Source organism: Serinus canaria, chromosome 1A, assembly GCF_022539315.1.
Source record: "Serinus canaria isolate serCan28SL12 chromosome 1A, serCan2020, whole genome shotgun sequence".
Taxonomy (NCBI): domain Eukaryota; kingdom Metazoa; phylum Chordata; class Aves; order Passeriformes; family Fringillidae; genus Serinus; species Serinus canaria.
In genome coordinates, this window is record NC_066314.1 from 30389789 (window position 1) to 30533967 (window position 144179).

Below are 144179 nucleotides of genomic sequence, written 5' to 3' on the forward strand. Positions count from 1 at the left end.
ATGATAATTTGTGTGTAAGTTCCCTATTGACACTGACTGATTTGTGTTCTACCTTGGGGGACAGAGGCCTGTTGTCTCAGCAAGTCAGGTTTGTTACACATCTTTCAAAGATCAAAAGAGTCTCTGCCTGAATTTGTAAGCCAGAATCAGTGCACACAAGTAGAACTGATGATAGGGAGGTGCAAAGAAGAAATAGGAAACTCCTGGTCAGAGTGGGTTTAGGTCACAACACAACCAGAGCAACCAGTTGATAGGCTTTGTAAGCAATACAGACACCTTTGCCTATGACCCTAGTTTTGCCCTCCATTCAGTGCACATCTTTGAAAATTGAGTATTAATCTGCTGAAATCTTGTAATTCTTGTTACTTTTAATAAGTAAAAGATATACTACAGATCTCCTAGTTCTGTTTGATTGCTTGACTAGGAATAACTTTTCATAAATCTGTGTATGATACTGATTTAGCATTTCTTCTGGTGATGGGCTTCAGCTTATTTCAAACATATGATGCAAGCTTTTGTGCCTGCTACCAAATCCTCTAGAGCTGCTGCTTTATCCTGCCTTTTTAAACAAAACTCCATTTTAAGGCTAATCCATAATAGGGACTAACTTCCTGAGGAGTTTTCTCCTGAGATATGGCTACTTCTGGAGTATGAAAACTCAGCCATTCTCAGCACTCTGAATAGATAAGCAAAGTATTTATTTTATTTTGCAGATATTTTCTGCTTTATAGAGCTGTAACAATGCTTGTCTCCAGAAGACATGCTTTGATGTGTATCTCTGTCATTAGTATTGCTGCTAGAAGGTTGTTCCTTATCCTGGCAGTAGCATCTCAGTAAAGTGAATTGCAGAATCTGGTGCTTTCTTTGTGATGGTTAATGATGATGAGACCATGCATGCAAGTAACTCATCCCTTTCCAGAGAACATGAACTTGGGTTTCCATGCAGTGTACTACTGCACCAGAAAGTGCAATTCTAGCTGCCCTGTACATTGGGAACATTTTCTCTCTCATCAAAGATCTGAAATTATATGATGTTTTCTGAAAACCATCTAAAAATCCTGAAGATATAAAAAATCCTAGATTGGATCTATCAGTGGCCTCATTACTGGATGCATTGCTGCCTTCTAAGTTCTTAATATGACATTAAGATATAATGGAGTTCTGGTTTTCATGCTTTTAATATAGGTAATTTTTTCCTGTCTTTGTTTTGTGGTCTACGATGTGGAATCGTACCATCCTAGCCAAGACATTTGCAGTCAGTCAGTCTCTTGAATTTCTTTATCCTTGCTTGTTCTCTAGGAATAACTTCAAATTAGAATTTGAGGAAAAAAGTTTGCTCCTTCATTGAAAAAAATAATCTGTTATTTTCTTAGATAGATTAAGAAATTATCTTATTTCAAACCAGTCATATTTGTTAATGTCATCTCTTCCAGATGCATCCATACTACTTCATTCTTACATAAATGATGTATTTATAACAGATATTTTATAATCTTTTAGAATAGGAACTGTTTCTGATAAAAGGTCAGGAATACCAAATACAGTCAAACTTTTGAATCATGGAGTAAAATATTTTCTAGTTCCAGAGGAACACAACAGAAGTGCCATTACAGAAGTATATGAAACTGTCACATACAGCAGTAAAAATTCCATTTTCCATGTGGGATATGCTTCCAGGATTTTACTCTTTCTGGTGTTAGCTGTGGTTTCCAGATGGAACTTTTTAAAAATTACTACTACTATTACTATTAATATTTATATTAATATTAATATATTTTTCTGGTGGTGTTGTTTCACTTAATGTAAAATTACTTATTCCAGAGAAGAAATATGTCTCTTTTGCTCTGTGGAAAACATAACATCTCACATTTTCTTTAAGTTTGGAAACACTGAGCTGTTACTTGAACTTGTTTAATAAAGGGGAATTTCTGATATTGGCAGAGAATAACTCTGTGGAAATGCCTTTCTCTCTGCAGTAAGGATTTAAATTGCCCAAGATACTCAACACTTTGAAAGTACCATTAGCATTTCACTTTTCAGATGTCCATTTGTGCGAATATGAGAAAATGAAGGAATGCCTTGTTCTGATTGGTCCCTTTGCAGAATTTCAGTGCCTCTCTTCTTCAGCTTGTTCTTTTAGCTCTGTTTGCCCTTGTAACTGAAAACCAAAAGGGAAGTGAATAGTTTGAAAGAAAGATATTTGCTTAACAGCTAGTGGCTCCAGCTAAAATATCTGCAGTGTCCCATTGCGCTCACATGCTGGGTGAGGCAGCCTGGGGTTTGATTGCAAAGCTTATAAAGAATTGTGTATTTCTTACTTTAAGTACTTTTTTGAGACTTCTGCAGTGATTTTGGTAATGTTTTGGGTGCTTTATTCTACATTTTTCTAAGAAAATGAAGTTTGGAGGATTGAGCAGTCATTCCATATTTTTGTCTGTCAGGTCATCAAGGATTAGGGTTGTCCTGAGTAGGGCCAGGAGTTTGACTCAGTGATCTTTGTGGGTCACTTCCAAGTCAGACACTCTATGATCACCACCTATCATTTTGAACCTACTATCAGTTTTAACCAAGACATGGGTATTCAGTCCATAGAATCAGAGCAGAGGTAGTCCAAAATGAATCCCTGAAGTATCTACAGCATCAGCTTTCTTCTACGCATCCACAAAAATTGCTCATGTAGTGTGAATGTAAACCACTGGTTTTTCTTCAATGAATGACTGTAAAAATATCCTTTTGGGGCTCACTTTGTGGCTAAATCAAGTCAGTTTATGAGCAATTTCTAATAGGGTTCTGTTGTGTTCATTCTACCTAGCATCTGGCAAACCATTTGTAGTTAAACTCTCAGTATTTGGGTATTTTCCCCTTTTTGATCACCCCACTGCAGTTGCTATAGGAACAGAGGGTATGTTAATGTAATCAATTTTAATATTAATTAGATATTGTTATTAATTGTTATAATTAAATGTTAATTTTAATATTTTTAAAATATTAAAAATATTTTAACCAGTTTATTTTTTCTAAATTATTTTTATGGTAATACATTTCAGGTCCATTTATTATAAGTATTCTATTATTGCTACCATATCAGAATAAATCTGAATTATTCTACTGTCAACAGTCTTCAGCTATGTTGTGGAAGAGACTTTTCCACCGTAAAAAGTCTGAGATTTGTAATTTTTTTCATCCAAAAGAGACTCCAGGGGGGTTTTTGAGCAGAGCTTTGACTATTTGAAGTATCTAGTTTGGATGTGATTCAAACCTACACGCTGAAAATAGAAGACTAACTTTGTTACAGTTAATACAAAATCTTCAAAAAGTTATTCAAATCACTTAAATTAGCCTCCATTCTCATACAGGGAATATGCCCGTACAGTGTAAAATTCCCCAGCCCAGGAGAGCTACCTGGGTGTTCACACCTATACCTGAACATGTATTAACCCATTGGACTTTGTGTTTCCTCCACCCCCAATGGACCACGACTGCAACCATGGCTTTGACCAGCAGATATCGGAAGTACAACAACCACCTCTTGCTGTGGGACCCATGGGTGGTGATTATTTACCTTTCTACTCTTGTCCTTTATTTCTCTTTCCTCCTTTTCCCTAAAACATTTTCTGAAGTGTTATTTTTATGGTTTTATATTTTTGCAGTTCTAAGCAAAATGGCTACATTTTAAAACTTGTCTAGTCCCTTATTCTACTTTAATGTTCTAAAGTTTGCAAGTAAAAGTTTGGTTTTGAACCTCCTAAGAATTTTATATCTCCTGTGTACCATCCAGAGTGAGCCAGAGTCCTTCCCCAAACTCACTGAGCAGAATGGGGCATTAACAATTTGTTAATTTCAGCATGTGTGACCATATCCATAAAATAACACAGTACAGTGGGAAAAACCCTATTTCCAGGGTTTTGGGTGAAAGTTTGTGTTGATCCTGCACATTTCAAAAGAGGAAAAGAGTTGCCCATATATTCTAGAGCAAAATCTGGTTCTTTGCCTCTGGAGTTATAGCAGAATGGCTTGTGTTTATAAACTATTGTTTGGAAAAGTCTGTTGCTATAAAGATTAAGTCTCATGCAGTGTGAATAATGTTCTGCACATACTAAACTGCCCCATGGGCTGGTTAATGAAAACTGGTCAGGAATTCAAGGGACATGTTATTTTGGTGTAGAAGGTTCAGTGGTAGAACTGGTAGAAAAAGAGTTAAATAGGTACCCAATTGATTTATTTAATCATGGGGTTTTTACATTTCTCCTGACTAAAATGGGGAGAGTTAACCATCGGCCTTGAAAAGGAATTAGAATAAAAAGTCATAAAGAATGTAAGGAATAAATGATGTAAAGAAATTATTTTTATTCTCTCTTCTGAAATCTTCACCTATTTCTCTGTTTTATTCTAGTTTTCATTACTTGTTTTTGTCTGGGATAAGTTCACTTGACTGTGTATCTCTTGATACTGTATATATTTATCTTTTTATCCCTATATTTTCCTCACTGATATAATGAGAGGTCTGAAATATTGGAGACCAAATTCATCACTCACTTGTTCCATTTATGTGGCAATCTCACCACATTGTGTGGTTATAGGTAAACAAATAGGCTCCTCTCTAGGTAAAAACATATGTTCAATTAAGTTTGTGTTTCAAAATAAATGATGTGTAAATCTTTTTATAGCTTCTTAATTTCATGTGGGTTTAGTTAGTTAAAAGCTTCAATAGTAAAAAAAGAGCTAAATGTATGTAGCAAAACTGGTTTGTGTGAATTCATGTAAACTTTTGGAAAGCAGCTTTGGAAATATGAAGTGTATCATGTCACGTCATTTTCTCTGAAAATGAAAATTTTAAAAACTCCAAAGCACAGTAGTTCCATCTCCCTGAATAAAATAGGTTTATTCTTTGTCTCTGAACACCCTGTATTTGATATAACCCTATGGAATGGTCTGTGGAGCTAGTCCTGTATTCCTCATCTCAGGAGCAGTACAGTTGTGATGAGATACAGTCATTGAAACTGTCTGGACCCTGCATTGTGAACCAGAGTACAGGACTTGAACCATTAAAAAAAAATGTTGAAATGGTAAAATAAGGAAATCTCTCCTTATATTCTTTAGTGGTTTTCTATCTTAATTTCTAGTCTGTAATCTACTGTATTTCTCCTGCATTTGTCTTTCCCAAAATCCATCTCCTGATGTCTGCATGACCCTGTCTTCCTGCATGTCATTACTATGCTTCTTTACTTATCTGCTATCAAGAAAATAACATTGTGGTTAGCTTCTGAATGGTAGGACCTCTTAAGATGTCCTCTGCATCCATTTCATTCTGGATGATGCTTGTGGGCTCCCCTGCCCTCCTTTTGCTTTCAGCTGCTGTGGAGTTTTCTTTCAGAATATTGAAAGATAATGTCTGGTTGCAGTCCCCTTCACTTGGGTGAAAGATTTTAGTTCATGGAGTTTCTTAGTTATTCCAGATCCAATATCAGAGAAACACTGAAGTCACAAATTCTTCAAGACCAAATTTGCAGGTGGATAATGGAACTAAAAGTGAGAGTAAACCAAAAGGATTTATCCTTCTGATTAGTGTGCACTGACTGTCAGCTGGACTGAGGGATCATTCACTTTATCAGATGGATTTTCACAACATCTTCTCTAGCAGTTCTCATTACAACAGCTACAGAAGTACTGGGACTTTTACATTTTTCCCACCTGTCAAAGACCTTACTGACAATAATGAAAGTGGGTATCTGAACTATCTTGATAACTTCTTTTCCTTTCAGACCCTTAAGATTTTGAAAATCTGAATTCATTTATTCCAGTAAAGCATGTTTATCTACTTGCTTATTAACTTATATTCTTGTAAACTGGCAAAAATATTTAAAATATTATTTGCAGCATTTTGAAGTGAAATAGGATGTATAAAGTATTGTTTCAACTTTCAGTGTTTTCAGTGTTTGGACTTATTTTTGGGACCAATAAGACATATGCAGAGGTGGTCCCCAGATATACATCAGTACCTAAACTCCATGTCAAATATTCTGAGTACTTGGAGAATATTGAAGAGATTGTTTTGTTCTTAGTAGTACTACAGATTTACTTTTCTTTCCCATGTAATGCAACAATGGTATTTTAGAGGAAGAATACTCAGAGATTGACTGATATTCAAAATAAGCATGAATTATGAACTGACAAAGTCTGGTAAACAGATGACAGACCAGCCATATATTTTACTTAAATACTGTCACTGTATGTACTAGACTTCTGCATTTAATTCATGAAGACATTAATTACAGTGCTAAAGCTCTCCTGACAGGCAAAGTATAACAAGTCTTCAAATAATAAAACACACCTAATTTCATCTCAACCCCTTTTCTAATGAGTATGTCTCCAGAAATGCATAATCTCATCAACATGGAAACCTAAATATTTAAAATTAGTATCACTACTGAGGGAGGGGCAGGGGGTTTACTATGGAGCAATGTGATCTACAGCTGCTGTTTAATACCAGCCAACTTAAATCTCATGCCAAAAATCTCTGGTGTTTGTTTTCTTTTGTGAAGAAGCAGATGACTGTCCAGATGATATCCAGATGATTAAAAGGAAGCTGAATCTGTATCCTATCAAAGCTCCTCTGAAGCTCATCCATAATTTCTCCTTTCTCCCACTGTACATACTTTCATGTGCAAGAAGCTTCAGACAATCTCGAGGCTATTGATTAAACAAAAAGAATACAGTAGTGTGCTGAAGTTGAATTTCTGCAGTAAATTGCTATGTGATCAATATCCAATACCTTAAATATCTTTCTTGCAATGACAATTATCCTATGTACTATCCTGCTTCATAAATTACCCCAGAAACAGGAGCTGATATAAAAACCTTTGTGGTCTAGGCCAACTTGTGTAATATTTCCCTATGAACCAAATAATAGCATATTTATAGTAGATTTGTTTGCCAGGGACTGCTTTTAAAGATAGAAACTTCCATATCTCGTTATGTCAAAGACATGAGATTTCTGCTGTTGAGAACAGATTTTTTAAAAATAATTTGAATGTCATTTTTAGGGACCATAGTATTAATTTAGCACTTTAGAATACCTCCTGCATATCTTCTGTGCAGAATAAACACATCAGTAGGATTTTTAGTTTATGTTGTGGCAAATTCTTTTTTAGAGGTCTCTGTAACTTACAAGAGACAATTTTGTCCAACTTTATTCTCTTTCAGTGTGAATAATTGCACTATGCCTTCTACTGAGGTAGGGAATTTTAGAGCATAGTTCATCTCACCTGTTTTAGACAGTTACTTTAAGATGGAATGAATCACTCTTTAGATTCTATTGATCATATGCACAAGATTTCAAATTATTATAAAGAGAGACAGTTCAATATAATCAAATAGATTTTAACACTCATTGTATCCAGTCTTCTATCACCTGAACTCACTGGAGAAGGAATATATACAATTTTCCTCAAAGAATTTGATAAGCAATCTCCCATGTGGATAAAGGCCAAGACAGCTGGGACTGTTCAGCCTGGCAGGGGGTGTCTTATTAATGTGTACAAATATCCGAAGGAAAGGTACAAAGAAGAAGGAGTCTGTCTCTTTTCAGCGGTGCTGAGTGACAGGACCAGAGGCAACAGACACAAACTGAAACTCAGAAGGACCCCTCTGAACTTCAGCACTCTTACTGTGAGGGTGACAGAGCACTGGCAGAAGTTTCTCAGGAAAGTTGTCTACAACCATCTCCAGGCAGCCCTGCTTGAGCAGAAGGGTTGGACCAAGTGACCCTCATAGGTCACTTCCAACCTCAACCATTCTGTGATACTATATCTAGAGTCTATTAATGATTTTTATGCAAGGATGTTACTGGATTAAATAACATGTAGGATCTTTGAGGGTGGAGTTTTGCTTTACAGAAAGACCTCTCAACTTATATTCCTTCTGCTCTTATGAAAGGGGAGCACTACACTTCCTCTTTCATAATCACTGATGGTTTTGTTCACTTGAGTGAGTTGTCTTACTGTTGAATGAACTGAGTTCAGCTTTCTGGATCATCAGCATACTAAACCCATGGAGGGAAAAAATTAATTTTTCTTTTTGTTTAGCTTCTTAAATCTGCTCACATGCATCACGTGCATCAGTGGTATAAGGGAATTCACAGCCAATGGCAAAAAGTAATTTCCCCTTCTTTTGTTGTCTCCCAGGTCAGAATTCATCCTAAGAAAAGGAACAAGTTAATGAGCAACTGTTTAATTTTTCTACTTTTTCAACTAGATTCTGTGGTCAACAGTGCTGATGGCAGCATGTGCATCAGCATTTTACTGTATCCACTTGAAAAAGAGCTTGATCTTCTGAGCAGTACTGTCTTGGCTTAACACCTCAGTCTGGACCTACCTGCTCCAAATCTCAGCCCAGGTTGTCTGGTAGCATTTTAGAAAACCCATTTGTGACCTTCATTCACTACCTTCTCTAAAAATAAGATGTCTGGTTTTGCATGATTTCAGAAGGAAACCAAGTGAAACTCAAGGGCTGGGATTTTGTTTTACTTAGACCTCCTCCACCTAGGGTGCATGTGGATCTGTAGGGGGCAGCTGGGGCTGGTGGTGCAGGGAGCCACACGGAGCAGAGCAATGACCAAGCCAATGAACCAAACAGGCAGCTCACTTCTTGCAAAGAGAAACTGCAACTTCACAGGCAATTTAGCTGGTACAATTTATTTTAATTTATTACAGTAAACTACATATTAGCAAATGTTAACAGATCAGGGCAGATTTATGTCAGGGAAGGCTACTGTGCTAATGAATGCATTGCCTGGAGCAGCACATGCTCTCTCTTGGCCTCTCCTTACCACATTTTCCCATTACCATTACAGCAGAAACAAGCCTTTCACATCTTGTAATTTCTGACTAGGAGGAAACTTGTTTAGAAGGTAAAGGAGGGAACTAGCATATGGCCATTTATATGAACTACAGCTCTGGTTGTTTTTATTTGGGCATTTACTTGAAGGAGCACAGGAATTACTGGGTACTGAGCACCTCTCAAAATCCATATTCCAGTCGTGGGTACTGCTAGAGTGGTTGTAGTTTGTCCATGTTTGCATTCTTGCTAACTGACTGTGACTGTCAACTTTTCTGCTGGTTTTTTCCCCTCTGTATACAAAATAGGATTCCTAACACCTGTCACAACAAAAGAATTTTTTCACTCTCATGCATTTTCTTTTTCATTAGTGCATACAAAGTATTTGCATTATCAGCATTACAGTATCTGACTTAAAGAGGGAGAAATATTCTGTAGTTTTTGCTAATTAACTACTATAAAGCATTTGAGATCTTGGATTGGCAGGTGCTGTCAAAGCATAAAATATGATCAACATACCTTTAAATCAATGAAAGGCCAAGAGTATCGCAATTCAGAGAGCAAACAAACCTAATTGTTTTCATTCTGCTGCAGTCTGTAAGTGCAGACTCAAAATTAATGTAGTATACTTTAGCCACCCAGCTAAAACCCACAAAAATCCATGTAAAACACCTTCCAAATTCCTCAATGCCAGATTGTGCTAGTTTAAGAAAACTCTTTCTGTGATACCTTTTCTTCTTTTAAATGTCTTGGTTTTTATTAAATACCAATTAAATAGCAATTTTATGAATGTGTGACATTTTCACACATTCATAATCCAGCTTTTGATAAAACGACTCCTAAATGTTCTAATGGTAGAGTCTGCATTTCCCCCACTCTCTTGCCAGACAACTCTAAAGAAAACTTTACACACTGCGTATTAGCAAATTGTCTGAAGACAACGCTGATTTATTTTTTTCTATGACCTGTGAGTACATGATTAAGTCCTGGTTTGTAGCACTCATTAACTTATTGTTGGTCCTTTTGTCAGGCAGGCTGGATTTCACTTTATGAACATGTGCAAAGTTCCTCATTTGTTTTTTCTCTTGAAGACAATTTGCTTTTGCCATATAACACCTCATTGAAGACAGGAAAAGGGAGAGAAATGCAGAGGGCCAGATTTTCCTAACTGCTGTAGCCACTTTGAATTGCCCCATAAAAGGTCCAGATCCTTTTCCCTGGGGAAGAGTGCAGGTGGTGGTGGGTGGCAGGAGTTGCTCCTAAGCTAAGCTCTTGCCAGCCACCAGCAGAGAGGGTGGAGAGGGGAGGGAGAAGGTGTTGGTGGGGCTGTGGGTGTCTGGCTGCTGCCCTGTGTGGGTTTTGGCAGCTGGTGAGAGGCAGGGCTGCTCAGAACCAGCTGGGGGGAAGCAGTCAGGGGCTGGAGACCAGAGACTCAGTTTTCCTAGAACTGCTCTGTAACATTTTCAAAAATGAGGAATTCCTGAGAATAATAGAGAGGGAAGGGGATGGAAGAAAGAGAACTAGAAATGGAGTGAAATCCCTGAGAATCATTTATTCACTGGTGAAAGGGAGGGGAAAAGGGAAAAGACAGGAATTCAAAGCTTGGAACAGTTGAAGTCTTGGTATTTCCAGATTGGAAAACCTTGAGTTATCTAAAAATTTGTTAAGATTTGCTTTGAAATTTTATTGTTAAAATAATAACTAGAAAATTAATTACTATTCCATGTGCACTCCACTGATTCTGTCAGGTTGGATAAAGCTTTGTATTTTTTTTTCCTCTATACATAAATTAATATATTTTAAGACCAGAAGGGACTGTTCATCTGACCTCATGCATAACAAAGGAATCTCATTTGCTGTATATTAATTACTTCTTCAAGTCTGATTCAACTGCAGCATACCACAGAGAAATCTTCCCACTTCAATCCATTATCCCCCTGTTTATATGTCAATGAGCTCTATTGTCCTTTTTTTGCAACCATCACTTCGGGAAGTCTTTCTTGCCAGGGGCTCAGGTCCAGTGAAGTCTGCTTCTCTTGGTTCCCCTTTTCCAGTCCTGGGATAACAATTGGTTAGTCTTCCTGATTAAGTACATGACTTTTGATCATGGCAAAAGTCATATGGTTACCCAAACAAATGACGTTTAAGAATGCCAGCAAAGCTGGACTTTTGTGGTTTTTTTTCACCATTCCTCTCACAAAAGTGCCAAAAGCAAACCATAGTGATATTTGACTTGGTTTTTTTTCCCCTCATTTAATTAGTTAATTAAAGTATATATGCAAATTAGGGTCAAAGATTGTCCCTGTAGGACTTTACTCAAAAAATTACTCCATGTTTATAGTTGCATTTCAAGAGCTGCTGGTTTCTAATCTGTGCTGTGTGCTTTATTGACTTTACAGCATTCTAGTTTATTGTTCATAACATCATGTGGTGTTCTGTCAAATAATATTTGATTTATTTACATTGTTACCTTTATCAAACCTGTAATTTCACTTGCTATTAAATACTTCATTGCTGTTGTAGACAAATTGCCTCTTGGCATTTTTTTCTTTGAAGAGAAGGGAAAGCAGAGGTGACAGGCTGGAGTTGTGACAAGGCAAGAACCCGGGAAGGATACAAAGAAAAGGATCTGACTGAGGGCACCATGGGCAATGGTGGGCTTAAATGGGCTTAAACTGAACCAGCTTAAGCAGAGCCCCAAGTGAACAGCATGAGTCCCTGGGAAGCATGGGAGAGGAAGCACTGTGATCCTGATAGGAGTGTGGAGGCAGAAGCTCCACCTGACAGTCAGGTTGAACATTCAGACACTGGTATATGTGAGTAATTCCTGTGAATATAAAAGAAATGTCCATGTGATTCCTCATCTTTCTCTCCTGTGTTAAGTCTGGCCTCCTCTAATGATGCCACAATAGATGTATTACAGAAAAACCATCTTATTTCTGTACATTATTACATGTACCATGAGATGGGATTATATAGTTAGTTACTTTCTACATGCACAGGATATTCAGGTATTAGACTCAATTTGTGCTCTTGGAACAGCAGATGTATTAGTTTCTCCAGTAAGACATTCCTCTTCTAGCACAGAAAAAAACATAAGAAATCAGGAATTACATTTGCATTGTATTACAGTCAACACCCCTAATTTAATGAACTTTTGGTAATAGTCTCAATAGGATAGTCTGCTGCTTTGTTGAAAATTACATCTTGCAAAATTCCTACTAACAGCAACTAAACAGAGATCACCCCACAAATACTTTCATTAAGTGGAAGCTCTGATACAAATATTTTATATTTAACCATTAACTTTAAATAAAGACAGCACACTAGAAAAAAAAATCTATTTTCTTTGAGTGGGTTACTTCAACTGGCTTCTAACAGAGGTTTTGGTTGGTTTTTTTTTTGTTTTTTTTTTTTTGGGTTTTTTTTTTCTGTGAATACAAGAATGATCAGAATCCAAAGCAGCAGGGCATTGAAGTTTGTCTCACTTTGATTTGCTTCATCTAGAAGGGAACAGATCCAGTAGTGTGCCAGTCTAAGGCATTTTCCCAGTTGTGCACATTAAAAACTAGTCCTAGAGTAATGCACTGACCTCTCTAGTAAGAAGAAACATTCTAGGATGTATTTGTGAGAGAGTGAGGACAAAAAAAGTGAGGGAAATGAGATATTGTCCTACAACAGTGGGAAGCCTGGTTAGAAAATAAAGGGATTTTCTTAACAAATGGATTAAGACTCCAAAATATTTTTAAAAGAGACGGGCACAAAGAATAAGGAAAAAAAACATTCCCTCTGCCAGTGTGCAGTCAATATTTAAGGGTGTATAATTCTGAAAAGGTGGTTATGGGTTTTTTTTTTTCCCCATCCAACTCCATTTTTTAAAAAGAGGAAGAGGGTATTGTTCTTCCCATTTAGATTTGGTGAAATAGGACTTTTCACCACGCCTGTACACAAATGTGAAGGGCAAATCATGCAGGTATTTCGCAGGATGCCCTGCAAGTGGTAGCTCCTGTGGGCAAATGCCTGGGCTGCTATTCTGAGAAGATCCTTAGAGTCAGCATGTGGCTTGTCCAGTACCAGACATGCTGGGTCAGGCAGTCATGATATCCTCACACAGCAAGACCAATTCCTTGGACCTTCTCTGGCTATCGGCAGTGGCTATGAGTGTGCACCAGGTGTATTGTTAATTGCAATCTCACTGAGTGCACATATTCATAAAAGATGTTGCTGGCATCCTTTGGCTCCTGTAGGTTTTATAATTAATTTCTATTTTGCTTACACTCTGTTGTATTTCCTTGCCATTCCCTTGGTGGGTAAATAAGATTTTGCTTCCATGATAACTCTTACAGAGCCTCTGCTTTACCAGGTGGCTCTGCAGTACAAATAGGATATGGATTAATTTTTGTGCAAACAATCACATACATCCTGAATTACCCAAAGCACACAACAAACAAAGTATGTTGACATTGTGCCTCTATCTGGACTTTCTGGCAGTTGCAGGTGCAGCAAAATGCTACCTGATCTGGCACAAAGTTAGAGTGGAGTGGCAAACAATACTCAATTCTGCATAAAGCCTGACAGCATAACAAGAACCCCAGCTTTGGCTTGGTTTTAACAAGTTTGCAGTAGATTGAGTTCAGGCTATGTTAGAGGGCTTTTTTATTCTGTAGTAAAGATAGTTTTAGAATGTGGTACTAAAATCCCTAATCTGAATTTACTGTATTGTCAAACAATGACTTGAGTTTAATAGGAGGAAGGGTTGTTGAGAAAATGTATTCCAAGTGAATAGAGCAAATTCACTTGGAAAACATGATTCTCTTATTGGTTTGTCTGCTTTGACAAATAACTCTTAAGAGTCAGCTGAAAGAGGAGAAAACTGCTGATTCTGGCTTTGTGATTCAAAAAGCTGATTATTATGTATTCAGCATTATTTAAAGCTATCAGCTTTTAACATAAGCTGTTCACAAACATATTCCAACTACGATTTTATACCTACAAATCAGCCTGTGGCATATTCCGCTTCCTTGAATTAACCTATGCATTGGTGGGCAATACCTGGAAAATGGCACTGACAGCTCATGTCATCTGGCTTAATCTTCTCCCTCCCTATCTCTTACAAAATGAAAATTTGGCAAACTACTTCATGTTAATTGCTATGAATAATACAATACAATATATATATTATAAATAATATAAATAATCTGACCTGTATTTTAATTCCCTAAAATATCAGTGTTTGATATTACCAAATAATCATTGTGCTTGATATACTCTAAAAGAGTATCTCTGTTGAAGAAAGTCAGCAGTTTTTTATAAACCAGGCACCATAGCTCTTAACTGTTTTGCGTCCAAAGTGTAGAATGAAATCCAAAAGTTTCTGTTAATTTCCCCTGACAGGCCTGGGGAAGCAGATACTTCACATGGAACCCCAGATCCTTATACTGTGCAGAGACCTGCTCAGGGTCACTAGAGAAGTCAGACATATGTATTAAGCTGACATACACTGAGGTGCTCAATGAATGTCTGCCAAAAGAGCTTCTGTCTGTTTGAGACCTGCCACTTGCTCTCCTTCTCCCTGCAGTGGAAACTTGAAACCATTCCCTTAAGTAATTGAGCAGGATTCAGCTTTTCTTCTGAAAGTTATTGACTGGACAGGGACCTTTTCACATAAAAGCCTGGGGATTAGACCAGTTGTAAAGGAAGCACTTAATTAATTTTGCTTCTCACCCTGAAAGAATTCATATGCATATCTGCCACCTCCCTCCCAGGGAAATGTGAACCCCCGAGCCACACACTGATAGAGGATGAAGGGCAGAGCAGTGAGACACACAAAGTGCTCACAGACCCTTCTTGTGGATCTGGAGCATGCAATTTCACAAGTCAGTGAGCCATACAAACCTGGCTTTAGAGTCTGCTGGTTAGTCAGTCATATGGAAAGAGGTATCCTGGGTTTTGACTCATCTATTTTATACTAAATAACAAGATTTAGACTGTCTGTATGAGGATTTGTGCAGGCACAGTGCTGACAACTGCAATGTTCACAGCTTAGTTCCAGCACCAGTGCTGCAGCTTCATTTAACTGCAGGAATATGCTTGCTGCACCAAGTCCTGCATCAACAGAGGACCTAAATTTATGCTTCCCTGGACTGCAGCTAAACTTAGGCTTCCCTGGACCTTCAAGGACATTCCTGTAAAATAGGTTCATCTTGAGGATCACTTTTGCTCTGTCCTGTGATCAAGGATGCTCATTTTATGAATATGCTCCCTCAAGTACCCCAATCAGGTGACTTCTACAGAGGATGCTTCTGCAGCAGGTTCTAGGATACAGAGCCTGGATTTACATGCTGTTTCACCAAATATTTTATGTGCTTGAATTCAGATCTGAAAAACAGTCTCTATGAAATTCAGTGCTAATACTGAGTTTAGGATTGTTCGTATCTGTATTAAATAGAAAATATAAAAGCAGGTAAGAGGATTCTGTCTATTTTTTTAGAGAGAAAAACATAGCACAGAAGATGCCTGTGACTCAGTACAAAAAATCAGAGTTATGCTACTCCCTCTGTAAGGAGAAGTCTAAGGTGGACAAATATCATACAGAACTTGCATTAGTGGCACAATATGGCTACAGTCAGACATGATAGGTAAAACAAAAGAAATGGGATTCTGATGGCACTGGTGTTTCAGGATTAATCAAGCCTTTGTCACTTTGCAAAGCATCCTACCCATATTTTAAGCATGTGGCCTCTACCAGTTTCAGGATTTTTTTTTTTTTTTACATTTTAGAAATATTACTGTAATGATCCCAGTCATTCCATGACATTTTCATCGATCACAGTTTTGCATAATTGGAGTTATGTCCCAGAAGTATGAGTGGCTTGTCTGTGTGTAAATCCTGCCAACAGTTGATCTATTCTAATCTCACTTTTGCCATTAACTTATGTTGTGGATCTGAGTTCATAATTTAAGTTTGATTACTGATCTCACTTTAATTGGAGCTCTGCCACTGAATTCAATGGAGATAACTTGGGCCTTTATCCATTTAATCTCCAAAGAAGAGATGAAAAGTTATTGTGCTGGATCAGAAAGAGTGGTCAGGTCAGAACAGATATTATGCAGCTTGAATCTTGAAATGTGTAGGCATTTTATATTAAACTGTGACTGTCCAGTGAACACAAGTGGCACTGGGAGTCAGGGATAGAAACCCAGCCCTGCAACTCCGATCCAAAGGTCCAGCTTCAAACATGAGCTACAGCAGGGACATCTCCAGCCTGCACTTCTAGCCTTGTCACTCCTGCCTGCACATCCCAGGGGATGTGATCTTCTCCATGTTACCCTGTTGCTTGGTACCTTGCCACTGCTCTGCTGGACATGTGCATTTACTCCTTTGGGATAACTCAGAAATAAATTGCAGTTCTCTCACTTCCTGAGAGAACTTCCTGGTGGGTATTCCAGCAGCTAAGCACTTGTGCACTCTCTGCTACCAGAGGATCAGATGTGATTAATTGTAGTCCTGGCCACAATTAACATTTGAGTCTTCTCTGGGGACTTTTAACTGAGTTCAAGTACCAATCCATTTCACCATTAAATGAGAAGAATTGGGGAGAAATAAGCATCCATTTTCCACTTCTGAGTGTACGTGGGAGACTAAAGGTAAATACCTCAGGAGTTTTTAAGCTAAAAGGGCATCGCCTAATGAATTTATGCAGTTTACATGGGACAGCCCTGGAAATTAGGGCAGACTGTACTTTTCTCTGAGTCTGTGGCAAGATTTGGACATCCATTTCACATTTTAGATGGAACTTGTCCTGAGCAAGTATGTCTAAGAGAATCAGTGGAAAAAACTATGAATATTATATTTTTCATCCAAGATTTACAAACGTGTTACTTGTGATATTATGATATATTAATATTCTTGCTTCAGATATCTGCTAGGCTTTACATCTTTGTACATCTATGGATTTAGTTCACTGGCTGCATGTCTTGCTTCCTCACAAAAAAAGCAGCTAGTAATAGATAGTGAGACAGGAGCTCTCATGTAATTCTCCTCAGCCTTTAAGTGTTTCTATACTATCTATATTAATTAGTGAAAACTTGTTTCAGATTGAGATCCTGGAAACCTGGAAACTTCAAAGACTGTTATACTGAGATGTATGCAAAAGTATCAGCAAATGCAAATGCAAACACAAATGCAAATGCAACCCCCCTTAAAAAAAGAAAAAGCAACAAAAACCAAACAAACAAAAAACCAAAAAAACCTAAACCAAACAAAAAAAAATCTGAAACAAAACAAGAAAAAACCTAAACAAAACCAAAAACAAACCCAAAGAAAGAAAATCCACACAAAACTCAACACTCCCAGCCCCCCATTCCCCCCCCCCCCCTCAAATTTCAACACTGTTCTTCATATAATATGCCCAGATTACTGGAGTGAGAGTTTAATGCAAATTCCTCAGACAGGTAAACAAGCCTGGGAAAACACCACCCTCTGGGAAAGGTGCTCTGATTCATAAAGCCAGATAAACACAGAAATTTTTTTAATGAGATAAGTGGGAGACAGGACCCCAGCCTGAAGCGGAATGGAGAGGACAGGCAAAGAGAGTGGAGCAGTTTAATGAATTTGTGTTTACAGCTACTGACACACAGTAAACTGAAGATGTGTACAACTGGGTCTCTCATGGCTTGTTTTCCTGTATCTCTTTGTCCTAAAATTAGAGATATGCTCCAGCATGAAAGCTGTATGGTGGCAAATCCACTGTGTCAAGATCTCTGGGAGAGAATAGGAGTAATTCTGCTGAACTTGGTCATAAATACTAGATGATGAACACAAACAGTGGAAATCTGGTCTGGACAGGATCAGCCATTTTATGCAGCAGAGGAGTGGAGAGGTTACTGCAGTTAACCAGCTGCAGTAAGAGCTGCTAAAAGTTGTTGATCTGCTCTCTAATACAAGTCTACTCTTTCTGTTTGCCCTTCTGTAATTCATACAGGTTTGGAGTATCTTCTAGCTTTTCCAATATACAGAATTCACAGTGTGGCCCGTCTGAAGGAATAATATTTGAAAAATTTTATTTTGAATTCCCCATTGCTTTTGCCAAATGAGAGTTACTGTCTTTGCTAAGAATTCCTCAGTGTCTTCCAAATCACCATGCCTTTCTACAATATGTATGATTAAGTACTTTGTAAACAGCTTTATGTTTAACAAATGCAACAAAGGAGGAGTTTTGATGGATTAGGTTTCTTTTCCAGGATCATAAAGTATTTTCCTACCTAGTTTGGAATACATTTTGTTTCCTGTGATGCATTCAGTTGAAGCATTGCTATCTCTGTAGAGAGGTATTGTGAAGTTATAAAGTAGTGGCTGCATTCATTATACAGTAATATAAGCTGCAGCCATCCAATTCACATGGCTTTTACAACTTTGCCTGATTCCCTCTCTTATGTGAAAGACCTAAGTAAAGTACACTGAATTTATAACCACGGATCAGTATAGTGCAGTGTTATTAAATCTTTATAATGAGAATATAAATTAAGTTACAGGGACTATTGTGTTCAGCCAGTCCTCGTTTTTTTTTCTTCTTTTTCTTTTTATAGGACATGAATGAGTTTACAATATTTTCTAAAATTCTTACAAAGTTTCTTATGTGAACTCAAAGGATCAGCTCCTTTAACATCACTCATAAAGTCCTTATGGCAATACCTTGGTTAAGAGACACCAACTAACCTTACTGGTTTCAGCTGATTCAGATGTTGCTGTGTGTGGTGCTTTACTCATTGGGACATGAGATTACAGAGTTCAACATAAGCCTTGCATAGCAGCAGGAGTCTCATGCAGTGCTAGGAAAAGTTGAGTCCACTGTTGATACTCAAAGAGCTTGGATACACAGCTGTGCTGAGATTTTTCTCCACAGCTGTCAACATGAAAGGCAGCAGCCTGTGCCAAGGAGTAAGGAGCTACCACTCAACTGATAGGAAAGGAATCTTCATTTAGCAAGATTGCTGTTAGTTATTCAGTCTTGGCTAGGGTAGGTAGTAGAACAGACATTATTTTTTATAAGCCCTTCAAGTCTGATTCTTGTAGCATAAAGCTAACATTGATATTCTGTGGTCTCCTCACCTACGCAGACTTCATGAGAATCCCCATCCATATGGGATGGCCTCTTCACAGATCTGGTAAAATTGTTGGCAGGACTGAAGCAAATAAACTTCCTATTTAAATGTTACTCTTTGGTTAATAAGAGCAGTGTACAGAGTGTGCTCGGGTGCTCAGAGGAGTAATCAGCTCAGTAACCAGTGGCAAAGCTCCCAGATAAGAAAAACAGCAATGCTAATTTTTTGTGGGAAAGTGTCATGCTGCTTGAGACACGCTGTAGTCCTGCCCACACTTAGTAATAAGAAAGCAATGTAGTAAAATGTGATGATAATAGGTTCCCAGAACTAGCAGTGAAGTATAAACACCTGCATATTCCAGTTCCCTGCCTTTAAATCAATTGTCAAAAAGCCAATCCTTCCCTGATGAATTAACAATCTTTGAACCTACACCAATCAATTAGAATTTTGTCTCTGAGTTGTAAAAGGCTTCAGGGAGAGCCTTCTCTATTCAGTATTGTTTAAAATACTGTGGACATATGTGTGTTAAATATGCTAAATGGAGAATTAGGCATTGGAATCACTGGAAGTATCCCAGTTGCCTTCAATAGAAATAAATTTATCTGAATGTGGCCTGGGAAAAAAATATCAAACTTGAGGCATTTCTTGTGATCTCAAAGTTTAGTTTTATTGTTAGAAGGAAATAATTTTTTATGTGATTCCCACAGAAGCTCAGATATTTGGCTAATATACTTAAACACATAATATTAAAACAACCAATAGTGGGTCAGAGTGAAGCACCTTGTCTCTCCCTGAGGAAAGCAGTTCATTCCTTGGGAAAAGGCATCATGCATGATTCTTCACCTGCCTGTTTTTTCAAACCTTCTGCAGTCCACAGATTTCTGAAATCACAGCTGTATATCTTTGTAATTTAGGGACATGGATGCATTATTTTACTATATAATTTTTATATTACTTTTTAACCAGTTCATATTTTGGCTTCTCTACTATTCTTTACAGTGAATTCTCTAACTTAAGTAGTTAAACACACTGACTGCACAGGTCTTTTTCTTTTTTTCTTCTTTTTCCTTGCACACTAGTGCTTGATAACTTCATTTGTTGCCCCTTAGTTTTGTCTATAAATGTCTGAATTGTCTTCATCTGCCAAATTTACAAGTTCTAGTCAACCTGTGCTGATATGGAAAGAAATCAGTACTTTTGATTATAATTGTTGCATTTGTACCTGTTTTTATGCCACCATGTTCTTTTGACAAGAACAAGGAAATAATAATCAAAATGGCAACCTGTCAGATTTCTAATAATCCCATAATAATAATTTTGCTTTTTTTACTTTATGCAAAGACTTTCACTGTTTACCTTTGTAACCGGTATTGAGCATTGACTAGATTTCTACAAATTTATTCACTAACTCCAAGATCACTTTCTATAGTAGTAAAATTAGTTTTCAGCCCATGAGTATATACATCTCATTAGAACTGGTTTTGGTTATGATCCTGCATTTATAAGCATTACATTTCCCCTGACAGTTCCTTACACAGCCAGAAAATATTGTGAATATTCATTTTTAAATCCTTGAACTGACAGGAACTGTAAATTCATCTTCCTTTTTTAAATAGTTTATTATTATACTGAATAACACAAGCCTCAGCACAGATCCTGGACATCTCCTTTTCTTGTAAAATCAGCTGGTTTTTTCTACTCTTTTCTTGTATACTTGGATCAGGTCTGAATTTTTCATGGGATCTTCCATGCTATGATTCCAGCTTTTTTTCTTGGAAATGAATGCTGTAAAATGGTTTAAATCTACACTCAGTACATAACCTGTATTTCCCATGTCTGCCTGCCCTTGAGAACCTTTCAAAACTGCTGGTAAATTTGGAAGCTACAAATTTCTTCAGCAATAGTACTGTCCATCCTTCCTTACTAGAAAATATTTATCACTTCTTGGTTGATGACTGGATATTTTATGAAGGCTTCTACTAGTTTTCCAGATATGAATGTAAGATTTCATAGTCTGCAGTTCCTTAATCCTTTTTGGAAGGTTTTTAAAAATCCTTGTCACAATGGCTATTTCTCATTTCTCTGTTGTTGAGATCATGTGCCATTTGATAGAGCAATTCCAACTCCCTTTCCAAAAACACAGATCTGTCATTAATTGTGCTCCATAGTTAAAAAAAGGATGCAGATTTCTGTATCTCCTCTGTGTAGTAAAAAACAACTGCAAAACTCTGCTATACATGGAACAGTTCCCTTGTCCCAGTGAACAGCCTCTAAGCAGCTTTTCCTTCACAGAAGAAAGAAGCAGGTACTAGCAATGCAGTTTGTCATTACAGTCACATCCTTGCTGAGAGCCCAGCTCAATCAATGACTTCACCTCTGTTTACTTCAGTGGACAGGAATTAGGGACTTAGTTAATTGTTCTGGGAGTTGGATAGCTGCATACTCACAGAATGTGCTGAGAACGATTGAAGTTCCTCCTTCAGGCAGGAAAGATTTTTATTTGCTACATTTATTGCTACTGATTTCTGTTTCATCTCCAACTAAGACCTGGAGAGATTTGGTTCACTGATTCTCAGGGAAACCAAACCAATGTCAGGATCACAGTGTTAGGTTTAGTCTTTGGATTTATAGGACCTGAAGCCTGGGGCTTCTCTGTCCAAAATTCTATATATGTCTACAGTTTGGAATTTTTTTTTTTTTTTTTGTGGCTGTTGTTTTATGTTTGACTGCTCCCCCCTCATTGTTTGATTTTAGAAAGTGCTAGTCCCTGTGGTCAGTAATCTTTTGCCTTATTGGAGTGTGTCTGTTCCCATCAGCTTCTTAGGAAAATTTAACTTCATAAGTAGATTTCTCTAGCCAAGACAGCTCTGAAAATCTAACAGTGGAGAGCACTGCCATTAGGAAAACAGGGTTTGGAACTGAAAAAGTTTTTGCTGGGCTGATGGAAACTTGGCACACTTAATGAATGCTGGTGGAAAACAGACCCTAAAACTCCTGGCAGCAAAATGTGAGCCAGGACTGGAGGTTTAGTAAACAAGCTGCTCACATACAACCCTCAAAGGGTGGGACTACTGTTGGTCACTGCAACTTCAAGTGCTGGCTGCTATGGGGTGAAGGCAGAGAGGAGCAGAGAGGAGCTGCACCAGCAAGGTCTCCCAGATCTCTCCTTACTCCCACCCTGCCTGAAACCATGTGCCAGAGGATTGCTGTCATGCAAGCACTGTCCTCTAAGGTGGTGAGACCATGCTTTAGACTATTTTGTTATTGAGGTATAAAATAGCTTCAGGTATCAGAGTGGCTGTTATGTTTGCAAAGTCAAAAATACATAGACTCACAGGGCCTCCTTGGCTGTCAATTAACTCTGCAGAGGTTGATTATTATAAGAACTGAAGGTTTTATCAGTTAAATTTCTTCCATGTCTAAGTTTGCAACTGCTCATACATTGGAGTTGCCGAGACATCATCATGTGACCGCCTTTAGCCCATGTTTCAAATATATTTGAGGGATATAAATCAGACATCGTTCTGCCTGGCTGGCTGGCAGGGCCTAAACCAGCCAGCAGACTCAGATCAAATCTTAATTTCTGCTCTTCATTTAAAGTGAGACCAGATGACATAATACTCCTTTTACTTTTGTGGTTACAGCATTACAGCATTACCCTGTAGTTAATTTCCTTCTCTGCTTGAGTGCTTATCTCAGCAAGTGGATGATGAGGTGCTCATTCTGACAGAGAGCTGTGTCAAACTACTGCTGTCTGGGGTGTGTTTTGAGACAGCAGGAAGAGGCTTGAGTTCAAATTAAACAGGGAATGTTCACTGGGGAAGGTGGCAAGAGCCTGGACTCTTCATCTTTTCTATCCTGGCTGAACAAGTTCTAGATGACAAGAATTTCACTAGATGATGGCAAGGGTTTTTGTATCCTGCTTTAGATTTGACTGCAGAGGGAAGGGCAAATTACCATGCTCTGAAATGCTCAGTAATTCTGAAAACTGGACATCTAAAACATGCAGATGCACATTACCCTGTACAGGAAAAGTATTACAAGTCTGTCTCCCAGTCTGAGGTGAGAGATTTAACCATTACACTGTAGAATAAGAGAGGGGTAATTACACTCCTCCTCCTGTGTTTTGTGAGAATGGGGTTGTTTAGGGACCTGCAATCAAGGACAGATGCTTTCTGCTGGGTCCAGGGGTGCCAGATCTGGCTCAAGCAGCTGCTCATACCTACCTTCTCCAGGCTGTCAGCCCAAACACACTAATCTGCTTCAGGCACAACAAAAGGGAATAGCTCCAACAGCGCAGACTGATGGCATCAACTTGGCTGAATCACCTCAGGGTGAGGTAGGGAGTTACCCCACAGACTCAGTCAGTCACAGGTGGCCTGAGGCAGGAATCTCCAGCTGGGGAAAAGAGAAAACATCTGCTCTTGCCCTAATTTTAGGAAGGAGTTCAAAGCTAAAAATACCTTAAGTGAGAAGTTCCTCCATTTATTTCAGAACCCCATACCGAAATCTCTGGCATAATGGGATTAAAGGCTCTGGATGCACTTAAATCTCCCTTTGGAACAGTCCACTACCTAATTATGTCTTTCTTCAAGTAAGCTCTGTTTCTCTCTCACTTGGAGTCCAGTTCTGGTCTCCTTGAAACTATTGCCAAATGTCCCTCAGTGTGGCAGGAGAAAGACTAGGGAATGCAGGGACAAGTGCTCTGCAGTCTGTCACCTCCGCTGTTCTGAATGCCACCAGGCAGGTCCCTGTCCCCAGCAACCTCTGCTATTCCCAGATTCTGGCTTTCTCCTTCAATCTCTCCTCTCCTTCTTGTTTCTTCTTGAGTACTTTTATTGTCACCTCCTTTTTACCAGATCTGAACTGTGGCTTATCCTGCATGGGGCTTTTTTCTGCAGATTTAAAAACTTCAGCAAATTCTGCTAGGGCCAGGGGAGCCTGGGGAAGGGAGAATGAAGGAATTGAGATGGGTTGGTGTGTATCAGGTGTACATCAGCCAGGCTTGATCTATTGTCACAATTGTTTCTGCAATTGCTCCTTAACCAGTTCAGCCACACAGACATCAGTTTCAAGAGATTAAGTGCCAAAAGCCTTGGATCTTTTTGACCAAACAAGTTAGAAATGAAGTACATCAGCACTTAGTCTTGGTGGATCTGATGGGTCTAATGGAATGAGAAGATGGAGCTTGGGGTAAAATGAGCAATAGGTGTCTCTAAATTTATACCCAGTCTTAACTTTGCCTAGAAGGGAAAGTGCAGTGTCAGGTCTGTGTGCCAGCAAAGTCATTGCTGAGACGAGACTGAATCTCAGTGAATCTCACTAAGCCATTTCAGAAGAAGGCATCATCCTGGAGTAAATTCTAAGGATGTATTTTTGGGTTTGTAATTCCCAGGTTACAAGACTTCTTGATAAAAAACTTTTAGTATGTTTACTGGGTGGGGCATCACCTGATATAGTTGTCTTTTTTAGAGATAAAGCAACTTTTCCAGATTCCTAGTAATTTCATATATCTTTCTCTACTTTGTGCTGAGAAGGAAAAACTTTACTAATATAAATTGTAGAAAAGTCAGAGGGAGAGAAAAAAAAATTATTCACAAAATTTTATTATGGATGCCAACAATAGGAAAGTAGAAGTGGAGTTTTTAATGTGGTCTTATAGAGTCACAAGTTGTGATTTTCCCAGATAGTAAAATTACCATCTATATTGCTGGGACAAAGCTCCAGATTATCTCTGTTAAGAAGACAAAGGGAAAGGTAAATAGGAGCTTTAAATATGGGTATGCTTATTTCCTTTCAGACCTGAGTCATCAAAAGAAAGGTAAATTTAATTTCATTTGGGAGGTTAGACCAATTACTGAGTGGCAGAAGAATGCTAATGCATGCTTCAGACTTTGGTTTCATTTGACTGGAAAGTGACTATACAATGATGTGAACAAAGTTTGAAGTCATTTAATATCTTTTGTATACTGAATACGAAGAAGCTGGTAAAAAGACAGCTTCCCTCTTCATATCAGCAGCAGAAACGAAATGTATTTATCACATTAATGACATTAATTTCTTAAAAGATTTAAACAAGGCAGTTCTGGTAGGCTACAGATAGCATTAATTCCCAAATTAAAGAAATAATCTTACTGGTAAACCCATGACATTAACTTGATGGTTTTTAAACATTAGTTGGATGAAGTTTGTTTAAACTGGGTGCAGGTTTTATAACATCATACATCAAATATATTGTAGCTTAAAATATATATTACTTATGAATAGCACAGGGATGTTTAATTTGGGTTTCACCTACCATCTGTATAATAAACAATTGTAATATCTTGTATTTTCATCTATAACTTTATAGTTAATATTCCACTAAGGATAAAGCAGGCTACATATAATTGAAAGTTATCTTTTATTTTAATTGTTTGCAATATTATTTTGTAGAGGTAAATTTTTATTCCAATTATCATCATCATCATTAGATCATAAGCCTCTGACATGCAATATTACTAACCTCTGTATTATAATATCTTAGTTTGCCACAGTTCATTGGCACTGTTATTGATATTGATGGCTTTATTTTTTCTAGACATTAAGTGAGCAATTCATCAAGAGAACAAGAAAGACTGGAATAGAAAGATAAAACATCCAGGTAAGTAATTCATTGAGTGTCTCACGCCTAAAAATGTTCTGGAACACACAGAAGCCATGAGCTGATTTGATAGATGGACATGCCCACCTGGGTAACTGTGGGAGTCTCAATGTGTGTAAGGGTGCAGGTGCTTGCTTGCTGTGAACCCAAACTCTCACCTTATTATATATTTTAGTAATAAAAGGCCTGATGGCAAAGATCTGAGGATTAAAAAAGGGGGGAAAGGACCTGTTAATCAATAATAAATTGTTTACAAATTCATTTTTATGTAATACATTTCTAAATACATTTACGGATTTTCAAACCCCCATGCAGAAACTAAGAAGTTTCTAAAGTTCACCATCTACAGATGCAAACAAGCACTAGAAGAGACTTACAGAACTAACTTGGGCCCAGATTTCCCAGCATTTTTACATCAGATGGTCTTGAAAGTAGTTCAGGACCTTTTTAAAAGTAGGAGCCCATCAAGATTGTGTGAGGTGTCCAAGCTCATGATACGGTCAATGGAGAGTATTAGCTAGACCACAGAAATCTCTCTTACCATTGGCTGTAAAATGCCCCATGTGCATTTTTAGTATCCACTTACTGGAGCAAACTGATAGGAAAAGGGTTTAGCAGTGAAAATCCCATTATGTATGCTCACCCCATACTTTTCAATTATTAAATCCAAATGTAAGTCTACCTCTAAGTAAGTGCTGCCAGTTTTATAACTGAAAAGTTTGTGACTAAAAATGCTGTTCTTCTAATAAGACCACCAAGAATGAGAATGAAGTTGGAATTATTTCAAAAGCTTCTGTGCACAAGAAAACAACCACACTTTACCTTAGTTTACATAACTGGCAATCAGATGAAACAATCCTGAAATGAAGGAATAATATTTTGTTGATGTTTGAGATAAAAGGATGAATACCTGGCAGGGTATTTTCATCCTGATTATTAATAATCTCCCTTGTTAGTACACTGGACTAGCCAGTAGCCAAGTAATTTCACAGAATCATAAAATCCAACCCTTAATCTAATTTCTAGACTATATTTTATGTATTGCCACATTAGCAATGCCTTTCTCGATGTAATTGCATGTCATGATTTCTGCAATGCACTTTTTCTTTTCCAAATCCTCTGTGTTAAAGAACATAAGCAATGCTTGAGATGGGTTTCATTCCTGTTCAGGTCATGCCAACATGGCAGTACCCAGGCCAAGGATGGTGAACTGTAATTATTCTCTAATCAGGTTTTCCCCACTAGTAGGTTGTCACTTAGGAATTTGTCTGCTTTAACTGTTTTTTATCTTTTCAGAAGAAATTAGAGTTACTGAAAACATACAGCTTCCCAAAGGATGTTCCACCCTAGTATGAATGTGAAAGTGTGTAACTGTCAGTAGATTTTTTTTTCTGCAAGAAGCTTTAAATTTTGCCTAACCATTTTAATAAAAGCAGAATGTCTTGTTTGATTTTCTGTAGCATTATCAGGTCCATGACAAAAAAAACCACCAAACAAAATAACAAAACACCAAAAAAAACGAGAAACCCAAGCCCAAGAAACCCCAACACCAAATCTGAAGATATTTATTTACTTTGAACCTAAAAACATTACTTTCACTAGCTATGTGCCAGATTTGAGACCCTTTAGCTTGGATCACTTCAGAAAGCCTAATTCTCCCTGGGGAAAAAAAAAAAAAAAGATGGGCTGTTCCACCTACTAAATGGATTGCTTTGGGGGGAAAAACCCAAAAACCCTAAGTAAATATGTATGAGTTAAGGGGATGAAAAAATAAAAGAGAATTTACTATTCTTACTAATTTGATTCTGGGTTTCAGATGGCTCACAAGGCCTGTATGATGTGAGGCAGTATTTCAAAAGTGGAATGTAACATCTTCTAGTCATGAGTATCACTTATATTTTTAGTTATGTGTCTGTAACTCAACTGCTTGCTACTTTAATCTCTGTTGTTATTTTCTTTTTTTTTTTCCTAACACACTCACTCCAACTTTTTTTGTGAGATGTTAAGAAGAACTGCTGTAGCTAGAATTGTTCTGACTACATTCATATCTTTTTTCCCTTCTTTGCTTTCTCTGTGTGGTTATAATTAGGGAGCTGAAAAGCCTGTCCTTGCTTATAAAAGTCATGGGCTAAATTCAGCTTTTGCAACTCTAGGCCAGCACCTCCCAGGGAAAACACAGGTTATGGCTGGACCACATATGCTTTTCCACAGTTTACTGTTCCTAATGCTCACCTCATCTTCTGTCTAAACGATCCATGTTGTAGAAAATCCATTTATAACCTGCTGAGAGCAACCTAGCTCTTCCTGACTGGAGTGGGGTAAAAATTAGGGATAGGTTTGAAAAACACTCCATTTCTGCATTTGGAGAAAAAGATAGGTTATATGTGTTATCCAAATGACTATTACTTTTTTTAAAAAAATTATTTCCATCTGTGTCTAGGTACATTATTAAATAGGTTCTATTATTATCTTTTGTCTGTTAGGAGTTTTTCAGATAATATGGATCTTTCAGATCATTTAAAGTCATACAATCTGCATGTGCTGCTTTCTAATAATTTGGAGAAACCATGAAAATTTTCAGAAATTGCAATAAAGTTAATGTTTCTAATGGTAGTTTTGAAAAAAAAAAGAGTGAAGAGCCATCTTATTCTAGGTATTTTTTCTTAATTCTGAAATAAGCAGTTAGACATCTGACATGGTAAAAAATAGACTCAATCCTGGACAATTCTCAATAACCAATCAAAAGAATGTTTAGAGGATCATTTAGTATTTTCTTGTCAAAAAAACCACTTCTTTTATTGAGAATGTAAGTTTGGTCAAAATCAGTGTTATTGATTTTGGTTTGTTACTGATTTTGGTCAGTGTTACTGACAAAACAGTGTTTGGTCAAAATCAGTCTTACACTGTACTAGACTTCTGTAGTACGTTGCTTGATATCACATAGTTTTTTGTTTCAGTCAAAAGCTTAAACAACAAAAGATAAATACAAGGTATAAGGAATGGATTAGAACATTATGTGCAATGTGAAGCTGTTCTTTGTCAGTTACTCCTGAAGCAAGATTCCTCAGGAGTCACAACTTGATCTTTGGTGAGTAATTTCTTTGTATGGGCTTCTCTGGGTCTGTATTCACCTGTGCACCGTGAGCTCAGGCAAAATGTTATGGTACAATGCAGTGGATGCAAGCTAAAGCCAAGAAAAAGCAAGAGACACAATAGTTAGGAATGAGGACAATTAGTCACTGGAAGCAGTTCCCTGAGTGCTCTGTGGACATCTCTGCAACCTGTGTTTTAAAGTCAGCAATTGCTATATTTCTAAAATAAGTGTAGTAGTTCAGCTAAATCATGTAATTGGAACCATTAGGCCAAAGTCCAAAGAAGAGAAACAAAGACACATCCTATTAATCTTCTGGTCACAGTTTATCCACCTGTGGTATTAGACTGGATTCTGTGCTTGTGACAGTTTTCTAGTTTGATTCAAACATCTACTGTTTTTAAATAACACTTTCCATCCCTATTTATTTTCCATAAAGTATTCTTTATTATCTTTAATTTTAAAACATTTAGCCACTTCCAATAGAAGGCATGGGAGAAGTAATATTTTCTGCAGTATACATGTTTCTGGAATTAGTAGTTATCATAGATACTGAAAAATAAGAGTACAGAAAGTACATTGATGACAAAGACTGAGCATTGGGTTCAATTTTGCTATGTTCTGAGTGTTGCAAGTATTACTCTGTAAGCTTTTTACCTCCTGTTGACATCTGGAAGCAAAACAATTTATTTGCACTTTGCTGATTTTTATAGTAGAGGACAGCTGTTGATACTCACTTTAGAAAGCAAATATTGCTGAAATGAATGGCAAGATTTCCAAGACCAAAAGAGACATGGAGCAAAGTCTGCCAGAAAATAATTTATCTTTGAAAATATCTACTGAACCACTGAACACAGTAATGAACAATATATGAGTAGATGTTTGCATTCACATTGAATTCATGTCTGCTTAGATATAAAAGTGACTGTCCTCAGGTCCATTGATTTCCTGCAAAAAAAAAAAAAAATACTAATACAGGAAAATAATATTGTCTTCATTTATGAAATGTGCAAACTTTTGCTGACAGATTATACAATTCAAGATTTTTTTTCTTTAGAAAATTCAAACCCAGAAACCATTTCAAACAATCAGACACAAACCATAATAACAGAACATTAAAGTCTTACTGTTAAGGTTTCAAAAATCAAGACACAGATAGTCAAATATGTCTATTAATTTTGGCCCCCTGTGAATATATATTTATTAAATAGTTTTAAATGTTCTTGCAGTGTACCATACTGTGCATACAAATTTGTGTTTTCTAGAAGTAATTTAAAATGAGTAAAATAAAGCTTTGAAAAGCTGCTTCCTGAGTAATGCCACACTCATTTTAAAACTGGGTATTTTAACTATGCCATTGTAAACATGTAGTTAGGTGATATGGATATTTAATTTTGTGTTATCATGTGCAGTTTTGAAATGAATAGTCTTAGGAAATTGTGGCCAGGATTGGCATCTGAGCAGTTTGAAAGTTCTCCATCATTCATGGTGTTTTTTTCATAAATGTGCCCTAGAACAGAAAGCATGTCAATGTGCTAATGCCTCACCCCAGCTCATGCACTGTGCAAACAGTGGTGTGCAATGAGCAGCTTGGGGACACACTGGGGTTTCTTCTCTTACAATATAGCAACTATTCACAATCCAGTGTCAAAATTTGCATTACTTAGGGTTACTTGTCTTGTCCTGAGCATATCCAGACAGCACTTAAGTTATCATACACATTTCTCTACAGTAATCTTGTAATCATTCACATTACCTGTCTTCAGCTTTGCATGTAAACCCCTCTTAAAAATAGGTTCAGTCAGTGGCAGTGTAAATATCAAGGCATTTATCAGCATTTGCTGAAAATTAGCACCCACACTATATTTGGAAATATAATAAGTGAAGATATCTTCAGACCTACCTGAGAAGCAAAATATTGTCCTGCTTTACTAGTTCACATAAAATTAGGGAAGGCTAGTGTCTATCTGACATTGGCTGAAGCACCAGGTTAAGGCAGTGCAGTAACTTCCAAAGAGGAGATGAAGGCTGACCTGTAATTGTGGCACCAGGAGACATCTGTGCACATGGATGGCTGTCACCTAGGAAAGAGCTGGGCTCTGAATGAACTGTATCCCACCTGGATACACAGGGCACAAAGGTGCTGTCTGCTTCCTTCTGCAGCATTTGATGCCCATTACTGTTCAGTGTGAAAGAAGAGGTTTCTTGATATATGCATAAGGCATTAGCCTAAATGATTATCAGCATATATAGTCAATGCATCACTTTTGACCATGAAAAGAAGTGGTATCAGCACCTGTGCTTCACTGACCAAAGACTGAGGAGAACTGTACTTATCTCTCAAGAGGCCATATTGCATTTTCTCTTGATTGCAGGAAAAGCAATTTTCCTGAAAGTAATTTAGTACCATGCAAGTGTTCCTACTCACTGCTCACTCTTTATCTGTTTTGCTGTTAATTAGAAGATCACATTTTTTAAAAGATATCACTTCCAGTTACAGTTATGAATTTCACCCAGGGGGTGCCATTCCCCATGTTGGTCTCAAACCAGGCATGGGCAGATAAGCTAATGTCATTTGCTATGCTCAGACAAGCAGAAAAAAAATTAATTTCTATCAGTATAGTAAGCTCCTCTTTTAACTGCCACAACCTTCAGTTTGGGGATCCCAAATTAAATACTTTAGGATAGATGTCAAAAGAGGAGAGTGAGTATTTGCAACAGAAGAGTTGTCATTCAGGAGGGCAACACAGCACAGAACTCTGTCTGACACTGAACTGTTCTTTTTAAGACAGATCTCACACACTGTAAGCAACCAGAGTGAACGTAGAGTCTTTCCACAGTCTCTCATGAATTTCTAATTGGTAAGTAATGATGGATTGTTACCTGCAGATAATGAAGTTATTTTCCACAGGATTATAGTGTGAACAGACATCTGGTAATGTGCATAAGTGAAAGAGAGTCATAAAAATTAGAGTGTTAAGTTATAGGACTCTTTGAGGTAAACAAATTCCCTTTCACAGAGATAGTTTTGTTTGAATTATATTTTGAACAAATAGCAAAAATCTGTTGGAAACAAGAATTTTGGGAGATGGTTCTTGTTTACACTTTGTGTAAGCAATGCAAATTGTCTTTAAAGTAAATTACAATTCTACTTACATCCACTTTACTTCAGGTTTATACTGCCAGACTGCTTTGGAAATCCTTGAAGAAATTTCCCAAGATCTTAAGAGAAAATATACTATATTCACATTGGTTTTCATAAAATAGGAAGGCAAACTTAACGGGCCCTAACTTTAATTATTTCTTCCTCAAGGTAAAATATAGGAAGTACAACAGAAAAAAATAACACATCAAAATAGATTTGGAATCAAAATGTCACCCAAGCAGTTAGTCAAGAAAGTTGTTGTAAACCTCTGTATGAAAGTGTGTTTGTGGTTTTTTTTTTTGTTTTAAATGGTTATCTGAAAAGAACAGGCAAGTAAATGTAGAAGGTATGTGTCATAGTTCTGGGGTGATGTGGTAGTAGTAAGTTCTAATGATCACAGTGCATGTACCTGAAGGCATTTTATCTTAGCATATGATTTCATTCTTCTATTCCTACTGGATTGAGGCATATAATTTCTTTCAGAAGGGCTTCACTGAAAAATGAAAATGTGTTAAAACACATTTCTCCTTTCTCCTCCAAGGAAAATGAGAATAAAATAGATTTTCCTTCGGAAAAAAACCATATAGCTCTTGAATCAGTCAAATATGGTTTGTATGGTAAAATAAACAAAAAAACTGAATGCTTTTTGAGACTTGTTGGATTTTTACAAAGAAAATGGAGAGACGTCTTTAAAAAGCAACATTTTTATTTGACTTCAGATGTCATTGCTTCAAAGTGCATTAAAATGACATCCCCCACACCCCATTAGAATGCATCTGTTGTTTCTTCCCTGAAAAATCTGTAAACCATCAAACACTTATTATAGCACAATACCACAAATTCAGAATTAGGAAGTACAGTATGGGAGATAACATAATTTGAGCTAAAAGATGAAATGGAGATCCTTTCCACAGGTGAACATTTTAAAAATGCTTATCTTTTTTGAGGTATCTGTCAGGCAAAAGATAAGATCCAATTTTGGTTACTATGTTGCACTTAGCTAACAGACACTATAGGGTTTTCAAAAGCATTATCTATCTTTTTCTTATTGGAATGGGTTATTTTAAAAAAAATATTTAATATTTTTATGGGCTTTTCTGCCCACCTGAGGTGACAGCATTTTATCAAAATGTTTGAAGTGTTTATTATGTGAGCAGTGACTTGGATATTTTACAGTCCTTGAGGACAAAATGTGTACTGTAATCCAAGTACAGCTTACACATAAACTGTAGTATGAAAATAAGATAATGCTTATCGTGGTTAAAAGAAATGTAGAACCTAGGATACTATAACAATATGCATAGATTATTAGCAGGTCTTCTAGCATCTACAATTTGAAGTATTTGCATGTTTTAAACACTTCCTCCTATTCCCATAACCCCCCATCATTATGTTGCTGTTACTGTACAATGCTGGAAAAAACCCAACCCCAAACAACCGGCTTCTGAATTATGGAACTTAATTTTCAACTACAATCATGTCAGGTCATGTCAGACGGTGTAAGAGAACTCTTTTTCTGTTTCATGTTAAGTGCTAGGCTATATCTATCTATCTATCTATCTATCTATCTATCTATCTATCTATCTATCTATCTATCTATCTATCTATCTATATATCTATCAGTTTAGAGGGTTTAGTGGATTTGTAATCATCTTGAAGTACTCAGCAAAATATGTGGATAGCCTGTGAATGCACAGTATCAAATAATTAGAGAAGTCCAATGAAATTGAAAAAAATTAGAAAGGATCCCACCAAAGCTAAGTATTCCAGTTCTAGCCTGGTTTAAAATAAAACAGAAGTTTCTTTGGAGATACGATTCTTATTCAGAATAGAGTAAAATGAGATATCTGAACATAAGATTAAAATTAATGCCTCATCTTGTATACCCATACACAACTAACATGACCTAACATGTTAGAAAATAATTAATGTGGTTTGGTAAGTACTTTTGCAAGAGCACAGATCTGGATTTTCAGATGCTCACTTTGTGCTTTACTTGGCTCAAACAACTCTGCTTTAAAGTCTTGTGCCATGATGGAATGATAATTGGGTGTTGATGAAAAACATCACTCATCATTGTATTGTGATTTGAATTATATTTGTTCTAAAGTTGAGCGGTAAGATGTGAAATAAACTGTATGGGTTTGGTGATTGCGCTTTAAAAGCTCCTTCATTTCCAGTCCAACTGTGAATCATTCTTTAAATCAATAGGGCTTACTGAAACTCTGGGATTACCTGAAAGAATTCTGAAGAGTTTGTCAGTAAGAAAAAAAATATCATGACTATTTTCTATTACGTGTATCTTTGTGTTCCATATCCTCCCTAATACTTCTGAACCCTTAACATGGACATTTTTCCACCATTCCTGCTGGGACAAGCCAGAATGATTTTGAAGTTTTGTTTAGCAAGTCATTTTCAGTGGAAGTGTTTTCTAATCAGTAATTTCAATGATTCATGTGCAAAGAAATTAAAATAAAAATAAAACTGCACAAAGTTTCATTGACCTTTTTTTTTTTTTATGCTAGATACTTTAGAACATTGGAAGGAAATTAATATTTGCCCATGGTTGAAAACAAGTATATAATTACATAAAAGAGATTAGGCAAAGCCAAAATTGCTTTATATGTGGAGCTGGTTTGATTGTTACTTCCATAATAACGAGCCATTAAATACACAAGTGGTTTGTTGATCACAAGGACAGAGCTGAGGCTTGTCAGAGTTATTCTGATGACTCAGAAAGTCCAGAGTAAACATGACACTTACAAACAATGGCTACAAATAATGTAATCAATATTCCTTGCAGGTCTCCTGACTGTGTGTGTGTTCAGAAAGGAATACAGATGATGCCATAGCATGCTTAATCCTTGAAACTGCATTTCAGCTGACTGCCCCTTCTGCTTTTTCCATCCTCTGATGATAAGACCACAGGGAAAACACTAAAAAATAATAAAAAAAATTGTTTGCTTAATATTTGTGGGCATCAGAGAAAGAAACTAATGGGAAGGCTTTTTTTCAGTCCAGTGCACAGAACCAGAACAGTGGCATTTTCTGTTACTGTTTATTTCACATCCAGCATTTTAAATCTTCTGAGGCTCTTCGTGCTAAATAGCAAGTGATCAGAGTTTGTGACATTAAGGTGGGATTTTATAGTTCAATAAGGTCATATATATATATATATATATATATATATATATATATATATATATATATATATATATATATATATATATATATATATGATGATTTCAAATACACATTTGTGTGTGTCAGAAAGCACACGAAGATTTAGGGCTGAAAGAATTTGTTTCATGCAGGAGTTAAGTGTGAAGAGAAGGGATTATCACCTTAGGCTTTTGTTCTTTGGTGTTCCTACACCATGGAAACTAGGCTGATGTGTGAGAATGAGTCAGAAAGTTTTTGACTAGGTAGCTTAGTTGATCAGAACCAAATGCAAGAGAGCTCAGTGATGCAGCAAATGAGCTGGAGAAGTGTGTTGCAACTGATAGAAGAAAAATACATTTGTAGATGTTGAGGGATGAGTGAACAGTAGGAGTTATACAAGGGGAATCTTCCACTTTTTACTCTTTGCTGCAAAATATGTGGGATCTTCACTTTCCCTTTTCCTTCCAATTGTCATCCATCTACCCTTGTTCTCAGTAAAACACTTCTCTTTAACTTCCTCCTCTTTGATTACAGTGTTCTTGTTTTTCCACTCTGAAAGTATGATCAACATGCCTGGGAATGCGTGGTGCAGACTGTTGGCTGCAGACCTTCACTTATTTTGGCTACAGAAACTACTGTTAATTGTTGCATTCCTCTGTGCCTCTTTCCTCATGAACACAAACTGCTTTGAAAATTATGAAATTAATTAATGATGCCACAAGATTTCTGCCTGATTTTGCTGTATTAAGGGTTTAGACTAATTTCAGCTTAGGCCAGAAGCTGGAGTTATATGTCAGGGTCATGTAACTCAGATTTTTTAGCTTTCAGCTTTTAGAAAGCAAGAATTACCTGCTTTGGGGGGAAAACAACACACCCCAAACAAACAAACAAACAAACAAGAGCCCTACCAAAAACCCAAGCAACAAACCATCAAAAGAACCCCCACATCCCCTCCCTTGTACAATGTTGTCAAGTTTTGCTTTCCTGGACAAATAAATAAAAATGATGCTCAGCTCCTGGTGTGTATGTTGCTTCAGTTTTCTCCAACAGTCTCTGTCCTTTGCTGCATGCATCCTTGGCTGTGCACAGTGCCATGGTCTCAGTCCTGTAGAAATTCATCAAATGTTGAATGCACAGCAAAGTTTTAAACACTGCCAACAGGAAGTGCCAGATCCTCAGGATGATTTCTGCTAACAGGCACTTCTCAGTTGCTTCAGCTCATTTCTTCCATAATTTTAACTAAAACCAAGATTTTGAACAGTGATGAGAAACAACAGCCTCTGATTGACCAGACTTTCAAAGATACCAGCTGAGATCCTAACTTTTCATATAATGGCCATTTAATCTGAATCTAAGCAGAGGCTGAGCTTGACTTCAGGCTCTGAAGTACATGAGTGTTTGCCTCTAGGTTTCTTAGCTATGTCAATCTCCAAGTGTTCTCTGGCTAGATAAGGAAATCTTTTCATTAAGACTAAGTCCTGACTTTGAATATTAGGCTTTCTTCCATGTATTGGCATGAACTTGAAGTTTTAACTTGAAAATAATTTATTAGCTATTCTCTAGAGGCATAAGTGTATAGTTTCTATGCCTAGGCATGCTAAACCCTGGCAATTCTGGTTTTATTTATCTGGACTGGGTTTTACTGTATTCCTTTAGGTCATATTATCCTGCATTGCATGTAGTTTGTTTTTTCAAGTGATATATTAAACTGGGCTAGCAGAGACTTGCTGTTATTTCCTCCATATGAAAGAAGAATGTAGGGAGTCCCAACCAAACTCACCTACTGTGATTTGTTGCAGTGACATTACACAGCAATGTAATGACCTCTAGAAGAGATGGTTCAGTTTTAACCAGTAATCATTATACCATTATTTTACATACTTGCAATGCTATAAATAATAAGAGCTTAGTCACCTTATATTATTCCAAAACATAATTTAAAAAGTATTTGAGATAGAAATTCACTCCAAAAAATAGTTCTAAAAATACCATTCAGGTTTTGAATGAGTTCTGTTGTTTCTGCAAAGTCTGAGCAAATGACATCTCAGTATTTTTCAAAATATAATAAACCAAATTAAGATATTCACAATTTTTCCCCATATTCTCTTAAGCAATCTTTATTTTCTCAAAGAAAAAAACAAAAAAAAAACTCATAGTGAAAAGCTGAGACTAAAAAAGCAAGGGGATGGGGGCAAAGGAAAGAAGACTTTATTTAAGAATCATTTGTCTCTGTGTATTCAAGCCTGCATTAAGTGCTTGGCCTGTCTACTATCTGTAAAAACAGTCAAAATGCCCCAAGGTATTAAACCAAATGTGTCAGCAAATACTAGGAGTCAGGTGTTTAGTGCTCTGGGTGTGTGGATGCTTGAGATTTTGCCAGGCAGGAATGAACACTTTCATCAGCACGTGGCTCACAATGTGATAAAATATGCCGAAAAACAACAATGGTGGAAACAACAAAATAAATGGACTCTCAGCTTCAGTCTGATATAATTTTATTAGCAGCAAAATGATCTCAATGTACATTTCTTTTCACACTGAATGGTTCAGTCTGCATAAGCTTCAGGCACGTTTCTTATAGTTGGGTTTTGAGAATTTAATCAGAAAGTGGCCATAAGCAATTTTGGTATTTCCCTTTTAATATGCAAGGAAAACTTTCCAGCCAGCTGCACTCCTTCTAACAATTCTTCAATATCTCCAGCTTCCAAAGTAGTCTTTACTACCCCTGACTCTCTGGAGTTTATTGCTCTTGCTCTCCATACACATATTGTTTGCAAGGGTTCTGAGAACATCTTTCTCAGCTTCCTCTCTGAGCTGCAGTGATCAGCTGCCTTCAATCACCTGACAATGCCTGTGGCTACTCTGAGCACCATGGAAGGAATGAGGGAAGTTTGTGAGCAAGTGTCAAGAAAAATTTTAAAAGCTAATACGTGAATGACGTTTTAGAGAACCTAAGTGTAAATCACTATCATTGTAAAGGGATTTTTACCCTCCCTGAGATAAAAATCACTTTATCTTGTAGTCTTTACTTAATATTCCTATTAATTGACATAATGAAAAGGATATAAAAAAATTCACCTATCTGGATATATTATAAATTTTTCCAAAAATCAGGGTAAAGGCTGTAGAACAGAGAATGAAAATTAATATAAGAGCTAAATAAAAGGTAGGATGAAAGAGAGGATCATTGAGAAGCAACATCCATCAGATCAATTTTATTAGACTATGAGAGGCTAACTGACCTTTTTAGGTTACAACATTGCAGGTTAGATGGAGTTAGGGTATGAATTAATATGTACATTCTGCTGAAAAGATGGTCACAAAAACTTTGCACAGATTGTTTTGTGAAAAAATTTTTGTAGTGGTGGGGAGCTTTTGTACATGGACACTCTGTTGTTCATTTGAAAGCAAAATGTTGGTTCAGCACATACTTTCAAAGAGTAGTTGACACAGACATATCCTCACCTGCCAAACATGCTACAGCAGTGTTCCTGCTGGAAAAGGTGTGGAACTGGCAACCAGGAACAGTAACACCTTAAACCACAGAAAGTAGATCCTCTCGTGATCGCCTCTCAAAGCCATAATACATCTGAAGAATTGCAGTGGAAATAACTATTGCCCAGCACAGATAGTGCAGGGAGCTGAATTCCAGGCCCTTGTGCTGTCTTCAGGCAAAAATGTGTGTTAGCTGGAGGCTGGAAAAAACTGTGAGTACCTTAGTGGGCAAGGGAAGAGAGAAGGATGTCACCATCCAGGCTACTGTAGGGTCTGTGACATGATCCCAAATAACATCATTCTCTCCAAAGTGGAGAGATATGGATTTGATGGATGGACTCTTTGGTAGGTAAGGAATTGGCTGAACGGCCACAACTCAATGTCTGGATGGAAATCAGTGTTGAGTGGTGTCCCTGGGGGCATCTTTACTGGGACCAGTACTGTTCAATTAATCTTCATCACTGGAGATCTTTAGAGATAGACTTCCTTTCACTTCCTGCTCAGGATGTTTTATGTCTAGTGCATCCCAAAGGTTGGATCAATACATAAATGTTGTGAAAGGTGTAAGTATTCTATGTGACTTTATTAAGGTTTTTAACCTTTTTTTAAACTTGGTGTCTGTAATTGTCCTTTGACAGTGATTAAACTAACAGGAAAAATAAAATAAAAATACTTAGTACAGACAGTGCAATTTTCCTAAAGTTTATTTTGAAGGCTTTGCTTAAGTTAAAAAAAAAAAACAAAAACAAACAGACTTAAATAATGCTGGGTCAACATGGAAAACAATCTTTTCCCACTAATGGGTGAAAAGCTTTGAGGACACAAGTATTCAGAAATCAGAATCAGCTGATAACATGACACTTGTGTAATACAATGTTTACATTTGGAGTCATTCCCTGAATGAGAGGAAGCCATTCACACTGTTACATGTACTGCTTCTTTGATCCAACATTGTATTTACCTGTAGTGTAGTGGGCAGATTTGCAGTCCTAAATTATTTAGACATCCTGTGCTTTCAAATGAAAGAGGACCATTATGTCCCTTAGTTTTAGCTTCTGTATAACACAGAACAGAATCTTTCACCATATAATTTACTTCATATTGCAGATAATCTTTTTTGATGTCCACTATTTAATAAAATCATTGAAACCAGATTTTAAGGCTTGATGTGGTAGAGAGGATACTACCCCCTACTGTACTATATTTTACCCTTGTTTTTAAATATGTGCAGTAATGAGTAAGGTTTCACAGCTACAACACTTTCTCTTAATGTGTTGTCATTGCTTTGTATAATCAATACAAGCCAGGCTAACATCTTCCTCAAATATAGTCCCTAAGTTCCTAAGGCAATGAACAGTGATGGAATTAAAGTACATCTCTCACCTGGATGCACATTCCGTGCCATCACTAGTACATAATCCCATGTGCTTCTTGCTGTTTTTTCCCAATTCAATAGTTTTTAAGGAGAGATATGTTCACCCACTTAAACATCTTAAAAATAAGAATGATGAGTCATGCCTAAATAAACTAACAGATGTTCCAGTCTACCTTGGGGTGAGTACATCAGTCAGAATATTCATTATCACATAATATGCAACCACATTATCTTCATCTGTTCCTGTGGTTTATTCCCAAGAAACTTAGGCAACATTACATTTTACCAGGAGATCATTGGGTTCAAAGCACATTCATTCAGTCTTCACAATCCCTTTTTGAAGAGCTGAAACCTGCATAAACATTTCTAAAATAAGCAAAACCAAACAGCATAGGCTGTGTGTGAAATACATTTTAGCACAATTTTACAAGAATTTTCTCTACTACCACAAAGAGGATCTTAGTATGGCAAATCCAGGGGATGATTTTTGAAACATAAGCTATGAAAAATATGAGGATCTTCAGGATGAGTGTGTATTCAGAATATTTGAGATAATATAATCCTTTCTGTGAAATTCAGGTAAAATGTGGCAATGAGATCCTCAATAACCTTCATAGTTTTGCCTTCTTTTCCCTCATTGCAGTTCCATTTCTATTTCTGAATCTCAAGAATGAAATATTTGTTTATATAGTTATTTATATAGTTTCTGGGTAGTCAAGCAGGAAGTTCAGCAAAGCAAAGTGCAAGGTCCTGCTCCTGGGATGTGGGAATCCCAGACACACCTACAGGGCTGTGTGAGAGCAGCCATGTGGAGAAGGACCTTGGAATGATGGTTGTTGAAAAACTCAACATGAGCTGACAGTGTGTGCCAGCAGCCCAGAAAGCCAACCAAATCCTGGGCTGCATCAAAAAGACCATGGCCAATGGGTCAAGGGAGGTCATTCTCCCCCTCTGTTCTGCTCTCCTGGGACACCGCCTGGAGTACTGCAGCCAGGTCTAGTGCTCCCAACAGAAGAAAAAGATGGAGCTGTTGGAATGAGTCTAGAACAGGGCTATGAAGTTGGTAAAGGGACTGGAGCACCTCCCCTACAAAGGCAGGCTGAGAAAGTTGGGGCTGTTCAGCCTGCAGAAGAGAAGGCTGCATGGAGACCTCAGAGCAACCTTCCAGTGCCTGAAGGTGTAGGCACACAGTGTGTGGTGATTGGGAGTGGGGCTGTGGCTGAGCCTCATCCCCAGTGGGCACAGCTGTGAGCAGCAGGTGAGCAGCACTGACAGCAATGAGCCATGGAGTGCCCAGGGGCACTGACCAACCACCACAGGGAACAGAGGGCACACTGGTGCAGTGCATGAACATGAGGGGTATAAAAGGTTGGGCTGAAGAACAAGAAGGGCAGACACTTTGCACCCTTCTGAAGTGCAATGGGGTTACTCAGTATGGGCAGGTGCTTGAAGCCTTCTGAAGTGCTTTGGTGTTACTCTGTATGGATATTGAAATGGTATGGAAATTGTATGATGATACTCTGTGTGTTGTGGCTGTCTTGACTGTGACATATGCTGTGACATGAAGGGGCCTAAATGGAAGCCAGACAGATACTCCTCATCCTGAATTGCAGTGATAGGACAAGGAGTAATGGGTTCAAACTGGAGCAGGGCAATTTTAGGCTAGCTATACAGAAGAAATTCTTCATTGTTAGGGTTGTGAGGCATTGGAACATCTGCCCAGAGGAGTTGCAGATGCCCCATCCCTGGGAGTATTCCAAGGCCAAGTTTGATATAGTCTTGAGCAACCTACTCAAGTGGAGGTGTCCCTGGCCATAGCAGAGGTCAGTGGGACTAAATGTTCTTTAAGGCCCATTAACATTCTGTTGTTCTATGATTTTATGATTCAATGTAGAATTAGGCTCTTGTACATTCTTGGTAGCAAACTCTACTTTCACACTGATATCTTTGAAGTTATGCCAGATTTATAAAAATATGATCAAGAATCAGAAGTTACACATCACTCTATACTATGAATGGTGATATCCACTTGGATTCAAATTATTTTGCTGTAAAGGTCATGCAGCACTTTTTGGTTATCAAAAAGGTGATAATATTTTTCATGGCAACCTTTGTAGATGCAGAAGAGTTTGTGGGAGGAGAAATAATGAGGAGGAAGATCAAGTTATGATTACAGATTATTATGTAGCATTTAAGTGGATGTCCTTCAGCCAAAAGCTTTTTCAGTATCCAAATGCAAGATTTGTGTAGCTGGAAACCAAGAGTAGAGGTGAGCATAAGAGGACAGAAAACTCAAAACTGGAAAGAACTGAAGTTCATAAGATTTGAGTGGTCAGAGAAATTAATATTTTTTGGCACGAGCAAATAAATTTTGACACGAGTTAAAGACTATGGCAAAAAGAATCCATGTGAATCTTAGTTATTTAAGAGATAACCAAGAGACAAGATGGAAAAAGACAAGCCATATTACTTCAATAAACAGCACTGTTATACTAGATTAGCACATCAGTGCTATCATCTATACTTGAGAAGAATGCAGATATATCAGAAATTTCAATCAGTCCTGAAGATGAACTTGAGAGTATAAATCTTATATTATAAGTTAAAAGTAGCTCAGTTTCTGTGAATTTCTTTCTTTATAGAAGACAGCCCCTGTGTTCAGGTGATACTGAGGAAAGCTTTGATACTACCAGAGAGGAAGAATGTTAAAAATTTTAGTGAATGTATCTCAAATCAGGCAAACTGAATGATAAAGGAAGATGCTTTCATAACAGAAGTTAAGTGCAGGAATGCATTCAGAAAGGCAGGATATACAGCATCACTTGGAACCAGATTGTCGTTATTTCTTAAGGAAAAGAAGTCAAACTCTTGGAAGGAAATCAGAAATGGCAGATGAGTCATGTGGTCATACCTGTTTTCTTGATGTTGACATTTTATTCTCCATTTTGGGGAAGTCTTCTCTCCTTTACATTCCTCTAGGAAAGAGAGAACGTTCTTTACAATCTATTTGCATACAATACATTTTGCATTGGACTCAGAAAAAACATGGCAATTACTATGATCAAACACAATGTGCCTGGTTATTTCAGGCACTTATATGCAAGAGCAAATTAATCACTTTTAATTTCACTTTACAAGTGACAGATGTATTTTTTAATTTCTTTGTTTGGCTAGATCTTAGTTTGTAGCTGCAGACAGTTCAATGTAGGTCAGGTTAAGGTTCAAAAAAGGTACAAAGAATCTTAATTGTATGACGTGGGTTGGTATTTGTCCATATGCCAGAGCTCAGACTGGTCAGACCAAAAATACATTTCTTTTTCTGCAGATCAGATTGGACTAGGTTTTTAATGTTGTTTCCTTGGTTTGTGTTTGTCAATGAGAAGAAGTTGCTCATTTACTTATGATTTTCCTCATCATGGGCTATGATTCATCTCTTTCAGATCCTTGGAACATTTCTTACTTAATGAGCTCCTCCCTGCTACTCAAGGAGCCTCAGGCTGTGGTGGAACCTGGGTCTTTGCTGTTCACTGCTGAGAGAAAGCAGTTGTTTCAGCCCAAAAATGATGAAATGCTTTTGTTTGACTCAATTTGTTTGCCTTAATATAAGCTATTTGGGCAAAATGGTTGTGAATGGGAGGATGTGAATACAGGAGCTTCGAATACATGGTCTAAATGTCTTAACTGCTTTTAAAACTTACAGACTAGGCAAGCCATCAGCAGTTATTTGTATAGTTTTTCTTACAAAGTCCTCTCTTTTCTGTGCTTATGTCATACCTCCATAGTTTTGGTAAAAAAAAGGAAAGCTATAATATACTTCATGTGAAACCTCTGAAAGTACAGAATTTCAAAGAATTTGTTTCGCTTAATCTTTAGAACACAGACTAAATGTATCTGAAACTTAATAGCCATCCTGCTTTCATATTAACTTGCCCCATACAACATATGCATAATAAATATTTGTACAATGCAACAGGTAAATAAAATATTTCTATGTTTGTCTCATTTGTTACTTAGTCTTAATTTTCTTTTTATATTAAATTTAGATGACAAATATCTTTTACTGTTATTTACTATAATGTATGTGTTACTATAATTTCTTCTACAGCATGAAATGACAATAACACATCTTAAATAAGCAAAAAATATCCAAAAAGGTAAGGCACTTTAACAGGAAGCTCACTACCTGTTTGAGGGTCCAAACCACTTCCTGTTCCAAGGCCCAAAGAGCAGGATTCATACATCTTACAGATAGGAGTTTCTGCACTGGGCCATGTTGGCCGATATTTATTGAACACTTGCCCAAATACTAAATATTTTTTGTAAATAAGATTGGACAATGTGAGAAAAATAGAAGTGTCTTGCTGAAGTTTCATATTATTTCAATTTTCTGTAGCCAGGCAGAATTTAATTTGGTGGGCTATATTCAATTTATGCATTTTTACGTTGTTCCTTCCTTTATAGGTAATAAAACTATCTTTATTTGTTTAAGAAATACTTTAGTTCCATAAAAACATAGCATTTTCTTCTGTTCTTTATTTGCATTGAGAACTCTTTACAGTTCCCTGGCTATAAATGTCTCTTACAGCCCATGCTGCCAAAATACTTTAATGGAATTTTGGAGGTGAGGATAAGGCCCACTTTGCTAAACACAGAGATAGAATGTAAAGTGATGGTGAACCATGTGACTGCATTACTCCTCTTACTGACATGCACAGTCTAAATGACCACGCAGAGAATCAAAACTGGTGGAACTTACAGGCTAGGGAAAAAAGATGAATGTATAATGAGATGGAAAAAAAAGGCAATTTACCCCTTCCCTACTCTTCATGCTAGTTCTTTTTCTTCTTGCCACCTTTTTTCCCAAATCCTTAGCATGCAGACTACACTGTCACGTGCTGAGATTTACACATTTTTATTCTGATCCCCATTTCCCCCCTCTTATATGTTTATCTTTCAATGGAGACCACACTTCTAAAGTTTTCTTTCCTTCTTTCCCCCTCTTCTAAAGAGCACTGACAACATCACTGTCACAGGACCCGTATTCCCTCCATGCCATTCAGGGATTACCTAATCTCCTAGTAGAGATGGGACCCTGTGAGGCACTTACTCTATTCAGGAAGAGTTAATGGACTGTCTGACTCTTCTTTACTTACATTAGGAGTAGTTTGATTCTAGTAATACCCTGGCACTGTAGCTTTGGAAAAGACATTATTCATTGTCTTTCTACATCTTGTTTAGTGAGTGGGATTATGCAAAAATGGAGTGTGAAAGGGGATTTGAATTGTAACTTTTAGCTGGTATGTTACAGAAATTCTGAGAAATCACAGGGGACTATTCTGAACTAGCTTTCTTATTGAAACCTGCAGTTTATTATACTGAGAAGGGGCTCTAAAGAGCAAATAAAAATGTCTGGGTGTAATGACTTAGTGTTTACAGAACATAACTGCCACAAGACTGATTGCTTGATACATTACTTCTTTCATTGTGAGCCGCAAAACAGGTAGGGGCATGGTAGACTAATTTGGTTTATATATTCAGCTGTAAGGCTAGACACTGCATCATTCTTTTCATAAAGCAGGGACTGGAGGCATGTGGGGCCTGTAGCCATGACGACAATAAAACAGCTCCAAGCCTGAGCTGTAAGTAAGAAACTCAGCCTTGTCTCCAGCCCTTCCTGCTCACGACTCCACTCTACATGCTCTCTGGAGAGGGGGCTGGGTGCTCATGAATGATCTATTGAGCAGAGGTACAGTACTGAAAAGCATGTCTACAAGGAGCCTTTTAGCAGAATTTCCCACTGTTAGACTAACACGAGCTAGTGGTGACATCAGCTTGAGCATGCAGAAAGTCCTGGCAGCTGCTCTACTTCACCGTACGGATTTACTGCTCTGTAGTAAACACTGGCCATAAAAAGGCAAACAGCTCATCTGCATTACAGCTCCCATTGTTGCCAGCACTGATGGAGCTGCAGGAAGAGTGGTGAACACCTAGGACTCCAGCTGGAATCAGCATAGTTTGCAAATACCCAAAAGTCCCTGAAGGTGGGACACAAAGTGCCTAAGCTGGCATTTTATTGGCATGAACAGGCAATATGAATGCAATATAGGAACTTCTGATGTGCTACATGTTTAAAATGGATTATCTGCACAACTCACATGAAGAAGGCACTAGTGATAAAAGAAATAACAATTTCAGACAGATCTGTTTTCAGAGCATAGCTCTTTGTTGCTGGTGCTGTCTAGCACATCTTGTTGCAGTCCATGAAGACCTAGAAGATCACATGGTGCTAACAAGACCTGCCCTTTTCATATACTGCTTAGCATCAAAAGAGAATTGGAAATACATTAAATACTACAGGAATGACAGGTGGCAGTAACTGGCAAGTGAATGGGGAGAAACTCAGGACAACTGCTACAACAATTTAACTCATATTTTATTTCAAATGAGAATTTCTACAAACCCTATGTGAAATCACTGCAGTGCTTTCTGATTTCCTTCTTCCACAAAGACAAAAATCACCTTGATATTTATACATATGGTTTTCTGTTTCTTTTGAATCACAAGAGATTTTACATCATTAAGTTTGCACTATGCAAACTGGTTTTGCTGGTAAGTATGAGAACCTCTTTTCAAGAGGGTCTCAAGGCTATAAAAATCAAATAAGCAAGGTTTATTATATTCCTGATGGCAACTGAAGATTAATTTAGCAATGGAGTCAGTTAATGAGACCTGTGATCACCTTCATCTGGACTGGTGTCTGTAATGACTGGGAAGAACACTGAAAAGGAGGAACTGTAATGACAGGCTCTCATTGCAGCATTTTAACTCTGAGTCTGTTAATTAGTTTCATTTTCATTTGATTTTGCAGTAATAATGCTTTCTGATTTTAGATATGAGAAATTGCAACACTTTAATTTTGATTTGCCAGTGTTGGAGTCATTGCTGGATAATAATATTGAGCAAGAAACAATTTTGCCTAACTGTAAATGTCAGCAGCTCATCCTTTGTGTTTTCCTCTCTAGATGATAAAGTCCCAGCAGATCATAGAGGTCAGGCCTGGTTTTTAGTAAGGATTCATTCTCTCATGAAGATAAGAAATCCACTCACATGTCATATCCTGTAACATATCACAGTTACTTTGAGAAACTTGCAATTAACTCCCAGAAAGTCAACTGTTACAAGTTTGTTATCTTCTCATGAGTAATTGTAAGATAATATTTGTGCCACAATCAGTGGCAGAAGGTCAGGTTTAGGATCTGAGTTTTTGCTGTACAGTTCAGATCTCAGTAATTTTTTTTACAGTGTTTTTCTACTTGTTAGTTTTTCCTCCCTCTTTTTCATTTACATTTACTCACGCTGTTCAGAAAAACCTCACAAACCAAAAAATAGTCCAGTTAAGTGCTTTTCATTGTATTAAGGTAATTACCTTCATTATTAATTTAAGAAAGGCATAATAATAATTTTAGAATGTGAGGATTTATGTGTAAAAACCCCAAAATTTGGAAAAAAACCCCAATGCATAACATGTCTTGGAAAAATGCACCAAAGATGAAAAAAATATTTGTCATCCTCACAGTCATTTTTCTGTTGCTACTTGGCTATACCATTTTGATTAGGTATCAAACACTATCTGGTGTTTAATGGACCTTTTAGATCATATGAAATAAATGTATTGCTTTTGTAATTGAAACAAAGTAAAAATTGCATTTGACTTTTGTATCACTTGTAATTTTGGAAGTATTGAAATCTTTCAACTATAAACATAAACAAAGTACCAGCATTTTACTTATTTGACAAAAAAAAATTATTTTAATTTACCAGAAGAACCTACCTACTCCAGCTAGTGTCAGCAGTTACAATCACATAGAATTAATCCTTCACAAAAATGAGAAGAAAACCCCAAACCCAACCACTGCATAAGGCACTTCATTTCTTATATAATAATGTTTCTGAAGGGCAATTTTTCTTCAGGACAGAAATAGATTAAATGTACTGGATGTATTGAGTTTGAAGCATTTTAACTGGGCCTCTTTTACAGCTTGTCTTTATAGCCTTGAAAAGGTGCAGCTAGGATAAGTCTGAGATTTTTGCCATACTACCTTCAATACCAAACTAATGTGTAGCATCCACTTAGGATGTTTGGCATCACAGGTGGCAGTTAAAGAAATGATCACTCAAAAATGTCACCCAGGCAATCTACCAGCAGCTGAAGGGAAGCCCTGAGTGTAGCTTTGAATTCTCTCTCTGACTGTTGCATGCACATTTGCGCATCCCCCAGGTTCAAACAGAGCATCTGACACGACTCCTTCTCCTTACATTCTTAATTATTACATTCTAGCAATGCATCCAGGATGCTCCTGGCCACTGAGCACCCCCACAGTACTGCCCCAGGGCCCCCTGCACCCCACAAGTGGCACTGGAGAGCTGGAGAGAAACCACATGGCTGTGCTGGGAATGTCTGACTTGTCCCTTCTGGGAAGGGTCAGGTGCAAGCCTGAAAATTGGGAAGGTTCATATTCACTGTGTGCTTCTGTATATAAGGGCTGTACTATCAGCATCTGGAAAAACCTCCTTTTACCACAGTTATAATTATAAGAACAAGCCTAAAAAGTAAATGAGATGTGTCTGAGGCAGAATTGAGGATAAGAAACATGCTAAAAATTACTGTCACTAGACTCACAGGCACATTAAAATGGTTTGGTTTGCTGAATGAATAAGATAAAAAAAAATAACAATCTTTATATCCAGTCTATCAATGGAACACATATAGTAAAATTCAAAGTTCTAATAAAGCACCAGTGGAAAAATATGTTGTTTGTGCTTATTCACTGGTACTATCTTTTATTAATTTTAGATTAACATGCTAGCAAATATAGGAAAATTATTCAGGAATTTGTCTTGTTCTTTAAAGTAAGACATAATTTTAAATATACATTGATGCAGGTTTTATGGAGGTCTTTACAAAATTTTGTAAGAAGAAATTACTTTGTATTAAATCAACATTTTGTATATTTTTTTTAGATGGCTTATGAAAGAATTTTTTAATACATGCAGGAGGAAGTGTATGTGTGTGTGTGCACATTTGCATGTGTATCCATGTATCTGTTGCAAATTGAGAATGTTAAAATATGTAAAAAGATTTTGGTACTATTCACAGACTTCCAGAATAAAGAATAATACAAAGAAACTTCAGTGATAGCATAAATAAATTTTTAATTTTTAGATTTAAAATTATTTTAATTATTATTTGCACGACATGAATGTGTTATAATTTATGTACTTTACCAAAAATACTGAATGTCAATTTTTTTTTTTTTTTTCAGAAGAAAATACAGGGATATTTTTCTACAGTGTCATCCTTCAGGGACTTTAGAATGGTTTGTAATCATTAATTGGGGTTCAGAACAGTACTCTGATGTAATTTTTTTTTGTGGGTAAAATGAGGATCAGAGTGAATAAGTGATTTGTCAAAGTCACAGAAAGCCTTGACTTCAATTGTTTCACTGACAAAAAAGAATGTTTTTACCAGAGGATAACTACAGGCAGGGGAAGCAGAGCAAACACCTGTAGGCTTCAAGTGCAAAATTTGCCTCAGGAAAAGCAGAGTCTGTATGAACTTCCTTAGGTATCTGCCAGTGAAAACTTTATTTATGCTAAGATTTTCAAAAACCTTCTTTATTTATGCTAAGACTTTTAAAAACCTTCAAGTGCCATGGACATTTTTGTAATAGTCCTGTGTTTCTTCTAACTCAACTGAATGCCACTGAGGGTTTGTTTTCAGATAAACCCAGCAGAAGGAGGAAATTAGGTATATCCCCAGAATGCCTTGCTTTCAATCTGTAGACAAAGTATCTATTTTCATATAACCCTGAAGAAATTAATGAACCCTACATACAAATATAGGACTTTTTACTGGTCCATGACTGTCAAGAACAGTAGAGGGAAATAATAAAATAGACACTGATCTTTGCAAAGTGCCAACTCAAATTATTATGTGGTTATTGTGCATTTAACAATGGAGCTCCCCAGTGCTGTTGTTTAGAATAAGCACTTTGGTTTTGATCAGGTATGGATAGTTTCTATGAAATCTTTCTTTCAAAGTACTGGTCATGTGCAACACCAGATCTTTTAATTAACAGACAGATGCTCCTCAGTTGTGCTACACAAGTAGTATTTACTCGTAAATATTTTTTTAGTTACTTTGAAAAGGCTTTGCAGTTTATTAATTGCCTTCCTTTATGTCCCCTTAGAGACTTTATGTAGCTCACCATCCTTCTTGCTCCTTTTTATTACTTGCTGTGTTCCTGTTATTATTGCTGTTGTAAAGTACTGCAGCTTTCTACATTGACTGTCTTTATTCACATTTTTATTCAGTCACGATCTGGTTGTGGAGGGGTAGGTGAAATAGTGATGAGAGTTTGGTTACCCTTAGCCTTTATTATTGAAGGGCCACAAGGAAATAAAGCTTTGATGTACTTAGAAAGGTAATCCTGGTGACTGTGAGGAGATATGTGCAGTGGGAACGAGAGGGATATACCTCTTTAATCTCTTGGTGTTGAATACTTAATCCAGTAAAGATTCTTGGCAAGAAGATTTAAGAAAGAACAAGTTAATTAAACTGTTCACAGGTATTATTTTCAGGAAAGCAGGTTTGATAGCTTTCTAATGAAGCATCTGAGATTTTTGTTTTTGTAAAAGGGCACTTAAATAATATAACTGAATCAGTGTACTCTGAAACATACTTTTTTATGATTTCAAATGGTTAGACATCCAAAGATTCAGCTTCATGCTGCAGAAACTGGACTTTGAAATGTGTGGGTATGACTGGGGTGGTTATAGCAGTGCAGTGATTTCATTTTGCTTTATTCACTTTTAGCCCAAACTTTTTATTTCTAATGCAAACTGAGTGTGATGAGCTATAAAAGCAGCATATAACTAACCTCAGATTTGTCCAAGTAATCAACACTGAAACCTCAGTGCTGATCACTGGCAGCATATCTGCATATTTGCATAGAGAACTCTTCAGTTAGGGTCTCAGGAAGATAAAATTGTGCCATGCATATCTTAGGAAAGAACATGATCCTGATTACCTGTGTCTGGTTGTTTTTTTTTCAGACAGATTGGTCTTAGGGTCAGCACATGCTAACCAACTATTTGTTAGCACATGCTAACAAATGCTTTGGTACCTGGGACAGAAATCACCCTGTGTGTGTGCATGCACACACATGCACTTGGCATCCTGGGGTGCCAACTTAGGGCAGACCATGCTAGCACCAGATTCTCCCTGGTACAAAACAGGCTCTCAGATCTCTATCACCAGTGTGGCTTTTTTTCACAGTAACACTTGTATGTAAGAATAAATAATGTGGTCGAACTTTTTAATATTACAAACCTTCCTTTATTACAAGATGATCCCACTTAGTTTGAACAAAAAGAATTTAAAAATATAGGTTTCTGCTTCTCAGTGACATTTCAAAAGTACTCGGTGTTTTATTAAAGATGAATCAAATATAAAATGGCATTTTTTGCAAGTTGAATTTTTTCAGCTTAATAAGAAGTGGCAGCTGTTATGAGTATATATGCTCTTTATCAACAGGGGAGTATGAAGGATGTATCTGGTAAAGGAATAGCAGTGAAGTGCTTTTCTGAAACCCAGAATTAATATATAGTTTTGTTCTTTGATAATTTATGGTGATGACACATTGATTTAATGAATCTATACTGTGTATTTTAAGTTGAAAAACATGTTAGATGAAGTTCCTGTGCACACACAGAACTCCCTGAAATGAATTGTTGGAAGCCTAGAAGTAGGATCAGGCTTGCAGACACCATGATCTGGTTTTTAGTTAGGTTGGGTTTTTTTCCAGGAAGGTCATACATTGAGACTGTGTAAATTGTGCCTAAGTGATTATCTACCCATGTATTTTTTATCCATCTAATGAAATATTTTGCTTTTTATTCTTCCAAAATTAATTTAATTATTTTAAAGATGTTATAAATTACACCAAAACACACATTACAGAATCTTGCATGCAGCTGTGCCAAGTTGCTGGCTATCATCTTCCCTAGCATTTATGAGGGCTAGGAGCACATGTCTTTTTGATAGTAGTAGATCCTGGGCTTTGGTGTTGAGATGTTTATAAAAATGAACTGTTTACAGCCAGTCCAACTTTTAAGATTAACACTCATAAGAGTTCCTGAAGTTGTAATAGCCAAAGAAAGAACATATATATATATATATATATATATGAAAAATATGATAGATTTATACAACATAATGAGAATATGAGAATATTTTTAGTATAGAATTAGAATGCTATTTAGAAATTTCAAAGAGTTATCTTAATCATAAAATACATTCACATACAATAAATAGTATCCCTCAATTGAGCCCAGTTATATTCCTATTTAAACCTAAATCTAGGAACAGCTTTGGTGAATATGGAAGAAAATATTTATTCTGCCTAATTTGTGGTTGTTATCAAGTCTTCTGTTTGAAGAACACAAGGAACAATTAACTGATGGAGCTCATTGTCACAGATTATCATTTATGACTTGCTCATGGACATGGGTTCAAGAAGGAGTTAGACAAGAAGGAGTTAGACAAGAAGGAGTTAGACAAATATTCAAGAAGGAGTTAGACAAATATTCAGGATGGGTTTCCAAGCTTACAAAAAAGTTTGATCCAGACATTGCCTATAGTTCAGTCAGTCTCAAAACTGCCAACTGCCAGATGCTGACAGGAAGGGATCACACTATAAGCAGAGGAGGAATGTGCCTCTTTGTATACTGATTCCCAGGCCCTTTTGCTATCTGCTTCTGGAGACAAGATGTGCACCTAGGCTCATATTAAATGTTTAGTACAAAATAACCACCAAAACTTTTACTTGGCAGAGAGACTTGAAAGAGAAAATGAACCTCCCAAAGCTATTTTACTCCTCTGATTGTAACATATAAACTATGAGATTAAATGGCTCCTGGAGAAGGCCATTTCTCTACTAACTGTTAAAGAAGACTGAATAAGTTATACTAAGACTGCAGCCTGATCTAAATGATTCTCCATAGTTCGTCTATTCAAATTAAAACTTAAATTCCATGGAGCAAAACCATAGCAAGTTTCTTATGGTAATTAGATGTTTATATAATAAAGATATGAATGAAAACTCTTAGAGAGCCTGTGAATGATCAAGGTGCAGAATAGCCTCTCATAATGACAAGGAGGACTGTGTTACAAATATACTCCTTCCAAGTAAATTAAGCCCTGTATCCTAGCACAGATTTTCTTGCCTGTTCCAGTAAAAAGCTTGGCAGTTTTGGCTATCACGTTCCTGGCTGCCTGCTGCTGGGGCTGCTCTGTGCTTCAGCCTCTCCCCAGTTATTTGACTCTGACAAGAAAGGGCAGTCTGTATGGAGAGTTTAGTTCCACCTGCCTCCTCCCTCCTCCTCAGAGCAAGTTCTTCCCAGGAGTTGTGCAGACACAACTTCTTTGGCTTGTTTGTTTTGTCAAAGATTAAAACAAGAAACTGAGAGAAGTTGAAAGATTAGGTATCAATCTAAAGATATTTTTTCCCTCACTCAAGTCCATACAATAGACTTTCTAGTTTGTTTTGTTTACCTTTCAAAAATTCAATTGAATCCCATAACCTCATATGGAAATGAAAGTTCTAAATGCAGTGCATGTTCTTCCTCAAAGTACTGATTGCTTCGGCTTGCATGTTGCACTTCGGGTTCATACCTTGGCATCATGGTCTGGTATCAATATATTCAAAAGCTTATTTGCAGCAACTCAGACTTTGTTTTCTTTCCTGCAGCTAATATTCCCTATGTGACCTTGGTATGTCACTTAAGAGCCAATCTTTTGGCTTTGAAATTAGGGGTGACACCTTCTGTGATCCTTTTGTTTTCATTTTCTCCAGTACAATACACAGAGATGCTGATGCTACCCTTGTGCATCCTCATCCATCCTTAGTCACTAATCTTCCAGACAGAAAAGATTTTTAATCTTGTCCAGGCTGGAAAGAAGGCAGTGAGAGACTGTGAGTGTTATGTCACTTCAAAAGTTGGTTGATTCTCAGATAAAACTGTTATGTTTAGGCAATGGGAGTATGTAAAGAGCACTTTAGTAACAGAGCAAAGGAAGGGCAAGTTCTCTTTTCTGTCCTTGTATGTTAAGCAGGTATCTTTTGGAAAGGTAGATTCAGAACCAATATTATTAGGCTATTAGAACCCATAATCTTTGATTGCTGAAGTTCCTTCACTGAAATATCAGGTTATGTTCATCAGAAGAATGACACAGCAATGATAGTGCACATCTTTAATGTATCTTGGAAATATGATTAATGGTATTTTCCTCTGGTTTATACCAGTCCTGCACATTTCAATCCACTGGAAGTTATTCCATTTTAACAGAAATGTGATCTGACTCCTGCTTAATGAAGAAAGTCTTTAGTAATTTTCCTGGAGACTAAAAATATACTTTGAGAAGGTCCTCAAAACTCAACTTGAAAATTTGGACAGGAGACTTTGCCAAGTAGTTTGCACTGTATGTAGTATGGAAATTAGTTTCTGGATATAACAGGATGTTTTCTGACAACTTTAAATTCTCAATTTAAGAAGTCCCACTGCATCATTTAGAAGGGAAAGGCTTGTTAAGAATACACCTGGCAAAAAAAATATTCACTTTCTTCCAGTTCCCCTCTTTCTTCCTAAAGAATAATAAAAAAACCTAAAGATGTTTCCAGAATTTTTTCAGGAAAGCAGCACATAAATGCAGACATATTAGCCACTCACTAACCACAGTAAATGTGCATGCTAATTTATATCAGATTCCCCTTCACAAGAAACCTTCAGATCAGGCCATGGTTTGCCATGATTCCCCTTCCACACACGTTATTAATTTTTATTTTCTGAAAAACAGAAGGAAAAGGCCATGCACATAAAGGTCTTCCCCTGACACAAATCATGTGTGTTTGACTGGACCTGAGAACTGAGAAGCCCTCCCAAGCTTCTCTCATCTTAGGTCTTGTAGGTGTGTGCCTTTCAGGCCATAAGATCAGCTGTCCTCTTTGCTGCTCTTTGACTGAATTCCACTTTTATCACTGACACATTTACTGCTGAGTCAGACTGGTAAGAAAAAAATAATTACCTTCACTTAGATTGTGAGCTCAGAAAGTGAGCTCTTCATCTGAGCTGCAATAAACTCTACAGCAAATTTCTAACCTTAAAGTCTGCTGAATCCAAATGCATTCTTACTCTTTAAGTAAGAGTCATTCATATTTTTGTCCCATCTATACCAAAAGATTTTTTAATGTAGGTAGAAAAAGATACATCTTTAAGGATATAGAAGTTCTTCCTCTGCATTGAAGGAACCTTCATTTGGAAAATACACATCTTTATTTTCTTGCTTTGCTTTCTTCCTGTTTTGTCCATGCTATATGGAAACAGATTTCAGTTATTCCACCTTTTACATGGAATCCTCATGTCTACATGATGGTGTGTGCTGCATACATAATATCTAGGTGAAATGATACCTTGATTCATGCTAAGACAAACCCATGGTTTAATGGTTTTCTCAGTCTGTGATTGTATTTCACTATTATTTCTGGAGCCAAATTTTAGGTAGAGATATTTGTGTGGAGAATAAGGTCAGGGAACAAAGCCAGACTGAAGATGTCCTTGCTCTTTGCAGGGCTTTCAGTCTAAATGTCCTTTAAAGGTCCCTTCCAACTCAAGCTATGCCATGATTTTATGAATGTACAAATCAGTAAAAATCAGTTTATCTCAGACTATCAGAGAATGACTCCCATTGAGAACTCTGCTGTCTGGCAAAAAAATATAGAATGTTTTAAATTTCTTTAGCTTTTTTATTTACTGCTGATTTACAATAACTTTGCCATAGGACAAACAGAATTTTCTACTTTACTACTTGAAGTATATAAAGGATGAGATTAGTAACTATGTGATGACCAGCAACTTTGCATTGCTACGTATACCTGTGTCAAAGGGTAGCTGCTGAAAGTTCAAAGTGGCTGGTTACAAGTGGCATTACTCAGATGTTGATCTGATACCATAGGATCTCCTCAGGAACCTCACAAATTGTGTGATTCTGTGGTTCTGAACCTGGGCAATGTTTCCACCCCAAAAAAACAGTCCCACCTCTTCCTTCATGTGCACACTAGAAATTGTTAAGCTCAGTTTAGAGGTTAGAGAGCCACACAGCTTCCCAGTCACAATGCAGATTGAAGGAGGACAAGAATGGGTCAGCAGAGTTAACAGCAGGGACTGGACTTCCCTTCATGACAGCAGCATGGATTTCACTACACTGACTCAGCTACAGGCAGTATTTGGGTCTTACACAGCACCTAGACTAAGGCTAGACTTAACACTGAAGGTGATTAGAGTCTACTGTGCTGAGCTGCCTTCCTTCACAGGATGAATGAACACCTCTCTAAGATCCTGGTGCAGTTGTCAAATAACTGGTGTCCCTTTTGTTCCCTCTGCTATTCTGGTAGTAACCTCCATGAAGTAAGTAATGAGTTTTCTTGGATTGCCATTTCCAAAATTCCATCCAATAAAGTTAAGCAAATAGGTCTCTGTAAACAGATGACTAAACCAAAACACATTTTCTAAAGATAATTTAGACTTGAAGTGTACCCAAGGAATAAAGAGCTGAGATTTCTCTCCATACTCCCAACTGGAGACAGACAGAGAAAAAAACTTGTCATCAAAGACCTATGATTGAATAAACCAGGAAAAGATCTGACTTCAGTCCTGACAAGCAGGGTGTTGCAAACGGGATTGTTCTGTACCGGTGACTGCAGTGAGCACTGGCAGACACGGACAGCAGTAGGCGTTCACAATATTCCTGGTGGGATGAAAGACTGACTGCATAACAACATTAGCAGGACTGTTCCAAAACTCCTTCCCAGAGCTCAATATCTGAGCATACACTGAGCACTGGGACCACACATGAAGATGTTGCTCTGCTGTCTCAAAGTGACAAGACAAAATTGCATTGGAATCATCACCCAACTAATAAATCTCACTGTCAGCTGGGTCTCCTCATTGGTGGTTATTTTTGGGTTTTGTTTGTTTTACTCCTAGCATCCTGCCTTGGATGACTGCATTAAGATGAAAATATTATTTTTGTCTTTAAAAAGTATTTTTGTTCTCCCATGTGACTGTGAACAGTGGGCATATGGGGAGACTGGAGGAAGGAATGAAGTATATTGTTCTTGTCACACTGTTCATTTATCATTGATGACTGAAGAATATTTGCTCCTTGTATGCTGTGTGCTGCCTTGAAATCTCTGAAATATAGGAGGGAAGCTCTGTTTATGAAATGAGGAGAAGGAAAGAGAAACATTGTCAGGATCTTTGGCATTGTTTATTATCTCTGATAAAACACATTTGGTATTTTAGTGTTTGGCCTATGCGAGTTTGTCCATCTGGTAAATTCACCATAAGTGCAGCTGCATCTGGAGAATATTGAAGAAATTTGGTTTAATATTAAAAATTTTTATGGAACTGGAATAAGCTGGAATGATCACAACTCAGAGCAGCTTTGTCTAACTCTGCTAGAGGCTGGCAGTGGTACAGCTGTTCTGGTAGAGAGCAAACCAAGGCTGAAGTCACAGGAAATCCACAGGGCAGTTCTAGTCCTTGCCTGAGACACTGTAAATTACAAATGTTTTGCAAAGACTGGTCCAGCAGACAGAGAAGACAGCTATGCAACAGTAACATGTGATGTTGTCTTTCTTGATGTATTTTTCATATAAATTTTTCACATAAATTTTTCACAAGACAGGAAAAGAGCCTTCCGATTAACAGATATTTATAAGGTGTGTTTATTTTAAGTGAACCTTTCTTGAGAGAATTCCCTATACTGCCTGCTTTAAAAAAAAAAAAATCACTTGAGAAGAAAGGGGAACATCTCTGTGTGTCTCAGAGTAAACATTCCCTGCTGGGCTCCTGGCAGGCGCTGAGCCCACCCCTTCAGAAAGAAATCAGATCCTGAAGCAAACTAGGTAAAGGGAAAAAAACCAAAAACTCAAAACTAAAAAACTCAACCTAAAAAAGCAGCTGTTAAAATATTTGAGCTTTTTCCCCTCAACACAGTGCTACACATGTGACCATTTCAGTTGTTGGCTCATGTGCTAGAAGCCTCAGAGCCTCTGTGAGGGAATGCTAAAGAGAATAACATGGAGCACTCCCATCTTGTTCTTCTGACCACCATCCTCTTCATCACTGCCTTCCTTTCCACATTCTTGGAGGACAGTCATAAGATTTATTGCATAATTTTTTGGTGGCTGTTAACCAAGTGTGCAATTACAGCTTGGTTTAATTAAGAAATCAGAGTGATTCTTTTATGTAGGTCACATCAGTTTTGATTCTGAATCTCATAAAGTTCTAACCTTTTAGAAAAGTCAGCAGTGTATCTACAGGCTTAAAAAAAAATCACTTTTTAAAATGCTTTTCATGCCTGCAAATGCCATTGCTCCTTTACTAGATACATTTTTAGAAAAACCTTTGTTTGAATATGGCCTTTGGTGAAATCTATCATTTTGCAGCAGTGTTTTCAAATAGGATTCATAAATACAGTCTGAGCTCCCAATTGTTTGAAGCATGGCTGTGTTGGAAAGGAACAATGGGTGATCTGATGTTCCTTTCTTTGCCTCTCATCATTACTCATATCAATAGGAATTACATGAAAATCATGTATTCACAGCCCATTAGAGAACAAGGATATGCTGGCTCAGATTTTTGAATTTTTGTAAAATTATCTGAATTACTGACTTTACTAAAAGGGAAGAGTCTGATATCTATAATGCTTATCAATTTATTTCTTTTTCTTGGTAATTGGAGAGCATTCAAGTCTGTGGATATTGGCTACTGCTCTCAGAACACCACATCTTTGTGACCACAGCACAGCTGCTCAGCACCTCACTCTCTTGTCACATTAGACTGTCAACATCCAGGCTTGCTCCAGGTCCAACCACCCTTCCCCTCCTTTCCTCTAAAGGAATCCTCATACCCACATGTGATCTTTTAAATGAATTTGTATTATTTTAGAAAGCTTCCTGATCTTTCTCTGACTCTTTACCAACAGAGTTGTTGCAAGATTTAACTAATACTCCTCAAAGTACATTTTTAGATATTAAATGAAAAGACCAGTTATTCCTAAGTAGTTCAGCATTTCACCCCTGATCAAGGTTTTCATGTCTTTGAAGATACAAATTGTTCAAAAAATATTTTAACCTGTTGAGAAGGTTTTATCACCCCCAACAACATCTTTATTTCTCAAGTAAAATAAGGAATAAACAAAGAATAGGGTACAAAGTCTTCATTTCTCAAGGACAGGAGATCCCTCTGCCAAAGAGCAATGTTAAGTGTGCAGGAACTTTATTTTTCTCAGTATTGGCCCAAAGCTCAGAAATCAACTCCTGCAGGGACTTAGGATCATCACAGGCTGCATTAGCTTCTAGTGTGGAAAACCTAAATCTTTGAGTCCTCTTATAACTTACAAAAGCACAGCAACACTAAATGCTTTATATTAAAACAAAACAATAAAAATCCCAATAACGCCAGACACAAACATATGAAAACCCTACTCAAACAAAGCCTTTGCTGTGGTCTGCTTTTCTTCTTCTGAGACTGGTGAAAGGACAAATTGTGTAGCAAAAAATGGTAGTCACACAAATTCCCTCTAATAAAAAAAAACAAAACAATTGGCCAGTTGTCTGTCCCCTAATGTGAGTGCCATGTCTGTCATGCCTACAGTTAAACATCTCCCTTCTACTGTCTTAGTTCCTACTGACTTTTGGAGAGTGCCCTGTCCTGTGAGATCACCCAAACCATGCCTGGGATAGTGCCCAAAGGTTGAGAATTTGCAAGGAAGCATGTTAACACTTATACAATGGGTAGTCAGAGGCCAATGCCATGCCCCACCTCTATGTAATTTTCTTGTGTACATGTAGTGTAGAGTAAGAGCCAATGTAGCCTGTTATAAAATAAGATGCAGCAGAAATTAGAAAAAGGGCAGGCTCAGTTGAAAAGAGCAAGTTCAGCAGAGTTTACAGCATTTTACTGAGGCAGAAATTCAGATCTAGGTGTTTAATATCACACTGCAGGCAAAACAGCGTTATCTGCATCATCTGGAGGTAGGATGCCAACATAATGAAGCACTGTTTATTAAACCTTTTTGAGGAGAGTTGGAAGGAATGCTATCCCTCTCCATCTATCCAGGGAAATGCTCCAAAAAAAGAGTTACAGGCTGCATGAAGAGTCCTACTTTTCTCCCTAGCCCAATGCAGAACTGTGCTTTTCTTCACCCTGGGTACTCTAGTCACCCCTCACTGCCTCCCCACGCACACCTGCTTTTTGAGGCTGGCCCCAGCAGTAAATGCCTGTGAGACCAGGACTGCAGAAAGCAGATGTTCCTCAGACTGGGACTGTAGCAAGCAGTGGTTCTTATTTCAAAAGCAGGTTTCTCAAAACTGTGAAGTTGGCCTTTTATTATGTATAGGATTTGCAATGATACCTTCCATTGTTTTCTTAGGATCATCCAGAACTGAATTATGGGGAAGCAGCATTCTAAAACTAAAAAGCAGCAATGAATCACTAAGAGATATTCATAAAGCAGCCTTATCTCCTGAGCTTTGGCAAAAATCATGTCCTAATATAGCTGTTAGAGTGGTCTGGATAGCAAGAATGACTTCTTATAATATAAGTTCCAGCAGCTTCCTAATTGAAGGGCTCCTTCAAACTCTGGTAGCCAAATGTTACTTCCAAAAATTACATTGGCCAAACTCCCTATCATTGAATTTCTTTCCTTCTGCAGGGAGTGCATGCCAATGTAGTATTTTTGCTGAACATTAATTTATCCAGCAAGATAAGGAGGCACTAATGTTTTTCTTGCTGTGGATGCAGGATGGGTATAGGTACTTTCTAGTGACGAGGCAGCGTTGCTTTAAAGCAGCTGTGCAGTTCCATCCCTCCCACTTGAATATCTGGTTAGTCCCCGCTCCTCAGGCTGCAGCTGCACTTTGCAGAGGCAGCCACAAAACTTTTTATCATTCTAAACAATTGTTGGTTATCTTTGCTGCCTTAACCAAACTTCTGTGTGAGTTGGGTCGATATGATTTCATTATTTTGTAGTGAAACATGAAAATTTGTCCTTACAAGTGGCAAGAATAAAATAACATCCTCGCTGTTTCTTTTGTGTCAGAAAAACGAAACAATAGTTTTGACTGGGAGTCTTTTATACAATTTTTTAATGTCTGGTTGCAAACCAGTTGGTTTGTCATTTTATTCTAGCATGTTTCCTTCCCTTTCCCCTTCATTTTTGCTAAAGTAATCTGCATTTTCCAGCAGCAGTAGGGAAACTGTGCCCTGAAGCAATCCCATAAACACTTGCAAAAAGCATAATTTTTCACAGTCATATATTCATGAAGCAAAAACTGGGTAGCTTCATGCAGCAATAGAGAAGGGCTGCAGACAGGCTGTCTAGTGGATTGTGCACTAGGCTGGGATCCAGGAATGCTTGAATCCCAGTGCTGGCACTTCCACCAGCGTGCTGTGTGGTCTCGGGCCTGAGCAAGCCGCAGCTCTGTCTCGCAAGTTGCCCATGTGTAAAAGGAGGATAATAATATTTGCCTGTTTCACAGGAGTGAACACCCCTGTGGTAATGTTTTTGCAGGACTCTGAAAAGCTAAAGAACTGCCAAAGTGTTAAAGCCTCTACCAAGCAAGGCATTTGTCTGTGCATTCAGAGTAAAACTTTAGTGAGCAAAAACATTTCAACCATTTGCAGAGCTTTGCACTTTTGGATATTTGGTGATGTTTTCAATTTATATGAGTCAAATTGGAAAGATTTTTTTTTAAAAGAGGACCAAAGCAGTGGTTTTGCACTTTCTGTGCACTTCAGTGGACTTATCCCTTTGTCATATGCTCTATACTCTATATTGTACACTAGCCAGCTGCTAGATTCCCAGATCCACTGCTGAATTTAGACAAGTGCAATCTACTGAACTCATATGGTCTTTGTTTGCTCATCTGACATTTATGCAGTAAATCTTTTAAGTAAAGCTAAACTAGCTGACATTACAAGATATGCAAAATAAAATCAGGATAATCATGGATAAAATTACTGCAGTCAAGGGCAATATTAATTCAATCCTCTTGAGCTATCAAAGAACTAAGCCTTCCAGAGACAGAGAGGGTTTGCTGTATTGCTGGGAGTCCTGCATTTAACCTGACACAGACATGAAGATGCACTTTGAGAGAAATTCTTTACAAAAGTTCTGTAAAATACATAGTGTTAAGCTCTGGGAGAGGAGGAGAGCTAATTTTAGTTTTTTAAATAGAAAATCTTCCTCTTCTCCTCTCCACAGTACAGCTCCATGAGTGGATGAAGGCATATGTGAATTGAGGTTGAATTTCAAGAGCCATTTTGGTCGACATGACAAATGTTTCAAAAACCATGAAGCATTCTGTTTAAATGTTTCTGTTATGCCATTTTTAAGCACCTTCTGTGATTCAAACATCACAAAGCAGTAATCAGTGTGAAACTGGTTTGTTTGTTTCCTTTGGCACACCTGCATCTTTAGCTGCTTTGCTTTCTCTTTAACATATTTCATCTCAGCAGATTATATACTTTTGTCTTTATGGTAGTTGAGTTCAGAATGGTTTCGATGTGGCTGCATAATGTCAAGACCTCCCATTTCTTGGAAAGAGCCAGTCCCTAAACTTCAGTGTGCTTTACAGTGCTCTTCTCCCTATTCCACCAACTCTATTTTGTTGTGAAACATTGAAATACAGCACCAGCCCGTGCAGCAGCACCTGCCAAGAATGGTCTCTTTTTTTGCAATGATCTGCCATATAATATGTCTGACCACCCCAAAGATTCCTGCAAATTACTGTCCCAGCTCTCTCACTGCCATGTCAATGTAGGAGCTGCTTTTCCCAAGGCTCTGGTACACGATTGTTTGTATCACATTACTTGCCTTAGAATCATAGAATCTTTTAGGTTGGCAAAGACACTTAAGGTTATCCAATCTATGGACCCCAGGGAGACATATTGCAATTACCATATTTTAGTATTATCTATAGGAAGGGAGTTAGAACGCATGACTTTGGTTATGTGATATTTAATAATATTGCATGCGTATCCAATACAATATTTTGTACAATTATATATGATTGTACACAATTTTACTGTAACCCAGACATATTGAATTATTGTAATATTAGAATCATGTGTTGGAAGGGACCTTAAAGATTGTCTACTTTCAATGCTCCTGCTGTGAGCAAGGACACTTTCCACCAGACCAGGCTGCTTAAAGGCCCATCCAACCTGGAAAACTTCCAAGTGCCAGATGTAGACAATGTGTAGCTGAATTTTGGATCACAATTTTTTGACCTTTTCTGGCCAATGAAAAGGCTGAACAACAGCACAGAGCTGTAGATAAGAGGTTCTCATGAATATGTAACTATCCACCTTCTTAAGGGAAAGGATATTTTCAAATTTAAAAGCCAATATTTTTTTCTTTTTTAAAGTCTCTTGCAAAATAATATAAACTACAATATATTCTTAAGCTTCTGACTTCACAAATCAATTTATCTGTTTTTATATCCAGATTTGTTATATGTTATTGGTATAGCAAGCATAAGGAAGAAACCAAAATCTGTCATCCTTAAATTATGGGAATGAGGACACCAATGGCATCGCTTTTGAGCACCATCTTAAAACATCCTTTAAAAATTCCAGAAGTCTCCCTCTAATCTGCTTGACAGAATACTACACACAGAGGTAGAAGAAGAGGATTAAATGAAAATTGTTTGAGAATAATGAAGGAGTGATGAGTATGATTTCTAGGTACCATTTTTACCTGTCATTTGTTACTCCTGCAATTTTGTTTGAATTGCAAAATTTGCATTTTGCATTTAAATTTATTCCAAGTCTCACATTTTTACAAGGAGACACTGATTTCCTTTACTGATTAGCTGAATGACTTGGTGTCACAATCCATACTCCATGACTGGCACAGGCCTTTTACACTGTAGCTTCCACTTCTATAATTTTCTCATTGGCAAAAATTGTGTTGCTTTTCTTTAGACAAGATTGTGGAGCCTGGAGATGGAAAACGTATATCAGTTGCAAAACCACCCTATTTAGACCCATCAGTTTTACTTGTTCACAGTGCAGAATTTGAGACATTTTTTCCCATATGTTGGCCTTCTATATTTGAATAGTTCCACAATGAGATTGGCTACTTCTTTCATCAGATAAAAAAACAAACCAACATTCTAAAAGATCCTCAAGACCAAGAAATAGTTTCAAATATGTGGCCTGTATTTGACATTTCTGCATTTTTTTCTAGATGTACTTTCCCTGTTTATATTCTAAGAAATGGCTTGCCTCACTGCTATTTAGAGCAAGCAGAGATTTGTAGACCATTCTTGAAATAGACAGACAGGAAATTGGGCAAGATTTACAGTATGTTGAACTCTGTGAACCATCCAAACCTGCAATAGCATGAACTAATTTCTGCTAACTCTGCACCTGCCCTTTTATATTCTAGCTGCACTTGGAGGACTGGAGTGACACGTAACCCATCATTTACAGCTACATAATCATTGTTGCTTTCTCTCTTTTGGACAACAATCTTGAAAGGAATAAATTCTCAGGAATTTTTTAGTGCCATCAAAGTAGGCATGCTATACCCTATGCATATTGTGTGATCTCAGCTGAGGGCCTGTGTTTAGTGCAGAGCACTGTAGCCTGCTGCTAAGGTACTTTCACAATAATTCAGGTTGAGAATTGCAAAGACAGCTAGACACATGCAGGTTTATAAAGGTTTTACACAGTTAAAAGTAATTTAAAAGTTGTGATATGATTTAGACTTGGTTAGATTAGAAGCTTTTTACCTAATTTAGTTACTCCCAAGTTAAAAAGAATAGTTTGAATTTTTCTACCTGTTCTTTCCTGCGTAACTGAAATGGGGCTTATCAAAGGAGATGAAGTGAAGTACACTGAATCTTTGCCATCACATTTTACTGGTTATTGGGCTGGGAAAAGAACACCACCATACAAACACAGAATATCCATGAGATACACCTGTCTTCTGTTTGTGCAATTCCTTCTGTTTGTGCAAAATCTTCTGTTTATGTGTAGTAGAACAATATTGCCCCTATTTGTTTATTCTTGAAACATCTTTGGAGCAGGGTAACCTTTGAGTTTCTGTTACTTTTCTTCTACCTCCTTGCACTACAAATACAGTCTGTCACTAAAACTCACTTTCATCTCTGAAAACCCCTGAAATATACTGCCCTTCTGCTGTGGAAACAGGTTGTTTATTTGATGCTGCCTGAATTTATTGTTTTATAAAACTTTGATTTGCCCATCTTTAATTCTCTGTCTGCAGCAAGTGTAAGGATCAGCAACAGCAGTATTGCAACTAGATAATAACAGTAGGGGCAGGTAATGCTAACAGGTCTGCAAGAACTGCAAGGGAGAGCACTCACCTCTGAAAATTACAGTGGAGAAAGGAGGAGCCCTGGCTTTACAATGGTGAGAATCTTGTAAATGACTTTACAAGAGAGTTGCCTGTGTAAGTCTCATGAAGAATGTTTTCTTCGGAGCTTATGTCAACAAACTCACTTTAAGAGAATAAATAATGTCAGTGACAAATAAATTTTTAATTTCCTAATCACACTGTGTTCTTGCACTGTAACTTTCTTAGCTGAATTGAATACTATGGTTGTCTATAAAAAATAATTTAATGAATGTAGTGGCAATTCATTTATTGAAGAAAATACATTTCACAAAAATTGAAATTGGTCTAAATTTCTTTTTCTTTTTCAAAAAGAAAGGGATTTTCTGTATGCAGATTAAAAATCAACATTGAATAGCAATGTCATATGACAGGACATCAGTAACAGAAAAATCAGCTTAAAAATTATCTGAGTAGATTACTGATAAATCATGAGTTAGGGATTGTTTAAACAGATGGTTTGCAAGTTAGCTTCTGAAAAGATACATAACATTCACAAAAAGCCTAAACAAATAAATTATTACAAACCAAAAGTGAATCCATTGGTAGATCTAGCTAATAAAATTACTTAAGAATATTTGCCATTAAAAGATGAAGCAATGTGCTGAAAGAAAATTATTAAAGGAACAGAGAGCTGATTTATTTCAGTTTAAAAAGACAAGAAATCTGTCAGGACTGATAAAATATTTTTCTCTTGTAGTGGGAAATGGAAAGCTATGGCTTAGATTCTGCTCAGTATAACTGCTCAGTGGGTGTTAATTTTTCTAATTATGATTCAATATCAATAAAGGAATAAGTAGAAAACCAAATTAAAGACTTTCTGATCTAAGATACGGTCAGAAATTACATGTTCTTAGAAACTTCTTCATGTGGATATACAGGATTAGGACTAGAGTGGAAGATGAATGGAAGCCCACCCATTTGCCATGAGTTTTTGCTCTAAAGACCCCTAAACCTCCCACCATTTCTTAGGGATAGTTTAACATTTTGTAATTATTATTATTAACTCAACAGATCAAAAAAACAGATTTTGGCCATATGGCTTCCCAGAAGTACAGGAGAAATTGTACTAAAAATGGCAGCAAGCATGTCCAGTACCTTGCACATGGCTTTGACTTTGTTTTCTCTCATGTGCCAATGTCTTTTAGCAGTTACTGAATTTTCATGAGAACCAAGGTCTCATGGTCTGTCACCCAGAGCTGAGCTTACAGCCACACTGTTGCCTGTTATACACCAGGCTGGCAGAGCTGCTTCAATGCAGAAGGTCTAGAGCTCACCTTGCCTTGCCTTGCCTTCCTTCCTTTTCCCTTTTCTTCCTTCCTTTTACATGTAGGTGTGTGCCAGAGCAGCCTCAGCATGGAACTGTTCTGAAGAAGAAAGTGTGGAATTTTGTCCTTACTCAGTTAAGTATTTACCAAAGCAGTCAGTGGGCATTGTCACTGGCTGGGTAGGATGATGAGATGGTTCTCATGGTTTCTGAAATTCCTGTTTGAGATGCCAGTCTTAAAGACCTGCTACAGTCTTTTATATTCCTAATATTTTCTCTCTTTTCTCAAGGTCCTGGGCAAAAAGCACAAGTTCTAATTTTACTGGATCTTTTAGAAGTGTTTTTATTATGTTCTTTAAAAATATGCTACTCTGTGTTATTTTGATACTATTTTCCTCTCATTTCTGTATGGCTGCTGCACAATGAAATCTTAATTTCTTTTACAGTTCAGTCTTTATTATTGTAAACAAGTTAACTGACTTTAAAATTTTTTCCCAGTTTGCCCATTAAATATGTTTAAACACATTTTAATGTCATACAGAAATGTGTTTAGATTGCCTGTGGTTCTGCTTGTCTGTCAATGAAATGCTACTTAAACATATTTAAATTTGTTTAAATGTACACACATTGCCTGGAAGGGAAATTTCAGAACTCTCTTGAACAATACTGATATATTTTATAGCTACAAGTTCTTATTTTCATTGTAAAAGGCATACTTCTTAATTAAAATACTTGAAATAAAGAAATTATATATTTATGGTAAGTTCAGAAGAAAGAAGTCAGGAAAAAATCTTTAATAGAACTTCTCAGGTAACATATTTTAGTTAGAAAAGTCTAATATCTAGAGTTCATTCTCAATAACAATTTAAAGCTAGACTGTATAAAATGGATCAGAATAGCACAGAAAAAATTCCTTGAGTCTGATTTCTGCATTAGCCAAGATCACTGATTATAGTGGACTTTTAATCTTTGATGTCTGCAGTTTTGCTATAGGGAATCTATTCTGTCATATGCTCAATACAATAGTGTTGGAAGCTCCTCTAGTGATGGATGTGCAAAGAAAGGGCAAAGGAAACAATAATAGCAAAACTACTACTACTAACAAAAACAACAACAACAACAAAACCATCACCACCACCAATAATAATAATAATAATAGTAGTAGTAGCAGTAGTAGATAAAGACTCTTCTTGAGGAAGTCCTGATGCAATTGGAGAAGATCAGTAGAAGATATTCTTCCTAAATGTTTGCTGTCTTTACAGGGATAGCAAGGGTCAGAGCTCTTTTATTTCTCACTGCTGATGCATTATTTTCTCTCATGCTGTGTTTTGCAACCTTTGAAGCTGGAAGACAGATCTCCAAAGCATGAATAATGTATATAATTTTTTTAATGTTTAAGAGCAACCCACCTCCACTGGCAACTGGGCATGTTGCAGGTGGATGATAATTTAAAACCCATAAAATTTACATAATTGCCAGTTATAGGGCTTTATTAGTAAACATCTCAGTTTCTGCTTCTGCAATTAGAAGTGTAAAAAAAAGCTGTTTAAAAAAAATCTGTGATTATCACAGTTAATTAATTAATGTGAAAGACAGAAAGATAACCAAAGCTGATTTGTGTCTCAGAGAATTTGTAAGCCTGTTCTATATGCACTGCAAAATGACAGTGGCAATGATATTCAAAAGTTTGACAGTTACAGCCACAATACGGTTTGTATTTTGGGGTAGAGCAATAAACCTCAGACTGAAGGGGTGACATCAACAAGAATATAACAAATACTTACTGTGAGCAGTACTTCAACATCACTAGTTTTTCAGAAAAGGGAAAGGCTGCATTCCTTTGGGTGCATGACTGCTTTAACCATGCTTTTGTTCTATTTAATATTTCCCCTTCATTATCTTGATGGTCCAAATAGTAAAAAAATCTATTCATAAGAACACATTTGGCAGTGATTTTTTTCTAAACCCAAACTCCATAACATGAACAGTACCTTGTCTCCCCAGAGAAAGGTTTAGAAGTTTTCAAAGAAAGCACCTGTGTCCTAGAAAAGGTTCATTCATTAGTGCCAGGAGGAAAACAACCCTGCTTTCTCATACCCTGTAATCTTAGTAAGTACCTAGCTGCCAAAAAACAGCATGCAGAAGACATAATGAAATGTGGATGATCTAGGGAAAAAAAGTTGTAATTAGCAGAAATTATGGTGTTTACAAATTGCAAAGCATAAGAAACTTGCAGCTTCAGAAATCCAAATCTTTTTCTCTGCCTGCTTTAGTGTTTAAAGAGTATTCAGCCAAAAACCAATTTTTTGACATACACAGTCTGCAGGCAGGACAGGATATCATGAGAAGGATCCTGTGGAAAGCTCCCTGTTGACTTCTTTTCTCAGATCTTTCTCTCTAAGTAACTCCCATTGAAGCAGCAAGTCTTTCTTTCATTGCCCCTGCCACAGAGAGAGCAGGGGAGCTGTGTGAAGTTTAGCTCTCCAAAGAGGTGAGTCAACTGAAGTTTTACTTTTTTCTTTTTCTTTTTTCTTTTTTTTTTTTTTTAAATCAATCAGTTATCTCTTAGAAAACATTCTACATTCACCAAAAAAAACCAAAACCAAAACAGCAGCTATCAGGTTGGATTTCTATTGTACCCAGAGCAGCTTACTGAGTTTCAGAATTTTCACCACACATTTAAAAAGCTTCTCATTTCCACAGTGGTTTTTATAAACCTCATGGACTTTACAAAAGAGGTGCAACTTTTGCCACTAATCTCAGAGCTCTTTGGTGATAAAACCTGCAAGGTCAGTTCATCTGCTCCTCGAGGTGCTCAGTGCCTCAGCTGTTCCAGCTGACTGACTCTGGTTGCAGCACTGCTCACAGCCACCACACCCCTGTTACTCTCAGAAAGTCTGCTGCAGGCATCACTGCCCAGGAGCACCTACTCTGGGATTGCTGGACAGTGAAAATTCTAAATATAAGAAAGGAAAGATTTTTATATATATATATATATATTATATATATATATATATAGAGAGAGAGAGAGAGAGAGAGGAGAGAGAGAGAGAGAGAGAGAGAGTAAAGTAATGCTCGAAAAGGCAGTAAATATATGTATGTGTAGCTGACATAATCTGGGGAAACATTAAATAAGAAAGAAACAAAGGAAAATTATTATTAAAATAATCTTTACATCAAATATTTACCGCTTTTAGACGTAAAATAGTATTACATTTTCAGAAACCTAGGCTTTTAGAAGCTATATTACTTATAAACATCTAGAGGGTTTGAAATTTATCAAAATATTGTATAAAATATTAGGATAGGGCTTCAATGAGGTGGTTTGCTATGTAAAAAATGTTAAAATCACTTATTTTTATTAATTACATTAATCTCTAAGATGTACTGCTGCTTTGTTAATTTCTAGTGTGAACTTGATAAATCTGGTTCAAGCTGATAAAGGAATGGGAGGATCAGAAATAATTCAAAGGAAATAAAGGATTCATGAGCCTCTTTTTATTGTATTAAATAATAATAATTTCAGCCACAGTAATTGAATGTGTCGCTAACCTTGCACGTTTTTGATACATCAATTAACAACATTCTTCATAGAAAATAAAAGCAAAACAGGTATCAAAGAAAGAAAGGTAAATGTTCAATGAAAGACCAAGTGTAAACTTCTTGCCAGAAGACTAAGAGGAAAAAAATCTGTCCTCACTCCCTTTAAGTGAAAATGGAACTTCTTTAGCATAAATTGTCTTGGAAATGTTCATAAGCTGTTGATCTCAAATTTTGAGGATGCCTATTGGATTCTCACACTGGTTTGATGAGAGAGATTGTTCTTATTCTTCATTGAAAAACTTATTTATGCAGAGATAAAACTGTAATACTTTCATTTCTGTCAGTAGGGCTTAAAACATGGCTAAACAAATAGATTGCAGTCTGTAGGACACCCTGTCCTGGTTTCAGCTACTGCAGAGTTCATTTCTTCCCAGTAGCTGTTACAGTGCTGTGCTTTTGGATTTGGAGTGAGGACGGTGTTGGTAACATTGAAGTTTTGATTTTTTTGTTAAGTCATGTTTATCCTAATTCAACAACTTTTTTTCTTGCCTTATGCTCTGCCAGGGAGGAGGTACACAAAGGAAAGTGGGAGTGATCCTAGCTGGGACAGGTGACCCAAAGGGAACTGACCAAAGGGATATTCCACACCATAGAACATCATGCCCAGTATATAAACTGGGGGGAGTTACCTGATCTGGGTTTGGGGAGGGGGCTTTAGCACTGGTCAGTGGGTAGTGAGCAGTTCCATTGGGCATCACTTGGTTTTTATTTTTATTATCATTATATTTTACCCTTATTATTGTATTTTATTTAATTTTCAAGAAATAAACTGCTCTTAGCATAAAAGTTTTGTTTTGATTCTCTCCCCCATTCCACTGTGGTGCAGGCTGGGAGGAGAGAGGGTTGTTCAGTGAGGGGCTGCATTGTGCTTAGTTTTCAGCTGGGTCTAAATCATGACATATGCGTAATGAAGGACAGGAGCAAAGTCAAATAGAATATCGTCAAAAGTTTATTTATTTATTTTCATATATTAGTGCTGTGCTTCCTCCTGCTTGAAAGTACATTTTCTTTTCTCTCTATAGATTTCCTCATGTTTGACAAGCATTGTGCTTTGAACCATTGGGTAATACAGGCCAGAAGTGACCAAAGGGGATCATCCAATTTAGACCTCTATTCAAAGCTGGGGTAACTTCAAGGCAAGGTAAGATTTCTCAGGGCCTTGCCTGGTCAGGTACTGAGTTTTTTCCAAGACTGGGTCCTCTACTGCTTCTCTGGGCACCCATCCCTGTGCTTGGCTCCCCTCACAGTCACAGCTCTTTGTTTGCAGCAGATTTAGTTTCCCTAGCTGCAGCTTGTGACCACTGCATGCCCTCTTTCACTTCTGTATACTTCTGCTAAAAATTCACCTCCGTTGTCTCTGCAGCCTCCTTTTTGCAGCTGAAGACTAAAACTGCTCTTTCATTAGCCTTTTCTCCAAGCTGAACAAACCCATCATTCTCATCCTTTCCTGACATGACATTTCCCCTTTCCATCATTTTGGTGCCCCTGTGAAGGGTTCTCTCCAGGTCTTTGCTCTTTGTTGTGCAGAGAGGGAACAATATTCCAGCTGTGGAAATCTGAATGCTGGATAGAGAGAAGTAATCACTTTCCTCAGTCTGCTGGCTATGATTTTCATAACACAGCCCAATATTCAGGAAGCTTTCCTCACCAACAAAGCAGATTCATTTTCTGTTTAACTGGATTCAGTATGTAGCCAGAATTCAACCTTACAGTTATCACAGAAGACTTGCTGGAACTGTTACTTAAATACCTTAATTTCTACAATATTAAACAGCTAAAGAAGTAGAGGAAAGAGCATTCACATGCTTCCTACTAAAAATGTTTCCCCATCATTAGACACATATATTTGTTTTCTTATGGTTGGAACATCTATTGGAATCATTGAGCATAACCATCAGCTCTTAGTTTACACAAGGTATACATTCATTCCTTTATGGAATCTGGTGACTGAAGCAAGAACAGCCTCCACCCAAAACAGAGATGCTTATCAACAGGTGAGATAATTCATAATCCAAAATTTTATTGGTAGTTTGTAAGTACTTGGAAAAGAAGCATCAGATATATGAGTAAAGCCACAAGGGGAGCTGCAAAGATGAAACAAAGATCTGTGATGACAGAGAAGGCCTGTGCAGAGATGTTGCAGTTGCTTTGACTTGAGAGAAGTTATAAAACAGAGTGAGAGTAAAACATTTAGAGTATATCAAAAACATACTACTAGAAAGGAAAGGTTTTTTTCCTAACTGAAAGTTCTGGGTGATAAATATACCCCTATTTGGTTTTCATCACTATTAGGAAGACATTACTTTTATTGGAGAAAAAATAGTTCTTTTTATAGTGTAAAGCCTCTCAAGTGTCTAATTTGCTTGAAGAGCAAATAGCTTTACAACCTAACAGATGGTGAGATTCGAGGAGAATCTCCACACCAAAATGTACCAATCTAAGTGGCCACAGACTAAGACTGTACAAATACAGTGCTCCAAGGATCTTGGTTTTAATCAGATGGTTTGATTACAGTAACAGCCTTCTACCTGTAATCTTAAACTGGTCTGAGTGGTTCATACAGGTGTTTTTAGTAAAGTTAAAAATTCCTAAAGCTAAATTAGCATAAGGATCTGGGGTTGAAGAGGCCACACCAGAATACTGATTTCTAGCCAGTGTCAGTTTATGCCCTTTGACTGTAGAAGACAACAGAGCAATGAACACAGACATGGCTGTCTGGGCTGAGTCAGATGAATTAGATACATGAATGGAGTCACTCAGTGACTTGTCTGGAAAGAACTCTGTTTCCTTCCACTGAAAATGAAGTCCCTTTCTGCTTAGATACTGAGGAAGTGTTACATATTTCCTTAAGGTGATAAGGTTTAGTGTCTAAGGCACCCAGTGAGCATGTGTGTTGTGCAAGGGTACAGAGACATCAGTCTGACAAATAAGGCTTTGGAAAAGACATAGGATCCTTGTGTTACTCCAATACAACCCTTGTATATCTGAGTCAATGCTTTAGAACTTTTCTTTTTCACATGTAGATCTGTAGCACACCTATTTATAAACTGTAAGCACAGGCAAGAGGAACCTTCCAAATATTCCCTTCCCTTTCCTTTCCTTTCCTTTCCAGCATGCTACAGCACTGAAGTTGAAGTGCAAGTATGAAGCTCATGAGAGTGCTCACGTAAGTGAAATACCTTTGTTCTAGGAGAGCACCAAGTAAAGAATAAAGCTTTGTTTATCAATACTTTATGAGTCCACACTATTATCATCTCAAATTATAAACTAAAGTTGAAAGTACAATTGCAGGTCAATTTAGAAGAGAAGGAAGGGGAGAAGAACTGTCTTTAAGGTCGGTTCCAACCCAAACCATTCTATGATTCCATGAAAAGAAACATGAAGACATGCAGAAAAGAACCTTCTTTCCTTCCTTCCTGCAGGGGTGGTGGCTCTGCACTGAATTGCCTCTTGGTGCTGCACCCTTATGCCAAGATGCATGACACAGATATGCTCATGCCAGTAACAGAAGAGCAGGAATACACCCTGGCACACCTATAATCCTGTTCCCTTTTCCAGTAACAGTACTTTTCAGTGGTGGAGAAGCAAGTGAGAAGCTGGGGCACCATATACTATTGAGGAGTGTGTGATTGGCAACTGTACAGGAGTAGTGCAGAGATGGAAAGTGGGGTGGTGATGGAAGATCAGGCTCTTTTTTTCTCCCTGGTAACTCTTGTGACAAAAGGACAGACTGGCATACTTAGCTGGTATGTGGGCATTCTGTCTTTATATTTAATATGAAATTTAAAAACCAAATTCCTAAGCTAATGCTCCTACCAATATTCTGAGTGCTGGTATTCTGAGATAATTTGCTTTTTATTTATGCTCTCCTGCTCTGCATCAGGTACTGCATTTGCTAGCCATTTAGAGAACACAGGGGTGATAACAAGCATTCTTTTAAATCCATGTTCTGGATCCAGCCTCTATTTCAGATGAATCTCTGCTGATCTCCCACCTCCTAGGTGGTTGTTCTAATCACTGCACTCTGTGGTATAGGACCAGCAGCAGTGTTGGGAATCTATTTCCTTCATTCTTATCAAATATCTTGCCCAAATCAAGATATTTCTGCAGTGCTGAAGTATTATTTCTAAATTAAACTGTTGTTTTGAAAATCACAATTTTCTACCAATTCAGTATCATTTCTAGTCCCTCAAAACCTTTCTTTTTTCTTCTTTTGCCTGACAGATAGATATTAGTGCAAAGAGTTTCACTCAGCTGTACTACTAATATGGGATCTAATCCTAGTCATTTTTTTTAGTCAAAATGAGTTACATTATCACTTTGATAAATCTAATAAAGATCTAGTAAAGTTAGAATTTGTACAGCACATTTTTGTTGAAATCAAGCACTCATGCTGGTTCTCCAATCCCTATGAACATGTCTGAAGAAAAAAATTCCACCCACATAGGGTATGACAAAGCACTGACCAAAACCTGCTCTCATTTATGGAACTGTGATACCAGGTAGGTTGCATCTGAGCAAACAAGAGCAATGTCTTAACCTGGACTGAACTTAGCTTACTCTTTTCTAGAGGAAGATAAAATATAAGCCTTCAGGATATCCTTCTGAGTAGAAATATTTTGGAGACTGCTTTTCCTATTGCTAGGATCATGAAATGTAATTTTTTTTTCATTTTCCCTAAGCTTCTAGGTTCTAAAAATATTTACTTAGATAAAATAAAGCAAAGATTTATGTAAAATTTTAAACTTATTTAGGTTTTTTTATTAGAAATCTGATGTATCAAAAAGGTTAGAAAACTGCTTTATGTGCCTGCTGTTAATCTGAGTTAATCTGAATGAAAATTTATTTCTGAAAAGACTGATGATTTTGAATTATATTAACACAAATCATCATGGAGCATATTTAAATTTCAAAACCTGGGGAACATAACCACTGCTGTGTAATTTCCACTACTGCTTAAATCTAACACTCAATGTAAAACACAAAAATAGAAGTCAGAGCAAACTAAAAGAAAGAGGGAGAAAAAAGGTGCAGGTAAGCATACAGACCAAAACCAATCTCTTTGATTAATGGATTTTACCAAACTATCAGGTTGGGGTTTTTTTTAAGCAAACAAAAGTGTCTCTAAGTTATCTGCTTAATACAAAACATCCCTCTCTTACTGGTATAAATGAAAAAAAAAATCCCAGGCAAGTACAGATACTTGGCTAAACGTTTTTCCCTATTTCAAAGTACACTCTGTGAAACACAGTTGTTGAATCATAGAATGGGTTGGGTTTGAAGGGACTGTAAAATTATCAAGTTGCACCCACCTGCTTTGGACAGGGACACCTTCACCAGACCAGGTTGCTCAAAGTCCTATCCAACCTGGCCTTGAACATTCCCATCTGTGGCCTCTCTGGCCAACTTGTTCTGGTTCCTTTTCATCTTCACCAAAAAAAAAATTCTTCTGTACACCCAGTCTAAACTTACCAACTTTCAGTTAAAAATTATTATCCCTTGTCTTGTCCCTATAGGCCTAAGTAAAAAAGTCTTTCAAAAGTATTGACTTGTTATTAATATGGACTTCAGCCCATAACGAATCAGATTAAGCTGCAACATATTTTAAATAATATCTCAGGAAGCTGCAAGGAACAGCTGTAAAAAGAGAAATTTCCTCTTCTTGCAAAACAGATATATCCCAGCTCAGAAGCATTTCTGTGTCAGCCTGGACTTAGCCCTCTGAGCGGCAGGAAACAATTGCAGGATGCAGATTTCACAAATGATGTATTTCTCAGGTAAATTTGATCTTTAGAAGGATCAGTAAGTGAATTACCAAGGTGTAAATCACTAGTTGTAGATTTCATTAACCACAGTAATTATAAAAGTTATGACTATACTTCAAGTCTTTCTTAATTTTTCCTCCAAAATGCTTTCTACCATGACAAGAATCACTCAGCTGGTGTTCTTTGTTTCATTTGAAAAGGACTTGTCATACACCACAGATTAAAGTTCAACTTCTGTGCCATGGACCTGTCATTTATACAAAATCAGTATCCAGGTGTTGTCTGTTGTTCTGCTGTTATTAGCTGAGACTTAACCGGTTGCTGAAAGGTGAATAAAACATGTGGGAAGTTCATTCTGATACATGCAGTAGTGTAAATCTAAGTGTATTTCATATCAAGTAGAAAGCCTCAAGATTGAAGTCATGGAGGTCTTTCCTATATTCTGTGCTAAAAGTGAAAAAAAAAAAGGAATAGCTGAGATAAGGTATTTCTGTGACAACCTGGCCAAAAATCAGAGAAACAGGAGGCATTTCTTCCAGAAGGCAAGATACTGCAATTCAGCTCCTCTTGACAAAGACATTCAGAGGCATTTCCCTTCTTTATGAAGGCAAAACATTAACAATCACTTGATTGAATTAAAAGTCATGTCCAAATCATGTAGCTATTTGTGCAGCCAAAGTAAACCAGTGGAATGATTTTCAAAATGAAAGGGTAACTGGAAATATTTAACTCCTTGAGAGCATCTGTATCACAAATTACAAGCAATTCTCTGAACTCTACTAGTTGCTGGAGAAGAGCACTCTGCATGCTGAATGTTATTGCATTAATCAGTGCTTAAAATCTTGATCTTAGTAAGGTTTAAATTAGCTTTAGTAGAAAGAGAAGTCAATACATGTCTTTGTCACCACTTGAAAGCCCATTTATATTCAGAATGAAAGTAATAGACAGTAGTGATTCTACTTGATATTAGATTAATTTTCTTGTCTAAACAAAAGTATTAGGACTCTGCATCCCTGAGCAGTACAATCAGAGATGAGCTACATGTTGGTGAGCTTCTGGAGTGTGAATTCACAGGATCTGCAGAAGTGAAATGGATACAACTAAAGGATGAGTGCAAAAAGCACCTCCAATTTCAGGAACAAGCCCACATGTTCAGGTACACAACAATGAGATAAAGACTGACTAAATTAAATTCTTTTGAAGTGCAAATTACCTTTGTCTAATTTGTGTATGAGTGTGTATAAAAATATATATGCTAGAAATATTAATGCAGATGTAGAATAAAATGTAAGGAAGACAGATTTTACCATGCCTTTTTCAGCCATTAGCATCAAAATGTGTTAAAACATGGGTTATACATGCTCATTACAGAAAAACAAATAGTGTCACCAGCAAAATTGACATATTCTAAGCACACAACCACTTGGAAACTCTGTAAGAAAAGTTATGTCAATGTTTTTGAACAGTTTGCTCAGTAATTCCTATAATGGTGTCCTGGTTTCAGCCAAGGACAGGGTTATTTTTTTGCAGTAACCATGAGGGGGTGGAGCCTGAAGCCATATGGGCATGTCTAGGCTGTTATTCTATACCATAGTAACTGTTAAAGTGTAGGAATTTCAAAAGTATTCTAGGCTGAAGCTTTTAAAAGCATCAGCCTTCCAAGGACTACAGCAGAGGTCACTGCAGACAAATGAATAAGTGCTGTTAAAATCTGGAGTTGAGGTTTGAATTTACAGGAGGTGAGCATTGTAATATACGTGGGATATGGCTGGTTTCACTTTGTTGAGCATGGTTCAGCACAACTGTTTCTTAAGCTGGCATAAGCATTCTTATCACAGCCTAACACCACTTCTTGGTGAATTAAAAATGTTTTGATTACAAACAAAACTATACTGAAGAACTGATCTTGCAAGAGAAGGGAAATAAATTATGTTAAGTGAAGAAAAGGAAATAAATTTAGGAAGAGAAGGAGACAGTGGGGAGGAAAGAAGGGTCAAAAATTGAAAGGAAAAGGAAAAAAGGAAAGAGAAAAGCAAAAGAAATGAAGAAAGAAGAGGGGAAGTGTCGCCCTGATTTCCTAGCATTTTCTAAGCCTTCTGATGTTTACCTCCTTGTGGAGAACTTTATCGCACACTGTCTGTAGATAACACATTGTTTTGCATTCCTTTATGGAGGAGGAGAGACTTGATGGACTGGTAGTTTGTCCTGTGGCATTGGAGAGGTGGCACTGTCACCCTCCAATCCACTGTCACTTTTGGAAAACTATAAATGTTGGGGTCAGGAAATAAAAGCTCTCTTTTTTGCTCTTCACCTTGGAGCAAGGTGTGCGTCTGGTTCTTTCGTGTTCGGTAGCGACAGGGAAGGTTGCTGAAAAGATTAATTTTCATTTGTCCTGGTTTCCAGGTTCAGTTCTCATGCAGCTGTGCCAGCACACTTTAAGGAGCAATTCAAGGGCAGAAATAACTAAGTGGAGTGTGAGAAGAGGGGAGTGTGCTGACACCATACTGCTGCTGAGAGATGCAAATTAGATGCAGTGTCAGGCTCAGCAATTTACAGCAAGGAGCAGCGTTGCCTTGCTTTAGTTGGGGCTGCACAAACCTAGCCCCAGCAATCTGGCACCTGCCAGCTTCACTTGCAGCTGGCTGATCCCTTTGAAAATATTGCTGTCACTGGAACAGAGGCACTTAGAGAAGGAGATGAGCTCTGGAGTATTTTTGAAGATCCACACCTCTGTGATTTCGGTGTACATAAGCAGAGATGTGACAACTTTCAACACCTGCACACAGGAGCTACAGAGCTGTGCTCCTCTAAGCAGGCCAGTGTGACTGAGCACAGCAAGCCTCCTAACACAAGCTCTCTCTAGAAATACTTCAGCACAGTGTTTGTGGTTTGTTCACCAATGAAGCATCTCTGTGTGCAATGCAATATGCAATGCTGAAGGCAAATCTGGAATTTATAAATTCACACCATCCCCCCAATAAATGAGCTATCCCTGTAAAAATGCAGCTTTGCTGAGGCAGTGATGTCTGTGTTGGGGGCTTTTCTCAACAAAGCTTTTGGTCAGGAGTGGGCACATCTCTGCTTGCTTTGCATCTAAGCCAAAGCAACAGGAGTCTACAGCACACAGCTTAGGCACAGTTATGTTATAGTGTAATTGATTTTCACTTATACTGAATGTCCTAAAAATACATTTCCCCAACTGCTTTTGGAAAGTGCTTAGCTTGGGCTTGTGAGAAAAGTATGTTATTTGGGATTTACACTACTGGAAATGTTAACTGTTCACAAGTAAATGCATTGGAGAAAGAATAAATCTGGATTTCACTGGGGAGAAGGGGGAAGAAGCACTTGAGAAAAGTTGCTGTTAGACATGAAGAATATTTTATCAGTATAACAGCTCCATCATTATAGCATCCTAACAGTGGAAACAAAACATCAGGTAATTTACCAGTGTTGCAACAGCAGCACACGTCTTATACACAAACTTAGAACCAAAACAAACTGGTTCTAAGCCATTTAAATGCTTTATATGTGTGGGTACACAGGAAGCAATTCTTCTACAATTTCTAGATGAGCAGGAAGAGATCATTAAAGATTATTATGATGTTTTAATTACTTTTTTTCTGATGGATTCTGTGAAACTATGTGCATATGTATACGTGCTTGTGTGATATATTCCAGTAGGAACCCAAAGTAAACCAGGGGGTTTTGCTGTGACTTTTTGCTGTGCTGGTGACCAGGGACCCACAGCCACAGCATGCATGACAGGTCAAAAGGAGGTGGCTCTTTTCCAGATGTACCTGGTGCAGAGCAAAACCAGAGTACATCCCTCAAAAAATGTGGGCACTGATGTGAGCATGTCTGCCACAGCATGTGTAGATGCAGCTTGCCTGGACTAAACTTTTCTTTTATTTTTGTTTCTTCCTGGCTCTAAGTTTGATGCCTTGAGAGTCTACCTGGAACAGCGACTGGACAATGTTAAAGGAATAAAGTAGGTATTTATTGAAAGGCTTTTAAAGGATAATGTACCTCGGGCAGTGCAAGAGCCCAGCTGTGGCTACACCCAAGATGGATGATGAGTAATGAGTTTTAGAAGTTTTGGTCCATTTATATGTTGGGGTTAATTGCCCAATTACACCTTCAGGTTATGAAGTTCTGTCTTCCCAGTTTGCTCTTATCAGTTCACTCTTTACACTTTTTGGGCCCAAAGCTGCAACATTGTCCTTGGTTCTCAGGGTGGAAAATGACTGTTTTGTCTAACTAAACTGTGAAGTGAATTTGCTAACACTTTATATGAAATTCAGAGATATATGCTAATGCAGTGCAGAACCTGGAAAATATGAAAGCTATAACTTAAGGCATCATGTTTGCCTCAGGGCATCTTTTGGCTTTGTGATGGAGAGACATTAAAAAAGCCTTGGAATCTGCTGAGGTTTCTACTGATTCTCCAGATGTGTCTCCTCTGGAGGCTTTTTGTCTGCACAGGCACTACATTGCTGAGCTTCTCAGCCTCTTTGCTCTTCCTCAGCACTCAGCAAAACCTTCCCATGCCAAAGACTTGCATAGCTTGTGAGCCAAAGCTACAACATCAAATGGTTTCCCCTCCAAGTAGCTCTTGTTACTGCTCAGGACTGTGTATGGAGCAGTGGGTTTGATGTTAGGACTTCATAGTCTTTTTTTTTTTTGTGTTATTTTAGTATGGTAACATGGGCATTGCTCAAGTGCCTATTAAGGTGTTGCAGTCTCCTGCAGCCATGTGGTGCCACATTTGTTGAGAAATGCACTTTCTGGCTCCATTAAAACTCTTTAGAATGCTTGCCTGGTTTTAAATGTCTTCAGAGAAATCAATCAATCAATTAATTTTTATTCAATATATAAATTTAATTAATGGGTTGTTCTGGACCTTTGTAGCCCAATTTTGATTTTTATTGTTGATTTTAGGCCTGTAAGAAAAAAATTAAGAAAAAAAATTAATACATAGATCCTAAACTTCATATTTATCTATAGATTTCCAAAATATTTAACATAGCACACGACAGGAAGAAGCCACTATTTTTTTATTGCTCAGGAGATAAAGAGTGCAGGAGTTAAACTTGGGCATTCAGCTCAGAATCTGCAATACTCCTGTCATTCTCAAAAACACAGAAGTACCTTACAGAGACTTCCACAGCCTTCAGCTCTTCCACACAGTTTCTAACATGAAGTTTTTCTTAATATCTGAACTGAATTTTCCTTGTCACATAAACCTCTCTACTGTATTTTTTATCTGTGAATTCTTATTCTTTGCTGATCCTTTCATTCATTCTTCCAGTTCAGTACTGAGTAATGGATGTAATATTTCTTCCCAGCTTTTCACTCAAAAGAAAGACAAGCCTGTAGGCAACTGCAATCATAGTTATGTGATTAAAGAATTTACCCAAGGGGAAGAAAACAGGACTCAGCTTCTTGCATTATCACGGATCCTACAGTGCTGATGGTGAACTGTTCAGGCCCACAGCCAAAGAGGGTTTAGTGTCTCATTAAAAGCTGCTTGTTCTGCTCAGCTACAAGCCTAACCTCTCTCCTGCATTCCCCCTTTCATGCTGGCAAGTTTGCTGAGAGAATGCCTTTGAAGTTGAGGTACACAGTGGAAACGAACAGGGGAACCAAGCTTGCTGCTGCTGATGAGACTTAAAATGAGACAGAAGCCAAGCTGTTGTCAGTCATGTCAACAGTGATTTACTCTTAAGGCTTTGCAGACCTAAAAGTCAGGCATCTGAGGAAATGCAGGAATGAGAAATGAGGTGCTGATAGAGTCTGGGCACCTCCAAAGATTAAGCAGGAGCTTTCAAGAACTCAGTTTTAGGTTCTTAAATTCCAAGTCTCACTTAAAAATATCATCGCCTTTCTTGACCCAGGCCTGGTGATAGCTGTGTTTCTGTGACTGCCTGTTTGGAAAGGGATTTGCAAATCTCTGCACTCCCAAGTATCTGTTAAGTGAGATAATAGCACTTGAATATTTCATGTGGTCTGAAGCTGAATGGTTTCACAGAAGCTGAGGAAAGCTTGGTTATTCCTCTTTTCCAAACTGCATGTTTTAAAGAAAATAATGCTTCAGACTTCACTCATAACTAGGTTAATTTCATTCCTCGATTAAACAGTCTAACCTGTAGACTTACTTACAGAGAAAATAAAGCTAAACTACAGAATCCATAGCTTGGTATATGTGAGGTTCTCAGTAGGAAAAACTGGGTGTATATGGAGCTTATTCTTTCGGGAACAGACATCATTTGAAGAGAATTGTTTCCAGATCATATTTCTGGATGTAGTCTCTTTAATGTTGCCATGACTCATTCTGCAAACATTTGGCACACATTTTATATTACATATGCTGAAATATATGAGTTACTTTTAAAACTGAGAAGATGTTAAAAGTAGTGAAAAGATCAGGTATTTCCAATAAAGAACTGAGGACTTGAGTTTTTATGAAAAAAAAAAAAAAGGTATTTTTTTATTGCTAATCTGTAAAACTGAGTTCAAATTTTTTTAACATGTCTTTATTAAATGTCTGGCGTTCCATCCTGGAAATACTACAATCTCCACCATGCTGACCTCTTCACAATCCTGTGTGTGGTCCTAAACTAGAAACCCGTCAGAAAAAGAACCCCAAACAGCTGGGGAGAAAGAGCAACTCTTGCAGTTTCCATTCTCAGAAACTGGTTAGTCTGGGATAACTGGAAAAGGCAGATCTCATTAAATATTTTTGTATGTTACACCAAAATAGTGTTTCCTGAAATTCTTTAAAAATTTTCTTGAAGGAGGTACACACATCATCTTAAATACAATAAAAAGAATTTTTTTTACACCAAACTATTTGTGTTCCTAAAATGGTCTTTACAACTTTAATAAACCTTTCAAGTGACTTTGTGGCTTTTAGACAGATTTTATGTAGTTTGTTCTGAAACAAACAAAAGACAAATACAAATTTCTTGTAGGTAGAAATGTGCAAAAAATGCTGTGACTTTCTAGGAAGGAACAAATAGGCAAACAAAAATTAACAGTGGACTTTAATTAGTTAACCATTGTTTTGTACCAAACTCTCTGCTGGTTTTATAGTTTTTGTTGCCTAGTGATGTGAAGATGATGATTTCTTTTCATGGAAATATTCCACTGAATAAAGTGCAACCAAGGAGGAGACTGGTTCAAGTCTTCAGCTCACTAGAAATTTTGGTTTAGTTCTCATACCTCTAAAAGGATCAGCCAAAACCAGTCAGTATGGCCAAGAAAAACAGGCAAAACACTTTCAGAAATAATTTTTTTTTAAATAGCCTTTTGAGGCACCTTAAATTTAAAATCGTAATAGGGCAAAACAGAAAGAGTTTGAGGAGCAGATTGCTAAGTGAAGAAGATCTGTGATAAAGGCAATTTCAAATGTATCAGAATGAGAAAAACTGAAGTTCCCTGAATAATTAAAGGCAGGAAAGTCAATGCAGAGTATCTAGAATTATTTGCCAGGCTGTGCATTGTCAGAGGGGTGATTTCTAGAGAGAAACAAAGCAGTCTGACATTACAGTTTATGAGATATGTGACCCAGTCTAACAGCTTGTACTTTCCAAAGCTGAAGAGTCCACTTGTGTCACACTTCTGTTCCTTTACCTCACTTTTGTCTGATCACTCTTACAGCCCACTTGTACCAGCTCCTTTTCCCAGCAGTAATTTTCATGGGCACATAACGTGCCATGGTGACAGTGCCCCAAGAGAAGGAGGAGATGAAAGTTCAACTCTTAAAAGGGATGTTGGGAATGAAGCACTGTAAATTCCATGCAAACTGTCCAATGCAAAATTAAAATAAAATAAATAGAAGTTACAGACAGAAAAATGTGTAGGATATCAGAGGGAAAAATTTCCACAATTTTTGTAGAAGAAAATTAGACCTTGTAAATCTCTCTCTTAAAATATACCAAGGAAGTAAATAGAGAACATCCACTTTGTACCTTTATATTCACAAACGCCTATTTCTAGGTACATCATATTCTCTTTAAAACCATTGAGTGCAAATCCTTAAAAAGTCTCATAGTTCTAGATGAGTAGACAACTGAACTATAATGCAAAAAAGAAAAAAAATTCCGGTCAATATAATAAAGAAGCACAAAGTTGAATTATTTAAGAACAAAGTCTGAAAATCATGGTGGTTCATAAGTCTCTGAAGCAAATCAGCTCAAGTTTGATGCAGAAAAGCAAGTGAATTAGTGAAAAGCAGTGAGATAATATAGGAAATTAATGTATTGCTAAACATTTTGATCTGAAAGCTTCAAACTGAGATTAGATGCGAAGAGCTAATATTTTTAGAAATGCATTTTTTTATTACATAATCAATTCAATAATAAATCCAAGTTTTAGAACAAGGTAATTCTTTCAAAACTACAGTTACACACATTCAAGTAAAAAATGCAACCAAAAGGAAAACAGAACAATTTGACAGGTTTCTCAGGCTGTAGGTTGATAAAAGCTATAAATGAGCCTAAGCCTGGTGCAGTGCTGAATGAGGAGTGGAATTGTGTTGGCTGTTTTGGACTAGGCACTCCCTCCCTGCTCTGGGCACCCCTGAGCACCTGTACAGCAGAGGGCAGGATTAAATAGCATCTTCTTCAATGATGTTTTAGCTCAGGTTATTTTAAATGGATCATGATCATGAGTTGCAACTTCCTAACAGAGGTGCTTGCTCAGGCTTTGCTTTGATAGGAAGCTGAGAGGAATTTAATGTACATCTCTGTGCCTGTGGATTTAAAAGCCTTCCTTTATGGGTATCCCCATAAGCTGCACTAGCCCAGACCTTTCCAAGTGAGATAAAAAGCCTGCATCTAAGCTACTTCTAGCACCTAAAAGTGCTAGACTTTAACATTCTTCAGATACTTTCTGTACTTTATTTTTTCTGTTAAATTACTAAATTTTAGGAAGTCTGTTTTCTCTTATAGGAGCAGCACTCTGCATAGAAAATATTAAATTTCTTAATCTCTCAGAGTGCCTTTGCACGCTACAAGATTAGCAGGAGGGTAGGGGTGAGGCTCCTGTAGACACTAATTCTGAGTGGGAACTCCTGTCACAAAAATTTCTCTAAAACACCTGGTGTCTCTAATAGCAAGTGAGAATTTTAATAACATTTGCCATATGTGGCCCTGTCTGACATGACAGTATTTTGCAGGCTCTGCTCCCTGTCTAAGGTATTGCCTGGTGATTGTCTGCTGGAGTTTTCATCCACTGAAATCCTACTTGATCTCCCTAGAATCACACTTAATGGGAAAGACACTGAGCAACAAATCAAAGAGAGATTTCTACATCCAGAGAGGATGTACAGGTGAGTAGATTCATTACGTGCATCAGGGTTCAAAGACAAGCTCATAAATTTGTCCAAAATGTCATTGTTCCAAAGGTAACAGAAAAGGAAATGCCAGAACAAATATCATCCTATTCTCATTTCCTTTTGCAGCATACCCCTGGGAACAAAACAAAAAGAAAGTAAAGAACAAGAACTTAAATTTTCTTTTGCCATTTCTTTGCTATATATCCTTAGTAAGAACTAAAGCAGCAAAACCATAAGATTCACCCAGACCTGGGCTCTCCACCTGTTACATGCTTATGCTATAGCAAATACAATAGAAAGGAAGGGAAGGTAATTCCTTTTGTTCTTTAACCAAAGCATGACACAGGCTTTCCATTTATGAAGCACTGGGCAAGACACCCTGTGTGTCATTCCTCTGAAAGGTCATAGGTAATATTCTCCTGCAGATGAATACTGGACATCTTCAAGAACATTCTTCATAGCTTCAAAGTCTGACTAGAAAAGATATGGGGTGGTCCATCTGTACAGGGATTGCATAGCTTCTGCAGAAATCCTCACCTGGATTGACTGCTAATCCTAAAAATAACAAAACAAGGGCTTTTTAGCCTTTTTCCATTTTCCTATTTCCATACTATTGCTTGCTCTCCAGTTACACCCTTTCCTTTTTTAGCAAAAGTCCAGGTGACATTCTGTTGCTTAGTCTGGGCTGAAACACTCTCGCATGTTGCCAGGCCTTTGACATGAGCCCAGAGAAATGACAAAGCCATTTCTCTGGGCTTTTAAATAACCAGATTTTTGGTTATTTAAAAGCCCAGAGAAATAAATCCCAAATAATCAAATGAGGAGATCTTTTGGGATTTCCTACTTTTCTACCTACTTGCCCCAGTAGAACACTGTTGCAGCGTGGCTCCTGACAACCTCTGGGAGCAGGGATTTGTAAAATGACACTGAGGATGTAGAGCTCCTAGCAGGTGTGCCACCCTCTAAGTGTAAGTCAAGAGCTGCTTATAGGAGAGAGCCACGCCACATAATAGAAAGAAAATGCCCTTTTCTGTTTTAAGGCTGAGGAAAACACTCTTTAACCCAATGACAGAAGTGACAAAGAATCTTTAGATTTAAACAACTGATAATTTTGCTGAACACTTTTTCTGGAAGAGGGTGTGGTAACTTGGTGAAAACATAATTCAATTGGAAAATAACTTCTATAAATCTTTTTCTCTTATTATTTGAATAAGGCTATTGTCATGACTAGAGTAAGGTTACATTTTCATTTATTTGTCTTTGTTCCTATTGAATATAGTTTATCCAGTCACTGTCACAACTCCACAACTATTTGCTTCATGGTGAAAAATTTTGCCATTTGAAGAAGGAAACTACTTAACATGACAGCAAAACAAGGAAAAGAGAGGATATTTCCATGTAAATTACTGAGTTTGGTTTTAGCTGATTAAACTCTTACAACTCTGAGTGGCCCCACAGTAGATTTTTTTTTTCCAAAACAAGTTTTTGGAAACAGTGAAACACTGTATTTTGCTGGCAAACAGTTACAAGAATTCAAGCCTTTAATCAAGCTATGCTAAATGTTTCAGTTTATAAATTGTTTATGAGTTAACCAGGACTTTCCACACAAATCTGTTTCAATTTAATAATAGTCTGGAACTTTCTACAGCATCCTGTCCAGTACAGTCTTCTACTGTTCAGATCTGGCTACAGTTACGGTCCAATCGAAATTAGTCTGCCTTACAGAAAGGCTTAAATAATGTTCATGAATGAGCCAGTGCTGCCAATATATAATAATAATAATGATAATGATAATGATAATGGTAATAATAATAATAATAATAATAATAATAATAATAATAATAATAATAATAATAATAATAATAATAATAATAATAATAATAATAATAATAATAATAATGTTGTCTCTAAAGATCTTCCTTCTTGCTCCTGTTTCACACTATAAGGAGGAAAGGCAGGCACTGATTCACCCCTACCTACTATCCAGCATGCCTTGGCGAGCCTGGTGGATGCCTTGGTGCAGCTGTTTCCCTTTGCCAGCCCAGAGGAGGAGTTCTAGTTTTGCTCTGAGCCTTACACAGCTGCAGTTCAGCCATGCACCACCATCCAGGGGGATTAATCAGCCGTACTAATGACAGGTCAGTCTGTGGGGTCAAAGCATTTTGTCATGTTGTTAAGTGCTTGGGGTGCACTCTTAGATACTAAATACCAACACAGAGAAAGCACATTGGGTCACCCTCCTGGCAGAGAAGTGGTGAAACAGCCAGTGGCAAACCTGTTTGATGAGCATTCCTGCCCTCTCGTGGTAAAACTCTGCTAAATTTAGTTATTACATGCCACACTTGCTTGACAAGCTCAAAAAAAAAAGACTAGTAAAAGAAAATTATAAAATATTTATTCTCTCATATTTATTTACATATCTTTCAGTGTCTAAATATTGAGAGGACTTTGCATTCCTTCAGCTTTTGCCTGCATCAGATGCATCTCAGAGATGCTTTAATCTCTAGTTTAGGAAGTCCTTGTGTCCAGTTCAGCCAGATATACTTCACATGGACATAAAAGTGGAGATTATTCAAGTTTTATTGCTACTCAGAGCTCTTATGTTTTTGGGCTTTTTTCTGTATTTAAACAATTCTTAGGAAGCCTGTCACTAATGAAAAGAATATAAATTCAGGGAAGAAATGTGTTAGGATTGTAATTATACCACTCTCAAGTTTCTTCTTCTTCTTCAACATACACTTCATTATGGTGAAATACAATGCACTGTTGTCCTTTATTTCCAAAATAGTTTGGCAATTGTCTGAAAACCAAGATTACAAGGAATCCTTTCATTAATGTTTTGAAAAGGCTATTTAGATAGAGAAAATAATGTCTTTTTGACAGCTCCAGAAATGGATTCTGAAAAAAACAAAACTCATTTTTTATTTGTGAATGTAGATAGTGTCACATCTGCTCTTCAGGTGTACATTTTACATTGTATTAGCTTACTTGCAGCCTTGGCAAGGGCTGAATCATACTTGTGCTCCATCCCTACTCGCTCGTGTCACGTGATGCTGTAAAGTCAAAATCAGATTTAGACATGCCTAGGAAAAACAAAAATGTCAGCTAGATGAATTTACTTGCTGTGAAGGTTCTTCTTTCATCTTGTCATAGTAAAGGGTTATTTGGAAAAACTTTGCACCTGCACACATTCAAGGGAACATGCAGAAATACAAGAATTAGCGAATCAAACGGTAGTACTTTATTTAGCAGATATAAAGTGAAATATTACAAAAGAAGAGTCAGCTAACAACATGTCTATCTTCACTTCGCAAAAATATTTTATTAACCTTTCTCCTTTATTTTTATGCAAAAGGTAGCAACCTATAGAAAACAGGATAACGAGAGCTTTGCTGTTGCAGCCAAGACAGAAAAAAATGTCTTCAGCTGTCTGATTGAAAGAGGCTGTAAACTTTTCTAGGAAGAAAAAAAAAAAGCATACAAAAATATTCTGTTTAGCAGAGAATGTGAAAAGAAGCACATCAAAGAAAACGAATGTAGAGACAGCTGTCAGGCACATTGCAATGAAGAAGGCAATTTCTTCCAAATTTCTTGCTGTGACTAGTCATACATCTGTAACATGCAAATTTGGCTTCTTTTTTGGAGTGGAATGTGTTTATACATTTGTATCCAAACGCTGATTCATTAATGAAAAATCCAGCGCCAAGGCTTTCAAAAGGGACTAATGATTTTGAGATCCCAAGACCAAACACCTCAAATGAATTTTATGTTCATTCACATAAAATTTCCAGGTGGGGACTCTGGAAATGAATGTATGCAAAAGGTATGAGACACTTGACCTATGCACTGGGTTTATGGAAGACAACTCAGAACAGCTTTACTAACCCTTGTAATATAAAAATTGCTTTGTGAAACACCTATCCCTATGAGACTCACCACTGATGGAAATAATACTTTCTAAATTCTCCTTTATAAAAATAATATTTTCTTTAACAAGAGCTTAAGTTTTACGAAGCTTATTTTGCTGTTTCACTAAGCTTTGATTTGCTATTTTCTGTACCTGGCTTTCATTTCAGGATTTTCAGAGTTTGTTTACTGCTCAGTATACTGATTTGGGTAATTGTTTAAAAGAAAGACAAAGTTTTAAACAACCTGTTACAGGCATACTTTTCTTAAGAGTCATTTAGACAGTGTTGTATACTTAATTTGTTTCATGGTAATGTGCCTCAAAGTATTGTCTACATCAAACAAATTAGAACTATTTAAAAATAGTATTATTACAGTAATCTTATTAATTATTTTGGGTAGTAAATATGTCATAAAATGACAGATAGAAGTCATAAAAATGGTTTTCAGTGCTGGAAATAACATCTGCCATATATTGGTGTTACCTACATTCCTTACTCTTGGGGTGCATCACCATCCAGCTACTGAACACTGCAAGAAAGAATGAATGAGATGTTTACAATAATGCCTTCTGAAAATATCACCCAAAGCAAATTGATTCTGGAAAATAAAGTTGAAATGAACTTTTTTCCCTTCCTCCCTATAATACAAATAGGAGAATCAATATATTCAGATATATTTTACATTTCTCTTATTTGTCCTTGAAGAGTATAACAGAAATTTAAGGCAAAGCCCTTTTTAGTTGTGGAAAGTATTTTAAGAGACTACAGGTGTTTTCTGAGTTGGTTACCAGGTACCACAAAGTCCCTGTTGAATTGCAGAACATTATTCAGCCCACCTAACTGAAGATGCTAATTTAAGATGTGCATCACATCTTTGTGTGAGCCTGCTCACACAAAGTTCCCTTAATCGTTGCTGGAAAGTAACAGATGCCTCCAGACAGTGATTCAGATGGTGGGCTGAGCTGCCTTTTTTATCTACCCTCAATGATTGATGGTGAAACCTTTTCTTGTTCCTCACCCATCAGTTTTTGCACTTATTATCATGGTTCCTCTAATATAGATGTGAACTGAGTTTCATTTTATTTAAACCTTCAGACAATGAACTTAGTTGCCAGACCTTTTAAGAGCTGACCATGGACACAGGGGTTCCTTGGATCACAAGTTGGAGATCATTTCCATATAGGCACTAGTTGCCAGAGCAACAAGGCTTCAACAATGCTTAAGCAATTAGCTGTATGTGGGATGAATCTTGGCTTTTATGAGCTTCTGTACCCTGACTGAGTGAAAGCAAGTTTCAAGGCATTGAAGGTTTCTATTGAAGGAGAAGATTAAAATGAAAATTTATTGTCTTCCACAGAATAAGGGACGAGTAACTTGCATTACTTAAAATAAATGTATTTTTCTTAAAGTAGGCGCCATTAAAATGAATCAGGGCTGTCTAATATTCCAGGAATTACAATCTAATTTCCAGGTCTCAAGGAACAGCAGTGTACCAAAAATAGGCTCTATATTGAGACAACAAGGCAAAGAAAACATCACAATTAAGCCATAAATGTTTGAGCCTTAGGGTCTAAACAGGCATTGCAGCAAACAGGCTTATTAGCTTGCAAAAGTGGGAAACCTAACCATTTTTGTTCCAAGGAAGAGTCAGCAGCCCTGTGACAGGAGCACTCACTGGAAGAAAGTTGCTTGACAGAAGCAGAGAATGTTAGGAGTGGTTGGGTTGGGAAGCCCCCGGGTCAGGGCTGCTGCAGTAACGCGGTGCCTGCAGGTCCGACGGGCAGTGAGACTGACTGACCGTGTACCACCGGCAGAGGGGCTGGCTGGGCTGGGGTCTCTTGTCTCTCACCGGGACACTGGGGTCCCCTCGTGTCTTTGGGGGTGAGATTTGGACAGGGTGGTGGCTCCTGTGAAGCTCCAGGAGAACAAGGGGTTATTGGGGGTTTCCCCAGCTGCAGTGCTCTTCTGTGCTCCCTTGGCAGTGGAGAGGGTGGGGTGGGAGGAAGGTTTTGTCACATAAGCTAACGGGAAGTGCAGGGACTTTGATCAATATTAACATCAAACAAAAATGTTTTAGCCATTGGACTATTAAGCGTCCAAGGTAATTCTCTGAAGTTTCTTATCATGTATCCAAAATATCTTGAATGAACATTTCACAGAATTTTGTATGCCTTAGGGGAAAACCCCCCAAACTTTCATGAATGAACTCCTTTGCTGAAGGTAACCACTTTACAAGAAAATTTTTAACCCACTATCCTTGGACAGTTCCAGTCCTGCACCTCCCAGCTGCTACAATCAGAAGTTGATGGTTGCACTTCTGTTGCACAGATGAGAAGAGAGCACGTGTGGGTATTGATTTTTGCCAGCACAGGAGCGTAACAGAGTCTTCTACAAACACTTAAAAGTGATGCTTTACTTTTATTACCTTTACCCACATAACTTCCTGCCAGATGAAAGACCCTTAATAGCAAAGTCTTTTTCTTTAGTTCTTCAGTTAAAACCATATTGACTTCATGGAGACTTATTCTTTGTGCAGAGCTATAGAATGCTACGTACTTGTAAATGGTTTATTACATTTCATGTAATAAATGTAGCTCAGCACAATGACTTTGCACTGCTGCACAGATTGCTTTTGTGTCCATCTTTGACCAGAAAACATAGGCCATTTTTAAGAGAAGATTCATACACTGCAGATGCACTTTATCATACAGACTGCTATTTTCAATTTCATTCTAACTTATGCAGTGTCCTCTGTGATATACATTTTGGTGGCTAGATCAGCAAAAATTGAACAGTCAAACTAATATGTGTTTCTTCTCTCTGTATTTTGCCTGTATCTCTTAGTCTTCTTCACATGGTGCATTTTAACAATAAAATTGAATTAGCATCTCTCAGATCTGCTTGCACAATGGAATTTAACTTTCGAGGCCTCAGGATAGCTGAGACTTTACTGGTCATTATGGTTTCTAGAGCAAATGTATGCTTTTAAGTATAGGTTTAACTGGCTATTCTCTAGACATAGATTTTTTTCAGAATAGTTTATAAATTTTGTTTAACTTTTTTGCTTACTCATTCTCATTTCCTTTTTGGGAAAAAGCCATGATTGGTTTAAAACAACAAGTACAGGTCATGGTCCATGTGATTTATAACTGGGATGAATGAACATACATTCATTAATCTGAATCTGCATTTGGTCAGTATCTTCCTATGAAATATCACTGTCTCCTCTCCTGATGATTTTTGGCTGTAACATACTATACTAGTGCTTGATTGGGAGTCCAGCTCCTAGCAGAGAAAAAAAAAGAACCCCAGTTGGGCTTTTATGTACCTTTACAGGAACACAGCCAAATCAAAATATTTGGTTTTCAGGCCTCTGGTCTTTAAGGAAAATGAAATAAAACAAAGGCAGGTTTCTATGGAATCTAGACAGTTTTTGCCAAGAAAACAAAATTGGTTTGTTCAAAATACCAATTTTACATTGAAAGGCTTCCAATATGAAATGCTTAAGCAGACATAAAGTATAGTTATAATATGATTTAGCAGAATTTAATATTTCAGGTTATCTCCTTACATTTACTCACACCTACAAACACACACATACTATGGAGGGACAGCTGGCAGGACAGCAGTATTCAATTTACTTGTTATTTAAAGAAGAAGGAATAAAACATTAAGCTATGCTTTCTAAGCTATAATCCTCAAACAAATTTTAAAAAATTATTCTCCTGCAAGATGTGTTAAGAACAACATCATTAACATGATAATCCACTGAGAAAACTACTTCCTAGACTTCAATGCAGACACCTGTAAAAGATAACTGAGCTTAGATAAATTTTTAGAGTATTAATTCACCGTATAAGTGTCGGTTTTCCAATTGTATAATTTTAAAAGGAAAGACAAGTGTGAGGTGGTTATAATATTCCCTCCACTGCTTAATGAGACAGAGAATTAGCTCAACTTTGGATGTGTCATATCTGGTAGGTGAACGGATTATTAACTTTAATGCAGTAAATGCAATGTTAGTCTCACACTTAATCATGTAGAATCCAATATAATGATTGGGAAACTTATGGAATAAAAGCCTGTTCTTTACAAGTCCATAATAGAAATAGTGGCCTGGATAGAATAGTGGTCTGTGTATGTAAGTGTGTAAGGTGGATGGTGAAAAACACAAAAAAGCAACAGAGGAGAGGAGAGCAAAGAAATAAAGATGCATTTAAGCAACCATTTATTATGATATAATCCAGAAAGCAGCTTCAGCACAGCCATAGGCCATGTGGTTTCTACCCTTGTCACTGGCTAAGACTTTAAAACTAAGTGATTATTCTATGCTAAGTGCAGGGACCATGGCACCAGCTACTGGGTAGGGCACATGTATGCTTGCCTGTACCTGGTCCATCAGGCTTGCACAGAAAAGAGATCAATTAGGCCTTTGATTAAAGTAATAGACACAAAGAGGGTTTTGTTTTATAGGCTGAAATAATGTTTCAGGTGCAGCACAAATATAGTCAGATAAACACCACTCCCATCATGCCATGCAGTGCTCCTCAAACTGCCCAGGAGATTCATTAGCTGACATAGGCATTGGTCTGGACTGGTCAGCTGTGGGGCTTCTTGGGTGAGAGACCCTTGAGTTTCATCTCTGCACCTCAGGAGAAGATCTCCTGCATTTATCTGTGGAGTCCTTTTGGAGTACATGCAGTTTTGGGGGTGGAAAAAGATGATGCTATGACAGCTTTGCAGGAAAACAATTAGAATGTAGGTAAGTGTAGTAAAAATAAGACTGGATTGTAATTCTACTTTGTAGTGATCCTCAACAAGGAGAAAAATGCCCTGCTATTCTGGCAAGACAATAAAAGAGATTACAAACAAGTATGCAAATTGTGTGTTTTATTTTTAAGTATCCTAGAACAATGGTAGTCCTGAAAGTCTTCAGGAACCAAAGGTATTGGCTTTTGCTCATTTTCACATGAAGACATCTTGAACATGCTGCCCTCATAAAAAACAGCAGCAGCTGTATGCTGCAGTGGGAGATGGGACTCCTTTCCAGGCAGTTGTTTGATGCTCTCTGCTTTTATAGTAATAAACAAAATCTTTCAGAAATTAGTGAGGAAATGACAAGTCTCAAGATGATGAAGTAACAGCCTACAGATGCATGTTTGTGTGATAGACCAAGTAGTTAGCAAACAGGGAGTGAAATAAAGCCAGGTTATCTCATTACATTTTATGTACTTGGGATCAACAGAGATGATTCAGTGATTCCTTAGATTGCTTTTGTGCCAAGTTTAGGATAGTTTGTTTTGTAAACTTGCTTAATATCAGATATTTTTTTCTGCAGAAAGGATTTCAAAGCAATAACTTTTCTTAGTAGAAGGATGTTTGAAAATTGTATAGAAACATAGGTTTTAAGTAGACTGGTTTGACTAAAACTTACTTTATATCAGTCTGAAACTGTCAATGCTAATGGTGAACTTCCATTAAGTTTTACACATTTAAGTGTCTAGGCACTATAGGAATGTATGCAGTTAGATGCTGAAGTGAGGGGTTTAGCCCAGTTTATTTTTTTCTAGGTATTTCAAATACCTAGAAAAAATTTGTTCTATTGATGGCTTTTTTTCTAAGCATAATTACAGCTGCATACTGTACATTTCCAAATATATGAGAGAAGATTGAATTGATCAAAATGTAGAATAAATTTGAAGGAGAAGACTCTAGAGTGAGGCTTTAGCTGAAAAGGGAGAGACTGATTCAGGAAGAACAAGTCTAACTCCAAATCTTTATTAGAAGGTCATATGAATGTTAAAGCAAAATATTTTCAAGGTTTTTGTATTTTGTTTTGTTATTTTTTTCCTTTTTCTAATTAAATAAGAAAGTGGGGTTTATGTTTGGGTTGTTTTTTCCTATTCTGAGTGTGCAAAACATTCTCAAGAATTTCCCAAGTGGAAAAAATTAATTGGCATATTGCAAGTTACCATAATAATTCCTCTCTGCAAGGGAACATACCAAGCAACAACAAAAATGCAGAAATTTGAAGGATCAAATAAATGACAGCAGAAAAATCTTAAGAATCTCATGAAAAAGTTTTTGAAGTATCTTTTGAAATAAGAATTGGAGTATCATGACTGTAAGGATCACTCCAAAACAAGGTCATCTATAACTGACTTATAGACTTCTTTTCAGTAGAGGCAGCCAATGAGAAAGTCATAACATTTTATTACCTCTCTCCAAGGTTACAAAGTTCTCATTTGCAGCAATTTTTCTTGTTGACATCTGCCCCTGTTCCACCATGTTAGAAGAAAACCTATTGTGATTACAGAATGTCAGTACAAAAGACCATAAAGTGTAGCTCGTCTTTGAACCCTTCCTCCTTCCAAATAACACTGTTTTATTCAGCAAATCTCCATGCATTCTGCAATAATTGCCTGTGCCAGTAATATAAATAAGCTTTCTCTCCTGCAGAGCCAGCACAGCTAGGAAATACTAAGCTGCAAATTTTGTTCCATCTTGTGTGTCATCAACAGACCTGTTTAATAGCTTTCATCTGCACACACCTCTGCAGTTCTGGTGAGGGAAACAGGCTGATGGTGCCATCCACAGACGGCTTGATTTGGAAGTTAGTGTTGCACAGGCATTGCTAGGACCTCATTTGCTTTGCACAACATAAGCCAGGTGAAAACCACCCTAAAAAGTCTTGCTGGATTCTAGGGAATGCAGGGAAAGCAGTCAGAAAAAAAAAAAAAAACAAACAAATGACAGAACAAATCAGAAAATAAACCAAACATAAACACCCCATTTTATTTCTAAACTAAGCTCATCTGATACAGAAATTCTTGAGAGGCAATGGTGGGGTATCTACAATGTGATTAGCGCAGGACCACTCTTATATTAAAAAATCAAAAGCTGCAAGCTAAAATATTGATTAGTCTGTAATAAGCCCTGGTTTTTGGGTTTTTTTTAATTTTTTTTTCCCATTTGGGAAACACTTTTATACAAAATTGGCAAGTCAAAATTCATATTTATGGAATGCTTGTTAAATATATCCAGTATATCAAACATGAAAAATAATTAGAATTACCTTAATTTTATTATGAGAACAGTTTTCCCAAAGGCCTTAAAACATTTCTCAAGGCATCTAAGTGAGAGCCCTGTTTTAGGGTAAATTTTTCTTGAAAATGAGCTATATCATGATTTGTGTGGTCCAGTGGGACCACAAATCCACTCCAGAGCCACACCATATAGGAAACCCGTTCTTCCAAACTCCCTATGCAAATGTGGTCATTATATCTCTTAGACAGTGTGATCATGTGCTGTCCCACATCTGTGCATGTTATCAAACGTGTCCAAAAGATTTGATTTGTCTGAACCCGCCTGTATGAATAGCCTGATCACAAGTTTTGTAGAGTCTGCCTTGCTGTTAATGAAAAAGTCAAATCTACAAAGACAAATATTTGTGCTGGAATTCTTCATTATTACAATTATAGGCATTTATGTAAAATTAAATGTTAGTAACTTTACTATCAATTTATTCAGGAAGAAAGGCAACTTTTCTGACAGTGAGCTCACATGGGTCTCTTAACAGATTTTTAGGTTAAATCATGAAAATATTTTTGTGCATATATAGTGAAAGAAAATCTTGACTTTTTTAACTGTAGATTTTAATACAATTCATTATATCAATATGTTCTCATTGTAACTCAATATTTCAATTATAAGACTGTTCTTCTATGACTTTTTCAATGTATGATACCTGTTCTGCAAGTCTGTATTCATCATGTTATAGATAAACTGTAATCAGATTTGCAGATGTCAGGGTTCTCAAAGCATTTCACAAATTATGTAATGACCTGATGCTTTGGTGGAAGGAATATTAAGGTCTTCAATGGACAAAATATATGTCACTTGCAAATAATAATTATTTTCATTCATTATGTATATCCATCTATATTCTGACTCTTGATTGAAAAGTATAATGTAAATACCCTGAAGTTAAAAATTTAGTTGAAATACAGCACTGTTCAATGGCCTTTTACTTATCTCTTTTCCCCTGCCTTCTCTGAAAAAAAGATCTTGTATGGTCTTTACTTGCCTGCTTTGATTTGTATTACTATGATCTTTTTATATACTTTGACCTTTTTATTAAGACTTCCTTCAGACTGGATAGCCAGCATGATATATTATCACTGGTTTCATGGGATAGAAGCATTTGTCTTATGCCCAGCAAAAACTGACTTGCTGTGTGCACAGGCAGACTCTCTAATACGTGCTTTTAAATTCAGAAGTGTTAATTTGCTCTCTCACCAGGTGAAGTAGAACATGTAATTTAACTGTACTGGAACTGCAGAGGTATCTGCATCACTGTCTCTCACTGGGACATCCAAGCCTGGGGAAAGTTTCCCTAAAGTTCCAGGTTCTTAAGTCATGTGATTTTCCAGAATTTGCCAAAATTAAAGAGACTTCCTATGACCCTAGAATCAAGCAAAATAAATGACAACTATGGGTTTTGTTTCCACAGTTTTAAAGATTTGGTGATCTGACTCATGACTTTGGGTTGGCAGTATTAATAGAATCCTTCTAGCCAACTCTTACCATAAAGTCTCCTTTTTTCCAGGCTGAACACCCCCAGCTCCGTTCTCCAGCTTGTGTTCCCCTCACCAGCCTTGTTTCCCTCCTCTGGATGCACTCATATATTTCTGTAAATCAATTTTATCTATCAAAATATTTAAAAGTTACATGGTTGAACATCTCAGTTATGAAATGCAAGTATATAGTAAATGTGTGTGTTCAGAATGTGTCTACTTAGAAGAAATCTGAAGAAAGCAGCATCCTGTCTTGCTTCGCATCTGGCAGTTCAAATATCCAAAGGGAAAAGACTATTCTCCAAGAATTACATCTTCATATGCATACTTGCAATATCTCAATCTTCAATCTGAATCTAGCAAAAGACATTTTTCTTCATTCAAAGACACATTAAAAATCAGGTTTCCTAGACAAATTATCATAATGTAGTAAAAATGGTGATTTTTAATTATTAAATCAATGTCTCCTCAAAGAGTGTTGAATGTGAAATAGCATATCATAGGCAACCAAAAAGAACACCACAGTCAAAATCTCTTCTCAAGCCACAAAGTGGAAACAAATGGGAAATTGCTTTTGTTGTGCCTGAATAAAACTGATAATAAAGTAAAAGATTTTGACAGAGATATTTTATATGATAACGTGGACATGTGTGAGAAACTCCAAGTTCTAAGTTATTATTAATTATTTTTAATTAAATTGTTTAAACTTCCTTACAATGAAGTTGATTCAAATTTTCTGCATTAAGCCTGTTGCTGAGTACAGTCACAATAAAATAGTTATTGAATATTCTACAGTTAGCTTTTACCTGGTCCTCCTCCTCTGCTAGCAGGAAGCCTGTCTGGAAAAAACTGTCAGTGAAATGGTGAGCTGTAAAGAGTAACATTAGTAAATTCCATGTAAAGAAAATATTTTAACAGTGCATTACTGCCAAGAAATTCAGAAAGTGATTCTCAGCAGATGTGTTTTTAATTCCTGATTTTGCAAATATATCCAGATGTGATTAAAATAGGTCTATTTATATGAAAAATCAATCATCTAAACTTTTTTTGTGAGATAAAGACATTTTTCAGTAAATATTTATATATGCTTGGAAGAACCAAATCCTACACACAATCACTAGCATGTTTATGAAAAGCAGAACCTTTTAAAACAGCAGTCTACATTTTATGCTATGGTAGAAGTGAGTCTGTGTGAAGTGAAATGTTCGTTGCCCAGGAATGCACTGAAGCAGAATCTAAACCTTACCTTTATTGTAACTATACTAAATACACTCAGCAGAATGCTCACTAGGACCATATCACCTACATCCCACTGGCCCAGCTGGTTCCTGGGAGAGTTTCTGTTTCTCTCTCCTTCCACATCTACAGACATCATACCTGCAGTCCCAAACCACGCTCATCTTTACTGCATGACAGAGCCTCTACTTTTATAAAACCAAGCCTGGGAGCAACCAGCTCAGAGAAGATAATCTCTCAAACCTGTCTAAGGTGTCTCTTTTCTGTTTCTACTGAGCTGCTGTTAAAGTACAGTAATTTGCAGTGGTTTGATATATATCTCAAAACCATAACCTGTGGCCAACATTGTCTCACAATTTAAGATATCAATAGACTATCCAAAATTTAGTAGAATGGATCTTTATTACAAATCTTGCTCCTGTGATTTTTTTCGGACTTTTTCCATTTTTGCACTAAATCTATTTTATTCTGTTTGTTATTTTCACAGCACAATGGACTGAAGTAGTCAGTGAAAATAAAACAATATTGTGTGTTCATGCAGTCAGGGAAGCTTTTGTTCTTACAGACCTGCTACTCTGATGGCCACCTCAATCTAAGAGTAGGCATTTTTCTAAATACTTTAGGAAATAGTACTATGAAGAACTAAAGTGATAAAATATTGTAGCTAAGGTATTCCGTTGCTTTTTCGGCTTTTTGGTTGTGTTTTTATGCTAAGAAATTTCTTAAACTTTTAGCTGCTTTGGATATTTCATGCTGTCCCTGACAGAAGATACAATGCCCCTAAGTTGCCAGAGGGTTTTTGCGCCTTTGGTTTAAAGGTTATAAAGTTGTTGAGGTTTTGTTGCAGTCTGTTTTCACTGTGAAACACAAATGGCTGGGAGGTTTCGAGGGGAGTTTGTGCAGAGAAGGTCTGAAGTGATTCTGCTACATGAGAACAATATCTATTATTATTATTAATAATAATGTTAATGTCCATGTTAATCTTCTGTGATTCAAACAAAGAAGTTTGCTTTCCAGTTGTTCCACACTGACACCTAGCTGAGTCTGATGCCTGGCTGGGGAGTTTTCCTCCTTTTCTGGCAGACAGGTATTGGAAGGTTACACCTTCCCAGAAAAGAAATAACAGAAATAAGTGCATCCTATTTATAACTAGTTTCATAAAAAAAAAAAAAATCAGATTAATGCCTTTTCCCATTTGCCTCTCATTCTGCCTTAAAAATAGCTAGAATCTCTGGGAAGTAGCCTTCAATAGAGCAGCCACTTCTGTGAAGTCCAATAAAAGACAGAAGAGGGAAGCTGGTAACTACTGTTACCCATCACTGCAGAGAGATGGCTTCTAATTTCCCCTGCTCTGACAGTGAGAAATATTGTCCTAATTTTTAACCTAATTTTACTCCTGACTATTTTTCATATTCATTCTTAAACCAGGAATGGCTTTTATAATTTAAAGGCAATTATATTTCTTATTTATAGAGAGAGTACTCTGTCAAAGTTTTCAGTCAGCACTCCTCAAAAGTCAAGCCTTCCAAACATGCCAGTTTTTCCTTTTGGTGATATCTTTCAGGAGGTAAAGCTTGTGTTGACACCACAGATGCACACAGAGTAGACTGCTCCATGTCTGCAGGCCCTCATGGCTGAGTCCAGGAGCACCTTACTTGCCCTGATGTGTGAAGCAAGTGGCTGAGAGCAGCAGGGAGCAGCTGAGAGGCTGCAGGCACATGGCTGTGCTGCTTCTGGCTGCAAGACAGCTTGTGTGAAACTTGCTCGGATATCTAGTTCCCAAATTTTCTTGTGTTTGAAGCTTCAGACTACCTTATGTGAACCTCTTCAGTATCCTTAAATTGTTTCTCATTTCTTGAGTACTGTGAAGTCATAACTTTCCTTGCCTTTATCTATTAAGCCAAATGAGACAAAATGCAACTGTCCAGTTACAGGATAATTAAATTTGTCTTTTCTCCCAGGGAAAATGTGTCCCACATACTGTGAAAGCACACTTCATTTTCCTGCATTGTTAGTACATTAGCCCTCCTTGATGTCAATACCCAAAACAGTATAAACAGTATCCTCATTGCCTTTTTTTTTAAGACATATTAATTGAAAAAGAGATTACTAAATGTCTCTAGATCCTGTAATATTATATGTACAATCTTGTGGATATTACAGTCTTCCAAGAAATAGCCATCATAGCAAGCTCAAGGCATCATTCCAAAAACAAAGGGATTTCTGTTTGGTTTTGTCTTAATGATGCATTTATCTTTAAGGGTTTCACTCTCTGATATTCCAAAGGCAGTATAAACTTTATCTTAACAAGAAAATACATGGATTTGTATAATAAAAAAGTCTTAAATAATGAATTATATAGATTTCCTATATTCCTGAGGTGTATGAGGAGAATTATTCTATACATGCCATTCAAAATGCTCCATCTATTTTCAGAAGGAAGCAAAACATAATGACTCATAATTCTATAATGGTTTTAGGTAACTGCAACTGTGCCAGCACAGTAAGTTATACTCTGCTCTTGTTTCACATTAAGAAAAAAAAGATGTAATCAAAGTATCCTCATAAAGACAAATACTGCTGTTCATTGATGCCCATTGTTAGGCTGGGAATTATTATTAGATACACTAATGTCGCAGAGGTTAAATAATTGGGGGAGCATTAAACCTGAGTGATAGCTAAATTAGTATTTGGTTAGTGGTTTGCTTTGTGTTGAGGTGTTCTGAATGTAAGCCTAGATATGGATTAATTGGGACCACAGGTCCTTGGCCAAAGAAGAGAAACTTCTCCTTCCTTCTCCAAGAGCGGTAGGTTGGCAGCCTGAAGTATCTTCACAACTGCTTATGGCAGTGGAGAACTTCCATCCCCTTTGCTGCACAGCAAGAACAGATTAAAATCCCCGTCTTTTTTATCAGTCTGTGGTCACATATCTGCTACTTCAGCTGTCTCTGTCTCAGTTTGATCACTCACCTCCATGCTTTGCCTCTGCTCTCCAAAAACAAGCATAGTGCAGAGATGCAATATTTTTTGGCCAGTTTTTTCAAATCTTTCAACTAGGGTCATGATTTTAAAAACAAGAAAACATTTTTTAAACAGGTGAAAAAAGTAATGTTTAACTATATTTTTAATTATTTAGGGCTTATATACATCCAGTCAGTCTGACTAGTGTCTGTGTCTCCGTGAATGAATGTGTAATGGCTTCAGGTGAATAAATGTTTCCATCTGCTACTAGTTCTTAATCAAGAATTATTTTATCAACATATATTATTGTGCTTTATTTTTAACATTTTCTTGATAAAGTGTTACATTCTCCCACAGCATCATCTATGAAACTTAATTTTTAAACATTTCATCCTGTTCTAAAATGTTATTTGAGTTTTCAAAGTTGTTTAAATTATTATCTGCTTCCCTCAATTTACTTCACAGATACAGAGAAAATGAACTCGTACTAAAATGTCAAAGTAACGTGTTTTGTTTTTTTCATTATCATTCTGGATTGGCAGCTAACCATTATCAGGTAGAAATTAATTTCATGTTCTCTTTTGTTATGCAAAACTATTGTTATTAGTCCAACTAGACTGAAAAGAGCTCTCTAAGAAACCAGAAAACTGTATGTGAAACAATGCAAAAAATGTTAAATTTTTGAAAATGTGAAACAATGCAAAAAAACAATTTTCAATTTTTTACCCAATGCTGAGAGGTGGGACCTGTCATACACAGGTCCCTCAGGAAACATTGCTGTTTTGGTCTAACCCCAGGCACCAACTAAGCACCACACAACCACTTGGTCACTCTCTTCTCCAACCCCTCCCTGAGGAGGAGAATCTGAAAACTACAGTAAATCCTGTGGGTTAAGAATAGTTTGATAATTGAAACTAAATAAAATACAAGAACAATAATGATAATAATGATAATAATAAAAATAATAGTTGTAATGAAAAAGAGGAAGAGAAGAATAAAACACAAAAGAAGCACTGGATGGTTGCACAGTCCAACTGCTCTCCACCCACTGGCCGTGCCTAGCCTGTCTTTGAGCAGCGATCATCCCTCCCTGCCTATTCCTCCCATTTTATCCTCTGAGATTGATGGTCTGTGGTTTGGAATAACCCTTCTGTCAATTCTGTCTTGTTCATGCACCCTCATGCCTTCTTGTGCACATTCTCACTGGCAAAGCATGGGAAAGGAAAAAATCCTTACTTAGGGTAAGCACCAATTAGAAGCAACTAAAACATCAATGTGTTAACAACATTACTCTCATGCTAAATCCAAAACACAGAACTGTCCCACTTACTAAAAGGAAAATTAGCACTATCCTGGATGAGACCAGAACAATTGCCCTGAAGGTTTTTTCCAATTTTTTCCCATGCCCAGCTCTGCAAGACACCGAGGAGTTTTGTGCATTCCTGGGCAAGTTAATATGCAGGATGAGTACTGCACATGCAGGTATGCAGCTCCAAGAGATGGGATCAAGAATTCATCCCACTGACTGTTAGGTCATGGTGTCAGAGGAAGGGGATTGTTTGGGCTGAGATTACACCCAGGCAGACAAGCGTTTCAAATCCATCTCTAATCTAAACTCAGGGTTATTGGATAAAAATGAGGAGAGAGATGAAAAAATTCAGTTTGGTTCTGTAACCTCCTCCCTGACACCTTTGCAGCATGTCTGTGGAAATGACATCCAGGGGTGCCTCCTGTGAGAACCTGAGGAAAAAAATCTGTAGAGCACTTTTGTGATCTGAGTTTTCCCTCATTCAGGATTCAGGACTATATAAGAAAAACACATGAGATGTTGATATATAAAATTTGCTCTGGGCATGAACTCTTGTCAGTGCTTATGATTTACTGTCTTTCCTGAGAGCAGATCCAAAGGTGAGAGCAGCAGCTCCGATTTGTCCAATTTGACTAAACTTGGTCAATTACCTAGAAGATGCAAAATGCTTAATTTGATCATCTGGAAGGGACATTACTGCAAGCATGGACATTGGAGCCTGCAATTAATGAGACCATTGGTGAACAATCGCTTTTTCCCATTCAGCTCTGAATTTCAGATAAAATTGAAAACAAGGCTAGGGTATGGTACTAAAAAGCCCAGAGGCCAAATGACAGGACATGGCTAACTTCCCACCAGGACAATTTTTTATGGAAATAATGTGGCTGCAGTCATAATGCCCTATTGGAAACAGTGCTTGTCACAAAATCCTGTGGAACTGTGCCTGGCACTGTTTTAAGTACACTGTAACAATACTAAACAGCTAAACCATGACAGCAGGTGTGCTGGTAATTAAGCAATATATCATGTCAATTCTTAGGGCTGTGCCTTGTTTTATTATTAGTTCAGTCTGTGATAACATTGACTCCATTTTCAGCGTGTGGTTATAGTTAGCTGTATGAATCTTTTGAAATTTTATATATACACATAGATATATAGTGGATTTTATCAAAATCACCTCTGTGCCATATGAGTTTTATTTTTTGTATTTGAGTTATGGCATTAGATCATCAAGTCTGACCTCGCATGTATCAGAAAGTTGCATTTTGCCTGTATCAAACTCCACTAACTACCACTTCACTAAAGTAACTCTTTTCAAAAGGCATTTGGTCTTGATCTGAAGATGTGTAAAAATTGTACTTGTCTTGGTCTTGATATTTTGATTCAGCAGAAAAATTGTTCTTTCTGTTAAGAAATAATGCTTTGCTTCTCATTTAAGCATGTCTTGATTCAATTTCAACGCAGCACTTGTTCTTATACATCAGTCCACTATAGTAGAAATTTCTTTAGCATTATGTAGTTTCTTTTGATTTATTAATTACGCATGACAGCTAAAAGAGTAATTTGTTTAATAAACATATTTATATACACATATATGTATATACATGAATAGGTGCCTGTGTTTCTAAATATTACTTTAATAAATACAAATACAATATATTTTGTAGAATGCATAGTGTTTTAATGTTGGTCTAGGCTTTATTGTATTGCAGAGATGTTGTGCTTCCCTATATATACATATATCCTACAGAATCATTTTAGCACATTTTGCTGACTAAAAGAGAATCCCAACCTAGAGCCCAAAGATCATAGAATTATAGAAGGGGTTTAAAGAGACCCTAAATATCATCTAGTTCCAACTCCCCTGCCATGGGCAGAGATGCCATTCACTACACCAGGTTGTTCAGAGCCCCATCCAGCCTAGCCTTGAACATTCCTGGGGTGGGACATTCCCGACTTCTCCAGGCAACCTGCTCCAGTGCCTCACCAACCTTACCATAAAGACTCTTTTCATAATATCCAATCTAAATCTAGTCTTCTTCAGTTTAAAGCCATTCCCTTATCACTACATACCCTTGGAAACCATTTCTCTCCAGCTCTTGTTGGTTCTCTATCTACTGGAAGATGTTCTAAGGTGTCCCTGGAGCCTTCTCTTCTCCAGGCTAAACAACCCCAACTCTCTGAGCCTGTCTTCATAGGGGAGGTGGTCCAACCCTCTGGTCATCTTTGTGGACCTTCACTCCAATAGGTATGAAAGACAGGAAAGCTTATGTTATTTTTTTTCATATTAATTGAAATTTTTAAAGAGTATTTTGCAGGAATGACTTGCCAACCATAAAGAAACTAGATCATACATTTTTTTCTCTCTCATTTATCCCTTAAGCCTTACTTCTTACCTGTGTACTTTGTTGCCTGTGATTTCATGTTTGATCCAATTTCATTAATAAAGATGTTGAATTCAATTCATAGGACAAAGTCAGTCCCAGAAGTACCTACAAGGAAGCATTCATATAAAGCCAATGTACCACTGACAATCTCTCTCTGCCAGTTGTTTGTGCCCTACTGTGATTGTATGATGTACTCTTTTAAACAGAATGCCACACTACTGGCATACAAAATCTGCCACTTCTCAACCAGGTTTGTTAGCCACTGTTGTTGAAAAAAAATGTATCTCATCAAATAATGAAAGCAATTTTCTTTGATAGTATCTCTGTTTAAAATTCTGTTTATGAGCATTATTAAAATTTTTGTTAAGCAGCCATGTATAAAATAAAAAGTCCTGTTGATTTTCCTATCATTTCTCTGTGGAATGATGAAAAAGCAGATTTAGCCTGTGGAAACTCTGAAATCACCCCACTGGCATTTATCAACTCAGCTGTAACTTTAGTGGCTTTACAGTCTTTGGAACTGCCAAGCACTTTAGGTAATTAAAAATTACCAGTGAGTTTACTATTTCTTCAGACAACTCTTTGGGCTTCAAGTTCAAGTTACCTGAACTTGAGACATTCAGAGTGGATACCACCTTACTTTCCTGATGGAAACCTTTCTTAACCTTTTCTTAAGGTTAAGTCCATCATTATACAGTAGGAATCATCTTTCTTTTTCCAAGTTTAGAAATACACATGTGTACCTACAATGGATTTAAAAACAACTGTCTTTTAATGGCTAACCTCGCCTTTTTTCTCCAGGGTCTTTATTTCCCCTAGTAGACTGTCTAGACCTCTTCCCATTGAATTTTTGAGTCTAGTACTAGATGTTGTTAGCATTTTGTGCTCTTAGTGATAAGAAGAATGTCTACTGAAAATCATCCTCTATGATTATCAAAGATAGTAAAAGAAGCAAATTATTTAATTTATTTTAATTAAGGCTCTCAAAGGACTCCAGGTTCATTCTTGTCACACAGTGATTTTCTGATTGAGAAAACTACTAGATTGCAAACTACCTATCTTTTTTTTTCTTTTTTTTTCAGTTTTAGCAAGTAACTTTGCAATATAAACAGAAGACAAGTAGAAAATAAAAAGAGCAAAGATGGAGGAGCGGCCAAGCAGGTTGCTCTGGAGGAGCACAGAGGGATGGAGGAGCAGGGTCAGTGCCCTCTTGCCTCTGGGAGCCAAGCCTCCACCACCTGGTCACTGAGTGTGATGGGGCAGGGCCACTTTGGTGTGCTGCTGACATCTGAGTCTCTAAGGAGCTAGCCAGGAACAGAAAAAGAGCAGTTTTATTTCTCACACAGTGAAACTTTTCTAGAAACTTACTTCACTTAAATACATTCTCTTGACAGGAAGACATCTTGGCTCTTCCTCGCATATACAAACCAAATGTGAGGGGTTAAACCTCTCCCTGTTCCTTAGTGGTTAAATTAGGTCCTAAAGAAAGGCTGAAATTATTTCACCTGAGCTTTTGTATCTCTTCTGCAAGTCCATTTAATTTCTGTCTATTATGAACTGTAATTTTAACTTTAGTTTATATGGTTCCTCAACCAAACAATTGAATTTTACAGTACTTCAGGAATCTGACAGCTGGAATGCCCCCTGAAATGTCAACAAAATTCTGTGATTTAAAAAAGAAATGTTATTTTTATTTTAATTTTTCAGCTGAAATGATTCCTTACTCAAAAAATATTTTCAAACACATAAGAAATAAACAACTTTAAAATTAAATTACTTTTCTGAGACAAAATAGAATGCATTATTTCTGAGTCGTATGATAGGAAAATGGAAAGATGAGATTTATTTTCTTCACCTTTAATGAGACGAGTAATAGTAGGACAAATGGTGAAATGTGAATAATATTTTCCCAGAGGCCACTTCCTTCTGGTGAATTATGCTCTATTTTCCTTTAGCAGGCATTGAGTTACTTTTATGTGGAAAATTCAAAGAACTGACAGTACGGCCTAAGTTACAGCTCAACAAATCACAGTGGTTTAAGAAAACCAACCTTTAAGCACCATTTATTCTGGTGCTAAAGAGTTGATTTAATAATTTAAAAATAAAAATATAGCATTTAAAAAACATAAGTGAAAACACTAAAAATATTTTTTCTTGTACATTCATTCTCGTTATCATCATGATTATCAGCCCCAAGAATAAAACAGAACTAAAAGTAGGGAAATAATGAAGTGAAATTAAAATGACCTCTTGGTTTATAGGCTAACAGGTAAAAAATATGTTAAGGAAACTACCACAGCTATGTTATGCAACAGCCAAAAATTGAATTTTTGAGAATTTTTACAGAAATAATTACATTCCTCAAAGGGTCTCAATTGCCTTGCCATCTTAAATTACCTATCATTAACACTTCTCTTCTTAACCCAACCTCAGTATAATTTCTATATAGTATCTGTTTTTTCTTCCTTCCACAGATAATGCAGATTCCAAAACTGATTTGTCCCTCATCCTGTGAATTGTTAGCACTACAATAAGAAATTACATCAGCAGAGGAAAGGAATGATGGGCATTTCCATCTGTACACAAACATAATCTTCTCTATTTCAGCACTTTCCTGCATTAAGACATGTAATGTACTGAACTTGGGTGTTCTTTACCACGTGTGAGACAAGAGCCTTGGACTTTGCTGGTGAGCCTGGGACCTGCTTTTGTGTAAAACTTGCAGAAATCACCATCAGTGTTTTCAGACAGAAAGTTGCTCTCTGGAAAATTTCTAACCAGTTCCATGGCTGAATGAGCTTCAGCTGCTTCTCATACCATCCAGTGGTTCCAGCTTTCATTTAAAGTCTCCAAGATATAAGCTTAACAAAATAAAATGTTCCTTTCCTTGACAACTGCCGTGCTTTGACAGTCGGGTCCAGAGAATAGGAATAAAGAGGTTTACATAAGATGAACACTGACCGTCTGTTTTATTCACCTTTATTTTTTTTCTTTTTTTTTACTCCCAGCTCTCAAGAGAAGAAGTTCACAAATGGTAAAAAAACCCCCACAATTCCCATTGGACCAATGGTTCAGTGACTTTCATGGTGTTCATGTCACTGCTACTATCCAGACCATAGACAGCTAGGGCAGAAATTCAGCTTTTGCTGTAGTCTATCTAAATCTGCTTGAATACTTGAACTGTGTAAAGAAAATATTATTTTTTATGAAAGAGAAATAAATGTCTTTTTGCTATTTTTCCCCCATAATAAGCATTAGAAAATTTAAGGAACAAAAGAGCCAATTCTTCAAGCAAGCCACAATGAACCCGTTGGGAATGGGAAACCAGAAATAAATGTTGTAGGGCTCTCAGTGATGCTGATGCACCTTGTGCTCCCTACAGCCACCACCAGCATGTGAGGAGGCCTTTTTACACCTTGAATATGGAAAATAAGTAGACAGCTCTCAGGCAATAGACAGCCACTTCAGTCAATCATCTTCTAGGCAAACCCTCCCTCCTGCATGCTGACACCTCATAAGGCACGTAGACAATGCTCTCCTAAATCATTTTTAGGAGATTTTTTCACACCTGATTTTTTTCATGTGTGTAGTAAATAACAGATTTTGTTACTTTTCAAGATACTTCTAAGCAAATGTGTAGCTATTATGTCTATCCTTATCCTATCCTAAGTGAATTACTCACACAGTATCTTTAATAGCCATCAGAAGAGGATATATTTTTCAGCTACAGATCATCCCACTCTTCCTCCCTTCCTCCTCCCCACTCCATCTGATGGATCCACAGTAAAAACATTTCCTTCAGAGACTGCACTCCTGCTTTTCCTTTCCTACAAACTGTGAACTTTTACTAATCTTATCACAATAATATTGATAAAAATGAAAAATTATTATGTAAAATAAGCATATTTTTAATACTCCATTTCCTGCCTTTTTAAATTTTGCAGGTCAGCTATCACTTTCAGCTGCATTAGTTCTGCCCACTAGCAGACACCTGAAGCCCCAGTCAGAATTGAATTCCTGAACAGATGATGTTGATTACTAAGCATATATATTTGGCCAGATGGTTTTAAGTAAGTATAATCTTGATGTTTTTGGTGATTGATTTTAAATCAATTAATCCCTGGATTAAATTATTTTCACTTTTAATCTTTTTGGAAGTGAAAGAGATCTAAAATAATTAAGTCATGGGCTTGAAAGGATAACTGCTCAATTTTCATTCAGTATAGAGACCCCAAAAGTAAGTAATTAATTTTTTAGGCCAAGAAATTATTTTTTACATTGTTTTTTCGTAGCCTTCAGTAACTAGAAAAAAGAAGTTCACAAAGTAGCCTTAAAATCCTATCACCAAATAGGAATCACCAAGAAAAATACACTGAGGAAAATGTCTGCTCTCTTTTCCTTCCTCTCCAGTGTGACTGATTACGGTTTACGGTTTTAATCTCGCTGCCTGACTGCCATGTAGGTTTCAAACAGCTCTTACAGGGCTGTTGCTGCAATCCAGATCCCTATATGTGCTGTTGCTATGCTTATCTAATAGAAGGACCAACTTTTTACACTCCTCCTGCTGTTTCCATTTCCCCTGTGATAGGTTAAATGCATCTGAACTTACCTTGGACCAGACCTACACTGACTTGAAAATTGTGTAAAGCTGCAGGAGATAACTATTTCTTGCAATTTGTGGTATTACACTTACTTGCAAGGACTTCTTTGTTTAGTAGCATGGAATGTCCCCTGCAAAATCTGACCAAGAAAACCAATTTTATGGTTTGCTATGAATGATGCCTAATTCAGAGTATGAACAGTAATTTTCTAAATTGGACTGTGTTCTTAAGGGTTATAGGGTTATCAATTTTTTTTTTTTTTTTGTTTGGTTTGTTTTGTTGTTTGTTTGCTTTGCAATATTGGCTCCAAAGTTAAATGCTACATCTACATACTCATTTCTAGAAGATGCTGAGGAAGGCTTTGCTATAATTTCTCTTCAGGTGTCAGTTCACCTGGGGAATATACTCTCTGGAAAAGGGAAAACCCACCCATTTCAGGTGCTGTATTATATTACTTACTGGAGTGCAGGGAAATTACACACAAGAAATAAATTAGATGTGCATGGATCAATAATGACACAGGGCTTTTGCCTACCTAATTATAGATATGTGCTAAAATAATTGAGCTTAAATTCACATTTCTTATGTTTGTTTGGATCCATTTTATTTCACGTTCTCATTCCTTACCTTTTTGGTACAGAATATAACATTTTTGTGTTTTCCCCTCATAATTGGATAGAATTTTTGACATTTCTTCAGAAGCACTACTGTAATGTTAAGTAATGTATAAATGTGCCCAGAAGATGCTCAGTCAGCCAGGGTACAAAACTGTGTGAGTACCATCCAAAGGCGTTTTTGTACTAGAATCCATTTTTTCAAATTGTTTCATTAGGAGAAGGGATTCTTTGCCATCAAGGTACTGTCATAACATGTCATAAACACTTCTGATTTTTAGCTAAGTCTATACAAAACTTGGTTTATTGACAAAGTAGAATGCATCTGAAACTTTCTACCTCCTAAAAGTGATCTGTCAGTCAGATCCCCATGTCCTGTTGTTTTCCATTATGTTCTCTCACAACTTCTGTTTTGTTGGGAGAAGTTTAAGTTTCTCTAGGCCTTGCAATATGTTCTATTACCTCTTTCTAACTTTCATTATCTGTTAAGAACCACCGTTGCAAAAAGGCAAGCATGTAGAAATTATTAGCAAATAGGAATCTCATGACATATAATGCCAATTTAATAATGGCTATGAAATATATTAGTGCTCATTTGGGAGCTGTCAGAAACAGCTTCACCAGCCTCAAAATAACCCTTAACAACCTCTACATTTTTCTTACAGAGATAGTATTTTGCGACTCAACAAGGATTCAATGTATCAATTATTTTGTGACTCAACAAGCATTCAATATATTAAGATATATTGCCTTAATTAGGCAGCCTATTAAAAAGTAATGGCAGGATAATTTTATACAATGATAATTTTACCTGGGGGACTGATTATTGCTTGATTACATGGTGCTGTTGTCTGTTGGTTGTGTAACTTTACAGCTGATAGTGAAAACAAATAGCCAATGAATAATTAGCTCCCATGAAGAGGTGGCAGCATAGGGACAATGTGGCCCAGCACTATTAACAGCTGTGATGGATGGACAGACACATACTTGACTTTCTCAGCACTCACAACACTTCTCCTTCCCCTCTACTGTCTGCCTCCACTCCATCCTTTCATCTGCCATGCAGGGTGAGTGATTAACAAACATCCAGCCCTTCAAAACCTCATCTATTATGGAATTTACACAATGACAGCACAGTCAGTTCCAGTGGCAGCCAGCGTACTTTTGTTGCAGTGTTGGAAGGAAATGTAGAAACTAGGAAGGTGGGACAGAATAGGAGCCCCCTCCAGATGCAGGGAATTAGTCTGCAGCAGCCACAAGGAACTGTAAGGAAGAGGAACATCTCTTTTTGGAATGTTCATGCTAATAAAAATGGCATTGTCCAGCTTTGCTATTTGAACACATTGTCTCCATTTTCTTGGGATCTAATCTTCAAATAAAGACTTTTTTTCAATATTTCTAGAGATGATAAATCATACTGAGCCATTTTCAGAAGTAATCATAGGGCTACTACACAGGAACCCTTCAAAAGCTGATTTTAATACATAATCTAAGGAGAGTTAAAAGGTAAAGTGGAATTTTACATGGTGGATGGTCATCTTTCCTCACTTCTTCAATGATGTTTTTTCATTCAGATGTTTGAGAAAATAAAAGCATGTGAAGAGTTCAAAACTTCATTTAAAACTATGCTAGTTAAACTATTTAATGATACAAGCATATAGTTACATATTTAATAGCTCAAAAGTGTTATTTTTTAAAAATCTTTGACATGAAGATTGTTCTGCATAGGTAAGCTGCATAGGGTAGGTTGTGCCTGATTAATTTTATGGATAGCACAGGACAAGGCTTGATTTACTTGCTGAACTCAGTAGTGTAAAAAACTTTCGCTGCATGTTTGATGACATGGAGTGTCATTTTACTGGCTTGTGTTGATTGCTGTCTAGATTTCAGAAAAACCTTTCAGCATAGATATGGTTTCCTCATGGGAGATGCATAAAAAACCAGAAGACCTTGTTGAATGCATTTCAGTGGAAACTCTCATCATTGCCTTCAGAACTGCTGCCTGTTAATAACAATGGACTCTGCTGGTTTGGTTTTCTTTTTACTTTTGAAATTAACTGCAAAACTGCAGTAACAAACTCCTCCATATCCCAGGAGCTGCAATGGAAGAGGCATCTACTGTCTAAATTTGCCTTTTAATTTCTATTTCCCTCCTGCTGCCCTTATATGTGCAGAGACATTCTATGGTTGGTTTAGCTATTTTTTGTGAAAATAAACTTGGAATCAGTGAATGACAATGAGACACTAAAAAACTGTTACATGGCATGTTACATGGCAAATAGGTACTTCCAGAGCATGAAGTCTCTGACTCCTTGGGCAATCACCATGGATTGAGATTAACTGCTCTCTCTCTAACCTTACTTCTCTTCATGGGATGGGACAGGAAAGCACAGTGACTAAATTAAACGTAAAGATATCATTTTGGCTCCTTAAGTTAGGGTACATTTACTGCACTCTTTGATCCAGCATATTTTTATAATACATTTTAATTTTTAAAAACACACACCAGGCTCTTTCTTCTTTCTATATGCACCCTGTATCTTTTTCCCTCCTCACTGGAATGCTCACATCTCTTAGGATAATCTTTTATTTGTGTTTCTGTTTGCAAAAATTCAGATAGTGTTTTACCTCCAGGAAAAACCCAACACTGCTGTATGCTCTGATTAGGACTTTGACTTGAAGTCTCTGGAAACAAGACAAGCTGAAAATGTATGTATTTAAATATTATGGTCCTATTTTATTTATGTGCCTAGAAATAAATCCAGGACATTGGATATTCTGCCTTAGAAAAGCTATAAGCTATTTCAAATCACCCTTTAGTGAAAAACTTATCACTGAAAAAGTGTCTGACTAAGAAGCACTGTTGAGAATTCTGTGGAAAAGCCAATTTCATGATGTTATAATTTGTTTGAAAGAATAATACCTTTTTTGCAGATGATGTGCAAAATTTTTCTCTGACGGATGGCACGCATGTTCAGTCCATAATTACATGGTCACTTAGATACAACCCAAGTTTCTGATCCCACTTGTTCCCTCTTTATTCCTTTTGCCTGTCAGTGTAATTTCCCTTGTAGTAGGTTTTGTGCTGGCTAAGGAAGGAGCTGTATCTAGATTAAAATTAACTCTAAAAAACACATTTTCTTTTCAGATGGATCAAATTATTTTTCAGAGATCTTAGCTGGCTGAAAGAGGACAGAACAATGAGTGTTGGGAGCAAGGCCAGAGTGACATTTTCAGGCTGTTTCCCAGCTGTTTGTCCCTGGGCCTGTACCATGCCTGGAGATATCTCTCCCAGGTTCAGAACTTGATTGTTTCTCTTGTTGATCTTCATAAAACTCCTGACTACCCAATTCTCCAACTTGTCCAGGTCCCTCTGAATGACAGCACACCCATCTGGTGCAGCAATCTCTCTTTCCAATTTCGTATCATCTGCAAACTGCCTGGAGGTCCACGCTGTCCCACCATCCACATGGTTAATGAACAGGTTTTAATGCTGGCCTCCAGAGCAGCTCTAGGATCCCCCACTCGTGCCTGGTCTGCAGCTGGACTTAGTGCTGCTGGTCAGTTCTGTTTGGGACCAGCTGCTCAGGCATGTCCAATGCACTTCACTGTCCATTTATCTAACCCATGTCAACATCTACAAGAGAAGTTCAAGCCTTCCCTCCACATGTGGTATAACTGCATACCCAGCAGTTCCCCTCAGACTACTTAGAGGTTGTTAATATAAGTAATGCATTTAAAGTTCTAAAAATTTTTTTACAATTATTTAGTTTTTAAAAATTTACCTCCAAGTGAGACCATGCCTAGCTGGTAGCATAGATTCAAGAAGTGGCAGATTTTTAATGGTCCCTTTTACTTGTCTTTCACTGCAGTGCACATAGCATCTGATTAATTTCCTGTTGGTGACATTGAAGAGATCTCTGCTGAGTGAGTGGGAGCAAAGCTGGTCTTTGGTGCTGCACTGCCTGCAAATTTTCAGCTACGTCCACAGGCTCCACTGTTTCTGGAGACCAAGTACAATATTAAAGCAAAGAAATACAAACAATCCTTGTCTTGTATTATCCCTTGCCAATCTATCTTAGGGCAGGAAAAGTATTTTTAGAAGAACATATCAAACAAAATAATTTGTGAACTCTTTTTTCTTTTCTTTTTCCCCTTTAGAGAATGCAGACTGCATTACAAACAGCAAGAGCTTTCATAAGCTTCAGCTTTGCTCATGGTAGAAGAATACAAAATGTTGACAGTGGGAATGTGGCTCTTTTTATCAAAGCTGTTCCTGTTTATTGGATTTATAAATGACTGAATCCAGATGGATTTTTATCTTAGCTTTCACCCTGATGCTATTTCACTTGGATATCACAAAAGTAACAGTAAGCTAAAGAGACTTATATAGTTACCAGAGGAGAAAGTTGTGTTCTACTGTATTGACTAAAATATATATATTACTGTCTGAACTGTATACATCAGTGAGTCCTATCCCAACGTTTCAGAAATAACATAGCTGCCAGCAATAGTAACAATACTTGTCCTTGGCTGCAATGTAATTTGTTTTTCCTTTCTCAAAATAGCTCTTCTCCTCAAAGTAACATAGACAACTTATTTTCTAATTTTAATGAAATAAAGTTTTGTATATAATATTATAAAATAGCACCATTCTGTATTTAATATTAGAGACAATGTAAATATGCCTGTCCTGAAATTAATTTTTTTAATTTTCAGTCAGGAAAATGTTGACCTGGAAAATCTTCTCCAGCAGAACTCTCCTTGCAAGAGATCTCACAGACTAACTAACAACAATCACTTTTTGAAGTGAAAACATTTGGACAGTTCATCAGGGTAGACTAAACAAAAAAAGCATGCTAAAAGGAAACCTAACCTGGATAAGATACAGAGAAATGAGCCCTTGGTTTCACAGGAATCCCCAAATCAGTATTTTCAGAAGAATAATGATCCATTCTTTTCCTGTAGTTGTTGGCATTAATAAAATTTTTCTAGAAGGAGGAGACAGTAACAGTAAATGTTGTTCACAGATATTTTTTAGGTGTTAATTGAGCTATGTGTAGACTAAATTAATCATGCTTGCATAACCCTTAAGTGATCATTAGGTACATTATGCCATTATCTCCAATGCACATTATATTTTGTTTCATTTGAATCTGGTTGCATGTTTACAGCTTAAATGTAGGCACTTCAATGTCAATTCCATTATCCTTATTTTAAGATGAAAGATGTGTGGCAACTTTCACTTGAAATATTATGGTCTCAGCTCTGTATTTTACTAGTCACAGATCCTAGGAAAAATCACAGAATCACAGAATCCTTTAGCTTGGAAAAGACCTCTTTAGTCATCAAGTTTTAGCTTTGACTGATCACCTCCTTGTCAATTAAATCACAGCACTAAATGTCACATCCAGCTATGTCTTGAACACCTTGGGGAACCATGGCTGCATCACCTCTCTGAGCAGTCCATTCCAATGGTTTTCCTGCAGGAGCACAGACACACTTTGGCATTTAATAGGGAATGCCATATTTGGATTAAACTGTACAATTTTCTTTGGCACCATCAGAACCAAGAATACCAAAAACCATACCCCCAAGAGAGATGACTGGAGGCAGTTGACATTCCAACTTCTTAGTAAGTGTACACAGGCTGCCAAAACAGTTTAAAGCAGGAAAGAGAAATTCTCTGGAAACAAAAGAAATTAAACAATTTTCTAAGTGAATTTTCATTTGTAAAAATACCTTAATTTATTCTTGTATGCTTTTAGATCTCATTGTTCTTGTGCAGATTATATTGATGTTCACAAATGCAATTCAGCTGAATAACTATTAGCACAAAAAGAATAGTCATGGGATGTTGGTGTTATTTATTATTAATTAAAATAGAAATTAAATTGGTTATTTTTTTAATACAAATTTTCTCCCCTAGTGCACATCATACCAAACAACACCTGTTTGTCACACAGTTTTCTATTTAATTGTGAAAAAATCTATGGAGAAAGAAATCTATAGTTTGGGTTTTTTTTTTGAAAAAGGGCCTGTCATGAACTGCCTAACACTTCTACCAAGTACAGTTGACACTTCTATAGTTTGATAAACCTTTAATCATATTTATGCAGCATCTTCATGTCATCAGTGATACCCTCATTATGTCACCTCTGCAATGAATTATTTATGCATTTTAAAATTACACAAAAATAACTTGGCATGTGAAAATTAAAATACTCCAAAATGTTTAGATCTGAGGCAATGAAATATATAGAACTAACTGTTCTGGCATTAAAAATTGCATAAGGACATGAGACATCCAAGATCAGCATGGAGAGATGATTTATAAAGTACCTGGTCATTTATAAAGTACATTTCTTTTGTGTGCAATCATGGACCTTTCATTCATCTCTCCCTCCTCTTCCTGAAAATAACTTGAAATGTAAATGCACATTCACCCCCCCTAAATTTATCAGAGATATTTACAATGCTGGAGATGATTTTCACTCCAAGAAATCTCCCTGTACAGGAATTCATGGTAACATAGCCAGGCTTTCCAGCTTCTCTGTTTCCTAGAGAGATGGACTTTTGGGTGTGTGGATGTGGCCATTGATTTATTTGGATACTAACTGGGCATCCAACAATCCCATTCACGAGAGCTGATAGTCAAGACAATCTGTGCTCCCAGGAACAAATCTAAATATTGACAAAAGCCAAATTTCTTCCTATCATGTCAAATTAATAAGTATTTGTACAAAAGTTTGAAATGAAGAAGTTATTTAAAAATAATCACAATTAATAGCATAGAAAATGTCTTTACATATTGCTTTGAGCTGTGAGAATTTGCAAATTATCTAAGGTGCTTTACCCAAATTTTAAATCAAGGGCCTTAGAGCACAACATTTTCTAACATATAATGAGATTATGAGAGCAATGTTTGGTGCATTTTACTCTTGCTTGCAATTAAAATTCATAATGAATAACTACTTTTGTACCTTCAGAAATTCAGTGACTTTTATCAAATCTGGATATCACACCACAAACTAAAAAATGAACTGAGTGAACTTTAAAAACCATTGATGATCTGCTGTTTGGCTTAGGGAAGAACTGCAAGAAAGGTAAAGTTGTCAGCACAGTGACTCCTGAACTAAAGCATGTCTATGGAATCTACTGAGCAGTCTCACCTAGAGCTCAGGTAATATTAATATAAAATATTTTTTTTATGGAAAGATTCATCATATAAAAAATTTCTTAGAAAGATTTACATCTAAGAGACTTTTAATTTTTTCCCAAAAGCAGGTTCACTGGGCTGTACTGGTAATAGATATGAGAAATATTTATATCTGTGTACACAAATTTCCCCACACCCATCTTGTGAACCAAAAAAAACTCTCCAGCAAAAAAAAATCATCTTTTTCTGGGTGCCAATTTGCATCACTTGCTTTTTTGGAAATAGGGAATTATTTTAACAACCACACACATCTTCCAGAATTTTTTTCCTCTTCTCCATTGGCTAATATACCTTGGGGACTGATTTCTTCCCAGAATAGAATCTGTTGAAGCTACATGATGAAGAATGTTCCTGTGATGTTCTCCATACAAGCACATTCCAACCACAAGGATTGTTGAGTAAAACTTGCTGTTGGCACTGTTGCTCAAAGCAGGGAAGATGGGAGGCTGCCACTTTCCAAAAATTACACCATGAGAAAAAGATTTTCAGCCCAGCTACAAACAGATAATTATGAGAGGTTATGCATTGCCATCCTCAGGCAACCAGTGGTACTGGGAGAATGAGCCTGTAATGAGCAGCACATACTGACATGTGTTTGGGTTTTATAAAATAGGTTAATCATAAATTCCCTTCAGAATAAAAAAAAAGTACAGAATTTAATGTTGAGAAGGTGTGTGAATGGCACTTGTTATTATCAAGAGAAAAGTTCTTTTATTGAGTAGTAGAAATCCTTATTCCTATTTAGAAAAATATTCAGCAGAAGAAAATATATGGGATTTTGCCTTTCCCAGAAGCTAGGTATAAATTCTTTTAGTTTAGAGAGGACAACTGTTCACACCACATTGAGAGTCTACTCCTCTTTGCACTGTTTCTTCTTACACAGGCACTATGCCATGAATATCTAAATCATAAACACCCCCTCACACACAGTCTTGCATTGTTCTTGGAAAAATGTATGCTATAATTCTTCTCTCTTTTTCCCCCAAGTTCTTCATTAAAAGGATATTTCTGTGGGATGTTAACTGGAACAGGTGTTTGGACCTCAATTTTCAAGGTTTTGCTTTGAGGTATATGGTGCACCAGAGACAATCTTACTTCTTAAACCCTCTTAAAGAGGGTACTTGCATGTCCCACCATCAAGGATAAATAGGACACTGACTATCCAGAGACCCCAGAGATCAAAATGGAACTAAAAATTGATGGTTTGTAACCAGACTGTTAAATGAATACAGAACCCACTACCCCTGGGTGTACTACACAGGAAGATTGCTAAAACTTCATCTTTCCTTACTTTTGTTACTAACATAAGTTACTTCTGAAGCCAAATATAGGAATGGATGGCTGATCCTTTCCTTGTTATAATCATAGACTCATAGAATCATGGAATGGTTTGAGGAAACCTTAAAGATCACCAAGTTCCAATCCTGCTGTGGACAGGGACATCATTCCCTAGGTCAGGTTACTCAGGCCTCCATGGGGTACCCACAGCTTCCCAAGGAAACCTGTTCCAGTGCTTCATCACTCTCTCAGTAAAAATTTCCTTCCTAAGCATCTAATCTTAACCTACCTTCTTTCAGTTTAAAACCATTTGCCCTTTGTCCTGTCACTATCTGCCCATATAGAAAGTGCCCTTTGCTTCTGAAAAAGAGAAGGAGAGAGAGATGAAGTGATTTGCATAGTTCTGTGCTTTAATTACAGAGCAACCTTTGCCTGATGACACTACTATCCTAATTAAGTACCATTATGCTACCCTTGGGACCTTTCTGATTAAGCCCCAATTATGTGGAGTATTCATGATGATGGTAAAAGCTATCCCATTTTCTAACTGTTGCAGCACATGGTAATGATGTAAACATCTCTCCTGGGACCAAAGGATGTGAAGAGTTAGACGGTGCTTTTCGAGACCCAGCAACAGTTTCCAAAGCTGAAGGTTTCTAAAACATCAAAAAATGTTTAAAGTTGCATTTAAGGTAATACAAGGTTTTTTTAAAATTCTGGAAGAGTGGATATGCAGTCAACAATGGATTTTTTAAGACCTAAACCCCAGTTTTTCTTTCACCTTTAGACTTCAGTGATAGATGTCAGTGTTCTTCAAACACCTGTTTTCAATGCTAGAGTTTATTCAGGCACAAGATATTTTTCTTATCAGCAAATTTGTCAGATTTTTGCTGGTCTTTTGACTCTGTTTTGGATGACTGATCTGTTGCCTCAGAGTTCATACTCTGAACAACATATATAACAATTCTTAGAGAAAGGCACATGAAGGCATAAATGTTGCATAATGCCTAATATGCTGACTGGAAATGCTAAAATTTCCCTATTGATCTGAAACAGGGAAGAAATGTCTCTACTCAGATAAAAGAAGATGCATGTAGCCAACAGAGACATACTGATGCTGTGAAAATTTCATTTGGGTATAAACAGCCACTAGTTTGAAACAATAAAAAGACCTTTGAAAGTTTCTTTCTTCAAAAGTAGAACTATGTGACACTAAGAGAAATTTTGGACAGGTGTGAGTTCTCCTTTTTAGTGTCTTTGTCTGTTTAAAAGGTCCAAGGTAGAACACCTGCCATGGTGATCTTCTCTAGTCACTTGGATTTTGACAAATGTAAAAATAAGCTTGTCAAGATAGCATTAAGACCCATTGCTCGTGGATGTAACCATGCAATAAATTTTAAAGCTGAAGAAAAATTAGAGTGAAATATTGCCAAAGGAGCACCTAGATAATTTCCCCTTTGTTCAGTTCCCAAATGTAAAATCGAGTTGTTTTCTAAAGCAAAGGAGTAATATAAATTAAAATATGGCGAAGGCCAGAAAGGCTAAAAGACTCTAATTACAAAAGAGCCATTTGCATAAGAAAAAGTGGGATCAATCCTTAATTCTTAAAATAGTGAAGCCAGGCATTAACATATTCTGAAAATCCAACCAAACTGTAAAATAGGTTCTTTAAAGTGCCGTGACTGAGCTTGCTTTATACTTTATACTTTATTAATTAAGTTGTTCAGCAGCCCAACATTTATAAACAAACCAAAAGGCAATCCACATACTCGCCACAATTATTCCTTTGATCATGAGGGGTTTTTTTTTCCTCCAAATCACACCTGCTCCTAATAAATAAATGTGTTTCTAAACGTGCTTCATTGTCAGAGTATGAGCTGTTCAGCAAGTTGTGTGGACAGTCACCTGTGAGATGAATGCCTTACTCTACTCTTTCTAGTATCCTTCTTTGCTTAACATAGACATGTGTGTCTTAAGTGATGCATGTGTGTATGTTAAAATGATGTTGAAAGTGTCACCTCCTGATTTCCTCTATCTGCTGGAACACCAGTGAAGTACTATGATAATGCAGAAGATGAGAAAGAAGTTAAAGTGAAGATTTTGTTAAAATATAAGCCAATGCCTTAAGAGGTAATGTTTTGATTTCTGACTTGTATCAGCAGTCTCTCTGTTTCAGTCACACATAGCGATTTCATTATGCAGGCCTTCAAAATACTATTGATACCTCTAAGCATGGGGGCAAAAATGTCAAATAGTGGATAGAGCTGGAAAGAATTTACTTAGTCATTGAAAAATGCATGTTCAAACAAGGGATTAATAGCTATGTTTTGGCTAAAACAATTTGCCAGACTGTGTAAAAATTTTTTTTCCATAAAATGTGAAGAAATTTCAAACTGGGCACTGTCAGGAAAGTCTTTAGCAGGGTGAAAACCTAGTTCAGTCTTCCAAGGACGTGGCAGAGGAACCAGAAAATTGTGAACTGAGACTCAGCTCCAAAGTAGGGTGAGCAGTGGGACTGCATCATGAGAGAAGCACGGGCATGGTCCCCACTGCCCACAGGGAGACTGAACAACATGGTCAGACACACAGCTTGCTTGGAAACTATTACATGGGGCTGCTAGTCACTGAAATATATCTTATGTATCTTATGTGTATATCAAGACCAAAACATTCCTTTTTTCCACTGTTTTTCAGTCCTTTTTCAGCCCTTCACAAAGAGATCTGGGGGTGCTGGCTGGCATCAGACTGAATGTGAGACAGCACTGGCATCTCCCTTCCCTTCCCTTCCCTTCCCTTCCCTTCCCTTCCCTTCCCTTCCCTTCCCTTCCCTTCCCTTCCCTTCCCTTCCCTTCCCTTCCCTTCCCTTCCCTTCCCTTCCCTTCCCTTCCTTCCCTTCCCTTCCCTTCCCTTCCCTTCCCCTTCCCTTCCCTTCCCTTCCCTTTCCCTTCCCTTCCCTTCCCTTCCCTTCCCTTCCCTTCCCTTCCCTTCCCTTTCCCTTCCCTTCCCTTTCCCTTCCCTTCCCTTCCCTTCCCTTCCCTTCCCTTCCCTTCCCTTCCCTTCCCTTCCCTTCCCTTCCCTTCCCTTCCCTTCCCTTCCCTTCCCTTCCCTTCCCTTCCCTTCCCTTCCCTTCCCCTTCCCTTCCCTTCCCTTCCCTTCCCTTCCCTTCCCTTCCCTTCCCTTCCCTTCCCCTCTTACTCTAGGAATAGGTTACAAATTAGACTGAGAACTATACTGGCAGGTATGTCCATTTTTTTCTGTGTCTACCTTTTCTGGGTCCCTAGATGCAATCAGCAAAACTAAAGCAAGTGTTTGAAAAGGCTAAGAAATGCCAGTCTGCCACTACAAGCTGATTTGTTGCATCTTTTCAACCCCACAATGTGAAAATGTGTCTTTTTTAAAGAAAAGTCGTTATTTTTATTGTCAGTTTGGTACTGGCTTCTGCCACCCCAACAGCTGTCACTCTTATCTAATTGGCCATTTTGGAACAGGAGAGGAAATGCTACTGAAGAAAACTTGCAGAGCGATTTAGGAAGTGAGTCCAATATTCCATTCAATTAGTCCAAAGTGATTCTTTTAAAAACATTTTGCATCTGCCTATTAATGGAAAAAAATTAGTTTCTTAAGCAGTCAGTCTCAGGCTGAGTAATTCTGGCACAAAAACTAAAGTTCTACTGATGACTCAAGGAAATCATTCTCTTTGAAAACAATTCTGTTCATAATGAAAATAACTTCATTGGGTTTTTTCCTCCTTCATATCTATGTGTATAATCAGGAAAATGAGAGATTCATTGAATGACTAATTAAATATTGTATGATTTGTTGCTTAGTCCAATTGGGTCTAAAATTTGAAGTTGCTTGGTATGGTGGCCAAGAGAAATGCAGATCTTACAAAGTGCTTACTATGTGTTGTTTTTAAAAGCTGGAGTTCATGATGTTAGTTTCTTGCCTCTTTGCTGTCTGTGACTGTGAACTGTTTTCCTGGTATGTTATTTAGGACAATGGCACAGTGTTAAACTCTCTTTGGCTGTGGATTCAGGCTGTTTGGCAGCTAGGACAGAAGCAGTGAAACAAAGTCAGGCTGCTTGAATGGATGCAGGATGAATATGAATTTAGGTGAAAAGGGACAGGTTTGAATGTGTCTTATTAAGCAGAGACAATATCTCAGATCACCACAAGCTTGTGATGTGACTGAGATAATCAATCCTGTAATTTAGGACCTTTACTTTTGCAAATACAAACCTGCTAATAACAGCATACAAGTACCTTTACATCTGCACATATGTGCCTTTATTTCATGATAGCATGATAGCTCAGGGTAAACATTTATTCAGATAACTACACCCTAAAATCAAACAACTGGAAGCATTGTTACTTGAAATTTTTATTGAAATACTGTTATTAATACTCCAATGTAGACACAGAAATGGTGCCTCATACTCAGGATTAGGTTGAAGCCTCTTACAGAAAAAATGTTGGCATGTAGGAACTCCAATATTGTAACCCAGCACAGCAAGTTTCAAGTGACTGTATAAGTGTATAAATATTGTTTTTTTCCAGCACTAGCTTAGGAAGGAAAATTGCCCTCAGAATGAAGCCCTGCATGTGACAGCCAAGAAAACTTAAGAGCATTCAGGAACTTTACCAGCTACCAGGACCTGAAAGTCTACTCAACTGACTGTGAGACTGGTCCCTGACATGCCTTGGGCTCAGGCCAGCCAACACTCTCCCAGACAAAACTGGGCATGATTCAGCATTCAGGTCTCAGGTAACATTCTTGAAAGGAAGTTTTGCCACCCCCACTTTGGAAACTCTGTTTTGCATAAACATAGCTTATATTATACCAGCTGCTCTTTGTGCCCAGAATATTCCTAGACATTTTCATATATTAAGACAAAAGTAGAGAGTGAAGATTCAGTACATTTGAAAACTGATTTGCAGAAATAAGAGAAACAAAAAGAAGAAATAGCAGAAGCTATAACATCTTCCTTGTCTGGGGTAGCTGTAGGTTTTTTCTAGACTGGCTGATGCTGTATAGTCTGGTTGTTTGCTGTCCAGAAATCAGGTTGAAACTCTTAAAACATTTACCACCCAGCTCACCAAAGTTTCAGCCTCTTACTCTTGACTCCATCATCCACACTTCTTCAGGCTGTGTACCTCAAAACCATTCAAAAGTTACATCTACCTGAGTGATGCTTTCTTCTAAAGTATGTACTTTGTAACCCTGGTATTTCATCCACAGCACTTAGCAGTCAGTTTCAAGGGCAGATTTACAGATTTGGCTTTGATCTTCTCCAAAAGAGTTTGAATACTGCTTTTTCAGACCTAATTTCTCCATCAAAGACAAGTCACAGAAGAGACCTGATTGCTGGAGGAGGTCTGGATTAAATGAAGGGCACTGACCAAAGGTCAAATTTTCAGTCTGAACTCACCTTTCTCCTTAGTAGCCAACATTTTATGTTGGTTACATGCAAAAAGTCTTTTGTTTTTCCAGGGTTTTGCTTTTGGGTGATGATGTTGTTGATTGATTGATTGATTGATTGATTGATTGATTGATTGATGTCTATTTTAGGAAGAAGAGATTGCTTCAGACTGGTGAGACAGGAGATTTTTATATATGCATACTGTATGTACTTTAGTACAGCTGATAATGTTGCACCTTCACAAAGAATTCACCTGTGCTTATTTACCACAATGTAAAAGGGTGCTATTTGCATTGCTGGATTTTCACAGTGTATTTTGCCAGGGTTTAGGCAGGATTATTACAATTACTGTTATTATTGCTATTTTAGTGGTTGTAGCTATTGTTATTATAGGATTGTTTTCCTTTTTATTTCTAGAGTATGTGCTCTTTGGAGGAATTAACATTTTTTTTTTGTTTTTGTTTTGTTCTGTTATTTATTGGATTAGTTGGAGTCCTGAATACCATTTCTTTTAAATTTGAATGAAGAATGCAGGCCATCTTTCTAGCTATCTATAGTTTAGGTCAGAATAGCCATATTTAAAAAATATTTTTAAAACCACATATTTTTTAGTTGTTAACATAGGCATATGATCACTAAACATGAAGTAGAACTCAATTTGCATGTTTATTAATATTCACTACATTTCATGAGCCTGAATGATGCTGTTCTACGATCCTTTAAGGGCAATATTTCCAGATTTTCTTCAGCAAAAACTCTCTCTACTCTAGAAATGAAAATACAGCAATCTATTTCTGTACAGAGGCATTTTCTTTCCTAAACCACATAATCATATAAGGAATAACTGGGGACAAAAAAAGGGAAAGGAAAAAGATGAATTTCCACATAGAAAATTTACATAAATTGTCTTGGTAGTTTAAACACAATGAAAATAATTCAGATCTGAAAACAGAGAAGTAGCATTGTAGCCCTGTGTTTACTGCTTACCTGGGCTGATTCAGTTCGTGTTACAGAGTCTGTTCTGCAGATCTTCAGCCTGCTTTAGACAATCCCAGAGTTCCACACCCAAGGTGCTGTAGGCTTCTGCTGCATGAAAATATCACCTTTTTCAAAAATGCAGAAGAGAAAGTGAGTACAAATTATGCTATTTTCCTTTTCTGCTTTTAGAAAAGAGGATTTTAAGAGATGATGAGTGCTTCAAATATTTATCAAGGGAAATATCAATGTAGTTTTTCACTAAGCCAGAATAAACAGGTTTATAAATTTACATTATTTACCAGTGTGGAATTCACTTCTGTCTCAAGGCTGCTGTAACCTGCACACTTAGACTTAATTTCACTGGCAAATTCCTCTTTTAATATCAGGTAAGTTTGGAGTCACCACCCAAAATCCTGCCTGGGGGAAATTAATTAAAATTATTGAATCAGCTTGTGCAATTCTAATATTCAATAACAAAGGGGGAATTGAATGTTTTCTTAGGGACTAAAATTATACTCTGCTTCTCTCTGCTTCTACTCTCCCTGACAGTCAAGAGAAGAACTTCAAATAACTTTCTGAGGTACCATTCACATTCTGGAATGCTTTTTCATTTCATACACCTCCTGAAAACAGAAGCTTTTAAGTGACATTACTTTGAGGTTCAAGTCACAGAGTTTCCCCTTTCTTCCATTCTCTGTCTTGCTGTCTTTCTGAAAGTTGAGGCAACAAAATGCTGAAAAACTATTTCAATTGATTCAGCCTTATTAACTTCTTCTTTAAAGGAACCTTGGACTGAGTGGAGGACCTTCTTGCATGATTTCAATTTTTATATTGCATGATAACAGATCCAAGTAGATCATGTAATTAGATATTATTTCTACCTAAATGACCACAGACACAAAACAATGGGAAACTGCATGAGAAACACAAACCCTGTGTCCAAACCCTGTGATAACACTGCCTGGGTTATCTGTGCCACATGGCACTCACACCAGAATCAGATCACTGCAGGATGGTTTCATGCTAAAATTTTGTGAAAGATACTTAATCTGTGTGAAGGCAGAAGCTGTAAAGCAGGAAGAAAGAGGTAAAGTCTATTTAATTCACCACATTAAGAAAACATTCCTGCACTCCCACCCATTATATTAAATTCTTGCCAAAGTTCAAAAGACCTTACAAAAATTAATAACACAGCTAATAATTAAAGTCAATGATTTCTCCCAAAATACAACTATTCTCTTTCAATGTCTCAGTATGAGACATTGTGTCTCTAACCCAATGAAAATTTTATCTAAAGGCTTTAAAACTTTCTCAGACAAAAAAAAAAAAAAAAAGAAAAAAAATTAAGCAAGAAAATTTTCTTACATAAAGGGCTTTTAACAAGCCCTAATTTTCTACAAGGTCAAGTTCTGTCACACTCTGAGTGAAAACACCCTTGCAGAGTATATTTGTTCCCAGAAAGCAACTGAAAACCAGTCTAGTCTGTAAAATATGGGTTTAGTGCATACTGTAAATTAAGCAACCATCTGCATTTTTGATTAGCTGTGTTTTCTTCTTGATTTTCAGGTATTGGTTAATAAAAACGATATATCAATAAACTAAAACTGATATTTAAAAGATTCAGCATTACAGTTCACAATGTGCAGGAAGAATGCTTACCCTTTATGTCCTGGTTAATTCAGATCAGCCCATGCAACAGAAATACTGGCATGACTTGTACCTAATCTAAATATTCATTCATGCAGTCCTCAGCTGTACACAGGTTTTTCAGGAGAAATAGGAGAAATAATTTCTCCTCAGTCATCAGAAAAAGAGTGTTATCTCTATCTTGTCTAGAGTGACTTTCACAGACCTCATTCAAATGCTGTGTAAGTCCTCCAACACTTTTGCTTTCTCTTGATGTACCTTCTCAGTTTCATTTAAGTTAGAGGTGGTAGTGAATCAAATTGGAACAAATCAGGACTGACAAACAAGTAATTTTTTTCAACAGTAACTGAAATAAAACTCAGTAAAAGTAACAATGTCTCCCTGCACCAAATTAAAAATTTAGCTAGATCTCTGGAACAAAGAGAATCTCACAGACCCACACTTCAGGCTTGTCTTCTGACATAACTCCTAGCTATCCAATGTGTTTCTCTACCAGTTTACCAACCAGTAAAAATATTAAGAAATAATTTGATTAGATTTGAATAAATCCTGTTGAATAAATCCAACATGAAAAGTCAGTATTTTTTGCTCTGACTGAGAAGTTTCCCTGTTTATGACACCATTATCCAGGCTGTCAGAATAAATTCAGCAAAACTTTTATTTCAGCTGTTATTCAGCAAGCAAGTGCAGAGCTACCTTTTATTCATCATCTAATTCTTTTAGAAAAACACTTTTAGAAATCTGTTGGTGGTTACCATCTGAAGGTCAAGCACAACAAAAGTTTGATGCCATGAAAGACAGTAGGGCTCTCTGTGGGGGAGTTTTTTCGTAAAATAGTTGTCTATATTTAGCTGTGAGTACAGAACAGAGATAAATCAGTCTACTGATTTTTATTGTTTGAAAATAAGCTAGAGAAGAAATATAAACAAAGACAGAGCCACCAGCTTTTCAGTAATTACATGATTTGAGAAATCTTCAAGTCCATTAGCTTATTGTCTTTTCTGCCATATAGCATCTGTGGAAGATAATTACTGACAGGACCACAAAGGCAGACTTCCAAACTAAGGAATACTTTATTTTCATCTGTTTACTGAAACCATGCCAGAGCAAGCATTTATCTCATGGATCTATAATGCTATACCAAACATGAGAAATGTATGCTTTCAGTCCACATATTTTAGCTGTCTACTGTGGGGTGAAAAAAATCATGTTGTTGCAATCCCAGTTTGCTCTATTGCCTACAGAGGGATCCCAGGGTGCTGAGGTGAGTCTTGCAGCTAAACTACAAACAGCACACCAAGGTAAAGGGTTCATTGTTTAAACAAGCAACATATGAAATATGATTTTAAGAAGCCCATGTGAAGATTCCACACTTTTCTTAAAGTCTTCCTGATCAGTGTCACTATGGTACTCAAAGGTACTGTTCTACTAATTTAAGGTGCAAACTACCTAAAGATGATGAAGATTTATTCTGCTTGTTCACTTGAAAGTTGGTATTTGAAACTTTAGGAAATTTTTCACACTTCAATTTTTTCTGTATTGAATATCCATTGATATTTTATTGCAAAACTGAGAAGATTGGGGTGTTATGGTTCAGCATTTAAAAGTCTATGTTTTTCTATCGTATTTCATCATCTACTTCATCAACATTCCATTGCTGTATTCCACCTTACTGTCAAAATTAAGCATCATAAGGTTACTCCTTATCTGAAATTTAATGACTGAAAAATTGAAAAATGGAACATATATAATGTTATATCATGCCTATAACATATATATGCTATAGCATGCCTATATAAAATAGTCTGATAGACCATGGTGAAATGTACATGCTACAAGCATTTGTACATCCACAAAATAAAAATATGACAATTTTATATTTTATTCAAAGGATTTTGGGTTCAATATTCACAATGGGCTTTTTACAAAATAAAATATTTCATTTTGCATGCTAATCAGGTTTCTCTAAAAATTACCATTTTAACATTTTAAATCTTTGTTTGAAATTATGCCTATTTTCTTATGTCTCGTATCTCAGAATTAAATTCTACATAGCAAACTTCACTTCTGTATGCTGCTGAAATGCCAAAAAACTGCTTAGGATGGAAATATTGAATATTTTCTTTGCTGTTTGTTGACAATATTATATTAATTAATTTTAATGTCATTATAATTATGATTGTCTGGCAAAGGTATGTTTCACAGTGACAACAGAGATTAGTCAAGAGATTAGTACTTTGTTCTGCTGCCCCCATTCTTTTTTTAAATGTAGTTCTCATTCCCAGGTGGTTATTACACATTAGGTGCAGACATGTGCCTGAAATACTCATTTATTCCATAAACTTTCAATACATAGTTTGAGACCTGATGGAACCTGTGATTAATCACTTACTAATTGGATCCTTCCTTCACTGACAATAACTTATAGACTACATAAAAGGCACTCAACTGCATTGTTTGTGAGATCCAGACTCCTCTAGGGAAACAGCACATTTTACAGTGAGTAACCATCACATGCAGCAAAAATGCTGTTCCCTATTCAAATACCAAATGCACCATACTCAGGTGAACCATACTTCCTTACATAACAATTCTCCTTGCTAGCAAGAAGAAAGAAAAAAAAGGAAATAAAAGATATAGAAATATTTCTAGTCAAGGATATTCATTAAAACTCTAATTCTTCCTTTAGGCAAACTTACACTGCTCCCACTTGCTCTATTGAAAGTGAAATATCCTAGATAGACTGGTTAGGATTAAGCCCAAACATACAAATTACTTGATTCTCAGCGTAATGGGAATAACATCCATAAAAATTATTTGACTATTAACAAAGATGTGATCAGATCTTGCATCACTGATCTTTGAATTTGAGGATGAATATTTCCACCAAACTCAGTTTTACAAGCTAGGGAGGTAGAAAGAAAGGTTTGATTATGATAGTTCGTGTAACTATAAATGTGCGTGTGGATTCAAGGTGAGCCAATTCTGTGACAGCACCAAAGACTAACACAGTAGCTTAGATAAGAATGCTCTTTCTTTCTGTAAAAAAAAGTATTTATCTACATTCACTTCAATATATTAATATCTTTCTCTGCTGTAGAAGCAGGTTTGTGCACTATGCATTTAGCCTCCCAATAACTGAGTTCAATGTTCAATTACTTTAAGGTTTAATTTTTTCTAATTAGAGGTATCCGCCTTGAATTAAACCTTGGTGACATCTTACTGAACAGCTGCAGAAGAAGAGTGGATTTAATTTGTGTCTGCATTGGGCCAAAGCACAAATTATTTGATATGGTTGAAAGTGTAAAAAATACTAAATTATTGTGAAAGTGTACAACTAATAATTTGAAAACACTTACTAGCAAATATATACTCCGGTGAAGAAGCTTACAGCAAAGAGTTTTTTATTCCTTCCTTTTTATTTCACTTGAATTTTCATAAAAACATGCAAATATTAATTTTTCTTGTTACATAGATAATAATTCACAATTAAATATTTGTCTGGAACAATTCAGGTCACACTAAAGATGCACACACACACACACACACACACTAGTAGATATCAACACACACATGTTGATACCAAATGCATGAGTAGAAGACCACTGGAAAGGACTGCCCATTGTTTTTAAGGCCTCCGAATTCACTACCTTATGAGCTCATCAGTCTAGGAAACAACATACCCCTACTAACAATAAGGGGGAGAAAAATATCAAAAAATTACTAATTCACCAATCTTTTGGGATTTCCATGTTATTACACATCCCTAGAAACAGAGCTGAAAATGGAATTTGGAGCAGTGGGACATGACAGGATATTTCTGACTAAAATTTCTGCTTAAGCTACCAGCCTAGTCTCACTGTGCTGAGGTCACTGAGCTATTGCCATCCTAGAGTATTGCTTTGCTGGAGGTTTTGAAGTATTGGCAGAAGGAGCTAACAGAGGCAGCCAGGAGATTGGTGCTGGCTCAATTAATTGGAACATCCAGAATTGATGAGTGCTGTCAAGAGCTCACTATGAGGGTGGCTACCAGAGGAGCCTAACGAAGTGACTGGAAGAGATCAAGGTTATTACAGGAGCTGAGGGAAATGGCTGAAAGCTGTAAAAGCAAAGGGAAAGCACAGTGTAAGAAAGTAGAACAATACTTGTAAATCAAATCATGCATTCAGGAGTGGGTAAGGTGCTGGTGAAAATGGAACACTGCACAGTAAATATCAGTTTCTACTTTTGAATGAGCACTGTATCACTAGCATAAGGAGGTAGTATGAACTTAGTTCTGTGATAGCATTATCCCTGCCTTCCACATGTACTTAAGGACAGCTATAACAGCCATGCTGTCGCTATTTTCTTTCTGGCTGAATTTCCAAAACAGCAAAAAAACACCCATTAGTACATTTTGGTTTTCTTTATTTCCAAAGATAACATGCTGAATGTATTTTTCAAGTGTTACAAGTAGCTGTGATCTCGCTGCAGAATGTGCTTGGCTGAGTGAAAAAGCAGTAATGGATATTTTACAAAAATAATTAAAATAAAATAAAGGCAACATGTAGCAATATACCAGAGAGAGGGGAAAGGGCTAAAACACACAGAATGAAAGGCCAAGAGAGAGAGATGGTGCAGATATTTTCCCAAGCAGTCCAATCCTTGGGATGACTACAGAAATAACAACCTGTTAGCAGGTTCTGTGGGAGTCTGAAGATTGATTATGTGTCCTGCTTCCTCTGGGATCCTGTGCTGAGAATGTCTTTTTAAACTGCTGATTTCACAATCTATGAAAGGGCTGACGAAAGAGGTATTGGCTGTAATCTAGATATAAGATTGAAAGGTTCAGAAGCCACCTTGAGAACATGATAAATATTTCTGTTTCTCCCAGCACTTCAAAGAAGCACAGTCACTGAAGAAGTGAACTCCTTGATTGATAGCAGGTGGTTCACATTGCATGAGCCTTTGCTTTACAGCTGAAACTAAGAGACATAAAACTGCAGGTCCTGGAATAAGATTGATCAAGTCAACCAAGTCAATGAATTTTCTCAAAATACATGTATTTGCCCTGTTCAGTAGACAGGGTAGTTCAGTAGAACCTCACTCAGTGAAACTTACTGTGATACCAGTATGAACAATCCTTCCCAAATTTTCATGAGGGAAACACAACCATAACATCCACTACATGAGGACTTTTTCTTGAGTTATTTGACTCAAGTTTTTAATTAAATAGCTTCTTTCCATTATCCTTTCCAGATGCTGGTTAAACTCATGGTAACATTTAGGCTTCTATGCTGCTGCTGTTTGTTGGATAAGTTGATTTTGGGTATTTTCTTATCTTGTTTTGTTATTCTTGGATTGAGATTATTTGTTATTTTGTCAAACTGTTTGCTAGATCAATCTCCTTCTGTTATTAGACCCTGTGGTCATTGTTTAAATAATAATGTGTTTAACCTTTAGAATCAACTCTCTGATCTTTCTGACTAGATTTTATAATCATAAATGCATCAAGGAAGAGAAAGAAAAAACTAAATGTTCAGTATCGACCAAAGAATTGAAAAGAAACTAGAGTTTTTCAGTAGTAAAATAATACAATATAACAATCTGTAACACAGTACCAAAACACATTTCTGTGTTATCCAATACACTATTGTTATCTTGCTAAATTCTTTTCTAACTTAAAAAAAAATTGTCAAGTATCTTGAAATTCATTGTGATTGGATATCTACATATTACATGTAGATATCTTCTTCAAAAAACCTTTTATTTCAAGAAGTAAAGATTATCTTCCCCAAAAATGTGGTCATATTTACCTTTCAAATAAAAATTTAACTTTCAAATAAAAAAATTTACACTACTGCTGATTTTTTAACCTTAAGGAAAAGTGACATAAGATATTCATTGTGAGCATCATGTCCTCAAAAATTACATATTCAGTATGCAATAAAAAATATCTGATTGCTTCGTTTGAAATGTATCGCTAGAAAGAATATTATGAATTGAAACCATATTCAGAAAAGGGCTACTTTTGATCAACTGGATTTTTTAATAACACTTGAGTTAGTTAATTTGATATTTAAATTAATGAAATGGAATGAGAGAGAATGAAATAGAAACATAAAGTTTCAAAAATAAATTTTCAAATTCCTAAACCCGGGAAAAGTAAAATATCATTGACAAAAGTTTGAAACAATTCTCTTGATGGTCTTACTTGTGGTCTTGAATAAATTTGTAGGCACACAGTGTGTGGTGATTGGGAGTGGGGCTGTGGCTGAGCCTCATCCCCAGTGGGCACAGCTGTGAGCAGCAGGTGAGCAGCACTGACAGCAATGAGCCATGGAGCGCCCAGGGGCACTGACCAACCACCACAGGGAGCAGAGGGCACACTGGTGCAGTGCATGAACATGAGGGGTATAAAAGGCTGGGCTGAAGCACAAGGTGGGCAGACACTTTGCAGCTTTCTGAAGTGCAGTGGGGTTACTCTCTGTGGGTTGAAGCTTTCTGAAATTGTAGGATGGTACTCTGTGTATCCTGACTGTCTCAACTGAGACATATGCTGTGACATTAATTAATATTTTTAATTGGAAATAATCCAGTCATGTTCACTATTGTAACGTTTATGAGTTCATTTCTCAGACTGATAAGTCTTTGTAATGGTTGTATTACTGCAATAGGCAGAATTCTTTCATCAGATTCCTTTAATGAAAATTTAGCTTCATTCTCCTATAAACTTGTATATAGGCATTCCTGAAAAGATTAGCAAGATTTTGTACAAGAAACATACTTAGTACTTCCTTTGCTTGGTTCTGTTTACATTAGAATTGAAGCTATCCTCATTCTGCCATCACTCCTGTTAAACAATTCTAATGATAATGCCATAGCTTTTTAAGTTTAGTGAAAAGATTCACTGTTACCTGTTATAAGTCTTCTACTGACTTCCCTGGGATATCAGTAGGGGAAAATATTAGATAGTTAGTAGATAACAATAAGATATAATATTCATAATCACTGTTCAAATATCTTTAAAAGAACTTCTGTGAACTCGTAATCACATAAAAATATTGATCCCACAGGACTGTGACCTTTAATCTGAGAATTCTGAAATACTTGAGGCAAAAGGAATTAAAAATGCCATGAATAACATGTAGAATATGCTGTTGTATGCCATATACACTGAGCATCTATAGATGTTGTAAGGATATATGAGGGTATGGAGGAAAAGAGCAAACTCATAAACAGTGCATTACAACAGACCTTCAGTGACTTTATAATGACAGATTACTAGTAAAACACCAGTTTTGCAAACTGAGCATTTCAAGAGACCTGAAACTGGAAAACAGATGAAGGTGTCTGTAGCTTACACAAGAAATTAACAGCTCCTATGCAGAGTGCTGAGCAGTGTGTGAAATCACCTCCCTCTGAGTTATGAGGGAGGTGAATTAGGAATGCAAATTATGTAGAAGAATAACATTTTCAAAAAAAAAAAAAATCCAAGAGTTTTAATAGCGGTGTGGTGTTAGCCAGTAAATAATTCATTGGTTGCATAGAAAAATGTTCTGACTTTATATCTATATGTTGTTTTAAGCATATTTCTGCATGCCTTATATAAGTAGCAGTGCAGCAACATTCAAGAGAGATTACAACTTGACTTTTGTAATTTTGGGCAATTTCCTTGCTGTAGGACCATGAGAGCAGGAACTGAACCAATATACTGGAAGGACTCAGGATTTTGTCATTCTGAACCAGCTAAGACCAGCTTCTTGGTCAAGGTCTAGTTGCTGTTTACTGCTTTTGGGGGGGGAGAAAGCAGAAGAGGGAATGAATTGGAAGAAAGAGGTCATATTTGGACAAATAATTTACCTGGGAGTAAATGAAAGGTGGAAGTAGGCAGGAGGGAGGAGCAGGGAGCTGTCAGCTCAAGCTGACTCAGCACAAGGTCTCTGAAGGGTGACCAGAGGGTGTGGGTGAGTGCTGGAAAGCAGTAGAAGTCATAGAGGCAGAACACTTTGCAATGCTTTATCAGACCAGAGATTTCACTTGAAACATTCAGCTTTGTTCAGTGCTGGCAACCATTCTGTCCCCAAAATGCAAACCGTATTTTGTGAAGCACTGGGTACTGCTAGCAACTTAGGGTATCAGTCTAGTGACACAGAAACACAGAAATCCTAGAAATGTCCCAAGTAATGACTCTATGGCCATAATTAATCCTTAATGGTGAGACCATTGAAAAGATAGAAAATATGGGTTTCTTGAGAAGGTTGCAATAGGCAGGGAAGTGACTGTAAGTTGATGCCAAGTGCACATAAACAACATCTATCAACATTACATTTAAAACAGTTGTGTGATATGCAGGTTTGTTATTTGGACAGACAACCTGACAGCAGAGATTGATGCACCTATCAGAAAAGAATAAGAATATAAATCTCTGTCTTATCAAAAGGAGAATGCAGGGAGCAGATAGGACTAAAGTGGTAGACGTAATCTATTTAGTTTTCCAAGAGACATTTGACATTGAATGGGAGAATAGAATAATATATCTTCAGGTTAGCATGTAAGGCACAAAGGACTCTTTGCCTTCCAGGCTTCTCAAGCTGCAAAGTAGCACATTGATTCCCAAGTGCAGAACATAATTTTTTCACTCATTTTCTCTCAGTCTTTTTGTTTTTCTACTCCTTGTATTATTTAGAAAACTCTTCTAGAAAAGTTCCTTCTATACATCTTCAGCTTTTTGTCCCTTTGTACTGTGTTTATCTTTTCTGTTTCCTTTTATTTATCCTGACTCTTTTTTACATAAAACAAAAGTGCATCCTGACTCAGTCAGACTGATTGAAGCTGTCATAGCATCCTGAGTCTACCAAGTAAAGACTGGGGATGAGCCACCATCTCTTGAGGCCTGGGAAGTACAAAAGCCCCACAGAATATTCCCAAATGAAAGGTCCCTTCTCTAGGGACTTTCTTGAGATTTGGCAGTGATCAGCAATAGGGATTTTATACAAGAACTGAATAAGCTACTTAAGAGAAAATTGCATTCTAGAACTCTTACAAAAAACAGTTCATAAGATATGCAGACACAACGAGTAAACAAAAACATTAGTATCACGAACAAAGGTTTGGGTACCTGCAGCAATATTCAGGCTTCTGAACACTTCTGTGTAATCCCTTATTTATTACATTGTTGTCCCCAGGGATTCCATTGCAGGATGCTTGAAGGCAACATTTGGTCAAAACACAGGAAAGAGGAAATGTACCATCCTGAAATATATATTAATCCTCATACACTGCCACTTGCTGTATTCTGCAGATAAATGAAAATGCCTTTGACATGTCACAGGAAATCCCTTGTGTCAATATACATGCCCTTTCCTTTGCAGTTGCATGGTAAAGCAAATCTGTCACTGAAACTGCATCAGTTCTAACAGCAGCCTCCATCAGAAATTTAGGATGCAAAGTACAGACACATCTGTTTTACCTCAGGAGAATATGAAGTTGTCTTTGGCAGCAAGTAAGGCACTGCAATTTGGAAAGCAAGAGGCTGTAGCTATGCTGAGCAGTTTGGGGTTTGCCTCAAATGATCAGAACCAGTTTGCATATAATGTGAGGCAGATCACTCCTCAGAACTCTTACACTTCTCAGAGAATATGACTCTGCAGGTCCCCTGCTGGGTAATAATGAGCATTGACTCCATGATTGCAGAAGGCTGATTAATTGCTTTAAACTATACTAAATCATACTATACTATAATATACTATTAAGAAATCTGTAACCCTTACAGACAGTCTGATGCAGCTTTGACTAATTGGTCAATCAATCAAAACACTATCAACAGGGTCTAATTAAGAAACCATCCTTTGGTAAACAATCTCCATAACACATTCTACATGTGCATGACAACAAGTGCAGCAAATGGAGATAAGAATTGTTTTAATTCTTTTCTCTGAGCCTTCTCCCAGCGTCTCACAACTCCCCAGGAAAATCCTAAGAAAGTCTGTGCCTGCTCTCTGTGACCAGAGAACTGCTGCCACATATGACTCCCAGGTTAATCAAAGTTTCCAAGTCAATCAAACTTGCACAATCAAGTTTTCAACATCTCTGTGGATGGGGATGTCCTTTGGGCCCCCCTTCCATGTTTTTACCACCATCCCCGTGACTTTTTTCCTTACAGCCAGTGTGAATTTCCCTTCTTGTATCTTGCATCTCTGCTTTTGTGGATTTGCTGTGCACTTCTAACTCCTCCTTCTTCACAGTCCTGCATTAGATAGGTGAAAACAGCCTTTCAGTCCTTTAAACCTTCTTGTCTGCAGAATGAATAAACTCATTTTTCTCAGTGTCTCTTACGTTTTCAAGTTCTTCAGTCCTCTAAACTGTCCCTAAGGATCCTTTTCTGGACATAGTCCAGCTTTCAGTCTGCACAAGTGATTCCAAACTGGGATGCAGATATGATATCACAAGTGCTGAACAGAGGGGAATAATCAGTTTGATTGACATGCTGGCAGGCTGTGACTAGTGCAGTTCAGTGCAGAGTTAGCTTTCTTCTGCATAACAGACTGCATTAGAATATATATAAAATTTGTGACATTTAGTGCCTCTAATACCTAGAGTTACTACTTGGAAAAAAATTCACTAGAAAATACACATACCAGAGTTGTTTTGCAAAAAATGTAATTTCTTAAAAAATTTTTTACCTAAATGTAATGGTATATGGGGACCAGGACTTGGCAGGGGAAATGTTTGCTTGTTGAATTATCATAAAGAGATTTTTCTACCAGATAACATTTTTGAGGAATGAACACAAATGTAAAATATATCTTTAAAATTTTCTCAGTGTATCAAACCTGCCCTTTAAAAAATTGCTAATTGTCGTGTGAGATAAAATTCCTATAGGTTTGGCCTTTCCACTACTCTTTGCCAAATTTAGTCAGGAATTCTAGATAACAAACTGATCTTTGGGGTCTTCTGACACAATTTAACAATGGCACAGTAAATAACCATCAACATCAACAGGTGTATTGTTAATCATGGCCCCAGTGACCTATTCACACCTACACAGCAGGGCTGTTCAGCCTACATTTGCATCCTGATTTATGGAACTGGAAATTCACACAGATGGGGATGGCATAAGAAATCAAAGGATATGTTGACACAGGTAAGAAGAAAGGAAGAAAATTCGTTTGAGGCAGAAAAATAAGAACAAATTGTGCTGTCTTTCAGAATTAATGCAGTCTTATAATCTAAAGACAAGGATCAACCTTGTCAATAGTGTTGTATAGAATTTTTTTTCTGCCATGGGTATTACATGGAAATGAAAAATAGAAAGATTGCTGTAAGTATATAATCTAAACAAAAGCAGCATACACATCATATTGGGCCAAAACCATGGGTGTTGGCTTCACTGATCATATCACTTAAGAAAGGTGAATTTAGAACTTAGGCTAAGTCTGCCCTATTAAACAAAACAAGCCCAAGGCACAGTTTGGTTTAGTGACAGGAAACAATCGGTGGTATTAATTTTAAGGAAGCTCATAGACACTGTTTTACCCTTGTTTCCTCATATTTTTCCAGACAATAGTCAATACCATTGGGGGAAAATGTGCCAGTGGCTGTTCTTAAGATTGTTTCAAATAATACCATCTCCTCCCAGTAGGGCAGGTAAATGAAATGCAAGTGAAGTGATCTGGTCACAGATGCACCTCTGTGTTCTGACCTTATTTATTATTATTATTATTATTATTATTATTATTATTATTATTATTATTATTATTATTATTATTATTATTATTATTAATAATAATATTAATAATAATAATAATAATAATAATAATAATAATAATAATAATAATAATAATAATATAGTAATAATAATGATTTATCAAGTTCCTAATACTAAGAAATAAGTAAACTCTGCAAATAGAGTTTAGTTCCCATCACCCTTAGAGCACCTCATAGACATAGCACCACACCAGGTTTTGGTCTGGTTTTTGGCCTCAGTTAGAGTCACAGAACTGAATAAAAGTACACCTTTTTTCCATTTTTTTTCCCTGTAATCTGTCTGCCACTGGAATAAAACTATATGTTATTTGATGTCCATGAGAAGGAAAGGAAAAATCCTTTTTATTATCTGTATGGTTCAGCTATGTTGAGAATAAGTGCTCCTAAATTTCTGGATGGAACAGAATGCAACACTGGCAACACTCACCTCAGTAAAAATAATTCTCAGTCTGGGCTGCCACACTGAACTGGTCAGTTCTAATGTATGAGCATTGTAAGCTATTACCCAGGTGACTAGATTTGACCAGATGAGTCACTGTTCATGCAGTTATGCATCTTCGTTGAAAATAAAGTCCTGAGTTGTATTTTACAGAGGGGAGTATGAAATGAATATATAATAAAATCCCACTCTTTTTTATGGATTGTGTAAAAAAAAAAAAAAAAAAAAATATATATATATATATATATATATATATATATATATATATATATTTCCTGATTGAAGCAAGCCATTGTGTATTGACAAGTAGAGCTTTTATCTGTGAAAAATCTGGTTTCCCTCCCTAAACCTCAGGAAATCCTTCTTTGGACAAATTACTGGAATTTGTCACCAAATGTTCAGTAGGTGAAAAAGCAATAGCTAAACAGCTTTGACTGCTGTCCAATTGGACAATAATTTTAAAAATTTGAGGCAGTTTCAGTATATAAAAGAAAAGGGAAAATCCTGCTTATTTCTTCTCACTGATGAACAATTTCTTCAGTTCTGAGAAAAACTGGAGCAAATGGTCTTTTATTCACAAAATGGAAAGGCATTCAACAGAGCAGGGAAAAGAAAAGATTTGAGCCCTATACCTATTGCTGTCATGAACTTCATGTGCAGCCTTGGCTAAGTCGGTTATCCTCCTTACATCTTCAGCTGACAAATGAGCAAATCCTAATGCACTGAGTGCTGCAAAAAATAGTTATTACCTTTTGAAAAGCACTCTCTAAGGGTCTGCTGTAGTATAAATGACAGATACTTATTTTAGACAGGAAAGCCACAGATATGACCATTTTGTTTCAAGGATTTTCTAAAGGAAAACAGAATTGTCAGTGTAAGCTGTTTTCTAAAATAGCAACAATACAGAGGTGGATGCCTCTCTATTGTAGGTGAATAGAGTAGATGTAAGGCAGCTGCTTTTAAGTTGACACATTAAGAAGCTGAAGTGGTTCTTTGAGATAGAAGAGGGGGTGTGCTGACATTTATGCTGTACTTCAGGGTTCTGCTATCATTATTCTACATGCCATGGAACATACACACAGACACCCTAGTATGTGTCAGTGCACATAAATTCTTACCAAAAGCTTTGTGGAAAAAATTACAAAAATGTATTCTTAACATTAATATACTGGCATGAAATTCCCTGTGGTGTGATGAAAGGTATTTCCCAGTGAATACGTCTCAGCACAGATCTCATGGACTTGAAAAAGGATTTTGGAATTCTCTGTAATGCTCTCACTGTGAAAGGATCAATTTCTTCCAAGCCTGACATTATAGACCTTAGATGTGTTAGAAGCTGCTAATTAAAATGGTCTGCTCTTCTGAAAGCTACTCTTAGAAAGAAAAGGAATGAGAAATGAGATTCATTTCTGGTGTATATGTTTTCAATAAAAAGGTATGAGTAGAATGAACAATACAGTTATGAGGATGTGAGTGAGGATGGCAATATATTGCTTTTCATTATTTTTAACAAAACTTCAGGCTGTTCAGTATTCCCCTTCTTTCTCCAAAACTGTGGCAGAGAATTTTGTTTGGATCTAGAGCTGATGAGGGGATTGACAATCAGTAGAGAACATAACAGTGACACGGTTCCCCTCTCTTGCTCATTGCTTTATTTGCAGTAGTAAGGACACAGCACTCATGGCCATACAGCAGGCTGGAGACCACAGCTTCACATTCCAACCAAATCTCATGTTCTAAAGGTGAAGTCTAGCATTTCAGATTGTTTTTCCTTACAGATTATAACAAAAGCAAGATTTTTTAAATTATCAGTTAAAAGAGCACTTCCTTCAGTCCCCCAGAAGACTGAACTTGTACTTCTGAAAACCCTGCAAGTTGACAAAACCAATTTTCTAATGTCAAATGCCATGTACATGAAACATTATTTCATTTATATACTATGAAACAAAATAATTTAAATATAAAATAAAATTCAGAACTGCCTGAATGTAAACAAGGACTAGATAGCAAAATATCTTTAAAATATTTCCACTATAGGAAAGTCGAGGTAATCAGGTAATTTCTTTTCCCCTAAAGAAATATTATCCTATTTTATTCATGCAGGTTGTTCCAAGTGTGAATGAAACTGTAATTTCTAGTAGGATATCATTGTGTAAGTTGTTACTATTGAGACCTTTCCCATGAGAACTCATCAATGAATTATCAGTTGGTGTTGCTATTGCCTGAGAATACTAAATGCAAGGGATTTATGAAGTGCATAAGTCTTTCCTTATTTTCAGGTTTTGGATAAACTGAGAAGCGTCCTGAGTTTTTAACAACAATTTCAAAGGCTTAGACCCTAATTAACACATAGAACAGGAACTTAACAGCAAAACAAACTCTTTTTTTCTCAAAATATCTCCTGTGTTAAAGGCAAGTGGACATTTCTATCTCTAGTTGTGGAAACGCAGGGCAGCAGGAGTATTTCTCTGTCTGCTCTGGGGTGTCCTGATCCCCAGGACCAGGGATGAGGACAATGAGCACAGACTTTGACCCTCATTCATGGAGAACGTTTCCTAGACTTCAAGACAGACTAGAATCCACAAAAGTGTGAAATAGATTATAGAGAGTAGTGTAGGTGTATCACTTGGTGAGAAATTTAGGTTTTGAGATTTTTAGTATGTTGTGGATGGAGGCAAGATGGAGGGCACAGGGTGTTGTCCTGGGTTTATTCTTCATGCTTCTTTTTCCTTCTTCTTGGTTTGGGTGACATTTTGTAAGTGGGCAGAAAAGTCTGCATTGTGGGCTCTTTGGGATCAGTTATTGGGCTAAAAGGGAAAATAATCTAAGTGTCAGTTCTTAATTGGATAGTTTAGTCCAAAAAGACCTTGTAACAAGAGACTGTTAGCCATTTTGTGCCTTCTAATGAAAAGCTGCTGAACTCATCGTTGTGAGACTGTTTCACTGATAAGAAATAATAAACACCTGAGTCTGAACATGGACTACTGTCTCAAGTGCCATCAGACCCAGAGAACTGACAATTGGTACCCCCACATAGTTACCAACTGGTCAATTCTGAATGAATCTGGAATCACTGGAAAGGAAATTGTGCTTGATTCAGGTACAGTGATTATTGAAATAGGAGCATCTAGTGTCATCAAGATGTAAAACTCTCAGACATGTTCATGTACATCTGACAGTTATGACATAGGAGACCCAAGTCCATATAAAATAGCAGCAAGTGCTAGGCAGGAGAGCCCAGGACATTTCATATGATGCTATAAGTCTGTATTGACACCTGAATCAGACCCAGAGGCTGGGATTTATCTCCCTATTAAATGTATGTGGTGTCTGCATGTACACGTGACTAATGTTCATATGGCAACAGAACTATTTTCAATATGTGGCTTCAGGAGTTCTGTGACTCCTGCAGTGGAATGCATCACCCATAAAGCAATGCCTAGGTTTAGTTTCCTGCTGCTCAGTGTAATTTTTCTAAGAGTATTCAGCCTGATCTCTAAGTAGCTCTTGAGAAGAGAGGGTGTGTCTCTCTTCCCTAGAGCTAGTTAGAGGTAAGGCTAAATACTCATAGACATAAGACTACTCCTATCAGATGTTTTGGACAGCTGACACAATTAGGATTAAACTCTTATAAAATTAAGCATCTATATTAAAATTTTTTCATGAGCAATGACCAGGAGAAAACATACAAAAGATATTCTAGGCAATAAATGTTAAAATGGATTTTGTTCTTAATCCCACACCCTTAATTAAATAAATAAAATTGAGAAAATTCCATTAAAGCTGTAGATTTATTATTGCCATATATATTATGGAGGTCTCCTGTCCTTTCCTGTTCTTAGATATTTAAAACAGTCATAACAACAGTTGTTTCCAACTACAAAATGTGCCTCCATGTTTTAAACCAAGCATATGTTTCTAATTGTATTGTCTCACCTGAGTCCAGTTCTCTTACAGCTTAGGACAGTTTGAGATTATGTGCACATGTATTGCTGAAACAGCCTCTGAATTCTCTGCTGAGTATACTCCAGCATGGTCTAAAATCTCTGGAGCTCAAGGATTCTGCCTCCCTCCTTAATATCTGAGAGATGCTCTCAGAAATGAGAAAGAAATTTACCTCCTTCCCTTCTGCCTAGTCTCATCCATGCCAAATCACTCAAATCTGGGCAAGAATCATTTTGCACCATCCGGTTCTTTGCTATTATAAAGCACAATGGTTGAAGATTCTCCCTGACAACAGATTCCCACACATTTTTGTATCTGACTATTCAATAGAGCCAATTTGCCTGATGCAATGAAGATACCAATTATTTCTAGTGTTGCCAGTATAAAAAGGCTGTTGTACAGTGAAGCTAGCATCTGGCTAGCCTAATTTTTGGTACATTCAGAAGAGATTTTTTTAAAAGAGAGTAGCTCTTTTCAGAACTTTAAACACTAAATTAGATTCAACAGTAAGCTCTTTATCTCTGCTTTATTCTCCTTTG

At 37.0% G+C, this 144179-nt stretch overlaps 1 long non-coding RNA gene across 1 annotated transcript; it reads right to left on the reverse strand.

The window, feature by feature from the left end:
* Positions 1-29575: 29575 nt before the first annotated feature.
* Positions 29576-87410, reverse strand: LOC127059112 (uncharacterized). Its single transcript, XR_007776588.1, has 3 exons — positions 87355-87410; positions 42762-42825; positions 29576-29621 (listed from the first exon to the last, which is right to left on the reverse strand). It is a non-coding gene; the product is annotated as an uncharacterized LOC127059112 (long non-coding RNA).
* Between the last annotated feature and the right edge of the window lie 56769 nt (positions 87411-144179).